The sequence below is a fragment of the Crassostrea angulata genome, chromosome 10 (assembly GCF_025612915.1).
Source record: "Crassostrea angulata isolate pt1a10 chromosome 10, ASM2561291v2, whole genome shotgun sequence".
Classification (NCBI taxonomy): Eukaryota; Metazoa; Mollusca; class Bivalvia; order Ostreida; family Ostreidae; genus Magallana; species Magallana angulata.
In genome coordinates, this window is record NC_069120.1 from 8,704,721 (window position 1) to 8,825,986 (window position 121,266).

General features: G+C 33.9%; 8 protein-coding genes and 1 pseudogene across 8 annotated transcripts; 4 read left to right on the plus strand and 5 right to left on the minus strand.

Moving 5' to 3' along the window:
* Positions 1–2,812: 2,812 nt before the first annotated feature.
* On the minus strand, positions 2,813–11,305 carry LOC128164867 (uncharacterized). The gene is made up of 10 exons (XM_052828921.1): positions 11,025–11,305; positions 10,452–10,513; positions 9,458–9,538; positions 8,029–8,773; positions 7,515–7,723; positions 7,186–7,392; positions 6,100–6,663; positions 5,828–5,996; positions 5,309–5,434; positions 2,813–5,134 (listed from the first exon to the last, which is right to left on the minus strand). Exons 1-10 carry the CDS (start codon positions 11,074–11,076, stop codon positions 4,533–4,535), a joined length of 2,817 nt encoding a protein of 938 aa, XP_052684881.1. The 5' UTR covers positions 11,077–11,305; the 3' UTR covers positions 2,813–4,532.
* Positions 11,306–15,055: 3,750 nt separating this feature from the next.
* Positions 15,056–25,663, minus strand: LOC128164868 (uncharacterized). Its single transcript, XM_052828922.1, has 4 exons — positions 25,648–25,663; positions 20,954–21,028; positions 19,068–19,142; positions 15,056–15,845 (listed from the first exon to the last, which is right to left on the minus strand). The coding sequence occupies exons 1-4, from the start codon at positions 25,661–25,663 to the stop codon at positions 15,097–15,099; spliced, it is 915 nt and encodes a 304-aa protein (XP_052684882.1). The 3' UTR covers positions 15,056–15,096.
* Positions 25,664–36,215: 10,552 nt separating this feature from the next.
* LOC128167399 (GTPase IMAP family member 8-like) lies at positions 36,216–45,226 on the plus strand. Its single transcript, XM_052833103.1, has 2 exons — positions 36,216–36,363; positions 44,172–45,226. Exons 1-2 carry the CDS (start codon positions 36,285–36,287, stop codon positions 44,999–45,001), a joined length of 909 nt encoding a protein of 302 aa, XP_052689063.1. The 5' UTR covers positions 36,216–36,284; the 3' UTR covers positions 45,002–45,226.
* Positions 45,227–52,821: 7,595 nt separating this feature from the next.
* LOC128167535 (uncharacterized) lies at positions 52,822–54,055 on the minus strand. The gene has a single exon (XM_052833321.1). It carries the CDS (start codon positions 54,046–54,048, stop codon positions 53,134–53,136), a length of 915 nt encoding a protein of 304 aa, XP_052689281.1. The 5' UTR covers positions 54,049–54,055; the 3' UTR covers positions 52,822–53,133.
* A 2,195-nt stretch (positions 54,056–56,250) lies between these two features.
* Positions 56,251–60,570, minus strand: LOC128164869 (uncharacterized). Its single transcript, XM_052828923.1, has one exon. It carries the CDS (start codon positions 60,568–60,570, stop codon positions 56,251–56,253), a length of 4,320 nt encoding a protein of 1,439 aa, XP_052684883.1.
* Positions 60,571–74,827: 14,257 nt separating this feature from the next.
* Positions 74,828–78,914, minus strand: LOC128167450 (uncharacterized). Its single transcript, XM_052833179.1, has 3 exons — positions 78,861–78,914; positions 77,688–77,762; positions 74,828–76,176 (listed from the first exon to the last, which is right to left on the minus strand). The coding sequence occupies exons 2-3, from the start codon at positions 77,752–77,754 to the stop codon at positions 75,458–75,460; spliced, it is 786 nt and encodes a 261-aa protein (XP_052689139.1). The 5' UTR covers positions 77,755–77,762; positions 78,861–78,914; the 3' UTR covers positions 74,828–75,457.
* A 10,002-nt stretch (positions 78,915–88,916) lies between these two features.
* LOC128167954 (GTPase IMAP family member 8-like) lies at positions 88,917–91,552 on the plus strand. The gene is made up of 2 exons (XM_052833976.1): positions 88,917–89,021; positions 90,465–91,552. The coding sequence occupies exons 1-2, from the start codon at positions 88,991–88,993 to the stop codon at positions 91,181–91,183; spliced, it is 750 nt and encodes a 249-aa protein (XP_052689936.1). The 5' UTR covers positions 88,917–88,990; the 3' UTR covers positions 91,184–91,552.
* Positions 91,553–98,482: 6,930 nt separating this feature from the next.
* On the plus strand, positions 98,483–100,740 carry LOC128168135 (GTPase IMAP family member 8-like; annotated as a pseudogene).
* A 12,285-nt stretch (positions 100,741–113,025) lies between these two features.
* Positions 113,026–118,769, plus strand: LOC128164872 (uncharacterized). Its single transcript, XM_052828933.1, has 3 exons — positions 113,026–113,079; positions 113,401–114,835; positions 117,514–118,769. Exons 1-3 carry the CDS (start codon positions 113,026–113,028, stop codon positions 118,767–118,769), a joined length of 2,745 nt encoding a protein of 914 aa, XP_052684893.1.
* The last annotated feature ends 2,497 nt before the right edge of the window (positions 118,770–121,266 follow it).

Here is a 121,266-nt window from a genome sequence, read left to right on the forward strand (position 1 = left end):
CACAAAAGGCCTTGCAGTTCTTAATTGTTCCCAAATGTAGCCCAGAATATTATATATCAGCTACCCCTTGACATATACATAATTACACATTAAAATATTCAATGCAGTTAAACTCCATTTTTTAAATTCGCTGGAGAAGTGTACAAATGTAAATATTTTAAAAATTACAATACATCATATCATTTAATTTTGGTTTTACGTTCACCCAGTAAATTGAAACTTTGATATTGTTCATTGTAGATTTTCTAGGTGTGTGCAAATACACAATTTAGAGTATGTCATATTTAGATTTTTGGGCTCGCACCCACTCAGTTTGTTAAAACTGTGATTATCTGAATTTTGTATTCACACCTATCCAGCCAATAACAGTGTACAAAATGATGATATGCTAACATGTACAATTTCATGAATAATGCTGTAGTATCTATATCTTGAAAGCCTTTTTTTAAAACTCTATTTGTTACGTAGTTACTAGGGTAACTAAATATCGTCAAACCGCTGATTTTTTTAGGCATAAACAACTCTGCTTCATGGAATCTGTAGCAAGTTAGCAACCTAATTTTTGTACAGGATGACAGTAAAATAATTTTGCTTAAATAGTTTCTAAATTGCTTTGATTACAAAAATTTATCATAAATACTAACAGTAATTGTTTTCGTCAATAAATAGGTAAATTGCATTTTTTAAATAGAAATATGTAAAAGAAGATCATACAGCAGCGTTGGAGGAGATGGTTGACCTTCCTATCACAGCCACCTACATTATTAATTCAATTTAAACGTGTTTTATTGAACGGAATCTTCAAATTATTGAATGGATTGGATAAGAGTCATAGCCTATGTAAACCCTTTCAAACATACAAAGTCAAGAAGAAATTATCTATAGTCATAAGAATATAGTATTGCAAGAATTACAGAATATTATTGATATTACGTGCATATTTATAAGACACTTGGTTACTTGAATATTAAATAGTTATCTGAATATTTATCATATATGATTGTATGACATATTGTTGGTAGACAAGTTGACTCACACCTATATTAACAAACCTATCACCTTCATTTATACCTGCAGGGATACAAACATAAGAATGACATTTTCATGATCCCGCCCATTTGAAAAGAACAGTAAATAACAGGGGACTATATATTAAGTAAACATACATGTATAATACTTAAATAGGTTTAAACCGTGTAACCTAAGAAAATCAAAAACGCCTTGGAGCTCTAATATAAATATAAACATGGGAAACAATTTTACAGTTTTATCTATATGAAAAATCAGAACTACCATAAAGTATATAGTTCATATAAAAAGGTACACTAATGTCAATAAGTTGTTTAAAAAGTTCGTCTCTTTGTTGAGTATATCTTGGATATCCAGGGGGAAAAATCACATTTCCTTCAGATGCAGACCTACACTATAAACATCGACTTCCATCAGTTTAAAATATCATTAAAGTAAGCTTTACTAGCTTAATTTATTCCGTAATTAACGTAAAATAATATTTCATATTGCCTTAACTGAAATTTGTGTAAGCTTTAGGTATATTTTGTTTTTTAAGTTTTGACTTAAAGAAAGATAAAGTTGATGAAATTTTCTTTCCTGAATGAAGATTATTCCATAATTTACATGTAGACGGAGCAAAGCTATTGTAATAAGTATATAGTGGTAGATAGAAAAAAAGGTCATTCGACCTAAGATTATATGTATGTTCAGTTAGAAAATATGATTGAATTCAATCTAACATATCTTGTAGGGCTAAACCATTTATAATCTTGGAGAATATAATTAGTTTATGTTTATCCCTTTCGAGATTGTAAGGTTTCCAAATTAAGCTCACAATATAAAATGATTTTAGAAGAATTAACTCTGATCCCTGTCACTGTCCTGGTTGCTTCAATTTGTACATGTTAAGCAAATCGGATTTTCCTTGATACAGCTGCTCCAAACAACATCACCATATTCCAGTCTAGGTCTGATAAAAGCCGAATTTTAACAAGTGTTTATCTATCAATTGTATGCTTGAGTAATCTTAATATATTCAACTTTTTGCATGCCTTTTCATGTATACCATTCATATAATTAGATCAACCATCCTCCGACTGTATATTTAGATATTTAGATGCAAACCTACTTTTTATAAAAATTGATAACATTTTTGCTGTATGCTATATGTTTTTAATTTTGAAGAAATATATTACGTCAGTTGCCTGTGTTTCTAATTTACTGGTAATTAATTGATTTTAAAACTCAAAATAATAGTTCTAAATAAATTGCTTTTTTTGAAAAGAACTATGACTCTGCATATGCAGAAAATTGAATGGTGCTTCAATAAAGTTAATCGGACAAGTTTATGAAAAATTATTGTAAGTACATGTATATATGTATAATTCAGTATACATAAAAAAGATAAAAATATGACAACCATTCATTTATTTTTTTGTCAGGGATGCTGACTTCTTCAAATTAAGCATAGGTATCTAACATTATATCCTTTTGTCTTGATATAAATATATATATACCCTTTACCCAATAAAACAGTATTGAGGTTATATTTTCAATTATTAGAAAATACAACGCCAGGTGCTTGTCGAATAGAGCTCTGTTGAATTGCCTTAAAAGTGACAATAACGGGCAATACATTTGTTAGATATATTAATCAGAGATTATGACAAGTTGAAACTTAAAATTCTGTCACATGAGGGAATGAAAACCATGTCATCTATGTCAAAACGTATTCTAGCCCTACTCGCCTGTTCCATTCCGAAGCAAATGGTCATTTTCTTAGCTTTATTTACATATTATGACCAGTTCTCTGTAAAAATCACACATATTCAAAATAGGGTGGCCACAGCATCTCTCAGAATTTCTTCAAACTTGTCACATGGTATCATATTAGGTTGAAACTAACATGCATGACCATTTTTTTTTCTCAGCCTCTCCCGTTACCATGGTAACAGGAATGCAAAATTTTTGACCAAAATGGCAGATTTTTTGCATAGCTATTTTGTAAAAACTAGGCTTTTTACATGATTTGTTTTACACCCCTGCATCATACTGAACCCCGATTACTAATATTTTTTGAAACTACTATAACAACACTTTAGATTGACATATTTTATATTTTGCATGAATATTTTGAAACATTGTAATACTAAGTACTAAAGTTGCTAAAATAGGGTTTGAAAATTTTGAAAAAAAATGAAAAAATTGAATCAAGTTGGATCAAAATAAAAGAAATATGCAGGATCATCAAGAAATATCACTTACATCATCTAAAACTAGAGGCTACATAAAATGAAAATCATTAGAAATATTCATGGGCAAATAATTACAAATGTTGTTTGCAACCAAATGAAAAATCGTCAAATTGGCAATATGCCAAATTTAAGATTTCATACATGTATCATGTAGCATCATACAAAATCTTTTTATAACAATAATGAAACCAATTTAAGCTTTACAGCTGAACAAATATTGCAGTGTTTGAACCATATATTGAAAAAATATGATTATAAATAAAAGGTTTCATGGAATAATTCTGGAACAACAACCCCCCCCCCCCCCCCCAATTCATGTATATGCCAAATACATGTAACAATTTTCATACATTAATTCACCATTAATATGCGAAATAACAGTTTTCATACATTGATCATGTAGTGCAGCATACAGAATTTTTGACACTCTAATTCAACAAGATTAAGCTTCACATCAAAACAGCTATGACAGTGTTTAAAACACACACTAAAAAATATAATCATGAATAAAGGTATAATAAAAATTTTCTTGAACATCTCCCTCTCCCAAACCTAGATTCACCATTTTGCCAAAGAACAGCTTTCATTCATGGATCATACAGTGCAGCATACAGAATCTTTCTATAACTTCAACAAGATTAAGCTTCATACCAGTTATATGACTAACTATGACAGTGTTTGAAACACAAATCTAATATAATAATATATAAAGGCATGGTAAAGTATATCTGGAACACACCCAAACCTCAGTAGAATTTAGAACATACATGTATCGATCATGACTACCGACAAGAGTTTGTACTCTGAAACACAAATAACAATGGTATTACAAAGTATATACTGCTAGGTACAATAGAATAAACCCTTTCTGTTCTGTAAAATCAATTTTGTTACAATACTCACAATTACAGTTGCATTGATGTTTAAAAGGAAAATATTTCTCCTTATATTAAGAAAACTAAAGTAAAATGTTAATTCTTAGGCGCATCTTTGACTTAAAGTCAAGATTTCATATTTATGACATCACAATGATCATTGTTCAAACTCATGATTGTGCTTCTACAAAAGTGGTCTGATTTATAATTCTGCAAACTATGACAATTCCTCAAATGTAAACATATCTAATAAATGACAACATTAAAAGTAAGTGATTATATCTTCTGTGAAAGCATCTTAGAAAATTTGATCATATAGTAGCAACCAAGATTATATTCTTGATGAACTTTTAAATATAGCTGTTTACTATTTGAATAAAAAACATGAATATTATGAAAGGTCTTTCAAGATTTCATTTTTAAACAGAAATAATCGTTCCTCTTCTGTCGCTGCCAATACATCGTCTCTGTCCATTTTTTTCTCCTTAAGTCCAATTCTGGAAAAGAAACTGGAAATCTGCTGGCTTGTTAGGAATTCAGACTTTCTGAATCGATTCTGTCCATTTCTCTGTTCTGTTCTCATTTCCTCTGCCACCTTTAATGGATCTTCTTTTCTTCCTGTTACTTTACCAGCATTGAATTTATCCAATAAAAACTGTTTCTGGTCTTCCGTAAATCTCGTTTTTGGTTTTTGGACTTTGAGTGCCCATCCCATTTCTTTCAAAGGTGGGGTATAGTCATCAACCTCTACTTCTGTTGAGATTAACTGACTATTAGCTGATGAGAAAGCTCCAGAGCTCAGTTTTGAACAATACTTTAGCTTGCACCTATCTGGCATGGAACGCAATGCAGAATGATCATTTTTGCAACCAACAATAAGATGGGCATCAAGATTTGACGAAGTCCTGAAGGAGCTCATACATCCTTCTTTTGGGCAAACAAACACTTTCTTTTGTTTAAGTACAACGTCTGGTACATCTTCGTCTGTTTCATCTTAAATGAAAGATAGTTTAATGTTACTGAACATCCTTTACAATGAAACTTTCTATGGGTTAAATATAAATATTTTATTTTTAAGTAAAATGGGTACTTTTATTTTCACATTTATAAATATAAATATAGATTGATTTATATATAAAAATTATTTATGATATAATTATAATATACCATTATCAGAATCTGTGTCTGATTCCACCACATCTGCTGGGGCCACAAGATCGGCATCAAACAAAACTCTAAGAGGGGTTGTGCTAATTTTACCTTGGATGAGAAAATCCCAAGGATACTGTTTTCCTGTTATGGAAATAAGGAAATGTAAACTATATATACATGAAAATGTTAATTAACAGTGGCATTTCCTTGTAAAAAAACAAATTAAATATATACATGTACAAGTAGTATCAAACACTACATGTATAATTTGTGTGAGAATCTAAGAAATTTTTTACCCTTTTCTTAGAGAAGCAATTTTTTCTTTAAATTGAAAAATTACAATGTATCAAAGTAATTATCAAACTGAAAAACTTTTACATTAAATATTTTTCTTACTTAACTAATACATGTAATACTTTGATTTTGATTTTCCAATGTAAATACTGAATATATCTTATTATTAGTACTAACTAGTATTTATAGTAGTAACCTATTGTTAGTACATGTATTAACTTTCAAGGTTTGGCTATATACCTGTCCCAATCTCGAAAGCTTTCCAAACAGTGAGGCCAGGGGCATCAAACACAAAATTGTGAAATTTTGTGATGGATGGAATACTTCGGATGGGCTTGTCTCCGTCAAGTACTACAGTAGGGCTAACAACCTTCACTAAGTACTGTCCATGTTGCTGTGAATCTATAGCCTACAAAATTGCAATAGTGTATTCAGACATACCAAATGTCTGGATTTAAAAAGATAATCCTAGACCTTCAAGTTTACTTTTGCTAAGGTGATCAAAAACTTACTCTTTTCATATCTGTAGCACAAGTAACATCATGTCCCTCATTGATGTAGCGCTTTATGGAACATTTCAAATGGGATGCCTTTCTGTCACACACTCCTTTACCGGCCTGAGCTTCACAGAAGTTGAACGAGTGAAGACGACTTCCAAGCTCTTGATAAAGTATTGAAAAAGTGAGGGAGCTCTTGTAGCATCCTGCGTTGTCTGTCCAAAAGTTTACTTTTGAAATTCCATGGACACTTGCAACAGTATCAACTAGGATAGATGCAGTGACTGAAGAATCTTGGGAAAAAGGACCTTCAAGAATATGAACACATGTAAATATTTCTGTGTCATGTTTTCCCTTCAAGTAAACCACACTGATGTGCCAGCTGATGCCTCGTTTGGCAAACCAATCTGTCTGGCCTTCTCTGTACTTCCTGGGAAGAAATTTCATGGCCCAATCTCCAACTATGAATGCTTCACCATCATCCAAGCACTGTGTTATAGTCCGCTGTGCACGTTCCTGATTTTTGGATCTCATGATATGGCATCTCCACTCGCATATGTTTGAGACAGCATTTTCAACCTGTAAAAGCGAACATAAATATATATATATTCTTTTTACCCAATCTTGGTCTCAAGCAAGAAGCTGAAGACAACAAGCAATCAGGCTAATAGATGTACTGGTTATAAATATATAGTTAAGGATCCTTGACACCCCTCAACTTCTACTTTTTATGACAGTACATCACAACATGGTGATTTCCAACCATAATGAAACCTATTATATCGCCAATTCTTATTGTCAATCTCTATTGCGCAACGGTTGTATCTTTGCTCAATCTACTGACCTACAGGTCCCCAGTTCAAATACTGCAGGGAATTTGTTTTCATGAATAGTGATAATGTTTTAAAAGTTTTTTGTCATTTTCAAGTTGAGCACATGCTAGAAATCCATATTTTTAAATAAATATTATAATTAATAATAATAAGTTCTGGTTTGCATAAAGAACTTTTCTCAGGGTGTGGATGACTCTTGAATAAATTTCACAAAAATTTGACAAAAAGGTTGAATTTTATGAAAAAAAATCAGTTCAAGAATGATTACCTTGAAAAGAAATGCATCTTGGTTGTCCCAGTTTCTTGCAGTTGTCTTTTCCAAAATTAACTGTAAGGTATCATCCAAATTCTTACAGTCAATGCATACCTGGTCATGTTCATGGTCTGTGCATGGATTGTGGAAGAAATCTGAGGAATCACTTAATGCATAGGAACAACAGTGATAAGCCACTGGAGATTGCAAAGTGATGTGCATCTGAAATATTAATTAATATTGTAAACTGAGAGCAAATGATAAATGAAATTTCCTTCTAAACATTTGGGTGTGAAAGGATTTATCGTTTGAATTGAATGTTTCAGACATTTAATGCATTTTACCTTGTACTCAGATTTCAAGTATTGTTTGGCTGCTAGAAGTTTGGAAGTGATCTGCTGTTTTTCTTGAATGGTAAGATCAAGATCCGTAATGACATCTTCTAGGTCGCTGAATGCCTGCCCTCCCTCCACAACATAATAATCCAGGCCTTCTAAGGAATGGCGAACAGATGCACGACAGTCTTGGAGAATCTTGAACAGAGTACTCTCTCCTTAAAAAGAAATCCAGAATATTAATATAAACCCCGAAGAAATATTTTTTATAACATAATTACATTTTCTATTCCAAATTTAATATTCTATTGTAATATACATGTGTATATATGTTTTTCAATGAATTTCATTTAAAATCAAATATCCAGTATTTAGTATATTATTTTTCTGCAGTAGCATCACAGCGAAAGCATAAAAAATCATGAGAAGTCATATGACATGTATGTACTAGTAACATTAAAATTCAGGAAATCAACGTATACACAAAATGCATTGTATTTAAATACAACTCAAAAGTAGATACCTAAGCATTCCATATTTTGTTCCTTGCATAACTGCTGATATTGTCTCACTACACTAGCTGGTGCCAGGCTCCTTATAACATTCGGAGTCTTTATGATTTCTCCTGTAGACAGAACAAGTGTTTTCTCTCCAAATGGCAAATCCTTGATAATATTGGTTGAAGTAATGAAGTCAATGAAATGCTCCAACTGACTGTCTTCATACTTGAGGCGGTATTGCTTCTGAGGAATAATTGGTGCTCCAATTCCATCTCTCTTCGTGTGCTTTTTAGCTGTGTAAAAGCGATACCTTGTAAGATTTGGAATATATTTCAAAACTTCTTCAAAGGAGAAATCAATAGTAACTACAGATAATAGCTGTCGTCGAAAACACCAAGATTCTGCTTTCTTGTATGAATCTGCAACCGCTTGCAAAAACTGTTCCGGAGATTCCTTGTCTTCCTCAAAGTTTTCCACTTTACTAAACAACTGTTGTTTAATGCTATCAGAGTCTTCATCCCTAAATATAGTATCAAGTACTAAGGAAACACATTGGTCAGCTTTTACATAGTATCTTCTCTGAGTTCTTTCACTTGAGTCCTGCATTCTATTCAGCATACATTTCACCGGACTTACTCCACACACAGTCAGAAAGTCATTTAGTTTTTCAAATCTTTCTTCTTGTTGAACTGTTGAGTCCTCGGTTTCCTGGCTCCCTGTCAACTGTTGACTTGTCTGACTTGACTGACTTGATGCATAGCTCACATTCTACAGAACAAATAAAATCAAAGTGGTGAAAGTATATGAATGAGTTAATTTGTAAAGTAAATATGACATTCTGAACATATATTCTATTGATATTTAGAATAGACACATGACCATTTATTTCAGCTTACACAATTATTATTTTGCATTTTACTTCTTTTTTAATATATCAGAGAGAGAGAGAGAGAGAGAGAGAGAGAGAGGTATTTTTTAATCTTTATTTAAAAATAACTCTGAACCCTTAGTTATTGTGCCTGGTAGCCATACACAGTAACATCCAATGCTTATGTGTTCCTTTTTTTAATCACATGCAATTCATCTTTCTTAATCAAGTGTTAGATTCATGGTTTTCAGATGAGAATAACTTATATCTGCAGACATGTGGATAGCAAAGAAAGATACAAGTTATTGACAAGAACAGTATAATCATTAGAAAACTAAGAAAAAAACAGCTTTCTAATCAATTTCTTTGTATATCTACATGTATGTGTTTAAGCTTAGCTAGTATATAGATTTAATTATCTACTAGATCATAGCAAACTGACATAGAAAAATTGAATGACATTTAACCAATGCCTTAAAATAAGTTTCTATAAAACATATATTACCTTGCTATTTATAGCTTACATCTAAGTATGCAATTATTGAGAACCATAAGTCAAATAGATATTTTTTTACTCTACTCACTATAGTCATTGATCTTTTAGGTGGAAGGTCGTCTAAACTGCTTCCTTTTCTCTTAAGATCAGAAGTTGAGCACTCCAAATCCTGAAATGATTTATTTATGGTTAAAACGTGTAATAGCAATAATGAATACCATTATATATCTTACCTGCTGCTAAATTGTAAGGAAATCATTGGTTAACAGCAGTCACATGGACATCGTGTATATTCCATACACAGTCAGTACGAAATATATCTCCCCTTCAGCATTATGATGTCATTCTAAGAGTATTGTGACGTCAGGTTTTGCACCCAGATTGAAACTTGTAACTTTGTTTTAAAACATTTGATTTTCATGAATTAATTATCTTTATGTCATTAACACAAAGGCAGTCGGGACGATATAATCGTTACATAGTCATGTAGTGATCGGGTACAGGATATGATACCTGGTTAGTAAATTTCACAACCGGCTCGGAATTAACTAACCAGGTATCATCCCGTACCCAGTCACTACATGACTATGTAACTAATACAATAGGTGAACAGCCAAAAGTGTTGAATGAGCAAAATTTATGCACCTATACATGTAATAACTTTTGTAAATATCTATCCTTATGGGAATTGATGTCATGATTTCTTTAATGGTCATAAAGTCATATTGTGATGTCAATTGCAACTTCTCAGGCCTATTGGGCAGAGCTTGGAAAAACTTTTTGAATGTATAAATTAAAATTAACAGATGTTGAAATTTTACACAAAATGGAGCTAGCTCACTTCTAATCAATTAAGTACCGATATATTCAAAATTAATAGACAACCTTATATTAGTCTCCTGGTAAAACCATTGAATTTTAAATGAAGTCTTACATCACAACTTATCATGATATGAGTTATATTTACATTTAGTATTATAAAAAGGGGGTTACCATGGAGTCCTATATAATACATTCGAGGTGACTTTTCTGCGCTCTGCTGGAAAAGCCAGAGAAGCTGCGATTATGATGTCAATGATTACCTTCTGATCTATGTCATCTTCATGATTCTCTAAAACTCTTTCTCTACACAGTCTACATATAGCTGTAAATAAGAATCAATATACGGCCGTTAATTATGCAAAAAGTCTTGTACTCATTGCTGAATTAATATACATTAAACATGAAAACCATGCGTGCATGTCTTTTACAAAAGTGAGAACATGCAGTCATCATGAGTCAACCAAGACAAACTATATAAAATATGTTTTATTAGTGCCATAGGCTAAGATGTATGTTCTTTATGGAAATCATATTAAAATGTATAAATAGCAAGGTTTACTCCACAAATGTTGAAATTTAAAAAAATTCTGAATCAATCATCATTTGCCCAAAAATTTGACTGCTTGATTTGATAGACAAATGAAAAATAACAAATTAAAGAACAAAGAAAAGATCAGTTAATTCAACACTATCACGGATTCCCCTAGTATTTATTCAAATTAACAATACAGAACAGGTACATTGTACATGTACATAATTTGTGGTTTTGAAAATTATCTTCAGCTTTTCATGATATAATGACAAATATTGTATACATGTATCAAGATACTTACGCGTTCCAACTGGAATAATAACTCCAATGGACTGATGTATATTTGAACACATATCTGCTGTAACATGCCTATCTGCTCCCTTCCCTTGGTGATGGAACCTGAGAATAGGTGTATCTCCAATGCCACACCTTTTTCTCCTTTGTCGTTTTGATACATTTTGAAGAATAATTTCTTTATGATCCACACAAATATTAAGTTTACTGGTGAAATTAGATTTTGTTAATAAAATTTCTGCTAAAATAATAATTTGAATGTTTTCATCAAGATTATTTAAAGGTGTTTTAGAAGTAGCTGCAGAACTGTAGCTCTCCGGGAAAAAAATATTGACAGACCGGAGAGCTACAGGGCCACCCATTGAAAAAATTGTGTATTTATTGCGCAGAAAAACGTGCGCTAGTTTTGGACTGATTTACCTTATTTATACGCAAATTCTGTGTAAACAATTAGTACCATTAAATTCTTCATGCAATTTACTACTGATATCGCCTCTTCACTTGCCTCGGATAGTCTTTTAAACACCATCACCAGTCCCGTAAATTCATATGGTGCACGGTGCACTTTGTTTACATGTAAAAATGGCGACTCTCGATCTCGATGTAAATTCCACATACTTGATTTTCCGAGGTCGGTAGCGTGTTTCGGAGAAAGTCTGAGGTAAATAAAGAGGCGATATCAGTAGTAAATTGCATGAAGAATTTAATGGTACTAATTGTTTACACAGAATTTGCGTATAAATAAGGTAAATCAGTCCAAAACTAGCGCACGTTTTTCTGCGCAATAAATACACAATTTTTTCAATGGGTGGCCCTGTAGCTCTCCGGTCCGTCAATATTTTTTTTCCTGGAGAGCTACAGTTCTGCAGCTATTTTAGAAGCTGAACACTGCAGGGAATCTTGTAGTTGTCTCCCGATGTCACACTTATTTTCCTCATTCATTTTGCATGGCAAATTCTTTAAAAAAAAAGATAACTTTATCTTACAAAATAAGCAACCAACTTTATTCAAATTATACATAAAGGGGAACTTGTTATACTTGTAGTATGTATTGGTAAAAGACTGCACAATTATGCACGGTTATAGACCTACATGTATAGGCAATATCTTTCTCTTTCGAGGTCATATTTTTTTTGTCCTTCAAAACTGGTTTTATTTGAATATAATCTATTGATTAATTTTTGCACAATCCTGTCTTATAATTTATTATCAAATTCATCATAAAATATGGAGAATCATATTACACCAGAGATTGCCTTGGGAAGTAAATTTAAAATTATGTTTGCAACAAAATTAGACCTAGGATAATATGGGAATGTGTTCAAGAATACGTAATTGTAACTGGAAATTACCTTCTTTCTTCATTGTGACTTCTTTTCCTCAAGTAAACACCAACAACCGCAACAGACGACAGATGAAATGTCAAAACACTTTGTTTACAACTACAATTTGCACCTCCAGACACTAGAGAGTTCATCAAAGGGGAGTAACTAGGTATCAAGAAATGCTTCAAATATTGAATATTTATAAACATTTAGGTCTGTATATCTTTTACGTCTTTTATTTGCCCACCAATAATTTATATGTTTTATAATATTCACATATTGGTCTTTCATATTTAATTATCACACTTTATTAAAATGGCTGCGATTTTTTTATTTTTTATCTTTAAAAACTAACAAAATTTACCCTATATAAAAAAAATTGGAATTAAAAATATGATATATAATAGATTTGAAATTAAAATAATTGAAGCAATTTAATCATTTTGAACTCAATTTATAGAAAAAAACTGTTTTGACAATTTTTAAAACTTATAAATATATTTAAACACTTCATATCATCCTGAATACACGTTTTTCAAAAATGACAATAGGGCGGAAGTTTGTTCTCCGTTTCCATAGCAACAAAGGACCATTATCAAAAACTAATTTTACATTTCACAATCAATGACCTATCTTTACAAAAATATGTCATAAAATTTTATTTTTTTCTCTATGCGTGGCCAACCTATTTTGATAGTTACAGAGAACTGGTCTTATAATAATAATAAATGGATATCATATTTTCAGTCGCAAAATTAAATGATTAATTGGACATATCAAGATAAAAGAAATTAGCCCGTCCGCATATGTATCGGACAGTATGAACATTTTAAAACTAAAACTTTCAAATATGTGCATGATTGTACATTTAAACTGAAGAGTAAGTTCCAGTTCAGGTAAAAACTCTGAGGTTGGGGTCAATTCTCAACAGGATCAATTTTCAACGTGTCGATGTCTTTAGATTTTAGAAAAATATTTCTCATACCGTTGAAAAATGACCCCGGGTATAAACACAATTTTGGTCTCAATTTTCAACGTTGAAAAATGACCCCCGGGTCAATATTCAACGTTGAAAAATGACCCCCGGGTCAATTTTCAACCCGGGTCAATATTCTTCGTTACACCCGTTAAACTATCTTAAATAAAATAGAAAAGGAAAAATTACATATTTTAGTATGGGACTATAGAAAATGAACATTTTTCATAACTCAGTTGTTTTCGAGTACCGTCACTTTAGCTTCATTATTTTTAGTGCAAACACAATTTCCAGATATCTTGTGCATTAGGATATCTTCATTTTGTTACGAGAAACATAATTTTACAATTTTTTTTATATTTCTATTGACACAAATTGGCAAATTTAACTCATATTTCATAAAAGTCAATGAAAAATGAATCCCAATTTTGGCCCCTAATCAGCTTATTTCATGCCATATCTCAAATTTTACATTATAGATCCATACTTTTTGTTTTATTTTCTTAAATTTTAAGATTTTTCTGACAAGTTTATCATAATTTGAGAAAAAGTTTGAGACTTTTAAATAATTTCATCACATATTGAATTGTTAATGGATAAAAATAGCGTTTTATCAGTGCAAAAAGGTCAAACTATCAATTAGATGAAGAAATTAAAACATTTTTCTTTATGATAATTTTTATTTTATTTATTTTAAGCTATGTGTGTAGATTTTGCCAGTGTAATGAAGAATAATGACCGCCGTAGAATAATGACTCATATAATGAAACTTATCTGTACTCTGTCCCAATGCAATAAAGTTTGTTTTTTTTTATTGGCAATACGAATTACAAATTAAAGAATACATGTTGTATATAAACAAAAACACCATAATATAGACAGAATATAAACATACAATATACTACAAGTAAGTAAAAGGATATTTGAAAAATAGCATCACATTTCCCACGATATTATAATAATAATTTGTGTCTTTTCTTTAAACATTGGTGTACTTATTTTCTTGTACCATTTCTGTGTATCTAAATAGAAACTATATGTTACAATGTATTACCGGACAGTATCAATAAAAATTAATGTAAAATTGTGATGATTTTTATTGAATAATGATTTCAATATAAAAGCATCGCACAGCAAGAAAACACGCCAAAAGTATATCATCCAGAAAAAGCAGCTAGCTTATCACCGAGAATTTCCTTTTAGTGTTTGGAATTGTTACCTGATTAATTATACTCAGTATACTGCTGGATCATAAATTACACATGTACATTTATTTCAATCTACATTGCTAGCACAGGCACCTGTCGTTCTATATCTATATATTCATTAATGTATTTATTACTTATACATTATTTGTTATGAAAAAAATACATAACGTCCAGTACATTTATATTGAGCAACTGATTTGAAGCGTGTCTATCGTGCATACACAGGTGTAGGTGTATGTAGGTGGGCCCTTGTGGACCATTCGCCAGATCCTGTGGGTTTTTTTTCTTCCATATACAACAAGATTATTGGCCAAACGAACATGATATACTGTATAAAAATCAACTTTGATGCAACTCAAATAATTGACTGTGAACCAAAGCGTCCGGGGTTTTTTTAGAATTCATATTTTGAAATTTATTAGGATTACACTGAACATATTGTAGACTGTGAAATAGTCTTTAATTTTTTTTATATTACATTGTATATACAAACTAGTATTCATAAATGTAATATTACAGGGTGGTGCAGAGCAGACCTACGGTCTAGATAGTTGTCGTTGATTCTCTATTTTAAATATGTATATTTAGAAGTTCTCTCAGTAGACCCTTTCCCAAATTAGTAATAATATTGTTAGCATGACCCAAGTATCTTTCCCGCACTTCGCTAAGAGTCAAGTTTTCATCTCTAGCAGTATTCTGCATTAATCTATAGATTTTCTGAAATTCCTCGTTGGTGTATATCTCTCCATTATTTGTTTCAATGAGATTGGTTACAACAGAGATGAGTCTATCTATCTGTTTATTATTTTCAGTTCCTTTAAGATTGTTATCTATCCCTACGTATCGATTTTCACATTTTGATAGCCAGCATTTAAGACGTTTATCAGCAGTTTTTAGCTGTTCTTCTAAATCCGTATTTTCGAATTCATCAATATGTGTAAAAACAAATACGACACATTTCCAACAATTTTCTCCAAACCACTTTGTAAAACGATCAAGAAAAGTCTGGTTGTCTTCGGTAAAGGCTGTGGCTTTCTGAACGATGAGTATTGCTTGAAGACCTGGGGCGGCGTTGATTAAACATTTCCTGTATTCCTTTGGCACGAATTCCTCATCCGTATCAAATGACAAACCCGGTGTGTCGAAATAAACTAATGATTTTTCTTGCCTTTTGCATGTTATTATAGCTGCCTTTTTTGTAACCGATGCAAGAGCACTTTCTGTAATTTGCACATATTTGCCTGAAATTGAGTTTGCAAGAGAACTTTTTCCAACTCCTGTCAAACCAGCTATCATCATACGATACTCGCCTTCGTCATCTGTAATATTACAAAACAGGCATGCCAATAGAAATTTATACATATGAACAGGTTTAAAAAAAAATTAATCTGAGAACTACTTGTAATTTGTCGGGTTTTTTTTTCTGATATCAAATTTGTGTTCTTGAGTGGTGTTAATTACAATCATAGACTTCTATTTACATCTACCAAGTATTTATTCTTCTGTTTCTTACGGAAACTTATAGTTTATTAATTCATAGCTCTATAGAAACAGCCAGACTGAAATCTACACGCCCCATTTATCGATTGGTTGAAATCTACAGCGGCTGAAACTGACAAAAAACTGAAAGGACTGAAATGACACGCCCTGTTTATCGATTAGTCGAAACTTACAGCTACCTAAGAAAAATCATGGACGGCACGTCATGATGATGTAATACTCAAAGTCTCACAGGAGACAATTTGGCTGTTTCTTTCAGCTAACGTACTCACTAGTAGTTACATTAACAGTAATTTAGTGAATTTTACTAACTTTTCATAATCAATTATTTATTAGTTAAAAAAAATTTAAACAATAAAAATGCTTTTTTCTGGTGATTCATTCGGGTACTGAAGTACGTAGCGATCATTACGAAAAAATTCACATAACCCGCTAACGCGGGTCCTGTATTTCTTCTGCAATGTCGCTACCTTTATATTCCCAATGAATCATTAAAGAAAGCATTTTATTGTTTAAATTAACCCTTTAAATTTTGAGACCCTGAAGAACTGAACATTTCTTCGAGTATGTAAAATACTCTGGATAAGGGTTTGATACATTTGAATAATAAAATGCTTTTTTTTTTTGGTGATTCACGCGGGATATGACGGCGGCGACATTGAGGAAAAAAATATATAACCCGCATTAGCGCTAATGTGGGTCATGTGGGTTTTTTCTTCAATGATCGCTACCTTCAGAACCCACAAGATTCATCAAAGGAGGTATTTTATTGTTTATATCTACATCTTTCTTTTAACAAATTTAATTCAAATAAATTGAGTGTAAAAGTAAGTACAATTCATTCAATTACTGTTAATGTACAGTACATCAGTAAGTTAGCTAAAAGAAACAGACAAATCAACTCCTATAGGAATTTGAGTTTGAGTCCTGTCTGTTATTTTGTTATGCTTTATTTTTTTTCCCTACGTTCAAATATCAGTCAACTTGAATTTGAGTATCTAAACCGCTTGATGTTAAATCATGTAGATCGAAGAATTTTCCGTAACGTTATGCTGTTCAGTGTTTGTTTCTACTTTTACTTTTGTTTCAATGTTAAGCTACGCGCGCGCTGATTGGTCGATCAATAGCTAGCCGCCAATTTTCACATTCGATGCTGCCATGTTGTCTGCCATCACCGAGATTGTAAAATGAATGAAAATAAGGGAATAAGGCTGTGCACAAGGTAAAAGAAACATTGTCAATGAAGTGTTTACTTTTGGAAAATCCACGGCTAAGCAGAGGACGAATATAAGTGAATGAATCGAGTCTCAACACCTAAGGCCACTGCATGCACCATCTGCATGATCATGAGAACGTTTTTGAAAAAGTAAGTGAAGTAATGAAAATATATTCGTTGAATGGCAGTTTAAACAGTTATTGGAATGTAAAACGAAAGACTGTGATCTTTAACAATGAGTTTAACAGTATAATGCCGTCCCTATGACAATGCGGGGTGTCGAATCAAGCAAACTGCTCATTATTGACATCGCTGTGATGCATGAACAAATAATTTAAATTTGAAATTTATTTAAACAACGCCAATTTAGGAAATTATCATTACATAGTGTATAAGTACATTTTATATGATTTACATTTTTATTACTTAAAATAAAAGAATTCATGTTCTAATCACATAGTCAGAGTTAGAGTAGGCCTAGTGCAAATTTGTAGCTTTATATAGATTAATAGATTGAGTAAGTATATGATAGGCTAACTTGATTTTCTTAGAAACTGCTTTAAATTTGAAAACAATTGTGCTTATATAAATTCCATTTATCTTCCCAATAAGTGTCTGCCCTGGTGACTGGGTTACACAGACCTAAAGAAAACCATGCATGAACAACTAACTCACTGATTTTATGATCAAATGATGCAACCAAAAAAAAGTGAAGACAGAATTTGTGTAAGACTTACGTGGAAAAGCATATAAACAACAGTGCTAAAGAGTGAAGTCTGGCCATCCCATTTGGGCATTATTGTGATATTCGGCTATTTGTGTGATATTGTTTATGTGTGAAATTAAATCGGAGAGCACGTACAGGAGACTGTCATAAAAAAGACATCGAGAATGCCTTAAAGAATCCGTGATTAATTGTAACATGACCAGTGACCGTGCAGGGCTTAATTCTGAACTATTTGGTTTGAACTTCGCTCATTGTGAACTTTTGTACACGTCCATCTGTGCATGCATGTTGTGATCAAACTGCATTCAAATTATCGATCTGCAGCAACAAATCATCACCTATCGCTTGAGTACTATTTGTCAAATTTCATTATGGTTTGTTCATCATTTTTGTGGGTTTTTTTTAAATTTATAAAATGTGTAAAATTTAAAGTTAATTAATTGTGTCCTTTATCTCTAATATTGCTGCAACTGTTTAAGTTAAACATCTTTGTTAATCACCAGTAGAAGTTATTTATTAATTGATTGAAAAGCATAGTACATGTATTAGTAACTTATTATTAATGTTTATAATTTGTTTTTCTTATGTTGTAATATCTTAAAGTTGCTATGTTTATCTGTAAGCTTGCAGCAAATTTGCCGCAAACAGTTTGCCGGAAGCTAATTTGCATACGAATTCTGAACTTGCTGCAAAATTGCCGCAAACAGTTTGCCAGAAGCTAATTTGCATACGAATTCTTAACTTGCGGCAAATTTACCTCAAACAGTTTCCCAGAAGCTAATTTGCATACGAATTCTGAACTTACTGCAACTTTGCCGCAAACAGTTTGCCAGAAACTAATTTGCATACGAATTCTGAACTTATCGCAAATTTGCAGCAAACTCTCTGCATATTTGCGGCAACTATTTGCCAGAGGCCTTATATTTTGGTAAGGGTAAGTTTACACCCTTTCAAAGCCTGATTAACATTGTCCAATCTGTTGCAGCAACTCTCTCTCTCTGGATTACAATAACAAGATACCTTTCACTATTCAAGAAAATGGTCAAATAGTTTTTTACTCTACGTCTTGACGTCATCACTTTTTTGAAGTGTGAATACCTTCTAAATCTTCTTTTTGGACGTCTTTGGGATCATCGGAGCTGGCTGTAACTACACTTTGGGCCATGGAATTTCCTATAATGACAAATTGTATATTTGTCTTTTTAAAACCATCAAGATTTATTTGTGAATGTGAAAGATCAGTCCTCAGTGATTATATCAAATTTATCCATGATAACTGTGGTGTTGGTAGTCTGCTAGCGAAAGATAAAAGCAAAACCAATTCGAAAAAGTTTGCAAGAAAACTTTTCCCAACTCCTGTCGAACCAGCTATCATCATACGATACTCGCCTTCGTCATCTGTAATATTATAAAACAGGCATTCCAATAGAAATTTATACATATGAACGGGTTTTTAAAAAAAATTAATCTGAGAACTACTAGTAATTTGTCGGGGTTTTTTTTCTGATATCAAATTTGTGTTCTTGAGTGGTGTTAATTACAATCATAGACTTCTATTTACATCTACCAAGTATTTATTCTTCTATTACTTACGGAAACTTATAGTTTATTCATAGCTCTATAGAAACAGCCAGACTGAAATCTACACGCCCCATTTATCGATTGGTTGAAATCTACAGCGGCTGAAACTGACAAAAAACTGACAGGACTGAAATGACACGCCCTGTTTATCGATTGGTCGAAACTTACAGCTACCTAAGAAAAATCATGGACGGCACGTCATGATGATGTAATACTCAAAGTCTCACAGGAGACAATTTGGCTGTTTCTTTCAGCTAACGTACTTACTAGTATTTACATTAACAGTAATTTAGTGAATTTTACTAACTTTTCATAATCAATTATTAATTAGTTAAAAAAGATGATAATTTAAACAATAAAAATGCTTTTTTTTTGGTGATTCATTCGGGTAATGAAGGTAGCGATCATTACGAAAAAATTCACATAAGCCGCTAACGCGGGTCCTGTATTTCTTCTTCAATGTCGCTACCTTCATATTCTCAATGAATCATTAAAGAAAGCATTTTATTGTTTAAATTAACCCTTTAAATTTTGAGACCCTGAAGAACTGAACATTTCTTCGAGTATGTATTTTAATACTCTGGTTAAGGGTTTGATACATTTGAACAATAAAATGCTTTTTTGGTGATTCACGCGGGATATGACGGCGGGGACATTGAGGAAAAAATATATAACCCGCATTAGCGCTAATGTGGGTCATGTGGTTTTTTTTCTTCAATGATCGCTACCTTTAGAACCCACATGATTCATCAAAGGAGGTATTTTATTGTTTATATTTACATCTTTCTTTTTACAAATTTAATTCAAATAAATTGATTGTAAAAAGTAAGCACAATTCATTCAATTACTGTTAATGTACATCAGTACGTTAGCTAAAAGAAACAGACAAATCAACTCCTATAGGAATTTGAGTCTGACATCATCATGATTCTTTCCGTGCAGTCCGTGATTTTTCTTAGGTCGCTGTACGTTTCGACTAATCGATAAACGGGCGTGTAGATTTCAGTCTTGCTGTTTCAATAGATTTATGAATTTCCGTAAGAAATAGAGGGAATTATACTATAGATGGCTATAGATGGAAATATATTCTCATAAATTGACAGCTATGTATGCGTCAGTAATACAAAGTTTTTAGAATGATTATTTTACATATTGTCACAAACCAGTAGTCGGGGGGGGGGGGGGGGTAGGAAATTTTACTTGTCTTTGCTTGTCAAGATTTCAGGTAAGTTTACACCCATTCAAAGCCTGATTAACATTGTCCAATCTGTTGCAGCAACTCTCTCTCTCTCTCTCTCTCTCTCTGGATTACAATAACAAGATACCTTTCACTATTCAAGAAAATGGTCAAATAGTTTTTTACTCTACGTCTTGACATCATTACTTTTTTGAAGTGTGAATACCTTCTAAATCTTCTTTCTGAATGTCTTTGGGATCACAGGAGCTGGCTGTAACTACACTTCGGGCCATGGATTTTCCTATAATAACAAATTGTATATTTGTCTTTTTAAAACCATTAAAATTTATTTGTGAATGTGAAAGATCAATCCTCAGTGATTATATCAAATTTATCCATGATAACTGTGGTGTTGGTAGTCTGCTAACGAAAGATAAAAGCAAAACCAAGGCAAAAAAGTTCATTTTTTATTTTAGTCCGGTGAGATAATTTGAAGTATAAAATTAAAAAAAAAATTGTCACAAATATATAGTAAAAATAGAGCTAAGGAAAGAAATAAGGAGTATTATAGAATTATAGAATTTAAAACAATTAAAACTAAGGTCTAAGGCCCAGTGGGCGAATGTGTTAGATAAGTTTACTAAATACTTTTTGAATTTAGGAAAAACAAACAAGAGTCAAACACAATAAAAGATTTGTTAGATGAAAACGGTGAATTTAAAAATATGCTGACTTTCTTTAGATGTGCAATCACAGGGGCATCGTATCCGCTCTACACTCTATGACATATATATATATATATATATATATATATAATTTATATATATGTCATAGAGTGTAGAGCGGATACGATGCTCCTGTGGTGCAATACAGTTTTTATTTCAATTTGTATGCATGTGTGACTATCAAATGTGAAAGTAAAACTCAGTTGTTGTCATTTCCATTTCTTTAATATTTAAGATTTTTGAATTTATAAAAGAGCTTCTGGAGCCAAAATAAATGTCCAGAAGTCTGAAATTATGTGCAATTATCTGAAAGATTAATGGACGATGAAAGAAAATTAATGTCACAGAAACAAATATTTTGAAAATTCTTGGAGTTTATTTTGGTAAAACAAAAAAGAGTTGAGCAAGAAGTATTTGCAATGTCTACCTTTCTTTTATATTGAAATGTTTAGTGCATGGTTTGCTATAAAGGATAAAATTGATTACAATGAAAAAAAAAACGAAGTATTTAATTACTGCTTGTCTTCTTATTCAAAATTTGTTGATAAGAACAAAACATTGGTGTGGGTATATTTTATAAATGCTGGTATTACACATACCAGAGACATTGCGTATGAAATAATACCAGAGTTTTTGCCTGAATCTTGTATAGTAAAAGTGATACATTAATAGTATTTAGAAATTAAAGTAAAATCCATAAAAGAAGATAACGCAACATTCTTCTCTGTTATACAAGAAGAGTGGAAAAATATTGTTCGAAATTCTGTTCATGTAAAAAAAGTATTGCTTACAAATTTCTTGTTATGTGTAGAAAATAACAAATATAGGTTTTTTCATTTACAGTAAAGATTTTGCTAGAATATTTGGATTTTTATGGCCAAAAATACAATTTTTTAGACTCTAAGGTAGATCTGATGGGAAACTGGTTTACCATCCATTCTCCTTAATTGCTTGATATTATCTCGTTATAAACTGTCTTACCATTTTTATCCAAATAACATTTAATATGGCCACTGGGATCCCAATTGTCAGAATCATCTGTATACAAAATATAAATAAATAAATCATAATCATTGGAATTCAAACACACAAACAATTATAATATTATGAAAATGACAAATTAACATCATTGAAAACTGACTTGTTTTTTCTAGTATATTCTTTATATACATTTATTTGATTCTAAAATAGTTGATGGTTCCTTTCGAATGCACTAATCAATGATCAATTTACATTTTATAAAAGGTGTTGAATTAAACCTTCAGTTAGCCGAGCATTTTAGTAGTTAGAGTACGTATTAATTATATCCGGTCTAAACTCTCAATAAAATGTCAAACACGAACTGTAGACGCATATAAAAGTTAAATTGAATCGATGTGTTTAAATCCGAACTGCAAGAAGCATAAAGAAAATATAAAGTTTATAGGAATAACCTACAGCGTAACATTAAAACGTTAAGAAGTTCGGGAATAATTGAAACTCTTGAAAGATTAAAGGAGTAACGAATTTAATGATATTAATCAGGTAGATATTTATGATTATTTTTAAACTGTTATAGCGAACGCACACGATAAAGATAGCAAACTAGAATATTCTTCCCTCAATGATCCGTGTGAAAATAACAAATCGCCGGGACCAGGTACTATTGTTAATGAATGTATGAAATCATATATCAATATCATGATGCCATTATATCTAAAGCTTTTTATTTTAGTATTTAATACTGGTATTCTTCCGGAAACTTGGCTGATGGGAAATATAAAACCAAAACATACGAAAAAGGTAGTTATGTTGACCTACAAATTATCGTCTAATTAATCTGTTGTCTTGAAAAGGATTTTACTTCTGTATTGTGTAGAAGGTTAGCTGCCTATGCTGATAATGTTCATCTTATCAGGAAAAATCACAAAATCATTCTACTATTGAAATTATGTTTGTTCTTTACCCCCTGATTAAACTGTCTTTACTGAAGAAAAAGAAACTTCTTCGTGCCTTCATTGATTTTTAAGCTCTATTCGACAAATTGTGGACAGAAGGATTATAAATCAAAGTACTGAAGAACTGACGGAAGTTGATTTTGTCGATGTTTATTTATTTTAAAATCAATTATATGTTATTTTGCATGACAAGTACATGTAGTTTCCAATTCATGAAGTTGAATTACACACATTTTTATATATGAATTTTTGGACTTTTTCGACAAGAATGTCGAGAAACCTCCATATGAATCATGTTAAATAATATTTAAAGATAAAATTAATTCAATCAAACTATGTATCAGTAATAAAAATATTATCGAAAATTGTATGGTTCCAAGCAATATTGAACTCTAGTCTCGTTCAACCAAACGCTCGGTTGACATCGTAAATCTCCGACAAGGATTTACGGAGACAGCCGAGCGTCGAGTTGAACGAGACTTTATTGAACTCTGGCGTAGGAACACATACGACTACAAAAAATATTTAAATTGTTCGTACCATTTAAAATCTGACAATTTTCAAGGTATTTATAAATAAGTTCCCTTGAAAAACAATGCTTTAGCATACATGTACATTACATCGAATTTATCAATTATTTTCAAGAACTAAGTCTTGTCAGCAGCAATGATTTGTGCTGAGGTCCAAACACTGTTTCACTTTCGGTTTGTCTGAGTAACTGCATAGGATTAAAATCAACTCCCAAAAATACTAGTTAGATATCAAATTAATTTTAAAGTTTAAAGGTCCACCCAATACATGAGATAGTTTTGATTTGCCATTTTTAAAGACCGATATTATTTTTAAATAAAACATAACAGAAGACAAAATCGATAAATTATATAAACCACCTGTTACTTAAATGCTATCGGACACCAAGTACTACGCTCAATTTTACATAAAGTTGTTTTTAACCGGGTTTTCCAACGGAAAAATCCGGTTATTAAAATGGTGAAAATGGCGGGCGGGCGGGCGGGCGGCTGCCAAAAGGGTACCCTCATTGTACGGATAACTCCTCCTATAGTTCTCAATATAGGAAGTTGTTCTTTTGCAGATCAATTGTACATATATCAGAGGTGTGCATATTGTTTGGATTTTGAATTCTGATATTTATCGAAAAAATACCAGCTTTTGAACTTAGTCATTTTTTGGCAAAATATTTCATATAGGGTACCCTCATTGTACGGATAACTCCTCCAACAGTTCTCAAGATAGGAAGTTGTTCTTTTGCAGATCAATTATACTTATATTAGAGGTGTGCATATTGCTAGGAGTTTGATTTCTGATAATTTATCAAAAAAATACCAGCTTTTGAACTTAGTCATTTTTTGGCAAAATATTGCATAAAGGGTACCCTCATTGTACAGATAACTTCTCCTACAGTTCTCAAGATAGGAAGTTGTTCTTTTGCAGATCAATTGTACATATATCAGAGGTGTGCATATTGCTAGGATTTTGATTTCTGATTATTTATGAAAAAAAACTAGCTTTTGAACTTACTCATTTTTTGGCAAAATGTTGCATATAGGGTACTCCATTTCACTGGATACGGGTTGACATGGATTATGGATACAGTTCACATTATAGAAAACCCGGTTTGCTGTCACATTGACAGCTTTTCACTTGTATAATGTTTGACGAGGTATCTATCTTGAGACCTGATCACACTTCAAAATGACACCCCAATCATATTCTAAAAGATCATTTGGCTACTGCAAAAAATGTTGACGTTTTTTAAACAAGATTTTTTGTAAAAAAAAAAAAAAAAAAAACACAAAAAAACGTCATTTTTCATCCACCAAATGACTCCCAGGACAAAATTGAAATTTCTGAAACCTTATTGCGCATCTATAGGACACCCTAAAACATATTCCAAGAGATGACTTGTCTTTTGTTGAAAATGTAGGAGGAGTTCGAGGAAGAAGGATTTTTGTTAAAAAAACGTCATTTTTTACCAATTATTTGACCCCCAGGACTAACAGAGAATTCTTGAAACCTTTTTACAAAACAACATGGCACCACAAATCAAACTCCAAGAGTTCAGTTTGCTGATTTATAAGATGTAAGAGCAGTTTGAGAAAGTAAACCGTGACAGACGGACGGAAAGACGGACGGACGCAACAGGGTAACAACAATATACCCGAACTTTCTTTAGAAAGTGCGGGTATAACCAGTTTTACGATTTGATAATATATTTATATTACATGCATAGTACTTACTTCCACTAGACGCCATGGTGTTGTTAACCTTTTAAAACTACAAATGACTAATTTTTGTTATCACTTCAAAAATAAATTAGAATTTTGCTATCGAAAACAACTTACAGTACAGAAACGTGATTATCCGACAGCTTATATGTACTTTGCACATCTGTTTAAACTGCGATTTTTTATCTGCACATCTGCGCATTGGCCAGCAGTATCTATATGTACTTTGCATGTCTGCTTGAACTCTTGTGGTTTTTTGTATTTATTTGAAATGTGACCTTGAATGAAATAGATATTATCTGCATTGTAAAGGTTTACTGTGAGGCAAGAGTGTACAATATGGAGGACTCGGGCTCATGTTTTTGTTTTATATGAAAATAACATTTTTGAATATGATACTAGTATTTCAATTCCAAACTACAATGTAAATGCTGTCATTAGACAGTAATACCCACACCAAGTGTTTGCCCCTAAATAACACTGTTTTGTACCAGTTTAATTAAAAATGAACGCCACATGCAGGCTCCGATAAAACAATTAAAAGTTATAATTTTCATAACTGAAGAATGAGATCCCTTCCCATATGATAATACACATGAGCAGCACTTTATGTGCAATTTGGGGTTGAACTGTTTGCAGTGAATTTTCAGTTAATCAATAATCTTAACATTTTATGTCATAGAAAGTATAATGGTCTATATAATTATTACAAACAAAATTAAAACTTAAATTAAGCCCCCTCCCCGTGGCGGTTGCCGGTTTTAGATTTGCTTCTGTGTGCTTACATGAACATCATCGTGTGCACATATTTAGATAAGGGGTGGGAGTGAGGGGTCCAGACCAAAGGCCCCCTCCGCATAAAAATTCATTTATATCAATTGTAAAATTACCAAAAATACACCTTGGACCCCAATGCTCTTACAGACATGTAAACGCTCTAACCCACTGCGCTTCAATGTTAGGTAACATTATTTGGGGGGTAAATATTTAATCAATATTTGATATACTTTATTCTTTATCTCAATAGGAAGTATACATCACAATATGCAGGTGTCCTGCACCACCTTAAACCTGTTATTTACCTAATAAAATAGTGCAAGTGGATTTGAAGAATAGGTCATAAAATACATGCATGTTACAAATGACTGATCTCTGTCTGAAGTTACGTACACAACACAAGTCTGCAGGTCTCATTAGCGGGTACTAGTTTTACCCAGCTCTTCGATTAGATGGGTTCACGTGTATAGATACATGTCTGTGTTTTCCATATACAGAAAAGGATTAGTTAAGATCAGCTAAAGGAATTCATTTTTGTGTTTTTAACCGGGTTTTCCAACGGAAAAATCCGGTTATTAAAATGGTGAAAATGGCGGGCGGGTTGGCGGGCGTCTGCAAAAAGGGTACCCTCATTGTACGGATAACTCCTCCTACAGTTTTCAAGAAAGGAAGTTGTTCTTTTGCAGATCAATTGTATATATATCAGAGGTGTGCATATTGCTAGGATTTTGATTTCTGATAATTTATCGAAGAAATACCAGCTTTTGAACTTAGTCATTTTTTGGCAAAATATTGCATACAGGGTACCCTTATTGTACGGATAACTCCTCCTACAGTTCTCAAGATAGGAAGTTGTTCTTTTGCAGATCAATTGTACATATATCAGAGGTGTGCATATTGCTAGGATTTTGATTTCTGATTATTTATGAAAAAAATACTAGCTTTTGAACTTTTTGGCAAAATGTTGCATATAAGGGTACTCCATTTCACTGGATATGGGTTGACATGGATTATGGATACAGTTCACATAAAAAAACCCGGTTTGCTGTCACATTGACAGCTTTTCACTTGTAATTGGATTATCATTATGATGTTGACCAATTTAGGTAAGCATAATACATGTAGTAGCAGTAGAACAATATAATGAGATACCAGCATACATAAGTTCTACTTTCACTTTCTAAATGTGATCTCCCTTTGACAGCATACTGCATCATCATCTTTTAATATTTAAATAAGCTTATCATCGTTACCTATCCTATCGCATTTGTAAAGTTTTTGTCATTTTAGTTGCGAAAGTTATTTTTTTTCATTTGTCAGACTTGCACTACTGCAGAATTGAGTTGACCCCATATTGATCCTATATAAACAATTTCTTACTAAATTTGTGTATTACATGTAATTAAGTGTAGACACTTATCATTTTTATATGAGTTATAATAGGAAGGAAGGAGTAATTCTTTCTTCATGTATTATAATGCATCAAATACAATGTAGGTCATGACCTTATGGGACTGTTCTGACCCCACGAAACAGGAAAATACAAAATATCTTCTAATGTCACTATGATGCATCAAATGGTGTAAAGTACATTAATGACCCCCAGGTGTTGTCTTTAACCCCCCCCTGCCTTTATGAAATAGGAAATGATATGATACACTGTATATTTTGTTAACTTCTGAGATCTGAGATCCTCATCCCTAAACCATATTATTTATTATTGCTCTTTGTGTCATTGCGCGTAAAATTGTATATAGATTATGCCCCCTTGGAGACACCCTGACACTTTAGAACTAAAAATGATAAAGTATTTTATCTTATTCATATGTTACAGTAGTGTTTGATCCATATGGGTAATTCCTAGCCTAATGTCACTGCTTTGTTTAGGAGATTTTACAATTGCCCCAAATAGGCGAATACACATGGCAGTGATGCATATAACATTTTGTTTATAAATCTTAAAAATTGAATTAAGCAATTTCCAAAATGTTAATGTGCATCAGCAGAGAAAAAGCAAACAAGAAATGATTTAAAATTTGCTACCGTTCACATGTAAGAATGTATTAAGAAGACTGAATCTTTATAACCAGGTTAGATTGGGGGGGGGGTGAATGTGGAGTATAAACATTTATAATTTAAATCATTTATTGTTATTAATTTTAACTTGTCAATGAATACCAATTATTGATCCCAAGGTAGAACTATGACCTCTGATCATATCTCAATAGATCTTTTGTCAATTATGCAAGGTGTAATGTAATTTTTTTAAAGAATAAAATGTTTTACCAGTTATAAAAGTTTTTAGACACCCATATAATGGATCATTCGACAATTAAGGGGGAGAACAATTTATACTTGAGTTTGTTTGGGGGTGGGGGTTCCAAGTCATATTTTTGACAATTTTTTGATGTTATTTAAAATAAGACTAAGCCATACTACAGTCATGAACATGAATAGTATAGAACAAAACACAAACTAATGCATGTATATATACATAGAAAGTATTACAAAACATAGATGATAAATCTATATCTGGGTTCTTAAATTGAATCATATTATCATGTACATATTATATTATTGTTTCTTTGTTCAAGGCATTTCAGATGGTATGTAGGTCATGATCCCAAGTGTTTTTCCTGAAATTATCAAATATCATAAAAACCATTGAGATCCCCACCTTAATCCAAAGATATTATTCCTCCTTAGGTCATGCAGGTGCATCAGATCATTATGGCATGTAAGTCATGATCCTACGGGGTCATCCTGACCCCCTTAGAATCAGAAATTGTCAATTATCTTAAAATTATTGATGTTTGATGATCCTATCTCTATTTAATCTTTATTATTAAGTCTCCCGAATGAAATTTGGAGACTTATTGTTTTTGTACGGTTCTTAATACATGTATTATTATTCTTCGTCTTCTTCTTATTCTTCTTTCCCGCTCTGAACTTGTTTCTCAGAGATGGCTGAACAGAATTGTACAAAACTCTAGGATATGATAGGCCTGCGTATCTAGTTGTGCCCACTGGTTTGATTTTTCTCATTTTGGGTTAGACAACCACTTTTCGGGGGGGGGGGGGTGTCAAAAGGGTGTGGGATCTAACATTGAACCTTGTAGGAAGAATCGTAGAAAATATCGTTTGAAATATTAGATCTGACGCCTGGGGTCATCCCAACCCCCAAGGAATTTGAAATTACCATATATCTCAGAAACTGTTATAATCATGACCCCTAAACCTAAACCATATATATTCTTGTTCCTTATACCAAGGGGTATCAAATGTTACATGTATGTAGGTCATGGGCCCTGTGGGTGGTCCTGATCCCCTCGAACAGCAAGTCCCTTAATATCTTCAAAGAGTCTACGATTCTTCCCATAAGGTTCAATGTTAGACCCCACACCCTTTTGTAGTATGGCTTACTTATTTTAAATTACATCAAAAAATGGTCAAATATATGACTTGGAACCCCAACCTCCAAACAAAGTCAAATTTAAACTGTCGCACCCCCCCCCCCCTTCCCCCTGGAAAATTTTCTGGATCCGAGCATGTATTCCTCCTCAAACTATAGATAAAATGAAATTTTAAAAACTTGCATTTATTTATGCTTAAAATGAAAATAACTTTACATTTACACTATTCTTGATTTTTCAATGATCTATTAAAATCAAAATATAATTTGGGGTCTAAAAAGTTTTATAAACTGGTAAAAAATGTTATTCTTAAAAAAACCCACATTACACCTAGCATAATTGACAAATTATCTATTGAGATATGATCAGATGTAATATTTCTACCTTGGGATCAATAACTAATATTCATCAACAGGTTAAAATTAATAACAATAAATGATTCAAGTTATAAATATTTATACTCCACATCCACATCCCCCCACCCCCCCACCCCTAAATCAAACCTGGTTCTAAAGATTCAGTCATCTTACATTCTTACATGTGTACAGTAGTAAATTTTAAATCATTTCTTGATTGCATTTTCTCTCCTAATGCACATTAACATTTTTGAAATTGCTTAATTTAATTTTTGAGATTTATAAACAAAATGTTTTTGCATGTGTATTCACCTATTTGGGGCAATTGTTAAGTCTTCTAAACAAAGTAGTTTCATCGGCAAGGAATTACCCACATAGATCAAACACTACATATGAATAAGATAAAATACATTATTATTTCTAGTTCTAGAATGTCAGGGTGTCTCCAAGGGGGTATAACCTATATACAATTTGATATGCAATGACACAAAGAGCAAGGTTTAGGGATAAGGATCTCATAAGTTATCAAAATATACAGTGTATCATCATTTCCTATTTCATAAGGGGGGGGGGGGTTAAAGACAACACCCGGGGGTCATGTACTTTACAGCATTTGATGCATCATAATGACAAAAGAAGATATTTTGTATTTTCCTGTTTCATGGGGTCAGAACAACCCCATAGGGTCATGGCCTACATTGTATTTGATGCATTATAATACGTTAAGAAAGAAAGACCCCTTCCTTCCTATTATAACTCATAAAAAATGATAAGTCTCTACACTTACTTATACATGTAATACACAAATTAAATACGAAATTGTTACAGGGTCAATATGGGGTCAACTCAATACTGTAAGTCTGACAAATGAAAAAATAACTTTTGCAATTCAAATGACAGAAACTTTACAAATGCGATAGGATAGGTGACGATGATAAACTTCTCTAAATATTAAAAGATGATGATACAGTATGCTAGCAAATGGAGATAACTTATTTAGAAAGTGAAAGTAATACTTATGTACATACCGGTGTCTCATAATATTGTGCTACTATAATACTCACTATACATGTATTATGCTTACCTATATTGGTCAACATCATAATGATAATCCAATTAGAACACAATATGAATCCATTTAGTTGATCACCACAAAAGAAATGTTTGTGCATGTTAACTAATCCTTTTCTGCATTTGAAAAACATATACATATATGTACATCAAATCGAAGAGCTAGGTAAAACTAGTACCAGCAATTGAGACCTGTAGACCTGTGTTGTGTACATAACTTCAGACAACGATCAGTTATTTGTAACATGCATGTATCTATTCTTCAAAACATTTTCTGCATATAAAAAACACATACATGTATGTATACCACCTGAAACCCATATAATCGAAGAGCTGGGTAAAACCAGTATCCGCAATTGAGACCCGTAGACCTGTGTTAAGTGTACATAACTTCAGACAAAGATCAGTTATTTGTTACATGCATGTATTTTTATGACCTATTCTTCAAAACCCATTGCACTATTTTATGAGGAAAATAACAGCTTTCAGGTGGTGCAGGACACCTGCATATTGTGATGTATACTTCCTATTGAAATAAACAATAAATTATAAATATTATATTTTCCCCCAAAATAATGTTACCTTACGGGTTAGAGCAATTATGGGTAAGAGCTATTACAAATCTGTAAGGGCATTGGAGTCCGAGGTGTATATTTAGTAATTTTACTATTGATTTAAATGAATTTTTATTGGGGGGAGGGTCTGGACCCATCACTCACACCCCTTTTATAAATCCGTGCACACGATGATGTACATGTAGGTACACAGAAGCAAATCTAAAGCCGGCCACCGCAGCGGAGAGCGGGTATAATTTAATTTTGTTTGTAATAATTATATAGACCACAGTATACTTTCTATGACATGAAAAGTAAAAATTATTGATGAACTTAAAATTCACATGCCAACAGTTCAACCCCAAATCGCACATAAAGTGCTGCTCATGTGTTATTATCATATGGAAAGGGATCTCATCCTTCAGTTATGAAAATTATAATTTTAGAATGTTTTACAGGAACTTGCATGTGGCCTTCATTTTTAATTAAACTGGTACAAAACAGTGTTATTTAGGGGCACACACTTAGTGCGGGTATTACTGTCTAATGACAGCATCTAGTTTTTTTTTTACTGATAAACGTCAATTTGCTGCTACTATTTGACTCCCTGGATGAAATTTACAATTTTAAAACCTTATTGCACATCTATAGGACAGCCCCAATTATATTCCAAGAGATGACGTACATGAAGCTACTCCAAAAGTTGTAAGAGGGGTTCTGGGAACCATACTTTTTTTGCAAGAAAACATCATTTTTCGTTGCCCACTGATCCCCTTAATAAAAAAAAGATCTGGAACCTGATCACGCCTCAATATGACACCCCCCAATCATATTCTAGAAGATCATTTGGCTACTGCCAAAAAAAAAGTTTTTAAAACCATTTTTTTTGTAAAAAAAAATCATTATTCAGCCATTAATTGACCCGGAGGACAAAATTGAAAATTCCGAAACCTTATTGCGCATCTATAGGACACCCTAAAACATATTCCAAAAGATGATTTGTCTACTGTTGAAAATGTAGGAGGAGTTCGAGGAAGAAGGTTTTTTGTGAAAAAACGTCATTTTTTTAACCAATTATTTGACCCCCAGGACTACTAGAGAATTTTTGAAACCTTTTTACAAAACAACATGATACCCCAAATCAAACTCCAAGAGTTCAGTTTGCTGGTTTATTAGATGTAAGAGCAGTTTGAGAAAGTAAAACGTGTCAGACGGAAAGACGGACGGACGGAACAGGGTAACAACAATATACCCGAACTTTCTTTAGGAATTTCATTGGAATTTGCAACTTTCGTATACAAAATACAATTCAATGCTAAGATATATCAAAGATAATTTATGAAATCAAATTTTCAAAGTTGCCTAAATGTCTACACTCTTGATGACTCATCTAAAACCCGCGCAAAAAAAGATTGATAAGTGAAATCATATACTTTTCCCGATAAGCTCAGTTTTAAATGGATAAATAAAATGGCATGGAAAATGAGGTCAGAAAATAATTATGCACTTGCGTTAGGTGAGACGGTTGTATCTATGGGATAACACGTTACGAATACAATTTGTAACGTATAGTTCAATACCTTTCATCAATGACGAACATGATGTGCTGTTTTTTGGGTGCGGGGTTTGCGTAATCATACCACATTAGACTTCGACATTGGATATCGGACATTTACGAAATAGGAACATCGACACACCTCCTTATTGACATTTACATGACAAAGCTATAAGCCTCCAATAATGCTATTAATTTCACTACACTTTCCTTAGTTTGAATAATCTGTGTCTCGGGAAAGGCCCTCACCACAGTTACATGAGTTAGAATGCTTCCCTTATACCCATAATGTAGTATTCTCTTTTGAGAAGTGGACAGGCATAGCCTACATCAACTTCTCTTCGCAAACCCTCATATTTTGATTCTGGAAAACGTGTAAATGTCGGAACCAAAGACGGTTTACACTTCGACCCATGTTTCGACTCCAGTTTCCATGAATTGTCGTAACAGACCTACTATTTCTACATTTTAAATATTATTGCATCCATATATCATTAAAAAAATCAACACTAACCCGCTGTCAAATCATTTTCGCAACTTCTACTTCCTCGGGTACAAACTTTCATTTTACTCATTGACAAGTGACCATAAAAAGCCTGCTGGTCTCTTGTTACCAAATGTTTACAAATGTTGGCCCCTGAGCCAGGGTATAGATAATCTGAGATTCCTTTGGCTCTTGAACCCCCACATTTTTAGTAACAGTCAGAGGAGTGTATCGCTGGGGGAAATAATGCGTTTCTGTATATCCGGCGACAATAAGACTAAAATGCACTAGTTGGTACAAAGCAATTTATTTAAACTTTAGGTCGGTAAGGGTGATTTCTGGGAATCCAAAAATTACATCCGAACGACCCGAAACCAAATTCCTCTCTCTCTCTCTCTCTCTCTCTCTCTCTCCAATCTGGACAATGGTGTGTATCACAATATAATTAATTAAAAACAATAGAAATTAGCACTTAAACACGTCGTCATAGAGCAAAACTTCAATTTGAGTGGGTCGATCAAAGTTGAAGTGTAAGAGTTAATAAAATAATTAAACATTTATAACTAAAGTAAATTATTGTCTTGTAAACTTATAATTTTTCCCTTTACAATTTTTTTTAAACATACTAAGTATTTTTTTCATTTTTGCTTACTATTGTAAAATAATATGAATTATAAACCAATGTTTGACTAATACATGCATTTTGTTTGATTATTATGATAATTACGAATAAATTTTTTTTCTCAATCGTCTATTTATCTTCCGATGTTGTATTTCTTATCCGACAATTTGGTCTTATTTTGTTTTTTCACGTCTGGTATGTTTGGTCCCTAGCCATTTTAGTTCATTTTCTATCAGCGCTTTGGGATAACAGTATTCAGGTACTCTTAGACTTATCACTGAAATTCACTGTGTATAAGATACAGAGAAAGGGGAAATTGGGTTTATGTTTGTAGAGGGCCAGTTACTGGCATAGAACTTGAAAAGGTGATTTAAGAATATAAATCAAATTCTAGAGCTTCCGTAAATCAATTAAATATTTTTTTCGACGGTGACTATGAGTAAGTTATATATCTAAATATATTAAATTCTCGAAAAAAGAAGAATAATGAAATCTTAGGGACGATTCAATGATTCTTTCATACAATAAGTTCATTGATCCTTAGAATTTCGATGCATTTTGTAAATATGGATGGACTCTCTACTCAGTACAACACTTGCATATTGAGAAAGCTCGTATTTTGGTTATTTGAGTGAGGTCAAATAAGTATGTTGACACTTGTTTAATTTTGTTAACCAATCTGAACTGATTCAATTAATTTTTATTTATTCTTGGTATATATATTAATGAATTAATAAAACTCAATACATCAATAAAATAAACACGTAAAAATTTCTGAACATATTTCTGTTTGCATCGTAGACGATAATAGGGCACATCATACATGCAACCCAGCGCAACACAAGCAAACAATAGACACTCTAATTACATACTGGTAGATTGGAAACGTTAATTACTTATCTAAGTAGCAAGAGAGGGTTTAAATAATAAGTTTCAATGTTTATGTAAGTAATAAATCACCAGAGTTCATGGAATTTCAAAAAAACAAACATTATATGTGCGGAAAATTCTACGTGTTCATTTTTGATTGATATGCATAAGTGAAGTAGGCTTTTAAATTTTATGAATTTGTAAAACTCATAAAAATCAGATACATTTTAGTACTGTCCTATCTGATATAATCAAAAGGACAGTACTTTATACATCCAAATATATTTCGTTCATCTCCCTGATGTCGCGCACTCAGTTCTGATGTATGGGGTCCTCTGATTGAAGAGTGTATCGGTAAATGTTACAGAAATGAAATTGAATTACCCCCGATTGGTTTTAATTTTTATTAAATTATATTAGAATAGATTAAAATTCGTAATAAATTAACACACGCAAATTGAAAACGGTGATTTTGCCAATAAATTCGTAAAAATTCAGAGCAGGAAAAACAACCCGTTATACGGTATAATAATAAATACATGATTGTTTTAAAAATACTCACCTCCACTAGTTGCCATGGTGCTGTTACACTTTTTAAACTACAAATTACTCTAGTATTTTTTTTTTATTAAATACAGTCAATCTTCTTTCCTTTCTTCGCGAACGGTTAGCGTTGCCTTGTGCAATGCTATTGTTCAGTGACATGCGTAAAACTTTTCACCACCTGTTTGAAATCGATTGTAAGTTAGACTTTTGCAATCGAAAACAACATATAGTATACAGGAACGTGATTGGTTGACAGAATACTTGTACTTTGCACATCTGTTTAAACGGGTTTTTTTTTTATCTGCACATCTGCGCATTGGCCGGCACTTATCTATATGTACTTTGCACGTTTGCTTGAACTGTTGTTTATTTATTTTTTATTTATTTGAATGTAACCTTGAATGAAATTTGATATTATCTGCATTGTAAAGGTTTACTGCAAGGCTAGAGTGTACACTATGGAGGACTCGGACACGTCTGGTAGGTTCTTACTTTATCTGAAAATAACGTGGGTGAATATGATATTTCAATGGCAATCGGTTTTTAGAACGCAGTTCGCAGTTCGCAGTTCGCAATTGAATAGTGAACTGCGTTCTATAGAACGCAGTTCGCAATTCAAAATTTAGTGCGATTGAATAGTGAACTGCGTTCTATAGAACGCAGTTCGCAATTCAAATTTAGAATTCATATTTGGGGCCCGCTTGCCTTATATGCAATTGAATAGTGAACTGCGTTCTATAGAACGCAGTTCGCAATTCAAAATTTAGAATTCATACTTGGGGCCCGCTTGCCTTATATGCAATTGAATAGTGAACTGCGTTCTATAGAACGCAGTTCGCAATTCAAAATTTAGAATTCATACTTGGGGCCCGCTTGCCTTATATGCAATTGAATAGTGAACTGCGTTCTATAGAACGCAGTTCGCAATTCAAAATTTAGAATTCATATTTTGGGCCCGCTTGCCTTATATGCAATTGAATAGTGAACTGCTTTCTATAGAACGCAGTTCGCAATTCAAAATTTGGAATTCATACTTGGGGCCCGCTTGCCTTATATGCAATTGAATAGTGAACTGCGTTCTATAGAACGCAGTTCGCAATTCAAAATTTAGAATTCATACTTGGGGCCCGCTTGCCTTAAATGCAATTGAATAGTGAACTGCGTTCTATAGAACGCAGTTCGCAATTCAAAATTTAGAATTCATACTTGGGGCCCGCTTGCCTTATATGCAATTGAATAGTGAACTGCGTTCTATAGAACGCAGTTCGCAATTCAAAATTTGGAATTCATATTTGGGGCCCGCTTGCCTTATATGCAATTGAATAGTGAACTGCGTTCTATAGAACGCAGTTCGCAATTCAAAATTTAGAATTCATACTTGGGGCCCGCTTGCCTTATATGCAATTGAATAGTGAACTGCGTTCTATAGAACGCAGTTCGCAATTCAAAATTTAGAATTCATACTTGGGGCCCGCTTGCCTTATATGCAATTGAATAGTGAACTGCGTTCTATAGAACGCAGTTCGCAATTCAAAATTTAGAATTCATACTTGGGGCCCGCTTGCCTTATATGCAATTGAATAGTGAACTGCGTTCTATAGAACGCAGTTCGCAATTCAAAATTTAGAATTCATACTTGGGGCCCGCTTGCCTTATATGCAATTGAATAGTGAACTGCGTTCTATAGAACGCAGTTCGCAATTCAAAATTTAGAATTCATACTTGGGGCCCGCTTGCCTTATATGCAATTGAATAGTGAACTGCGTTCTATAGAACGCAGTTCGCAATTCAAAATTTAGAATTCATATTTGGGGCCCGCTTGCCTTATATGCAATTGAATAGTGAACTGCATTCTATAGAACGCAGTTGCAATTCAAAATTTAGAATTCGTAATTGGGATCCGCTTGCCTTATATGCAATTGAATAGTGAACTGCATTCTATAGAACGCAGTTGCAATTCAAAATTTAGAATTCATAATTGGGACCCGCTTGCCTTATATGCAATTGAATAGTGAACTGCGTTCTATAGAACGCAGTTCGCAATTCAAAATTTAGTGCGATTGAATAGTGAACTGCGTTCTATCTAGAACGCAGTTCGCAATTCAAAATTTAGAATTCATATTTGAGGCCCGCTTGCCTTATATGCAATTGAATAGTGAACTGCGTTCTATCTAGAACGCAGTTCGCAATTCAAAATTTAGAATTCATATTTGAGGCCCGCTTGCCTTATATGCAATTGAATAGTGAACTGCGTTCTATCTAGAACGCAGTTTGCAATTCAAATTTAGAATTCATATTTGGGTAGTTTTTAGCTCACCGAAACGAAGTCGGGGGGAGCTTATGCTATACCCTCGGCGTCGGCGTCGGCGTCCGAACCTGGTTAAAGTTTTTGTTGCAGGTCCTGTATCTAAGTTATTACTTGTCCTATCTTCACCAAACTTGCATGGATGATGAATCTTGACCTACTCATGGACTTGAAAGACCTGAATGCTGAATCAGTGCCATGAGTTTCAGATGCTGGAGGAGGTTAAGGTTTTTGGAGCAAGTTAGAGTTTTTTGTGCAGGTGCCCTTTGATAGCAATTTATAGGTTACTACTGGTCCTAACTTTACCAAACTTGCATGGATGGTGCATCTTATGATACTGATGCATCAGACATGCTTTAATGCTGAATCTGAGCCATAGGTTTCAGATGCTGGATGAGGTTAAGGTTTTTAGAGCTGGTTAACGTTTTTGGAGCAGGTGCCCTTTGATGATTATATCTTAGTTATTACTGGTCCTAACTTCACTAAATTTGCATAGATGGTGTGTCGTATGATACTGATGCCTCTGACAGGAAGGAATGCCGAATCTGAGCCATAAGTTTCGGATGCTGGATGAGGTTAAGGTTTTTAGAGCTGGTTAAAGTTTTGGAGCAGGTGCCCTTTGATGATTATAACTTAGTTATCACTGGTCTTAACTTCACCAAACTTATATGGATGGTGCGTCTTATAATACTGATGCACCTGACAGGCATGAATGCTGAATCTGAGCCATAGGTTTCAGATGCTGGATGAGGTTAAGGTTTTAAGAGTTTGTTAAAGTTTTTGGAGCAGGTGCCCTCTGATGATTATGTCTTAGTTATTACTGGTCCTAACTTCATAAAACTTGCATGGATGCCTGATACGTCTTATGATACTGATGCACCTGGCAGGCTTGAATGCTGAATCAGAGGCGTATGTTTCGGATGCTGGATGAGATTTGTTTTTTTGGAACAGGTCACAAATTTATAGATAATAGCTTGCATAGTTGATTTAACTATAATGAACTGCAGAGGTAGCTTCAGATGCAGATCTCCATTATCAAAGTTGCTAAAAAAAATTATCCGATCTAAAACCTGCTTGATAGATGTGTTCGTTGTTAAATGATATAATATGATTCCTATGATATAGTATTGTATGATATGATACACTATTGTTTTATATGATACAATATTATATCATATATTATATTGTAAAAAGTTATATGATACGATATGATATTGTATCAATTTTTTTTGTACATTATGAAATGATATTGTATTGTGATATTGTTATGTATAGTATTGTTTATTAAGATACAATATTGTATAATAGGATATTGTATAATATCACATATATTATATTTTATCACATGCTATTTCATATGATATTGCAACATAATATAGTATCATATGATATGATATTGTATAATATATATCATATCATATGATACGATATTGTATAAAATGAGATTGGTTTATATAATATATTATTATATCAATATATGAAAATGTATTATATGATATTGTATAATGTGATATTGTATCATATAATACAATAAAGTATACTATGATATTGTATGATATAATATAGTACTATATCACATGATATTGTATCAATTGATATGATACAATGTTGTAGCTTATTTTATTGTATCATATGATACAATATCCTACATTGTATTAAATATGATACAATATCATACAATGCAATATCATGCTATAATATTATACAGTATAATATTGTGATGCATTATGTGATATGATATTGTATCATATATTATTATAATGTATCATATCATATCATATCAATATCATAATATATTATGATATTGTATTATGTGATCAAATACAATAATGTATAACAAGATACAATGTCATATCATATGTTACAATATCATATTTCATCATTATTTATTACAGTATTTTATTGTAATATATAATATATATTGTACTGGTATCATAGGATGCAATATAGTATTTTATATTATCGTATTGATAAACATTGTATCATATAATACCCTATGAAATGAACATATGATTATTATACAATTTTAATTATATGATATTGTTATACGATATTTTGTCAAAACAGTATCCATGTATATCCAAGATCATTAACTATGATTTTCAAATAATATGATAAAGGTGGTCTCATAAAGGTGATTCCTCAAAAAGGTGATCCCTCGTCTCGGTGAGCTTTGTAATCTGTTATTACCTATGTTTAAGAATCGGGCTTATATGCAATTGAATAGTGAACTGCGTTCTATCTAGAAAGCAATTCGCAAATCAAAATTTAGAATTCATATTCGGGACCTGAATTTTTCAGGGGCATCTACTAGTGGTATTTCACTACCACTGTGAAAATATGGTGATGCAGTTATCTATAGTTTCTGAGAATCGGGCTTATATGCAATTGAATACTGTAGTTTCATTGATATTCAAGGGCGTCAATTTTCGTGGATAAAGTGAAAATCACAATATCAAGTATACGTAAATTAGTGGCCAATGAACCTATCAATACAAAATGTTAATTAAAATTGCACTTCAATGAATATTTAATTTCGTGGATCAACTTAACAATGATCCACGAAATTCATATCCTTATCTAGTGACACACTAGTAACTATATTTTTATTCATATGCACTGATAATAAATGAAAATAATATATATATTTCAAAGTACATTTTATTTATTTTTTATCCATGCTTGCGTGCATGCATATTTCAGCATGCGCAGTCTAATATTTCCGGACACGACTTCTTACTAGACTGTGAAACTTGCAAAGTTGCGTTAGCGCGACGGCGTGTTAAGGGTGTTGTTTACTCAGGGTTTGAGTTCTCAAATTCTGATTGTTATAAAGTTCAATATAATGAGTAACATTTGTTCAAAACAAAAAAAGTATTAATAAAATGAATTATTATTGACAAAAATTTGATATTTTTACTTTATTACGGAATTAGGCTCCAACAAAAATAGACTTTAAGCCAAACAGAGGAAATTCGGGCTAAATTTTGCAGATTTTGTTTTCCGCTAAAACATTTTTGGCAGTACTCTAATATTGAAAGTTAAGATTTTATATTTTAGTCTATATAATTTTTCATATTTTCTGTTGGTTTTACCTCACTTATTCATTAAAATAATTGTATGGCACGAATTGCTAAAATATTAAAAAATGCTTAAAAACGATAAAATACACCATATCTCAAAATTTTGATCATTGACCTCATATAAATTTTATGCCAACAGAATAAGGTCAATATAAGTAGTTTAATGCTATAAATGTTTTTGTATTATCATCATTCAATTTTTTGTAAACTTAGATAAAAAATGGGTAGGAATTTGAAAACGGATCGAGGAAATTCGGACTGGAATATTTTTTCGAATTGTAGCTGAAATCTTAATGTTTTGTACCTATTAAGTGCCACTGCCATTCATAAAATGTATTACATTTTTTAAAGTGTTTTATTATTTGAAATATATTTACAATTAAGAAAATTTCAATTGTAGTGTAAAATTTTATGGGATTTTTCGTGATTTTTCAAAAAATATTCAATGGCCATTTACTCAAAAAGTAGGTCATTGACCTACTTTTTTGAAAGTGAAAAATAACACCACAATCAAAGGTCTATAACATTCAATAGATGGGGTTTTATTATCATCAGTGGAATTTTTTTTCAGTCTGAGTAAACGTCATCCTTAAGCAAAGTTGTGTTAGCGCGACGGCGTGTTGTGCAAAGTTGTGTTAGCGCGACGGCGTGTTGTGCAAAGTTGCGTTAGCGCGACAGTGTGTTGTGTACATGTGTTAGCGCAATGTCTCGTTTATCTGAGCGCGATGTCGCGCTAATGCAAATGGCCCTATCCGGACACCATACAGATCTCAAAAACTATAGATTACTGCATCACCAAATTTCACAGTGGTAGTGAAATACCACTAGTAGATGCCCCTGAAAATTTCGGGCCCCAAAAATGAATTGCGAACTGCGTTCTAGAACGCAGTTCACTATTCAATTGCATATAAGGCAAGCGGGCCCCAAATATAAATTCTAAATTTTGAATCGCAAACTGCATTCTAGATAGAACGCAGTTCACTATTCAATTGCATATAAGGCAATCGGGCCCCAAATATGAATTCTAGATTTTGAATTGCGAACTGCGTTCTAGATAGAACGCAGTTCACTCTTCAATTGCATATAAGGCAAGCGGGCCCCAAGTATGAATTCTAAATTTTGAATTGCGAACTGCGTTCTAGATAGAACGCAGTTCACTATTCAATTGCATATAAGGCAAGCGGGCCCCAAATATGAATTCTAAATTTTGAATTGCGAACTGCGTTCTAGATAGAACGCAGTTCACTATTCAACATTTTGAATTGCGAACTGCGTTCTATAGAACGCAGTTCACTATTCAATTGCATATAAGGCAAGCGGGCCCAAAATATGAATTCTAAATTTTGAATTGCGAACTGCGTTCTATAGAACGCAGTTCACTATTCAATTGCATATAAGGCAAGCGGGCCCCAAGTATGAATTCTAAATTTTGAATTGCGAACTGCGTTCTATAGAACGCAGTTCACTATTCAATTGCATATAAGGCAAGCGGGCCCCAAGTATGAATTCTAAATTTTGAATTGCGAACTGCGTTCTATAGAACGCAGTTCACTATTCAATTGCATATAAGGCAAGCGGGCCCCAAGTATGAATTCTAAATTTTGAATTGCGAACTGCGTTCTATAGAACGCAGTTCACTATTCAATTGCATATAAGGCAAGCGGGCCCCAAATATGAATTCTAAATTTGGAATTGCGAACTGCGTTCTATAGAACGCAGTTCACTATTCAATTGCATATAAGGCAAGCGGGCCCCAAATATGAATTCTAAATTTGGAAATGCGAACTGCGTTCTATAGAACGCAGTTCACTATTCAATCGCACTAAATTTTGAATTGCGAACTGCGTTCTATAGAACGCAGTTCACTATTCAATTGCGAACTGCGAACTGCGAACTGCGTTCTAAAAACCGATTGCCTATTTCAATTCCAATTTACAGTATAGATCACGTTACAGTCAACATTGAGAATAGTGGCCGCAGAATTCAGAATTCCATTTTCGATTTCTCCTCGGCAAACACATGGAATTTGCAACTTTTGTATACAAAATGCAATTCGATGCTAAGAAATATCAAATATAATTTATGGAATCAAATCTTCAAAAGTGCCTAAATGTGTACACTAGTACTCTTGATGACTCGTCTAAAACCCGCGCGCAAAAAAAGATGGAGAAGTGAAATTATATACTTTTCCGGATAAGCTCAGCTTTAAATGTATAAATAAAATTGCCCGGAAAATGAGGCCAGAAACGAATTATGCGCTTGCGTAACATGTAGGTGAACGTTGAGACGGCTTATAACATCATATTTACATTTTCCGGTGTCGTTGTATCCATGTGATAACAAGTTACGAATACAATTTGTAACGTATGGTTTAATACCTTTCATCAATGACGAAAATGGTATGCTGTTTTGGGGGTGCGGGGTTTGCGTAATTATACCAAATAAAAAAACCCGTAAAATTGCCAGTAATTTAATATGAAATCGTACAACTGCTGAAAATAATATAAGTAATAAGGAATCATTCTGTTAATATTGTGAGGTGATCATCATGGTCGGAGTGTACTTAACTCCATCATAAAGCCCTTCGTAAGGGTGAAATCCATTAGATAGCTAAAATAGATATCGAACTATGTTTGATTAACTGTTTAGTATAAAACCCAGAGTAAGTTGTCTGCTGTTTGCTTGGTTTTTATTTTGGTTTTTTTTTATTGGGGGGGGGGGGTACATTTTGGAACTGCCGGTTTTAGTAATCCCCCCTCCCCCTCACTCGCGGCGGCAGGGCTTGTCCTCTTCTAGCTTTATTGGATTTGATCACGACCGACCATAGTGACCCCATCATACTACTAAAAAATGATTCTTTATTCCTTAAATAATCAGATTTGTTTTTTCATAAATTCTAGGCGCCTTTCCATCCAAAACATGCACGGGACTCCGGGTATTTTTTATTGGACCTCGCGGTGCAGGGAAAAGCGCAACTATCAACACAATAATTGGCAGAGACGTGGCTGAATCCACGAGCTCCCTGCGGAAGGAATCAACAACAAAGAAAATGAATAAGTATCTTGTTGAGAATCAAAATGTTGTTTTAGTAGACACTCCGGCGCTCCGGAGGTCCATAATAAAAGAACTGAAAAAAGAGTTCAGAAAGTCCGACATTCTGGCGTTTGTAATAGCTGCACAACGATTACAAATGGAAGATGAGACTTGCATTTTGATGGTTTTAAAGGACCTAAAATATTTACATTCTCGAAGTTTTATCTTGCTAACAAGAGGGAGTAATATTGTTGATGACAGCAATGTATTCAATCCTGAATCTAACAAAGAACTGTATCAGCTATATGAAGCTGTTGATAAGAGATATGTTGTGTTTGAGAATAGGAATAAAACTGAAAAAGAAAGAAAACTTTGTATCGATAAGTTCCTGTCCATGTCAAGAGAAATTAGTTTTAATGAAGAAATCAAGATAGAGACCCTCAGAGAAAATTACAGCAAAGTTAGCGGAAGGAACATCGTAATCCAATCTATTAGTTGGACAGTCATAGCTCTTGCAATCGTTCCAATTTTCATTTCATCTGCAAAAAATATTAATGTCCTGAGATCTGTAGCCACCAATGACCTATATACCACGTGGTGTTGCCATTTGAGTCTTATATATGATGGTTTTCAAAGTATGACATGGAATGGTTTTCAGAACTTTTTAATGTCTGGGTTGTATGTTCCAATCTTCTAAGGTTCTTTGTCTTTGGACCAATCTATTCACATTTTTTGGAAATGTACTGTATTAATATATGAAATTAAAGTATTTTTATGCCTTCTGATTGTTCTAATAATTACTGCTGAGTTGCGTTCAAGATCGTACCAGCCACGAAGCTCTTCGTCGGTCTTCGTCAATGATCTTGAACGACACGCTAACTTAGCAATAACTACGAAAGCCCAGGTCCCGGGGCCATAAAAGTTAGACGAGCTCACTTTTGATCTCAGTCTCACTTTTACAAAAGGAATATATATTTTTTAATTATTTTTTCGATCTTAATATTTACAATGCTTCAGAAAGGCATTTTAAATAGGCGACATTTGTTGTGTCATTTGTTGAGTTATAAGCGAGTTACAGAGCTAGAATTCTTCGCTATGTAAACAAAGCGTTTGTATACCTTTTGAACGTTGACGTAATAATTTCAGTTTTAAACCTAAAACGAATGTGTTAAACGTTAGAAACTGTTTATATATGCTTAAAATAAATAAAAAGATAGACAAATAAGTTTGAAAAATATTTTTTACTGGTATATTGAATCTATGTAAACAAAAACAGGGCACGAGCCTTGTTTACATGACGAAGAATTGTGAGCCCTGTATCTTGCTTATAACTCTACGAATAACTCTCAAATTTAATTTGATTATTAGAAATGTATTTCTAAAGCATTGTAAATAATAAAAACATAAAAATAGAATTTGACCAAAATCGTGACCATGCCTCTTGAAGGAAAAAAGTAGATAGACAGTTTTGATTTTCTTTTTGATCTTAAAAAGCTTACAAAAAACATCTGTATATCATACAAAACAGTTAAAAAAAAGACTGCTCTGACCGTTATCCACTTCTCATGATTGAAAAACATTCATTTATGAAAATAGGAGGGGTAGGTAGGTTAAAGTGCCTGAGGAATCTCGAATATATCTATACCTTTGCTTCAAAAGTAAAAAAAACCTGTAAACGTTTCGTAATAAGAAATCTTATTAAGAGGCTTTCAATGGTTCATCTTTTATAATATTCAGTTTCATAAAATTATGCACACAAAATGCATACAGCTTATTTCTACAAGTAAACAATGCACAGGATATTAAATAGATTTCCTAAAATAGAACATAAATTTAATTCAATATTGTTAAGTGTCAATTAACCATGTAGTTTTCAAGATGAAGTTAAAAGTTTAAATGGATTCAATGACACACAACAATTAACCTAAGTAAAAATAAATGTTCAATACATGGCCATATTTATCACCTACACCCCCATCAGCTCAATGGCCTGGTCAGTGAGTTTCACAATTTAACATCAGGACATAATGAACACAATAACAATGCATAACTTTATCTCCCATGACTGTGACAGTGCAGTATTGAATCAATACATTTTCACTATGTGACTATATCAGTCCCGCCCTAGGACCTGAACCCCTGTCTCAGGGACCATTAATTTTAAGCTTTAGGTTGATGACTTAATGGTCAACATTATATAAATAGTGCCTGTTTGAGAGGGTAACTGTTGAAATTGACACTCCGAGAAAACAGTTGTCAACCGACGCGAAGCGGAGGTTGACAATGGTTTTCGAGAGGTGTCAATTTCAACAGTTACCCTCCCAAACAGGCACTATTTATTTTATTATTCTGAATGTCTTATTTTTAAAGACAATTTTACTTCTTTTATATAGAAATGAAGTGAATTCTACGGCGAACCGTACGCGCATAATTTACGCGCATGTAACAATTCGTTGTGTTACCCGTTGCCAAGTGTGTTGCTAACGCTGAGGGTAATAGAACGGATTACCAACTGCGTCTAAACCAATCAGATTTCAGTATTTAACATGAAAGTATAATAATATATAAATAGTGCCTGTTTATTATTTATTTTTACTACAGTATTCAGCTGTATCCACGAGATTTAAATATTAACCTATATCTGCTAGGTTCAACTGACCTAGATATATATTTTAGATTTCTTGACTTGTATATTATCAATCGCAGCTGACCACACTATGCAAGCTTTAATTAACAACGATCATTTCCGTCGTTTTTTTTTCAAAGCCAGTGCATGTTTATTCATGTACGTTTACTGCCTTTTACTAGTTAGTTATCGGTTGAGCACAGTGATTAGATTGTCCTTGTTTTTTACCTCTAGTGATAAAGGAATATATTTGTAAAAGTTCAATAACAACGAAATAAAGTACTCCTAGTAAAATCTTATTTCCTAAAGTTTATTTTATTTTATGTTTTGTGAAGATAAAATGGTTGATAGCGAATCATTTTTGTCATTGGGTTCAGTTAACAAAATCAGAGACAATAGCTAAGTCAGTACAACATATCAACACGGTTTTGGACATTGTGTAATAATAACTACTATAAAAAAAACTATAAAAAATTATAATCATATCTTATATTCAATACAAATAAAAAAATGTATCTTTAATGTAAGTTTTTCTTTAACGGAAAATTGAACATTTAACCCCAAATTCTTAATTCCTTAATGTTTGGGAGTTCTAGTATGGGTACATCCTGACCATAAAATTGTCCATGCGAAATAAAAAAAGAAAGGGTCATAGTTTTTTTTATATTTGCCAAATTCATCTTTCATAATATTCAGGGTAGTGTTACACCCTTGTCATTGTTGTTCACACTGCTGTCGAGAGGAAAGGCCGGTCAAGCCATATAAATGTCTATCTGTATACCTCATAACACTTGCTGATATTACAAATAGCCATGCCTGTATTATCCTGATTATATTCTACATGTAACTGACACATCCAAATCTGGGGTCTCTGTATTGGGTAAGCCTTTTTTCGGCATTAATTATTGAATTCACCAAACTAACCCAGCACTATACATTATATTGCTTGAAAGACACAGAGCCTGGCAACATTCAGCAATTATGAAATAGAACTTAACAATAAATAGTATGAGAAATATTTATTACTCCGCTATAACAAACAATTGGTGGATGTTGGCCGCATAATGATTTTTTGTGGGGTAACTGGGGAGCCGACCAGTGTGCCAGTTTAACTACCCATGTAGGGACACACTGAGGGCCCGAGTATGAAACATCAGTGCCCGAACCTGAACGATCCCCAGCGTTCTAAGGAGGGTAGTGAGACCTGCCCTTCTCACCCTGTCTCCTGCAGTGCTACCTGGTTTAGAACTTTGCATGACAAAGGCTACTTTATCAACCCATTATTACATGCACCAGCCTGTAGCATCCCCTCACTGGAGTGAGGTGGATGTGGCCCCACCTATACCCAGTGTAGGCCCCACTATACAAAAAAATCCCAATTTTACATTGTAACCACATGGCACAGTTAACTGTAATAACTTTGCCTTTTATAAACCATATTGAATGATTTAATTTATATACTATCCCCTAGCTTTGAAAGCAAGTGGGGGGAGACACCCAGGTTTTGGAGCAGAAAGTGTCAACACATACCACTGCGGACTCCCCAGTCCCCATCCCCCCTAAAAATGTGATGCGACAAGAAAAAGTTACATGTACAAGTCCAAAATATGAAAGTCTATTGAAAAAAGATAAACTGTTGAACACAAGTCCAGATGACACCGAGCTGCTTGTCATCCTGTCTGGCTGTTTTTTCTGGTTTTCTAGCAGATTTTCAGTCTGCATCCGACTTTTTTATTCAATGACCTGTCAAAATAAAGAAAAGAAAAACGAGAAAGAAACCAAAAGCACAAATATATGTTAATAAATATCTAAGTATAAAGTAATTAATAAAAATGGGGGCTGGGTGGGTGGGTGCTAAAATTCGATGAAAACTGTGGGGTTTTTGCAGGGGCTTCCGGATAAGCCAATGGTTAGCTCGTACAGAGTTTTTTCGGAATATACAGAGTGTCTCAAAATTAATACAGACTATTTGATATAAAAACAAATAATCCTGATTAATTATTGAATTCACCAAGCTAACCCAGCACTATACATTATATTGCTTGAAAGACACAGAGCCTGGCAACATTCAGCAATTATGAAATAGAACTTAACAATAAATAGTATGAGAAATATTTATTACTCCGCTATAACAAACAATTGGTGGATGTTGGCCGCATAATGATTTTTTGTGGGGTAACTGGGGAGCCGACCAGTGTGCCAGTTTAACTACCCATGTAGGGACACACTGAGGGCCCGAGTATGAAACATCAGTGCCCGAACCTGAACGATCCCCAGCGTTCTAAGGAGGGTAGTGAGACCTGCCCTTCTCACCCTGTCTCCTGCAGTGCTACCTGGTTTAGAACTTTGCATGACAAAGGCTACTTTATCAACCCATTATTACATGCACCAGCCTGTAGCATCCCCTCACTGGAGTGAGGTGGATGTGGCCCCACCTATACCCAGTGTAGGCCCCACTATACAAAAAAATCCCAATTTTACATTGTAACCACATGGCACAGTTAACTGTAATAACTTTGCCTTTTATAAACCATATTGAATGATTTAATTTATATACTATCCCCTAGCTTTGAAAGCAAGTGGGGGGAGACACCCAGGTTTTGGAGCAGAAAGTGTCAACACATACCACTGCGGACTCCCCAGTCCCGCCACAGACATTGGGACAATGTCCCCCACAAAACCCTTGATAACATTAATATTATATATGTAAAACTAATACATATACATGTAATAATTTGTGTAGATGCTGGTAAAATAAAAGAAGCAAAATTTGTTGGAGACTGGTTAATATTTATATTTGCCTTAGGTTGTACATGAAATTGCAAAAGCAGGAAACAATGGACAATACCAAGTATGGCAGCACATTATGCTTTGAAGTTAACTAAAAATTTTTGGGCCAAAGCATTGGTCCTATCATGGGCGCAAGACAAGCATCAGAACTTTCTGAATACTAACATAAGAACTGTACATATGTGAATGCATGGGATTGTGAACAGTTGCTTTTTAGTTAATCACTGGATACTGGTTCCCTTGTCCATCAATGAAATATTGTAGAGCGCATTGAATATTGTTGAGATATATGTTGTTACCAGTGTTCGACAAGTGTGTACCATCTGAGCGAAACAACTCAAGCTCGGTTGCCTTGATGTTGTGGTCATGGCCGATGTAACAACCCCCCACCTCATCTGCCATGAAATTTTTCATGCACTTGTTAATTCTGACCCGCTTTTTATTGATTTTGTTTCCCATACCCAAAGGGGCAAAATGCCAATATCTTCTAGGTAGGATGGCAGACCAGATGAGGGTTGTTTTTGGCCATAAAGCATGCAATCTATACAATGAACATTGTGCATTTTCAGAAAAAACTTTAGAGGTCATTTGATCTTTGGTTAGGTCATTTGAACCGAGGTGAATGATGAAGAAATCTGGTGGAGTCTGGTATTTTGACATTGATGTTACCGTCTTGTCGAAATCCTCCCATTGTAGTCCGCGAATACCTTTCCACTGAATGGTTACAGGTGGTTGCAGGTTAAGGGTTTCCCCCCCCCCCCCGGTCTATCCACTGCTGCAATTTCAGCCCAATAGGGGATTGAGGACCCCACAATCCAGGCTGACAAATCTAAACAGGCTTTGTTAAAATTAGCGTTGAGTCCTACTGGTGTATGTGTTGAGTGTGTGTATGTAGTGTAGTCAAAAATACAGTGGTGCTAGATAAATTGGGAAAGTAACTGGAAAACCTAATGCGAGTTATGTGGGCGGATGTAAGTAAGAAAGGAATTAGATCTCCATCTCCCCAGTTCTTGAATTTTTTCATTAGAAAAACCCTGATTTGCCAATTCAGTAGCCATGCCTATGCGAAAACTGTGAGACTTGTAGTGACCTTTGATCTGTAAAAAAGAAAGTGACTTGTCCAAAACTGCCTGAAATTGGGAACGTGTAACTGGTGAGCCATCAATGTGAACAAATAAGGTGGGTTTTCTCGGTGGTCTAGCTTGGAGGAATGGAATGATTGTTGATGATGGACAGAAATGAGTTTGAGGTAGCTGTTGAATATGCACAACCGAGCTCCTGCCTGTTTGGTCGGTCTTTGATGAGCTGATAGTAATGAAAAACTGACCCAACTGATTTTGAGAAATGTGATTTGCTTGCAAGGCCAGAACTTCACTTACTCGTAATAAGCCAAAAAAGGTAACAGTGTATGTTGCCGCAAAAAGTAATGACTCATAGGGTGAGCGGCATACTGACTTGAGGGAATGGATAATTTTTGTAAATAATTGGATTGAAATGGGGAGTCGAATGTCCTTGTTGACAACAACTGACCGCCGGACACCCTCAAGAGACTTGGTAACTATGAAATGCCTAGTGTTATCTAAAGCACCCAAAATTTTGTGATGGTAGGACATTGCACTTATATATAGACATATAATTCTGTATGATAAATTGTTGATTGATAAATAAGCAATGAAATGTATGAGTTGGTTTGTAGGTACAGGCCAGATTTGGGCCAAGTCATACTGGGCCCTAAACTGATGGAACTTTGCTAAAGCGGTGTTGTAAGACTGGTGGGTATTTGGGGCCAAAGATCTGTACAGAAGTCTTGATGCTTCCTGCTCCAAATGTTCCAAATGTGAGGTGGTAGAGGTGTGGGCCAATGGTCCGCCTCCGGTGCAAGACTTCGGAATCTGGCCCTCTGTGAACGAGATAAGGCATCTGCAATGCAATTTGCTTTTGTGTGTATATAGGTTGCTTTGATTTGAATATTGTGTCTTAGTAACAGAAGAACAAGTTTTCTAACAACATACATGACCTTATCGGACTTGGAAGTTAGTGTATTGAGCACCTGGACTACTGCAGTGTTGTCAATGTGAAAAAGGATTCTAGTGTTTTGTAGACTCTGATGCCATATAGTAATTGTTACTAGGACTGGAAAAATTTCGAGAAGAGTCATATCCCTGGTAAGACCGTGTAAAAACCAAGAGTGAGGCCATGTTCCATGTGCCCACCTACCACCGAAATAGATACCAAAACCCCCATTCTTACCCCCTGCACTGTCTGTGAAGAGCTGTATGGATTGACTATCCAAAAATTGGGTTCTTATAACAGAAACACCATTATAAGATTGAAGGAAAATTTGCCAAATGCGCAAGTCTTGCTTGATATTGTTGTTAAGCCTGATTCTGTGATGGGGTTTTGAAATTCCAATAGTTGCATTTATGAGGCGTCTGCAGAAGGCCCGTCCAGGAGCTACCACCTTACAAGCAAAATTGAGTAATCCAATGAGTGACTGGAGTTCTTGAAGAGTAACTTTTTTTGCTGATAGAAAGGAATTGATAACTGACTTTAACTTGTCTAATTTGTCTGAGGGCAGAGACATGGTCATGTCATTGGTGTCAAAAGTAATGCCAAGAAAAATAAGATTTGTAGTTGGTTCTACAGTTTTTTCTAAAGCAATAGGAACCCCCAGTTCGTGGCAGAGTGACTTGAACTTGTCAAGTGTGTGTTGAAAGAACACATCTTGTCTGGGTCCGCAGAAGAGAAAATCATCTAGGTAATGTAAAATATGGTTGTTGCCTGTGTGTTGTTGAGTGAGCCAATGCAAAAAATGAGCAAATTTTTCCCACAGTGCACAACTGATCGACGAACCAAATGGGACCATTTTGTCAAAATAAAAATAACCTTCTAACTGAAAACCCAACAAGTCGAAATCACCTGGAGCGATAGGTAAGAGTCTAAATGCGGACTTAATATCTGACTTGGCCATAAGAGAGCCCTCCCCTAACTTTGAAATCATGTCTGCTGCTTCATCGATACTAGAATATTTGACAGAGCATGCAGTGGGGTCAATGAAAGAATTTATGGAATCCTCGTTAGGATATGACAAATGATGTATGAGGCGCATATCCCCATCCTTCTTTGGTACTAGCCCAAGGGGCGAAACTTGAAGATTTACAAAAGGGGGTTGTGGAAAGGGACCAGCTACTCTATTGAGTTGTAACTCTTTGTTGATTTTTTCAAGTGCTATGGGCAAATGTTTATACAAACTTGGTAAATTTTTACTTATTCGAGCTTTCCTACGACCCAGATATTGAAGCCTGAAACCAAAACAGAAACCATTGAGCAAGAATTTTGCATGATCATAACCCTGTAAGTGTTTTTGTAGTGCCTGAATTTTTACGGGAGTGTGTCCTAATGTATACAAATGTTTATTTTCGTGCACAAGTAACTCTGGGGTGTTTTCCTCCGCAATGGCTGCAAGCATGGTTGAAGCGGCATCTAGGGAAGAAAGTGCAGAATTTACCCCTATTGTAAGTATTGCAAGTTTGTTTAAACTCAGCTTGTTTTGGGATTGGAGAAGACCCATGTGTTATAGGTTTGTTGTATTGTTGAAATTGAGAATCGGAACCTTGCTGTGACATGAAATTGGTAGATTGATTTGTGACATACAGAAGCCAGAATTCATTATGTATATCACCCCAAGACATAGCTGGGTTGGACACCTTGCGCAGACGGAATTGTTCATCATATTTGTACCAATGATGTGAGCGACTGGCAGCTATTCTGATATCGCGCAGATATTTAAGCATTTGTTGCGCTAAAGCAGGGTTGTGTTCAAACATAATGCTCATGTATATCATGAAAGCGGATGTCCACTTTTCAATACTCAACTGTGAGTTTTGTTTACGTTTAACTATACAGAGGCGGCCATTTTTAAACTGTACTTCGCCTTGAGAGTCAAAATCTTCCAATTCGGTGGCCGACTTTAGCAACAGAGACATATCAATAAATTCCCCCTCCCAGATTTTTAATTTTAACTTTATTGGTACATGAGATGCAATGCCGTCTGAGGCAGATGTCTGTTGATATGGCAAGCCTACTAAATGTTGAACAAATTCGCACTCACCCGAGTTGTTGTTGACTTCGGGCTGAACCACTGGGGGGAACTGGTCCTGAGCCCGTGCCTGGGGTGGTGGTAAAACCTCCACTGGGGCCTGTGGCGGGTCCGCAGCGGGGCCTGTACCTGTTCTAGAATGGCGGGGAACTTTTCTCCCTGGCGCTCGGGCTGGAGTCCCTGTGGGTGCTTTACGCTTTGCTGGCACTGCTTTACGTTTTGGGGGCATAGCGGACGGTGAACAGTCTGGGCGGACTCCGAAAACGGAGTAAACGGAAGTGATTTCTCAAAAGAAAAAATACTCCGAAAAAGGAGTTCGGCGCATGCGCAGTTAATCAAAATATCCCATTTTTACGTGAAAACAGGGCACTCAGGAAAATTGATTGTGCAAAGCGGATTATTCATATGCAGGTCTGAAAATACGTTTAAATGCTTTATAAGACATGTTTCAACAGAATGTATTTGGCAAAAATATACGTTCGTTGGGCAAATCAAATTTTATTTGCTGTCAAAGTTTGTCAATTCTGTTTCCGATGACGAAGCCAATAGAGTGAATAAATTAATGTTTTTTCCATGATTTCACTATTATTAAAGATAATTTATGTGCTAGGGTGTGAAATACACTATTACTGTTAGTTTTTTTTTATCCCGTTTGTAGTCATTACACCGTTCTTTTGATCACGCGCTGACTCGCCAAGTCGGCACTTCTTAAACATGTTAAAACCTTGTATACATCGTAATTTTGTCGTATTTAAAAAAAAACATCATCTATATTAAAGGCTTGAATACTTACATTATTGCAACAATTAATTTTCAATTTCCATACTTCCAAGTCTTAATTTGAAGTCCGATTTTCTTATCTTATAAGTCCTGGTCGACCACGTATGAGTTTTAATATTTGTATGTATTTTTCCTGTTGTTTACCGAAACATTTCCACTTTTTTTAAAAGTATTATTTTAAGATTAATCATTTCTGAGTCGTTTCCATATTTTTTTTCACGCTTCTGAAGGATTTCAATCTATTTTTCAATCACGTTTTTACGGGAAAGGGAGGCAACTCTCCATTATTTACATTAGCTACAAAACGGAAGTTGAGAAAATCGCAATGCATGACGGTGCCAAATACTCCGTTTTCGGAGTTTACTCCTTTTTCGGAGTCCGCCCAGACTGGTGAATGCTTTCCAACACTTGCTGGGAGTTGATGGCAAATATGAAATATAAACTTGTGTATACTTCTGTGAAAAGGCAACACGTGCTCCTTGCTAAAATTCGATGAAAACTGTGGGGTTTTTGCAGGGGCTTCCGGATAAGCCAATGGTTAGCTCGTACAGAGTTTTTTCGGAATATACAGAGTGTCTCAAAATTAATACAGACTATTTGATATAAAAACAAATAATCCTGATTATTTGCACTGCATTTCGATGATTTGTCTCCTAGCATCGATATTCACTATTAAGGTGGCTCGACACACCAATGCATTATTTGATGGATCGATGAAGAATTCTCTTTGAGAAATGATTATTCAAAAATGACACCTATATCGGCCTCTGATTATTTTATATGAATTTTTTTGTATTTTTTTTATAGAAACCGGGAACATCGTTTTAGCTGCGAACAAGATATATTAGAGCTAAAATTTGTTATCAATTAATGCACAATACAATTATCTATAAATATATATCAAAAACGGCCAGATAAACTTTGAAATATTTTTGTAAAAAAATATTTATGAAAATGAAAAAAAAAGGATTGTCACAGATTTTCGAGCGGAATTAACTAAAATTTATATTTACTGTAAGACAAAGACTAAGACAATATTTTTACATTGTTTTTACATATTTAATATAGTTTGAATTGATACACATTGAAAGTAATTGTCCTAGTATGGGAACTGGTAAGGTCCTCCACTGTTGTCTATTGCCACTTGGTCTTGACAAGAATGGACTGGTGAGGTCCTCCAATAGACAATGTTCTCTACTGGCCACTTGGTCTACACAAGACGTCACCAATACTCGGCCACCATCGATGAAAGTGGTTTACACAAAAGATGGAACAAGGGACCTCAGAAAAAACCAGTACCAGGTTCACTTCAGAGTTAGCACACAGCTATTTCTATTAACAAAATACATAGTGACTGGATGGTATGCACGAGAGAAGTATAAGTGCGTCCTTCCCTCTGGACTGCCGCGTCCAAACTGATACTGCACGGACTGGTGGGTTTAAAGCCCGGTGAACTGAGGTTCAATATGGGTATTTACAAATACGTAAGACTAAAATACTAAGGGGCTCACCACGGGATATGTGGTTAAGTTAAAATACGAAACTAAATATATACAATGATGAATTTTAATGTGACATTACCTCCCTTTTTAGAGAAGTACGAAGTACTGAAAAACCCATTAAAATTTTAAAATACTGAAAGTAAACATATTTACATCAAACGACTTAGGTAGTCTGCACCCACATTGTCTTTACCTTTAATTGCATGTATAGTAAACCTGTAAGGTTGCAAACTAAGCGCCCAGCGCATAAGTCTAGGGTTAGTGACCTTAGCCTTATTTAAGTACACAAGTGGGCTATGATCTGTCTCTAAAATGAACTCATGTCCATACAAATACTTCTGGAATTTCTGAATTGCCCATACAAATGCCAAGCACTCTTTCTCAACAGTTGCATACTTGCACTCACTATCTCTTAGCTTTCTACTAGCATAAGCAATTGGGAGTTTCTGACCAAGTTCTTCTTGTAAAAGAACTGCACCTAGACCTCTGTCTGAAGCGTCCGTCTGTAGAATGAAAGTCTCCTTGATATCAGGAAGTTTCAATATGGGACACTTAGTAAGTGAAGCTTTTAACGTCTGAAATGCTAAATTGTGAGCATCTTCCCATTTCAACTTAGTGGGTAAACCTTTTTTGGTCAAGTCAGTCAATGGTGACGCGATTTGAGCAAAATTGGGCACAAATTTCCGGTAAAACCCCACTAAACCAAGGAATGACCTTAACTGTTTTTTCGTAACAGGGATAGGGGCATTACATATAGCTTCAACCTTGTCAAAGTCTGGCTTCAACTCCTCATTACCCACTACATGTCCGAGACAGTCAATATTATAATAGGCCAGTGAACATTTACCTGGTTTTGCTGTCAGACCTGCTGTCCGCAATCGCTGAAAAAGCTCATCTAATACAACAAAATGATGATCTAGAGACTTTGTGTACACCAAAATGTCATCTATGAAATTGTCTACATTCTCCATTCCATGCAAGACTTTGCGCATTAATCTTGAAAATGTGGCCGGAGCCGTAACTAACCCAAAGGGCATGACCCTGAACTGAAACAAACCCTTACCTGTTCTAAAGGCTGTTTTTGGTTTTGAATCATCTGTTAACTTAACCTGCCAGTACCCTTTTGATAGATCAATTTTTGAAAAGAATTTATGTCCTGCAAGTTTGGAAAACATTTCATCAGCATCTGGCATTGGCTCTGAATCAAATATGGTCTGATTATTTAACAGGCGAAAATCTATACAGAACCTGTTTGTTCCATCTTTCTTGGGCACGATAACAACTGGGGAACAATACGGGGAGTCAGAAGATTCAATAATGTTCATCTTCAACATGTCACTCACCTCTTTGTTTACTGTTTCCTCCATTGAATATGGTATCTGACGATTTTTGACATGAATCGGTTTGGCACTTGTCGTTCTAATTTCATGTTCAAGTACACTTGTGATACCAGGACTGTCTTGAAAAACATCATCAAACTTAAAAAGCAACTTCATCAATCTGTCCTTGCTCTCTAATGACAATGATGGGTTAATGTTTACTGTGCTTACACTAACCTGTGATTGAGGGTACTCATCTAACTGTCCATCTTGGTCCTCATCATCTACGCAATCAACTACTGCTGCGTTCACTAAACCAAGAACACCTGCATCTTCCGTCACTGAAGCAACATCTGAAATTGGTCTCTCAATGTACTTTTTTAAAAGATTTATATGAAAGGTTTTTGTCTTACCTTGCATATCTAACTGATAATCAACTCTGTTGACTTTCTTTGTGACCACAAATGGTCCTTTCCACTGAAGCAATAATTTGTTATTGTCAGTCGGTAAAAGAACAAGAGCTTTATCTCCTACCTTTAGACTTCTAGTTCTAGTTTTCCTGTCATAGTGTTTCTTGTATCTGGTAGACGACTTTTCCAGACTCTCTTTCGCAAGTTCAGCCATAGACTGGAGTCTGTCCTTGAGATCTAACACATATTGGTATGTTGTCTTGACGTTTGGATCTGGTATGTCGTTTGTCCACAACTCCTTCAATATGGAAATAGGTCCACGAACTGATCTACCATATACCAACTCAAAGGGTGAGAATCCAAGACTCTCCTGTGGCACTTCTCGGTAGGCAAACAGCACAGCACTTAGGTACTTGTCCCAATCTTTTGGTTGCTCGGAACAGAGTCGCTTCAACATCTGCTTTAAGGTCCCGTTGAATCGTTCCACCAACCCATTACAGCTAGGATGATACGGGGTTGTTGTCCGCTGACTAAGAGAAATAAGGCGACTTACCTCTGACATTAATGCGGAAGTAAACTGAGCTCCCATATCTGTCAACATTTCACGAGGTATACCAATTCTCGAGAACATTTCAAATAGAGCCTCTGCAATTCTCTCTGTTTCGATGCTGGGAAGTGCTATGGCTTCAGGATAGCGAGTAGCATAATCCACTAAAGTGAGAATATAGCGATTACCTTTGTCTGTGATTGGAGAAAGAGGGCCCACCAGGTCAACAGCAACTCTCTGGAACGGTTCGTCTATGAGTGGCATTCGTTCAAGAGGTACTTTCTTAATCTTACCTTTGTGAACTGTGCGCTGACAAATGTCACAAGACTGGCAAAATCTTCGCACATCACTCTGGATTCCTGGCCACCAGAATTCTGACGTTACTCTCGCTAAAGTACGCTGTGTTCCTAAATGACCTGCTAGTAGTGAATCATGTGCAAGTTTCATTACCTGGTTTCGGAATTTATCGGGAACAACTAATTGAGAATAAGTCTTTTCCCTATCTCCCACATGAGTACTGTACTGTCTAAACATAAGGTCGTTTTTCTTAAACCAACTCACTTTACCATTTTTCTTAACCTGAGAGAGATTGTTCTCTACATTTTCACGTACCTTTTTCAAAGAATGATCATCCTCCTGCGCATCCCTAATTGTCATCGGATTGATATCTTCAGTAATCATGTCTGGAACCTTAAGTTGAGGATATGGTTTACTCTTGTCACGTTTCTGTTGCCTAGTCTCAACAGCATTTACCTGCCAATCTGGATCTGGTTGATCTGCTGGTTTGGCATCTGGAACGTTACCAACTATCAAGTCGTACACAGGATTCTCCATACACCATACCTCATACTGACCTTTCAGAAATGGCGTATCGATGGACACATCGGCAATCGGGACAGATACCTTAGATCCATCTGCTAAAATACAAGTCTGTTTCTTACCAACTATAAGGTTTTCCTCCTGTATCTTGCTCATTTTAACAACAATACCACTACACCCAGTATCTCTTAGTACCGTCACAGGGACATTGTTAACATACCCTGCAGATAAAGGCATGTTAAAAGACGAGTTCTTCTGACAAGATGATGACATTGTCATTGGAGAAGAAGATACTCTGGAATCTACAATAGAATCAGTAGGCATTGTGCTAACAAAACAAACCTTTTGCTCTGAGGATCCAGCGTCTTGCACTGCATTAGAAACGTTATTAAACGATGTTCTAGACTTACATTCTGGTGCAATGTGTCCGTACCTATGACATTTGTAACACTTACGCTCTGTCTTTGGAATGAACCTTTTCTTATCATTAGGTACATGCTTGTTCTCACCTACATCTGTTTTCTTCACCTGATCAACTTTTTTTGCTAAAGGCATCTTACCCTTACCCGTAGCTTGGAGTGCATTCAGGTCACGAGCATCTTTATACTGATCAGCCAAGTTTGCCATTCTTGTCAAATTCTCGGGTAATCTTTCCTTTAAAAATAGTTTCAAATCTTGACTACACACATGTAAAAATTGATCGCGTAACATAAGATCATACAAGTCTTCAAATGATTTGGAAACCTTTGCCATTTCAATCCACCTATCAAAATAACTACTCAACCGAACAGCAAACTGGGAAAATGTTTCACTAGGATCTGGCCTACATGATCGAAATTTCTTTTTAAAACCGTCATCTGTCAATTCAAAGCGTCTGAGTAATGCTGTCTTTAGGGTATTGTAGTCAAGGGCGTCAGTTTTGGGCATCAACGCATAAACATCTAAAGCTTTCCCCTTTAATAAAGCACTAAGATTTATTGCCCAATCCGATCTATCCCAACGCTGAGCTTCAGCGTACCTTTCAAATCTTAAAAGATAACTATCCATCTCATCGTGAGAATCGTCAAAGAAAGGGAGTTTGGGAATCTTAGCGGACACATGACTATCGTAAGATTTTGACTCACTTGCAATATAAGAGTGTTGCTCTAATTTCATTTTCTCAATGTCAATCTTCACTTTCTCTCTCTCTAGCTCAAAATTATATTTCTCTCTCTCAGCGTCCGCTTGAGCATGCATCTTAATCTTTTCCAACTCTCTCTGAGCTTGTCTCTCATCTCTTCTAATAGCTTGCTGTTCTTTAATAAAATCTGCCAGAGCAGTATCCTTAAGACCTAATCCCTCACCAAATGCTTTTAACTCATTCAAATCATCCATGTTTGACATGAAACTATCGGTGCAAGAATAAATTAACTTGAACCTCACTTCACATGTGACTAACTCAAAACCACCAGTAGCTATGATACACAATACATCGCGAAAACAAATACATCCAGTTTCACGAAACACAAAATAGCTTACTACTCTGCAGTTACCAGAAGGTTCCGACTTACTGAGACAGGTCCAACTCTGGTTAGCATTTTTCCAAGGTCCCAAACAACCAGTACACGGCTGATTTTGTACAACACAGAACACACACAAAAGGCCAATGGTACACACAAACTGAAACAACATAAAGAACAATGAACATGAATAACATGGAACAAAACAAAACGGTCAACAAACAAATTGAACACTCCGTAGTTTTTTTTTCAGAAAAACTTTACAATTTTTTTTTTTAATACAAAGATATTGGGGAATGTATCCCACTTCTGACACCAATTTGTCACAGATTTTCGAGCGGAATTAACTAAAATTTATATTTACTGTAAGACAAAGACTAAGACAATATTTTTACATTGTTTTTACATATTTAATATAGTTTGAATTGATACACATTGAAAGTAATTGTCCTAGTATGGGAACTGGTAAGGTCCTCCACTGTTGTCTATTGCCACTTGGTCTTGACAAGAATGGACTGGTGAGGTCCTCCAATAGACAATGTTCTCTACTGGCCACTTGGTCTACACAAGACGTCACCAATACTCGGCCACCATCGATGAAAGTGGTTTACACAAAAGATGGAACAAGGGACCTTAGAAAAAACCAGTACCAGGTTCACTTCAGAGTTAGCACACAGCTATCTCTATTAACAAAATACATAGTGACTGGATGGTATGCACGAGAGAAGTATAAGTGCGTCCTTCCCTCTGGACTGCCGCGTCCAAACTGATACTGCACGGACTGGTGGGTTTAAAGCCCGGTGAACTGAGGTTCAATATGGGTATTTACAAATACGTAAGACTAAAATACTAAGGGGCTCACCACGGGATATGTGGTTAAGTTAAAATACGAAACTAAATATATACAATGATGAATTTTAATGTGACAAGGATAGTAGATATTTTTTAACTCTATGGATAAAAACTGCAGATAAACTGTTACTCGCATTTTAACAATTGCTGTACAATCATATTTCAACAAGAAATTGAAACCAAATAGTGAAATTAAAGTATAAATGGAAAATCACATAAAGTTAGAATGAATCAGAATTTTGCAAAAATTTCAGGTTGTATAGCTGTAAAATGGTTTCGTCATTTTCTAACTTTATAATTTATATAAATTACAGAGAAAAAACTGCAGTTTATTTGTAAAATTTCAATTTTAAAATAATTCTGATCGGGATCAGTTTTTTTTTCAATCGGGATCGGTTCAAATTTGATAAATAGCAATTTTTCCAAAATTTCGCATTTTCGTTTCAATTTCTTTGTAAAATATCATTGTTTAGTAAATAGTTTATGTGACTATATGTTATTTTTAAAATTTTATCCATAGGTTAAAAAGATATTAAAGAATTACAATTTTGATTTTCAGAAATATTTTTTTAATTAAAAAATTAAACACTTGACCAAACGATCTTTGGCATGCATTTATTTATGATTATATTACACATTAATTGACAACAAGTTTTAAGCTCTAATATATTCTGTTTGTCTGCAAAACAGTTTTTCCTATTTCACTGAAAAAATACAAAAAAATTCGTATAAAATAACTGAAAGCCGATATTGATCTCTGTTTTGTGGAATCATGTTTCAAAAAAGATTCTCTATCGATCCATAAAATAAAATTTTGGTGTGTCGAGGAACCTTAAACATGCTTTGTGACGTATTCAATAAATATTGACAAGTATTCTAATAGCGGCAATTCAAACTGTTACAGAACAGCTGCTTTGAGAAAGGATAGCTCTTTAAGGTTTGTGTTTAAGTAAACCTACATGTTCTGAAAGTAAACAAAAATGACTAGTACAATCGATTTCAAACAGGTGGTAAAATTTCTCTTCTGGATGAAATGTTTTACGCCTGTCATTGAACAATAGCATTGCAAAAGGTAACGCCCACCGATCCCGAAGAAAGCAAAAACAATTGACTGTGTTCACCCACCGGAACGTGTTCAATACACAAACTCAATACAAAGTTCGATTTACGTCTCAATGTCATAATTGCACCCAAATCCCGTCAGCCACGTGACCGATCAAAATGATCTCCCCTTGAAGACAGGAAAACTTAATTTAAGACTTCGATATTTTCTGTTATTACTTTTCTGGTTGATAAAAAAAAAGACGTGTGTGTATCATGTAAGCCACTTAATTTCAATAAACTAACAGGTAGTTACTTAATATATATATTATACGAATTTTGTTTTATTCAGTATTCCTTTAAAATGTTAACTAATACAATACATGAAAAATGGGATTAAAAGAAGTATCCATTGATTCGAGTTATATTTCATTTCAAAATTCTCTCTCTCTCTCTCTCTCTCTCTCTCTCTCTCTCTCTCTCTCTCTCTCTCGTAATGGCTACCAAAGATTGCTTTTAAAATTGCAAGTTTTACGTTAATCACCTATTTACAAAATGCAATGTCTAAAAATAAAATGTACGACATTGAATTTAACTTTTGCCAAGATTTTTCATTATTTTAAGGGGATTCAGTTTTTTCTTAATTTGATCAAATTGAATGAGACATATCCATTCATCGGCAACAAATTAAGAAAGCGCAATTACACTTTAATTTAAAAATGACTTATGGGAAAAGATATAATTTCCGGGTAGCGCTTTGATCTGAGTACGATCCCCGTGATCAGTAGTGGTTGTACGTGAGAGGGTATGGTGGTCGCCCAATCGAACACGTGGGTTTTCTCCGGGTACTCTGGCTTCCTCTCAATTTTATACACCGAGTGGACTAGAAAACGTCTTCAGTTTCTTATACGTTCCAGTGGGTGAACACAGTCAATCGTATTTGCTTTCTTCGGGATCGTTGGGCGTTACCTTTTGCAATGCTATTGTTCAATGACAGGCGTAAAACTTTTCACCCAGAAGAGAAATTTTACCACCTGTTTGAAATCGATTGCAGTCATCAGAGATATTTCAGCAAAAAAGGAAGCATTCTTATTGATGACACTTGAAAAGAGTGTAGTCAAATACCGTCACTAAGAATATTTCCCTACAGGACGTATAACATAGCGGCCCTGTCATTCTTCAGGCAACTGATAATGTTATCCAAGGGGAACTGTTACTCATTGGTCTTGTCAGCATTCGGGAAGAGCTTGTTAAGCCAAAGGAAGTTATACAAATATGTCCTTTTTCGGGAAGTAAATGTCTACCCAAAGGAAGTTATACAATTTTGTCAATCTTCGGGAAGTCAATGTTAAGCCTTATGTTTGCTGATTAAGTGCATGCAAAAATAAGTAATAAAAATTCAAATACTTTACAATATTAATTTTTTTGTTATTCTACCGAGGGGCCATATGGTATAATTTCCTTTGAACGCCCATATAAAGTTATTGTTGCTCAGGTGAACGATGTAGCCACATGGGCCTCTTGTTTAAGTGTTAACCAAAGGTACATAACATTTCTTTAATTTCTAATGACTATATGATATAAAAGTCGCGGTTTTTTGTTTGTTTGGTTTTTTTGTTTTTGTTTTTTTAGCACCTATCATCAGTTCGAAGTTCCTCCAAGAAGCTATCGAATTTCCTCCCAAACGTTTACCAATCCCGATGGAAAGTTGGTTCACGCATGCGCACATCCTGGTTATAATGACTGATTTTGTCATATAAAATATCATATTTATATTTTTCAAATGTCCTTTACTGTGATAAAATTACAAATCAATTTTGAAACCTATAGCCCAATAATTTTTAAAAAATGAGCGAAACAAAATGGGCGTGTCCTACAGCATAACCGAGAAACGGTATTTGCTGCAATAATACATAACATGTGCTATGCATGAAAAACCCTAGTGGTTTTAAAATGTCTTTTTGAAGTGTAGAAATTGGAAATAATATAAATATAAGCAAAAAGGCATCATTCTTTGAATATTATTAGGTGATAATTTCGGTCGGTGCGTGCATATCAAATCTATCATAAAGCCCTTCAAGTTTGATTTGAACACGAACCGACCAAAATAAATATGAATAATGAACATAAATCTGTCCATTCAAGCGTTTAAAGATATCGTATTCATCGGTAAAAGGCGATTAGAATAGCAAATTTCAAAATCGTTTAAAAAGAAATCTGTAACAAAATAATTACGGATACAACGTTCTTAATCTACGATACTTCAAATAACTAGATACGTCAAAACATCAGACCTATATCAATCATTTTTGCTGTAAAATCGAATTTATTCCGTATTTTGTATAGCTTTGTAAGGTAATTTCCCTCGTGTTGACCTCGTGACGTCACTGAAGCCTCGTTATCGCCTAATTTCATTTTCTCTTGATAAGATTTCTAAAAGCAGGTAAAAATAGGCACTATGAAGAGGCGTAACTTCATTATTTTTGCATCGATTTCGGTGCGGTTTAGCATTAAATTCTGGTAAATAAATTCTATGACATAAGTTTGACATTGGCTGGGCTGCAAGTGCCATTTAATAAATCAGCATGATCATTGATTAATAACATTGACTTAACAATGTTTGGGAATTTTGCGCAGAAACCCGTCGAAACAAATATGTATATCCTTCATGGTATTTTTGGTGAAAATGCGTTGCTACATATATAGCAGTTCTTAAATATTTTGTTTCTATCTATGTAAGAATTCTAGCAAAGCCGAAAAAGTAAGGTGTCTTTTGGTGTTACATCTGTTACCATGGTTACAGCAACAGCCGTGACAATATGTTCCTCCACTTTTGTTTTTACGCCAGTTTACTTCATTTACCATTTCGCCGATTAACGCCGATCAATTGAGCGGCGCATTTCGTCGTACGCCGCTATGGAACAAATGAAGTCCGCCCCGTTTAATCTGTTCCCCAAAACATAAAATTTGTTACCACTAATTGAATGAAAATATGTTATAACCGATTTTATAAAACCGAAATTACTAATTAAAACTTTGAAATAACGAATTCAAGAATTCGTTATTTCAAATTTAATTGTAAGTAATATAGGTAAGGAACATACAACACACACAAGGACAAATAACACTGTAAACGTTTTGAATTGCTCCTATTTAAAAGGAGTATTGTCAATATTTTAAATTCAGTTTCGTTTCATAGGTGCAAATTTGATTAGAAACATTAAATTCTAGTCAATGCTTACTTAGTATTGATTTAAAAATCAATAATCTATTCGTACTTATATACATCTATCTTAAGGGAATAAATGTTTAATTTAGAATTATAGCATGTTTTTTGATTACTAGTATTGTGTTTTTATCATTTATCGGGGTATACTAGTACCCATCTTTAATTCTTCATACTTTAGGTGAAATTCGTTCACGAGTTGTAATGTATAGTTCTTATGTTTAATAAGGTACATGTAAGCCCATTATTTATCAAATAAATTTAATCTTGATTTATTTAGAAATAGGAACAGTTATTGAACAATAAGTATTTTTTAAGTTAAACGCACATGTACAAATATTTCGAAAAAAAGTGAACGTTTTCCTTAATAACACGTAAAACAGACCAAAAATAAAAATTATCTGTATATTTTGCATTAGAAACAAAACACTCAAGATAAAAACACAATACTAGTGATCAAAATACTCGCCATTTTTGTGTACAGACCAAGGACTTACGCCTACCCATTAGCAGGCGTAGATTTAAACCCAAATTTAGTCCTGACTAAGATTCTGCATTTTTGTGAAACGCAGCTTAGTCGGGTTTTGAGGTTTAGTCCCTGATTTAGTCCGGACTAAGCTTACGCCTGGACGTAGGCCTTTTTGAGAAACGGGCCCTAGAACTCCTCTTATGATTTAATGGATAGACACATCATATCTTAGGATATGATAGGGACTGTTCTATAGATGTGCAGTAAGGTTTTAAAAATTTAAATTTCATCCAGGGAGTCAAAAAGTAGCAGAAAATTGACGTTTATCACTTCAAAAAAACATAGATCCTAGAACTCCTTAAATGATTTAATGGATAGACACACCACATCTTGGGATATGATAGGAACTGTTCCATAGATGTGCATTACAGTTTTGAAAAATTAAATTTAACCCTTTTTTCAGAGGCACATTACCTACATACCTTTTGATGCCCTTTAAGGATCAAGAATATATATGGTTAAGGGGTTGGGATCTCAACCGTTTTCGAGATATTCGTGCACTTCCTGTTCGAGGGGGGTCACGACAACCCCCGGGGCCCATGACCTACATACCGTTTGATGCCCCTTGACACAAGGAACAAGAATATATATGCATGGTTTAAGGGTGGGGATCTCAACTGTTTTAAAAATATTTAAGGGACTTGCTGTTTGAGGGGGTCAGGACCACCCACAGGGCCCATGACCTACCTAACATTTGATGCCCCTTGACATCAGAAACATGAACAAATATGGTTTAGGGGTCATGATTATTACAGTTTCTGAGATATACATGTATGGTAATTTCAAATTCCTGGGGGATGGGGATGACCCCAGGGATCAGATCTAATAAATCCTATATATTGCCAGTAACAGTCAATATATGATTATTAAAACCCTATATTATTACATTTGTCCGTTTTCAAGTTACCATTTACAATAGAGTTTACGATTCTTCCTACAAGGTTCAATGTTAGACCCAACACCCTTTTGACCCCCCCCACCCCCCGAATAGTGGTTGTCTAACCCAAAATGAGAAAAATGAAACCAGGGTGCACAACTAGATATGCAGGCCTATCATATCCTAGAGTTTTATACAATTATGTTCAGACATCTCTGAGAAACAAGTTCAGAGCGGGAGAGAAGAAAAAGTACATGTAAGTATTGTATGCACTGTAGCTTTATATTTTCTAACCCAAAAGTTATACATAGAGCTACAGCTATATTATGCTATGTACCGTATGTATTGTTTTATCACAAGTGTACACTTTCGAAAAATAGCCCAATTTCGACAGTCACGAGTACGGTACCCATGTGAATTTTTCATTCTCTGATATGTTGTTGTTCTGTCCGTGCATAATTTAGTCTTAGTTAACCAGCAGCCAATCAGCGGTAAGCTGAATCCACCCATAAAAAAATTGTGGTTAAGGTGCGGGTATTGTTTATGTATGACGTAGCTGAAAGAGTTGAACGCGACGCGATCGGAAAAGTCCAACCAAATCGGTTTTAGATAAAATACTTTATTATTTCTAGTTCCAGAATGTCAGAATGTCTTCAAGGGGGCATAGCCTATGTGCAATTTGACGCGCAATGAGACAAAGAGCAAGAATAAATTATATGCATGTTTAGGAATGAGGATCTCAGATCTCAGAAGTTAACAAAATATACATGCAGTGTATCATCATTTCCTATTTCATAAAGGCTGGGGGTGTTAAAGACAACACCTGGGGTCATTAATGTACTTTACACCATTTGATGCATCATAATGACATTAGTAGATATTTTGTATTTTCCTGTTTCGTGGGGTCAGATCAGCTAGTCCCATAAGGTCATGACCTACATTGTATTTGATGCATTATAAATTATAATACATTAAGAAAGAAATACTCCTTCCTTCCTATTATAACTCATATAAAAATGATAAGTGTCTACACTTACTTACATGTAATACACAAATTTAATACGAAATTGTTTATACAGGGTCAATATGAAGTCAACTCAATAGTGTAAGTCTGACAAATGAAAAAAAATAACTTTTGCAACTAAAATGACAGAAACTTTACAAATGCGATATGATAGGTAATGATGATAAGCTTATTTAAATATTAAAAGATGATGATACAGTATGCTGTCAAAGGGAGATCACGTTTAGAAAGTGAAAGTAGAACTTATGTATATATGCTGGCATCTCATTATATTGTGCTACTGCTACTACATGTATTATGCTTACCTATTTTGGTCAAAATCATAATGATAATCCAATTAAAATACAATAATGAATTTCTTTAGCTGATCTTAACTAATCCTTTTCTGCATGCATATGGAAAACACATACATGTATGTATACACGTGAACCCTATCTAATCGAAGAGCTGGGTAAAACTAATACCCGCTAATGAGACCTGCAAACCTGTGTTGTGTACGTAACTTAAGACAAAGATCAGTTATTTTTAACATGCATGTATTTTTATGACCTTTTCGTCAAATCCACTTGCATTATTTTATTAGGTAAATAAAAGCTTTAAGGTGGTGCAGGACACCTGCATATTGTGATGTATACTTCCTATTGCGATAAAAAATAAAGTATATTAAATATCAATTAAATATTTACCCCCCAAATAATGTTACCTAACATTGAAGCGCAATGGGTTAGAGCGTTTACATGTCTGTAAGAGCATTGGGGTCCAATGTGTATTTTTTGGTAATTTTACTGTTGATATAAATGAATGTCATGGGGAGGGGGTGGGGTCTGGACCCCTCACTCCCACCCCTTCTCTAAATCTGTGCACACGATGATGTACACGTTGGCACACAGAAATAAATCTAAAACCGGCAGCCGCCACGGGGAGGGGGCATAATTTATTTTTTAATTTTGTTTGTAATATTTATATAGACCATTTTACTTTCTATGACATGAAATGTTAAGATTATTGATTAACTGAAAATTCACTGCAAACAGTTCAACCCCAAATTGCACATAAAGTGCTGCTCATGTGTATTATCATGTTAGAAGGGATCTCATCCTTCAGTTATGAAAATTATAATTTTTAAATGTATTACCGGAGCTTGCATGTAGCCTTCATTTTTAATTAAACTGGTACAAAACAGTGTTATTTAGGGGCAAACACTTGGTGCGGGTATTACTGTCTAATGACAGCATCTAGTTTATTTTGCACTGTTTGCAATTTTTTTGTTTCCACTACATGTACAGGTTTCCGTTGTTATAAAAAAAATTCTGATGTTCATTTATCCATGAGGAGTGGGGAAGGAGGCGGGGATGGGGTCAGAGTTATAATTGTGTTTGCAAGGGATGGGGGTAGGGGCTTGGGGTCCAAGGTTTATTCTTGGTAATTTCAATGTATTTTAAATATATAAATGAATTTTTCAAAGGGGGGGGGGGGTGGTCAGAACCCCTCACCCCACCTCTTCTCTAAATCCTTTCACACGATGATGTTGACACACAAAAGCAAATCTAAAGCCGCAACCGCCGAGGGGGGGGGGGGGGAGGCAGAATATTGTTTTGTTTGTAATAATTATATAGACCATACTTTCTATGACATGAAATGTCAAAATTATTGATTAATTCAAATTTCACATGCAGACAGTTCAACCCCAAAATGTACATAGAGGGCCGCTCATTGGTATCATGGGATGGGATCTTAACCTTTATAAAAATTATAATTTTTGAAAATACTACGTGGCTAAAACTGGTACAAGAGAGTGTTATTTAGGGCTAAAACTTGGTGTGGGTATTACTGTTCAAGACAACATCTATTCATTTCTACCACAATTATGTTTAAAAAAAAAGAATTCTGAAAAAAAATATTTTCATTGTGATTTTAGAGTACATATATTACGAAAGCCCATTGAGCTCATTTTCGTAGGTAAAAAAAATATTTTTTTCGCGAATAAACACAAAACTTTCGCAAATAAACGCGTAACTTTCGCGAATAAACGCGAAATTTTTTTTTTCAACAATTATTGATTGACGGGAAAGTAAAGCATCTAACATTAAGTACTAAGTAGGATACACCATCTACATCCTGACAACAGCTTACGTCAAAACCCAGCAGGAAAAGGCCGGCAGATTAGGGCTTGAGGATTTAAAATCTGGGTCGATCTGCGTTATCTGAAAATCTCACACAGATAAAAGTGATAGGAAATAACTTTTTTTCTACCAGAAAGTATACAAATTAAAGTATAATACCTGAGGTATTTCTTGGTTTTTCTAATGGACTTTTGAAAAAATCCCAAGCGGTGTTGATGATAATATTTTTAATGAGTCTGTAAAAATTAATAAAGTTGTTTGTGATAATATCAAAATTGATTAATGGGGTATAAGAGATTTTCGATATTATTTTTGACACTGACCTGCTTACAGTAAAATTGATGGTTTAACCAGAATTTCACTAACTTTTTATATTCAATGGTATAAAATTATTTACGGTATGTAATTGGAGTGTCTGCATCGTTAGCGTGTGTTGTGTGAGGTGTCATTCAACAGGTCACTTGAAAATTTACGTATCTCCAACATATTTAAGTTCTTTATATACCCAAGTATATTTGGTACATCTCCCTCATGTCGCATACATAATTCTGATGTACGATTACTTCTGATGTTGTTAAATGTACCACAAATGAAATTGTGATACTGGTGATTGATTTTTAATTTTTACGCATATTCGAGTTCGTTAACATGTAAAATTTGAAAACAGTGAGTTTGTATATAAATTCGAAAAACACAGCAATAAAAAATAACCCGTTATACGTAATGATGATATATTCATATACATGTATAACACTTCCACTAGATACCATGGTGTTGTTACACCTTTTAAACTACGAATGACTGATTTTTTTTTTATCATAGTTCCTGTTATCACTTCAAAAATAAATTAGACTTTATGATAAAAACAACGAAAACATGATAAAGTACAGTGACGTGATTGGCCGCAAGTACATGTTTATGTACTTTGCACTTTAGGATCCGTAAACTTTAGTTAACAGCCGATAAACCTAGTTTATCAACTGTGAAACTATGTTTTGCTAATTTATGTGAATTTGGCGTGCTTTAGATTTGTAAACCGTAGTTTACTGATCATAAAACCCTATTTATCAGATAAACTATGTTTAACAACCGCAACTGATTGTTTTCAGCGTTAACTATAGTTTACAGATGTCAAACATAGATTATCGCGTTAACTATAGTTTACAGATGTGAAATATAGATTAACGTCGGTAACTATAGTTTACGATTCGTAAACTTAATTTAACAGTCGATAAACCTAGTTTATTGACTGTGAAACTATTTTTAGCTTATTTTTGTGAATTTGGCGTGCCATAGGCACTGAATGTTTGACTTGTAATACACTTTGATGACAAGACATATTTTGTTTAGGTACACATATTTACCTCCTTGTTATGATATATAAAAAAATAAGCAAGATACCATTTCTACTACACAATATTTAAGAAAGAAAAACCGAGCGTCTGCTTGCTTGTATGACGCATTTTTGTTTGCTATCTGAGGCGGGTCAGAGATTTATCCACACGCACCTGCGGTGTAAATCAGAGGTGTTGCTATTAACTTTCACAGACATTTTTTCTTTTACTGGACACACTAAAACTGATTTTGAAAAAGCTTTTAATAAATAAACAATGCATTTCTTTAATTTTTAATCACGTGTCACGAGACGCGTGAAGCACATGTTCCTCCGTTTGTGTTCATATACCGTATAAATGGTTTTAAATGCGGGTGCAAATTTTTGCGATTTGATCCTGAAATTAGTATATTTATTTTTTGCGATTTTAATATTTGCGATTTCACTTCGACATATTTTTATTGAATGTTATTACTTGACATTTAAACAATAAAGTCTATTTTTATTTTTTATTGAACACACCAAAGCAATTTAAAATATTACATGTCATAAAAATATTCACATTAAAATACATAAAACACGTGCACATTACAGTTTTTAAAAAATTGTTAAAATATTAAAATACATTTCAGAAAAATTTCATTAAAATATTTCCATTTAAATACATTTAACACATTAAAACTATAACACAATCACAGTGTTAAATCACATTCACAATCTGTTGGAGAGTAACTTTTGAATTACGATTTTCTGCACACTTCAGCAATGCCTGCTTTTTCGAACCCCTTAATCACCATCTCTGGTTAGCTTCTTATGTATCTGCAAGTTTCTACCAGCCATTTAGCACCAAGCGGTTTTAGAATAGATAGACGGAGGTCAACAGGTTTCAGTGTTTCTATATCGACACCTTTGTCAAGTTGCTTTGAAATACAGGATGCATACCATCGCTGAAAGCGCTGATTCATTTTGTCTTTCACGACTTTTTGAATGGAAAGATCAATGGGCTGTAACTTGTCCGTCGTGCTTGGTGGTATATACACAATTTCAATATTCTTCGTTTTCAAATCATCCACGAACTCGCTCGACATCTGCGCTCGGAAAACATCGAAAATACACAGTGACTTTTGAGTGTTAGGTAGCCCAAGCTTTTTCTTGGTTTTATCCATGTGAGGTACTAGAACTCGCGATGTGTGTTCCATCTGTGTGTCTGTCTTGGCCCAATGATTAGGACTGTGAGTTATGTTCCTAGCCAGTGGAAAATCATACTCAGGATGACAAGCAGAAGTTTTCCCCTGGTATATGACTTGTGGAGCTGTAGGGACATCGAACAGAATATTGCTCATAATATGATTGAATTGCGTTTATGATATAATTTTTTATGTTATATTCTTACATTTTATCTTATATCATTAGATTCTTTTAAAATTTTGACCTTTTTACCGATTAATTACTGGAAAATAAGGATAGGATATGAGCGGCAATAATGGGTACTCCAACTTCCTGTAAATCGAAGGTCATGGACAGGGTTTAATTTTAGCCAGAAGTAAGTCGATATTGATGAGAATAAAATAAAAATTATTCCTCAAATTAAATAAATGAACAGTGCAGAGATTTGCCTAGAATTTTTTACATGCCGGCTTACATGAAGAGAGTAATAGAGAAAACTTGTGAATTTTTTGGCGATAAAGGGTACTCGCACGTTACAGTACCAGTATGCACACATAACATGCATTATCATAATAAAATATATACTTTCTGTCTAATAATACATACCTGGTGTATTTCTAGGTAGATGGTATAACATTATTATTTTAAGAAAAATCTATAACGTCATGTGGCACAGATACATGTATATAGTTATTGGTCCAGCTTTTAGTACTCTCAATCCTTTGATTCATCATAGGTAGAGCTTTGACCAACATTGGCATTGTTTCTTTGATATCCAATGATTTTAGATATTTTAAATATATTCATTTTGACATATTTAACCAGAGACTAATCTGTATTGTAATTATGAATAGGAGATGGCGATATCAATATTTTTACATTTGTTCCTGTAAATTATTGAAATTGCTAGCTCCTATTGTCCGCACTGTTTCGGATATTGCAGCTTTTTACGAATCAAGACTTATCGTCGTGATTTAATTATTCGTTAGCTCTTTTCCTTCGTATGTTTGACAATGGTCTTAGAAAAACACGGAAAGATTCTTGAATGTAGTCTCGACAAAATTGAGCTTTTAGTTTTGCAAATAACTTCAATTAATGTCAAACGAAGTGTTTCATTTTCCAATGCTTGCCGTTTGTATGATATGATCAAGGATGATGAACATGGATTGTTTTGGAGTTTAAAATTAATAACGCTGTTTGACAATGCAAGGGTGGAAAGTTTCTCAGTGATTTTAAAACTGTAATGCCAGAAGAAATAGAAAAGATGGATATTCACAAGAAGGCAGCTGTGAAACAACTTTTTAAAGACTATTAAAGGTAAATCTGAATTCCAATGTCTCAATTTTGTTTTCAACCATTGTGACAATAATTAATGGACTCAATTATTAAATGTGTGTGTTCAAACAAAAAAAATCCAAAATGCTCTAACAACAGGTGGTTGTGGACAAGACCGTGCACTACCACCGCCGCCCCTTCCAATTTTTTCTATAATTGTTTTTAATTTATCATCGTTAACAACACCTTATATATGTCTCAAGTCGAAAAATAACAGAAATGTCACTACTCTGTCACACTCGTTTCCCCTTTATATGAAGCAAGAAAAATAACGTCACAATGCATTTGAACGTGTCGTCGGTTAAATGCACGAGGCCGTATTGGGGCATTGACCGAATATAGCTTTGGTTTATTGGGTTTCCTTTATTCGGCAATGCAAGGGGTGGTTGCAGGATAAAATAAGATAAACGACTAAATTCAAAATTTAATAAAAATGTACAATAAATAATAATTGTAATTAATGGGTGATGTTTTGTAATCGACATTTTTCATTGCCGTTTTTATTCTGTATTTAGTGGCGAATACACAAATAACAATTTACATCGGACAAGTTGGCCAACTCTAATCGAAAAAAAAAAACCTCTGAGGGTCTTTCCTCACGTAAGCGAAAGTAAATACTATAAAATACAATTTGGAATTTTTATTTGCAATACGAATTACAAATCAAAGAATGCATGTTGTATATAAACAAAAACACCATATTAACATACAATCTGCTGCAGGTAAATAAGAGGATATTTGAAAAATAGCAATGCGTTTCCCACGATACCATGATGGTGTACTAAATTTCTTGTACCTTTTCTGTATATTTGTTTTGTTATATGAAGAAACAAACCAGAATTCAAGAAAGGATTTGAAAACAGATCGCCGTAATTTACTCAGCTCAACACAGATATTACGAATTCAGTTATAACGACGTTATAGGAACGTCGTTATAACTCAACGTCAGACTGGGCCGTGCGATCTGTACATACAATGTATATATAACAATAACTCCAATACAAAACTGTTCATGGCTCTGATTTTCATACATATACATAATTGTACTCTATATTAAATTATCATAACCCTTTCCTGATAATGGTGCCGTTATTTTAAATAAAATTACATGTGTCCACAAACTTTTTGGACGACCCTCGTACATACTAGTATTCGTTGTCTAACATTACAGTGTAATGCAGAGAGGATGTACGGTCTAGATAGTTGTCATTGATTTGCATTTATCATAATCTATTTTAACCATATTTTAAGAAGATCATTCGATATTTGGCATACCAGCAAATGCTTTCCTGAAAAATCCTTCGCGTGTTTCGCAACGAGTCAAGTTTTTATCCCGAGCATCTTTCTGCAACATTTGGTAGACTTCCTGAAATTCCTCGTTGGTGTATATCTCTCCACCATTTGTTTCAATGAGATTGTTTACAACGGAGATGAGTCTTTCTATCTGTTTATTATTTTCAGTGCCTTTAAGATTATTATCTATCCCTACGTACCGATTTTCACATTTTGATAGCCAGCATTTAAGACGTTTATCGGCATCTTTTAGCTGTTCTTCTAAATCCCTTTTTTCTTCTAGTAATTCATCAATGTGTGTGAAAACGAATACAACCCACTTCCAACATTTTTCTCCAAACATCCTTGTAAAATGATCAAGAAAAGTCTGGTTGTCTTCGGTAAAGACCGTGGCTTTCTGAACGATGAGTATTGCCTGAAGACCTGGGGCGGCGTTGATTAAACATTTCTTGTACTCCTTTTGCAGCGTTTCCTTTTCCATATCCTTTGACAATCCTGGTGTGTCGAAATAAACGAATGATTTTTCTTGCCTTTTGCATGTTATTTTAGCTGCCTTTTTTGTAACTGTTTCAAAAGCACTTTTTGAAACTTGTACATGTTTGCCTGAAATTGAGTTTGCAAGAGAACTTTTTCCAACTCCTCTCAAACCAGCTATCATCATACGATACTCGCCTTCTTCATCTGTAATATTATAAAACACGCATGACAATTCAATCTGAGAACTAATATGTTGGATTTTTTTTCTGATATCAACTTTGGGATCTTGCGTGGTATTAATAACGATATTAGACTTATCAACCCTTTAAATTTCGAGCTCCTCAAGAACTGAACACGTTTTAAAGTATGAGTAAAAGTAAAATACTCTGGTTAAGGGTTTGATACATTTTAGATTAAAATCCTCTCTCTGGTGATTCATGCGGGATATGAAAGTGGCGACATTGCAGAAAAAATACATAACCCGCGTTTGCAGGTTACTAGTATGTAATTTTTTTCTGTATTGATTCAGAACCTTTAGAACCCGCATGAATCATCAAAAAAGCATATTGTGATATTTACATCTTTTTTTTAACAAATTAATAAACTGACTGTAAAAAGTAAGTAAAATTCATTAAATTACTGTTAATGTATAGCAGTACGTTTGCTAAAAGAAACAGCTTAATCGTCTCCTATGAAAATTTGAGTTTGACATCATCATGATTTTTTCGTGCAGTCCATGATTTTTCTTTTGTCGCTGTAGGTTTCGACCAATTGATAAACAGAACGTGTATATTTCAGTCCTGTCAGTTTCAGTCGCTGTAGATTTCGACTAATCGATAAACGGGGCGTGATTTCAGTCTATAGTCTCAAGATATTTTTGCCGCATATTTTATCTAATTATTCGATATTTATTAATACATCTTGATTCATACGATGTTCATGCAATAGTATGAAAAATCCCAAGATTTCCCTTTTGAAACGCCTAGTTTCAGGTTTAAATACACGGCTAAAAATAGAAAGTCTACGGCGATTTTTCATTGCATTAGCCATTATGACAATTAAGCCCGGATGATAACATTGAAATTCCGAGTGACATTTGAATAGAGAAAAGATGTCAGCAATCCCCATTATGAATCTCCGTAGGAAATATGTTTTCGTTCCTGTGAATTTTTACGAGGGGAAAAATGATAATGAGTGAATGAAGTTACTTTGGAAGTTTTCCCTTTCATCGATTTCAGTTGCACTTCTTTCACAGGCATGTGTATTTTTTTTAAAAATCGTCCAAATGTGCAGCATGACTATCTTGGAACAGACTATAACTGTTTCTATATATCTATGAATTAACTGTAAGTCTCCGTAAGAAATACTGAGGGAATCAAACTCGGTAGATGTAAATACATATAGATTGACAGCTATTAATGCGTCAGTAATACAAAGTTTTTAGAATGATTATTTTACATATTGTCACAAACCATTAATTGGAGGGGGGGGGGGCTAAGCCAGTAGGGATTTTTATTTTTCTTTGCTTGTCAAGATTTAGGGTGAGTATAATCATTTTCAAAGACGTTGCTATGTGCCTGACTAACATTGACCAATTTGTTTCAGCAACTCTCTCTGGATAACAATAACAAGATACCTTTCACTATTTAAAAAAAAGGTTCAAATAGTTTTAACCCTATGTCTTGACATCAACAACTTTTTAAAAGAGTTAATACCTTCTAAATCTTCTTTTTGAACGTCTTTAGGATCATCAAAGCTAGCTGTAACTTCACTTTGGGCCATTGCACTTCCTGTAACAACCAATTGTATGTTTATCTTAAGCATGTTTAGACAATCAATAACAAGTTACAATTTAATTAAGGATGAAGTTTACTCAGAATGAAAAATAATTCCACTGATGATAATGAAAAACCATCTATTGTTTGTTATAGACCTTTGACAGTAGTGTTATTTTTCACTTTCAAAAAAGTAGGTCGATGACCTACTTTTTGAGTAAATGGCCATTGAATATTTTTTTAAAAATCAAGAAAAATTAAGAATTTTGCACTACGATTGAATTTTCTTCATTTTAAAAATATTACAAATAATAAAACACTTTTAAAAATTAAATACAGTTTATGAATTGTAGTGGCACTAAATAGGTACAAAGCATTAAGATTTAAGCAACAATTTTTAAAAATATTCCATTCCGAATTTAATTTCCTCTATCAGTTTTTAAATCACTACCCATTTTTTATCCAATTTTACAAAAAAATTGAATGATGATAATACAAAAACATATATACTATTGAACTACTTTTATTAACCTTATTCTGTTGGCATAAAATTTATATGAGGTCAATGATCAAAAGTTTGAGATATGGTGTCTTTAATCGTTTTATAGCATTTTTCAATATTTTTGCAATTCGTGCTTTACGATTATTTTAATGAAAAAGTGAGGTTTAACCAACAGAAAATCTGCAAAATTATATGGACTAAAATATAAAATCTTAACTTTTAATATTAAAGCACAGCCAAAAATGTTTTAGCGGAACAAACAAAAAAATCTGCAAAATTTAGTCCGAAATTCCTCTGTTTGGATAAAAGTCTATTTTTTTTTTTAGCCTAATTCCATAATCTAGTAAAAATATCAATTTTATTGTCAATAATAATTCATTTCATAAATACTTTTGGTGTTTAGAATTAATTTTAATCATTACATTCAACTTTATAGCAATCCGATTTTGAGAACTCAAACCCTGAGTAAAACTCATTTGTTCACGTAAAAACGATGTAAATATATATGACACAAAGAGACAAAAATCATCATGCATTACAAATAAAAATGCATTCAAAAGATGAAATGGGGGGAAAAAGATAAAACTTTAAATTGAAAAATTAGGTTGTACCGTCACAACATTCTTCAACGTCGTTGGATACGTCGGTTACCGGACATGGAACTTTACATGATCAAAATTTCTTTAGAAAAAAAATACAGAATTTGAAAAATTCATATTCTTCAACTGTTTTGCCCGAGTCGATAACTTAGACACCTTCAGTTTTTTCTTCTGCTGACAACAGTATCTTATATCCTTCGACGAAAGGGAGTTATTGTTTGATCAGTAAACACTGTAGTTAACTGGTGCCATCCATTATTATAGATAACCAGATGCTATCCCGTGCAAGTGCGGGAATTAACACTTTACACATTAATATGATACAATGTTAATAGTACTTTGAACCATTTCTTTTGTTTATTGTTGTATATACCGTGTCCGATTTTTTTTTCTTAAATGCTTTCTTAACCTATTCTTCAAAGTTAAAATAGAAAACTATCTGCATAGCTATTTAGAGAAGCGGAGAGGGATGAAAAATCGAAACTGAAATTGATGTTATGTATATGTACGTGGCCGTAATTGATTAAGAAAACCTTTTTTAAATCTTATTTCAAATCAATAAATAGATATTTAATACGAAAGACGAATAAGGTCACCTAAAAAAAATATATTTTTACCACGGTAATTACGAGAAAAAATCTCGTTATTACGAGTTAATTATCTCGTCATTACGATTTTATTCTTTCGTTATTACGAGAAAAGATGGTTAAACCTATTTATATTGCTAGTACTTTTCAAAATCACTTTTTAATACATTTACCGGTATAATATTGAGATTATTTAACCTCCAGTTGACTGGATACCTACAACTTGGTTTTTTCTCTTCTATTTATTAAACTTAGTTTGCCATACTGTTAGAATTTGTCAAATTGGAAAAAAAACTGTCAAGTTTTATCTATTTAATAGGAATAAGGATAATATTGATTACAATGAAAATAGAAACAACTAATGTCTTTAATTACTGCTTGTTTTTTTTTTTCATCCAAAAATTAATATTAATATTAAATTAATATGAACAAAACACTGTTGTGAGTACATTTTATAAAAGCTGGTATTACACATATCAGAGACATTGCATATAAAGTGATACCAAGGATTTTGCCTGATTTTTGAATAGGAGAACTAATACATGAATATTATTCAGAAATTAAAGTAAATTCCATAAAAAGAAGATAATACAACATTCTTATCTGTTATACAAGTAAAGTGGAAAAAATATTGTTCGAAATTCTGTTCAAGTAAAAGAAGCATTTCTTTTAATTTTCTCGTTGTGTAGAAAATAACAAATATGGGTTTTCTTCGTGTACAGTAAAGATTTTGTTTTTACAAAATTTTTATACACAAAATGTTTAACCCGACAATATCAAACGAATACTTGAAAAAAAAATGCAAATAAATGATTCATGCATACTTACTAATAGATGGATTATATTAAGAGGACTGGGTAACCCTTGAAATGTTGTAGAACTTGATTTTTAAATTTTTCATAATGGAATTTTTACATATGAAAAACTGTTAAAGATTGGAAAAACAGATTCAAACAAATGTCCATTAAAACAGAATGCAAAAATTTATGGCACATGTTTGTAATATGTGAAGAGGTACAAGAATTCCAGAAAGGTTTTATAATATATCATTTGGAATTGCTACTGAAAGACTGTGAAAATAGTGTAAACAATGTATTAGATTTAGATGAAATTTTGTTGACGATATTCCCTGATGTCACGATTAATATTAATTCATTTTTTGTGAATTTTTTCATATCAATATGTAGATTTACTATTTATAAAAGAAGACAAATATTGTTACAAAATAATTAAAAGATAGATTTAAAAAGGTTTTTTTCACGCGAGACCTTTGATAGTTGCTTATATGTCCCTGGTTGTAAATAAACGCATATACTGTAAAACTCGTAAAACTGGTTATAGCGAAGTCCTAGGGACACATGAATTTACTTAGTTATAACCGAAATTCGTCATATCCGTACAACGAATTCGTAATAATAGCAATAGCGAATTCACTATATACATATTTTCTTTCACCAGACGACAATTGCTGCTAATTGAGGCTTAGAATGAAAATACATTTTTGTATACCTTTAAGAATCGGATTGTGAATTGAAGAATTATGTCAAAATAAATTCATTCAAACCATTATGTTAAATGGAAATGCAAAGTTTTTAAACTGTAAAGAAATTCGTTATAAAAGTGTTAAATGTCGTTATTATTCACCTCTACGGGGCTCAAAATCAGTTCACTATATCCGTAAATTCGTTATATCCAAATTCGTTATAACCGTAAAATTTTGCTAAGATTTATTAAGGCTCAAAATAACTTCTCTATATCCAAAGTTTCGTTATATCCGTGTTCGTATTAACGAGTTTTACTGTTAAGAACATGTATCCTATTATTATTATCGTAGAAAGTAAACTTTAAAAAATTAGAAGATAATAAAGTCAAAAAAGTTCATACTTATACTGCTCGGATAACAACTGTAAAACTTTTTTTCAACCACTATACATTATGAGATCGAGTTTACTGTGTATGGCCTAAAATCAAGAAGTGGAACGGAAATCGATATGCTTTTGTATAGAAAGAAACCAATACCGGCCTTATAGATCAAGTATTTTGTTATATTGAAGTATACCTTTCAAAAATTAAATCAAAGTGTAACTCCTTTGTCAGAATAACGCAAGATTAAGTAGAAGAAGCGGACCATTGTATTAGATATAGTAAAGCTGGTTAACAGCTTGAATTTTCAAGTTGGACAGAAACGCTCATGAATGGTCCATGGGCCTCTCTTTAATTCTGTCCTGAGTTTGAAAAATAAAAACTTGTTGATTTGGTTTGTACCCTTTATATCATTGCATCGTTTTGGTTAGCTATACTAAAATAATCTAATTCTTTAATATGATAACCTACATGTAAGTATAGAAATGTTGTCTAATGCAATTAGATGAAGGATAATGTATAAGTTATCATAACAACATAACACATTGTAGACTCCTATGCGCTTCTATAACAGTACATATATATTTGACCATGCAGTGGCATCTACTCTACTACGAAGAACTCTATATAATATGTTTTAGGGTGCTACCGTTGTGGCGAGCGCAGCTAGCAAGAATTACACAAACCTTGCATCATTGTCATTTTATTTACATTGTAGTTATCAACTATAACACTTATTAAGAGAGAGAGAGAGAGAGAGAGAGAGAGAGAGAGAGAGATTTTGTACGTGTGTAATTTCCCATTTTTCAATTTAATGGTTTCACAATATACAATATCTGAGTGTATAGGTTTTTCAACTGGTTATTTTTTCTATTTGTTCTTTTTTATTTAGTTCAGATTGATTTTTATCTACCCTACCTATATGTACTTAACATACATTCAAAATTAGCTTAAAATTGGATCGATATGACATGCAGTAAAGTATGGCTCTTGCTAGTATATGCATGTATTTAATCTCTCTATCAAAACCAAAAAAAAAAAATTAAAACATCATCTGGGGCAGGTATCGCAGTCTATACTTTTAAAAATTGCTAGTTCACGCATTACAGATGTTTGATCCAACTCTAATTTATTGCGGGAAATATAGCGCGAGAGCACTGTGACGTCATTCATGAACTTGTTGGTCTTTGTTTACGTATCTCGACTCAATACGAAGGTATGGGAGCATGTAACAACTCTCTTGGGTCTCGCCAAAACTTGTGCAGTACTCAGAACGTGTCTTCAAACCTGAAGACACCGTAAATTGCGAGTTATATGTCGGCCATTTTTGGCAAAGCACCACGGGTGAAAACATTAGAGAGCATTATAGGACGTAGACAAAAAAATTTGTTTGATGAATCTATAGGTTTAGCTTGTTCTTTTTCCCGTGCACGCTGGTTCTTAGAGCTCGCTTCACACGCTATTATATTGGAAACTAAATAGAAAAAAATAATAAAATAAAAGAATAAAATAGATCTGATTGGAAATTGGTTTACCGTCCATTTTTCTGAATTGCTTGATATTAGGCTATCTCTTTTTAAACTGTCTTACCATTTTTATCCGAATAACATTTTACATGGCCACTGGGATCCCAAGTGGCAGCATCATCTGTAAACAAAAATAAATAAATAAATAAATATATAATTAATATTAGAATTCAAACACACAAACAATTACAATATTATGAAAATAACAAATTAACATCATTAAAAATGGACATCATTCTTCCCTCAATGATCCGTGTGAAAATAACTCATTTAATAATGACCCTGTTACCCCGGACTAAATTTTAAGAATAACAGATCGCCGGGACCAGGTACTGTTGTTAATGAATATATTATTATAATAAGTCATCTATCAATATCATGATGCCATTCTATCTGAAACTTTTTAATTTAGTATTTAATACTGGTATTATTCCGGAAACTTGGCCAGTGGGAAATTTAAAACAAAAACATATGAAAAAGGTAGTTATGCTGACCTACAAATTATCGTCTTATTAATCTGTTGTCTTGGAAAGGATTTTGTGTAGAAGGTTAATTGCCAATGCTGTTAATATTCATCTTATCAGGGAAAATCAGATCGGTTTTAGGGGTAATCATTCTACTATTGACAATATGTTTGTTCTTTACTCCTTGATTAAACTCTCTTTACTTTAGAAAAAGAAACTCTGTGCCTTCATTGATTTTCAAGCTTCATTCTACAAATTTTGGAGAGTAGGGTCATTGAAAAAGTTATAAGATCTCAAAATAAAGGGAAGTGTCCTAGGGATGTTGCTAATATGCATAATTGTTGTAGATCCAGAAAATTTTATAATAATTTTATATTTCCTTTGTCTGGATGGTGTCCATCATGGAGAAAACCAATCTTCGTTTCTTTTTGCATTTTATCTTAACAATCTTGGAAGAATTTTAATCACATGAAAATGTATATTATGATCTGTCCAGCCTTGAAAGGGTATTTAAAAAAAACTACTTACCATCAATGTATTTTAGACGACCAAGTGTTTTCAATTTTTTTTAATTATTTTCATGTGAAAAGTAAAAAAAAACAAATTTGTTTTAATTATTTTCATGTGAAAAGTAAAAAAAAAAACAAATTTGATTAAACAATAAAATCACAAAAGTGGCAGAGTGCAACATACTTATTTGTTCTGTGATGTTTTACTGTACAAAGATGAAGGGCTCAGGTGGTTCAATTTCGAGCAGATAGAGGTTAATTATTTCATGAATATGCGTGGAATAATGCTATATAAAGTGATGGTCTATTGTGAAAATTATCAATTATGGATAAATGATTTTTAAGTTTTCTTAAAATATTTTATGCATATTGATAATTTCTGTTAAATTCGCGAGAGTTATCTTTCCTGCGGTATTGTCAAAGTTATATAGCATCTTCATATATGGACACAAAATCAACGTCGCTGGATGTAACCAATGAATTTCTTCCGCCGTAAAATCTTTGGAGCGTCATTTTAATAGCGTGGGTTCTCACTTTCTTTCAGGACGCCGATAGCTAAACATTGAAAATTTTCAAAGCGATCTGTAAACCACCTCCACCCCTCCACCTTCCTTTTTCATGAACATTTTTATAAAAACGAAAAATCGTTGTGTATTTCCTTTTTTCTTTATTAAGCATGGCGCTTTCAGACCACACGGATTATGTTTTGCATAAATTATCTAATCAATCACATCATTGATTACATCAGTAATGGGAGTTATGGATTATTTTAGTTGTAAAATATTATGGCATAAAGAATGAAATATTCATAATTTTATAATTATTTTTATAAACTTATTAATTATTGTTATATAATCATATATTGTCATTTTCCTGATTATTTCAAACCAAATTTGATTAAACAATAAAGTCACAAAAGTGGCAGAGTGCAACATACCTATTTGTTCTGTGATGTTTTACTGTACAAAGATGAAGGGCTCAGGTGGTTCAATTTCGAGCAGATAGAGGTTAATTATTTCATGAATATGCGTGGAATAATGCTATATGAAGTAATGGTCTATTGTAAAAATTATCAATTATGGATAAAAGCTGTTATTAGTTTAATAAATAGTCAACTCTTCAGGTTGATGTATACAGTATACACACTTGCTTTTTTGTATAATCTTCTTTGTATTGTATATCTACTTTATGTTGTTATTTCGTACAAATGAGTAAAATTGAATTGAATTAAAGAACAGCCTGTCCTCCGGACTGCAATGTTGAGAAGAGGGCAGAATGGACAAAGGAAGTGTCCGATTTATCTTTGGACAACTCCCTAAATAATTATCGACATCCACAACGCAGTAGAAAATCCCCATAGATAGATATACACCCTTAGCATTATCACATCTATATTCAGGTAAGTTTATATTTACAAATGAAAAATCCTTACTTTACGATTAAATATTATTTAATACGCGAACATATTTTGATATGGAGAACTGTAGTATTTGTCAAATAGTACAAAGATATTTCATTCGCATTATTCAAAGTCAACTCTCAATCTCAGATATGAATACATCAAATAAAAGGGGAATGTCGAAACTCTTTATTACATCATGGTCTACCCAATTCACTTGAGATTGTTTTGATTTGCCATATATACCCCTATATTTTTTAAAAATAAAAACATGAACGTAGACTCACAAAATCGATAAATCATATAAACCACCTGTTACTTCAATGATGTCGAACACCAACTACTAAAATCATAGCTCAGTTTTACATAAAGTTGCTTTATAATGTTTGAGGAGGTATCTTCGAAAAAGGAATTTTATTTGATTTGTAATGAATTAAAATTATACAAAAATGCTGTCATTTAGGCGTTATGATAAAATGTAAGGGGCAGTGTAACTTATTAACAAGTTTGCTCGGTGACAAGGATAGAAAAGCGTTTACAACCACCTTTGTTATTATCGTAACTCACCTGTCAGGTGAGATATTTACCTTTCAAAAATAATTTCCTAGAGGGAAATAATGTTTCCCATAGGAAAAACAATATTCCTACAGGAAATTTGAAATTTACTATCGGAATACAAGAACTTCCTATAGGATTTTCAATTCCGACAGGATTTGATAAAATCCGATAGGAGATAGACTATAGGAAAACCGCCTGTCTGAATCAAATTACCACAGGAATAACATTCTCGTACAGGAAATATAATTCCTCTAGGATTGTCAATATTTCCTGTAGGAGAATCATTTCTCCTATGGAATTATAATTTTCCTATGGGATATTAATTTTTAAAGGTAAATATCTCACCTGTCAGGTGAAACACACTAAAAACAAAAGTGGTTATATACTTTCCAGTCAATGGTCTATCATATTGTACATTGTATGTATGAATTTTTCCGAAACTGTCTCTTAAGGAAGGAGTCTTCTCATTATCAAACATACTTCTTATAATAAGAAATTCATGAAAGTTTTACACAATCAAACGGACCATATTACCAAATGATTCTATCAGTTTAATCAAATTTGACCATTTCGTTTTGGCATAAAGGTCAGGTCAAGGTCACTACCCTTTTCCTCAACGTAAAGGATGATAACAGTAAGTGTAGCTCTTTGTAGTTCTGTAGACATTTGTTTAAGAATTGAAGATTATATTCTTCAATGAAATGATAGAATATCGGATTGTTTATCAGCTTATACTACAAAATTGAAATAAAATTGATATTGCTTAGCCCGCATTTCCTCTAATCCTGCATCTTCAAAGCTTTATTCGATTTTTTTTCAGACGTAAAATAATGCATGAAGTATAATTCAGCAAACGCGCCAATCGATCCACCAACAGAGCAATGATGATTTAAATATCTCCTCCCTCTGATTTAAATAGACACAATTCAAGTAGGTTCGGTTCGATTTTTCCGGATTTAGATTATTTATAGGCATTTAAAAATCCTCAATTTTTTAAACTGTTTGCTAATTTTGGTAAATTTAAGCGTGCGTATAAATAAGAAGTATCCATCAGTGCTTAACTATTACGAGAAAAAAGCAATTTGTTGATATTTTCGACATAAAAACGGCACTGAAAAAGGGCCCATTCTCTATAGCTTAAGTGCACTTGTTCTTTTGATTATTTTTTTATGCTTCCAATAATAAAATATTTCTGATTTTTATGTATTATGAAGACTTTATATAAAGATATAAATTGACAGAAAAGCTTTTGACCATTTAATAAGAGAGAAAAACTGATTTTAGTGATTTTTTCCACAAAAATCCATGTATAGAATGGACGCTTTAAAAAGCTTATACAAATGTAATTTGATAAGCAAATAATATTTTAAAAATTTATTCTGAAACCCAAGTATCATATCATTAGTTCACATTATTAAAAAAATCCCACATTAATGTTATTGTTTTTAAAATGCTAAAACAGACTCATTAATCTGCAGCAATTCTGATTTGCGAAACATGTGATATTTTCCTACGCCAATATTACGCCAAAAATATAGTCCTTGTTAGATTCAAAACATTGATTACTTTTTCTATGCCAAGTTGTATTATAGTAAAAAAGAAAGAAAATATACTATTTTAATTTTCTTTTATCTTGATTTAATGAACAATTAATTAAATTTACGTCTGACAAGTCGAAAACCAGAAAAGACTCCTTCCATAAGTGCAAAAATGCCACCTTGGGACTGGCATAATTATCCGGCACAGTGTTATATGAATTAACTACAAGTTTTCGAAGAAATATAGGGAATAATACGTGGTAGATGTAAATATTGTTGAATGATTTGATTTTTACGCACGTTTCACTCGAATTCGGAATGAATTAAAATCTTAAACTTGAAAACAGTGAGTTTGCTTATATTTGTAAAAATTCACAGTAGTAAAAATAACCAGTTTTACGATTTGATAATAAAGAAAGTGAGCGCACAAGATTGTAAGTTTGCAGGAATCCTCGACACGAATCAATTGGGATTTAAATGTCTATAACCTCGAAAGGCTATGTACAGGTTTCAACAAAAATATATTATGTTGAGAGTCGAAGCACATGGCTATTCCGGTTATTAAAAACTCACAAGCTTTCAAAAAATGGCAATAAGAGGTAAACCGATGTTAATGCAAACATATTTTGATGAAGTTATATTGTGTATATCCTAAAAAACTAGTAATAAAAAAAGAAAATAGTGTTCAAACAGCAGATCTAGAAATCAATAACAACAAATTAAAATATATACCGGTATATTATAGTTCGACATCATGGTATAATAACAAAAATTTAAAACAAAAAAGTTTAATGTTTAAAAAAAAAATCACCACTAGTTGGATTTGAACCAAAAACACTGAAAGATTGTATTCACTAATCCAGAGCTAAACCACTGAGCCATGCGAGACTTTTCAATACATGCTGTATAAAGTACTGTTTGAAACAACATTGTCATTTCAATTGACTTTGTTTTTTATCCTTCAAAAAATAATTTGAAAAAGTACATAATTAGTCATCTGGGTCATCTCTCCATCTTTTTTTAAAAAGCGACATTTTAAATGTTGAAATATGTTATCTTTACACGTTTAAAATTTGTGGAGAGAAGACCCAGAGACAACAAAATCATTTAAAAACAGTTGTAAATAAGTAGGATTTTGCATGAATTGCATCGTGTTGCTATATTTAGACCCATATTTTGATAACAACCTTTTGCATTTCAAGTATTTTTCCACTCAATCCACATCCAACAGAAACCAAATAACGGTTATAATTCGAAAAATATTCAAAATAAATTGATGAAATTTTCACTCTCCTTGTGCGCCCAGATTCCTGCCGAATGTACGTCTTAAGCGCCCACTTTCTTTATATACATGCATAGTACTTACTTCCACTAGACGCCATGGTGTTTTTACTCTTTTTAAACTACAAATGACTAATTTTTTTATCAAACTTCCTGTTATCACTTCAGAAATAAATTGACTTTTGATATCGAAAACAACGTCATACAGTACAAAAACGTGATTGGCCGACAGCTTATATGTACTTAGCACATCTGTTTGAACTGGGTTTTTTTAAATCTGCATATCTGGCTATCTGCCGGTAGTATATGAATGTAATTTGAACGTCTGCTATAACTGGTGGGGTTTTTTTAATTTGAACTGTGACCTTGAATGAAATAGATATTATCTGCATTGCAAAGGTTTATTGTGAGGCAAGAATGTTCAATATGGAGGACTCGGAAACGTCTGGTAGGTTATAATAAGAGTTTTTGTTTTATATGCAAATAACATGTGGATGATATTTCAATTCCAAATCTTTCTAATAGATACATGTAGTGTGTACACTCCTCTTTGTGTGGTCGCGTTTAGCACATTCCAGTCAGTTTATATTTCCGATTTCTCCTCAGTTAATACATGTCAATTGCATTTTATTTTACAGATAAAAAATATTAAGGTTCATTTATTTTATCAAATTCGAAATTAAGAAATGCCTAAATCTTTACCCTTCTGATGACATCGTAACCCCGCGCCAAAATTTTGGAGAAGTGCAATTATACTTTTCAGTATAATATGTCTTAAATGAACTAAAAATTCGCCTTGATATAACTTCAGAATAATGAGGATAGAAACTTATTGTGCGTTAGCGTAAGGTAAGTGTTGAGATGACTTAAAATAATATAGTGTGTTTGTATGTAATAACACTACGGATCAAATACATGTATTTGTCCCGTATAATAATTCAATATATTTCACCAATGACGAAAATGATACACTGTTTTTGGGCGCAAGCGGGGTTTACATAATTATACCAAAAACGGTAAAATTGCCAATAATTTATTACTAGTATTCAATCGTAAAATTATTGAAAATTATATAAGTAATAAGGAATCATTCATTTTCGCTAGCAAATGGTTTTCGGTCCACTCTGCTCCTCATAAACCCTTGGCAGATCTCATCACGAAAACTCGGTGACAAGCTCCGTTTTATGATTGGTTGCAGCTGCGAGTAGCTGATCAAATCGCAGCGCTAAAATTAGTCGCTTGTAAATAAACTTTAGAAGAAATACACGTGTGATCTGTGGAAAAACAATCATTCCTAAATTGCTTTTTTTAGATTAATATGTCCTCTTTCCTATTTAAGAGCATCGTTAATTACCGGAATGTTCCTATTCTTGCTAATCAACATGTTTTATGTTGTATTTATGCCATAAAGTGTATATGACCCATTGTTTCATTCGATTGAAATGTAAATATGCAAGGGGCGCAACTCTAGTTGCTCGCTAGATAGCGCCACCGCAACACCGAGTTTTCGTAATGTGTTCTGCCAAGGGTTTATGGGGAGCAGAGTGGACCGAAAACCCTTGGCTAGCAAAGATGTGAATATTGTGGGGTGATAATTTATAGGCCGGGTCGTGAAATAGAATGGATAGCTGAAATAGATATCAGCTTATATTTGGTTAACTATTTAGTGCAAAACTAAAGACAGGCTGTCTGTGGTTGGTTGTTTTTTGTTTGTTTGTTTGATACAGGTTAGAACTTCAGATTTAGTAACAACCCCTCCCATTCGCGGCGGTAGCGCTAGTTTTCTTCGGGCTTTATATTTGATATGATCACGCCCCGACCAAAGTGATCACCTTATAATGCTCAAAAATTGACTCCTTATTCCTTAGATAATCTTTGTCATAAATTTTAGGCACAAACGCGGAGCTAAGGGTATTTCTGATTGGACCTCGCGGTGCAGGGAAAAGCGCAACTGTCAACACAATAATTGGCAAAGACGTGGCTGAATCCACAAGCTCCTTGCGGAAGGAATCAACAACAAAGAAAATGAATATGTATCTTGTTGAAAATCAAGATGTTGTTCTAGTTGACACTCCGGCGCTACGAAAGTCCTTAACAAAACAACTGAAAAAAGAATTCACAAAGTCCGACATTCTGGCGTTTGTAATAGCTGCACAGAGTTTACAAATGGAAGATGAGTCTTGCATTATGATGTTTTTAAAGGACCTAGAATATTTACATTCTCGAAGTTTTATCTTGCTAACAAGAGGAAGTAATATTGTTGATGACAACAATGTATTCAACCCTGAATCTAACAAAGAATTGTACAGCCTATATGAAGCTGTTGAAAAGAGATATGTTGTGTTTGAGAATAGGAATAAAACTGAAAAAGAAAGAAAACTTTGTATCGATAACTTCCTGTCCATGTCAAGAGAAATTAGTTCTAATGAAGAAATCAAGATAGAGACACCAAGGGTCAATGACACCAAACTTAACAGAAAAGTCCGCATAATCAGTTTTGCAGCTATTCCGATCTTCCTAGGTTTTATCATGAGTAGTAACAGGTTCAGAACTATGTGTCTTGGTTTTTTTAATGCCTTGGGACGTTTTTTGACTTTTCCATTCCGTTGAATGTTTTTTAGAACTTTATTACGTCTTGGATGTACAATGTATATTCTTTATAATTTGATAATATAATATGTTAGCCTATAAATCCTATTACATTTTTTTTTTAAATGGACAACATCGATATGTGAAATAAAAGAATTTTTATGCATTTTGGGTGTCCTTGAAATCACTGCTGGCGTGGGTTACACCATATTCTTTGTTTTTTATTTATATCATACTAGATGAAACCTTGTGCAAGCGCGGGAATTAGCTTTTTACACATTAATATGATACAATGCCTATTATGTTGAACCATTTTTTGGAGTTCATTTCCATTTCTCTATATACCTTTTTCTGAAATGCTTCTTAACTTATTCTTTAAAATTGATGATCGACTGAATATTTTGAGGAGTGGCAGAGATGAAAAATCTAAAATGAAATGGACAATATATACATGGACGTTGCCTTAATAAAAACATCTTTTTAAATTTGGATCTTAAGGTCGAACTTTAATATAATTTGTATTACTATAACTGTTTTGTATTTGTTTGTTATTTGTGTTACTATAATTGTTTAAATATTATATCAGATAAAAGTTTGTCTTGAAAAAACACAATTTTTGGGGGAAAGGGGGGGGGGGTTTATCTCCATTAAACTTCACCGTTTTACGCGTACGTTATTTATCGATATAGGCGTAGAGGACAATCTGTTCATTGTTCACAAATCAATGTCCAACGTTTACTACCAATCTGTCATGCTATAAAAATTAATGAATTAAAAATCGTAAGGATATGCATATTTATTTGCATATTTTAAACCAAAGTTTACAGATTCAAAGTATCTGCCCGATGGTTTACTTGCCCTACACTTTCCGCCGTGAACTTATTTAGTCAGCCCGTTTCTGGGCACCCAGTTCGGGAAAGTTCTTCCCATCAAAACTTAAAGCATTTATTTTGATGCAAACTACCCCTGATTTGGATCCGCCAAAGCGTTTCCACCACCTTAGTCTCATTTTTGCTATTTCCAGCTTGTTAATCGGAAATGAAAGTAGGTTTTTAATTAATTTCACAATAATTACTTATAAGATAAAATTCAATTATAACTTACGGACAACATCTTACACGTGTTGGAATACCTAAGGTGTAAGCAGTTTCTCTGGTGCAGGCATTATGTAATTTATTTTCAGAAAGTCTTCATTTATAAGTTTAGATATTTAATGGAGAAAAGGTACGGTGAAAAGGGCATTCCTATACGTTTCGCGTAGATTTTGCATCATTTCCGTTACACATTCACGCTGCAATTCAAGTGAAATTCATTTGAGACACCTGTCTGAGTTTAAAGAGAGTGTGAACCATTCACGATCATTAAGCAATTTTGATTACAATACTCTAATAATTTCTAAGGAAGTTTTACGAAATATTTATAATTTAAATTGACCCAGTGCTCTTACAAAAAAGTTAAAATGGTATTGAACAGACGGGCATAAAATTACAAAGGCGTAAAAAATGTATGACCATGATCACAAATCTCAAATTTTGAAAATGTACCACACCTCTTGTTCACACTAAACACGCTACATTGCAATAGTTAAAATGAAAGATAAGCTGCGGTAAACGAAGTCAGTGTAACATTTGATCAATATTTTTGTTTTAATATTGTAGATAGAATTTCAAATTGGCGGGGATAAATAGGTCATAAAGTGTTATTGCTTATAACGTTTAAAATTTTCTTATCTAATGTATATAACGTTTAAAATTTTCTTCTCTACATCTGCTGACACTGAATAAAACTTGACTGCAGAATAATACATACCCTTTTCCATATCACAGCTTGTATCAGCCCGAGACTCCAATATCAGCCCGAGGTCTGAAGGCCCGAGGGATGATATTGGCCGAGGGTTGATACAAGCTGTGATATGGAAAAGGGTATCTATTATTACATTTATTACATACTTACTAATAAGATTTTTAAAAAAACCATCAACTTAAACAAATTGATTTTACATATTATTTAAAGAAAGTTTGTACATGTACATGCATGTGTTTAATAGAAATATGAGTTCTAATCGCTTTAACAAACATGTAGCTAAAGAACGGTTATTTTCTCGGGTTTTCTATTAAAAGTTGACTGCTTTAAAACATTTGTTAGCATTTGAAGTTTTCAACTGCACTTAGAATTGTCGACTGTAACAAATGTTTTATTTTTTGTCTTTAAATATGCACAAATGCCGAAGCGAAAAAAAGGCAGAGGAGTTCCGCAAGGAGTGTGATACGGATCCGTTTCAGTCCTGGAGGGCTAATAACCCGTATCAGCCCCGAAGACCGATACGGATTTTGTGATGTCATCTGTATTACACGTGCAAAAAACCTGTATGTAATAAATTCCTCTACTGAAATTGAATATATCGTGGTCCCCGAGGTAGGGGTCTTGACTCTTGGTCAGGGCCAAAATAGTCACACATTGCCAATGTATATAATGATTAAAACTCTTATTTCTTCTTCTGCTTATACTGAATAGAAACTGAAACTTATAAAGACCAGAAAGACCTTTACCAAAATTGTTTCTGGGATGGGGATAATTTCAAGATGATGAACAAGGCTGAAGTCTTGCATCTTTTCAATATCCAGTCATGCACTCTTATTATCATAACGTGTTTCACCAAAATCATAGATATCAGTCCAAGAGAACTATGGCAAGATCGCACTGGGAGAAAGGCCATGACCATATTATAGTGCCCCCCCCCCCCCTTGGAATAAGATTTAGATTATTCGATTTAATTAGTCCTATTCTACATATCGAAACCCATACACATGTACACCACGTATACAATATACTAGTGTGTCATTTATTTTGCACTGTTTACAATTTTTTTTTGTTTCCACTACATGTACAGGCTTTCGTTGTTATAAAAAAATTCTGATGTTCATTTATCCATGAGGAGTGGGGAAGGAGGCGGTGGTGGGGGTCAGAGAAATAATTGTGTTTGCAAGGGATGGGGGTGGGGGATTGGGGTCCAAGGTTTATTCTCGGTAATTTTAATGTATTTTAAACATATAAATGAATTTTTCAAAGGGGGGGGGGCGGTCAGAACCCCTCACCCCCACCTCTTCTCTAAATCCTTTCACACGATGATGTTGACACACAAAAGCAAATCTAAAGCCGCAACCGCCGAGGGGGGGGGGCAGAATATTGTTTTGTTTGTAATAATTATATAGACCATACTTTCTATGACATGAAATGTCAAAATTATTGATTAATTCAAATTTCACCTGCAGACAGTTTAACCCCAAAATGTACATAGAGGGCCGCTCATTGGTATCATGGGATGGGATCTTAACCTTTATAAAATTTTCTCCCCATTCATTTTCTTTTTTCTTTCTCCTACATTTTTCCTAATCAATGATTATGTGCAATGTTATAGTAATTGAAAATTTTACCCACCTCTCATTTGTAAAATGACGAGAGCGAGATTAACATAAGCCTTTTGGCTTGTTTCTCAGTCTTCTGTGTACTATTATTATAATATGTATGATGAAATTCACTAAATAAATACTGTTTAAACTAAAAATTATAATTTTTGAAAATACTACGTGGCTTTTTTTTTTTAACTAAAACTGGTACAAGAGAGTATTATTTAGGGCTAAAACTTGGTGTGGGTATTACTGTTCAAGACAACATCTATTTATTTCTACCACAATTATGTATAAAAAAAAACAACCAGAATTCTGAAAAAAAAATTCATTGTGATTTAAGAGTACATATATCAGGCAGGTTCTCAATTTTACCGATTATTGTCTTGTTTGTTTCAACGGGGTTCTTTAGTACTTAGTTTGACATTTTTAAATCCCATTTTTTCAACAAGTATTGATTGACGGGAAAGTTGAGCATCTAACATGAAGTACGATACAACATCTGCATCCTGACAACAGCTTACGTCAAAACTCAACAGGATAAGGCCGGTTTAGGGCTCCAGGATTTAAAATCTGGGTCGATCTGCGTTATCTGAAACTTTCACACAGATAAAAGCGATAGGAAATAACTTTTTCCGACCAGAAAGTATGCAAAGTATAATATCTGATGTATTTCTTGTTTTTTCTAGGGGACTCTTGAAAAAATCCAAAGCGGTGTTGATGATAATATTTTTAATGAGTCTGTAAAAATTAATAAAGTTGTTTGTGATAATATCAAAATTGATTAATGGGGTATAAGAGATTTTCAATATTATTTTTAACACTGACCTGCTTACAGTAAAATTGATGGTTTAACCAGAATTTTACTAACTTTTTATATTCATCTACAATGGTGAAATAAAAAGTTTTTACGGAATGCACGGAATCGCACTTTCAAATTTTGCTTTTCTTCTTACCTCTATTTATTTAGACTACATGAAACAAATGTGTAAATATAACTATTTAAGAACAAATGAAGTACCTGCTGGTGGTCTTACTTACTTAAGAGGGAAAGAATTTAATCCAAATCTTATAGACTTGTTATGTCCTAAACAAGTGCTGCCTTACTCAATGAAGTAAAGTTTAATTTTTTTTTTCATTTGGGGGAAAACTAGAGAAAATGTATAAACCATGAAAAAATTCATCAATTACTTTTGAATTTAATTTAAGACCATCTTTTTCTCTATTTCCACAACAAGGAATAATATATACGCAATTAAGCGGTTTAGAAAAATTAATAATTTGTCTGCACTTCCTGGTGTGTTATAGAACCGACGACATCCAAAAATAAGCATCCAGTGCCTATATTCTATATTCATACTGATGTCCATTTGTATGAAATATTTGCGTATCGTCACTTTAAAGCCATTATTTAGATCTTAGTCAGGTATATGAAACTTACATGAAACAGCCATATATTAACATGTTATTTAGTTTAATCCCGTGTCCAAAGAAGTCTTTTTATTGACGAATTGATATAATTTAACGATGATTTCCATTAGTACATATCAAATTGGTTATGACAGTTTGAACGTTTCATTTAATCTTACAAATATAAAAGTACTCAAAACGAGTGATGACGTTTATATTTGTGCTCATGGCGTTGTTGCCTATGAAGCCTTCTAGAAATTCATGACCGTGGTTTAGAGGTTTAAGCCCAATATGGCCACATAAAAGAAATATATTTTATAAATCTTTATTTTTTTCTGTACTTTTACAGTCATGGGATATGAACTAATTACATTGTTACTGTGTGCATAATGTACTCTTCTTAAATTATGATTTTGTAACTTATTGTACACATAGCTTATAAAATTCATAAAAAATCCTTTCCCTTCATGCACAATACTTTGATAGCTGAAAAGAATTAGACAGTGGAACTTCAATCACAAAAGTGCGCCAAAGCTATTAAATCTCACAATATTCTCGGTTACAAACTTTCATTTTATCAATGAGTGACCACTGAAGGCTTGCAGGTCTCTTTTTACCAAAAGTTAACAAATTTTGGCCCCTGAAGCAATGGTATAGACAATCCGAGAATCTTCCAACTATAGCCCCCTCCCTTTATTTTACGAATTGATGTTTACATACATTAAATTATGAAATCAGGATAACAGTCAGAGGAGTCTAGAATTAGGGTTTAGACTCCAAAAATGAAGCTTAAAATGCAAACAGAAGACTCCGTGACGGATCCATCCACGGGCTTTGGCACTGAGATGACCGTCAAGGCCGGCCATCTTGCGTCATATCAGTGAATGACTGTTGGTTCGTTTGTTTTGCATCGATGTCTAATGATTTTGCATAGGAGTCAGTTGATTTTATTTTTAAGGTGATATGAGACACCTGTTGATATTAATGTGGATTAAAGTACATTATTATTGAAGTACTTCCACCGGTTTAGAATTTAACAATATTTAACCAAAAAAAAGCTTTCAAAATATTTGGAGAGGTAAAAATTGTAAAAACCCCAGCGGGATTCAAAATTATGAGTTACAGATTCGTAGTAAACCCTGTAATCCACTGCGCTACGCTGGTAGGTGAAATTTTGGGGGAAAACTACTTCGTTTTATTATTTCGATAAACAATACGCCACAACATAGAAGTGTCCCATACCACCTTAACTGGTCTTTCGTATTTCAGTGTGTGTTTTGCATTAACGTCTTTTTTTTTACTTTTTCCACCGCACATACTAGTATTAGAGAATTATTACAGTCAATTACAATAATTGGACTTAAAAAGTATTTTCTGTTGTAAATAATCTGTGATTAAATGTTAAAATACAATTTAACACCTTTCACCAAACATTAAACAAAGAATTATTGACCATTGCATCAAAAAGTAATTATAAAATTAGATCTACACAGGAAACTTTTTAATGATGAAAAGTATATATGAGAAAACAAAACGTCCTCGTATTTATTTTCTCAGAAATAAATGAGTGGTCCTTTTTTACCTGCAAAAGAAAACTTTGGACTGTGTAGAGCTTCTAAAAAAGTATAAGGAAGAAATTAATTTTCTTTTTTCAAATATATAAAATTCCTTATAATGAGAATTTTTTTTACTGCTAAATGCTACTTTTTAAGAGTTTTACAAATTCATAAAAAATAAACGCGTACTACACTTATTAACAACAATAAAAAATAGACACATAAATTGTTCCATATACTTACTAAATATGTATTTAAAATACGTGTGAACTCTTTTGATTTCTTACTTTCATAAAGTTTGAAAATTGTTATTTTACCCCCCCCCCCCCCCTCCCCCTGCTCCTTGGAAAAGCAAATAACTTCTTTATTAACGGTATGTAATTGGAGTGTCTGCATCGATAGCGTGTGTTGTGTGAGGTGACATTCAACAGGTCACTTAAAAATTTACGTATCTCCAACATATTTAAGTTCTTTATATACCCAAGTATATTTGCAACATCTCCCTCATGTCGCATACATAATTCTGATGTACGATTTCTTCTGATGTTGTTAAATGTACCACAAATGAAATTGTGATACTGGTGATTGATTTTTAATTTTTACGCATATTCGAGTTCGTTAACATGTAAAATTTGAAAACAGTGAGTTTGTATATAAATTCGAAAAACACAGCAATGAAAAATAACCCGTTATAGGTTATGATGATATATTCATATACATGTATAACACTTCCACTAGATACCATGGTGTTATTACACCTTTTAAACTACAAATGACTAATTCTTTTTTATCATACTTCCTGTTATCACTTTAAAAATAAATTAGACTTTATGATAAAAACAACGAAAACATGACAAAGTACAGTGACGTGATTGGCCGCAAGTACATGTATATGTACTTTGCACATCTGCTTGAACTGTTGTTGTTTTTTTTTTAAATTGTGACCTTAATTGAGACATATATTATCTGCATTGTAAAGGCTTACAGTAAGACATGGAGGACTGGGGCACGTCTGGTAGGTTTTGTTATAAATGTAAAAAAAGTTATATATTATTCTATAATTTAGTACAGTTTAGATACACTGTACATTCCTCATTGAGAAAAGTGGTCGCGATCTGCATTCAAATCAGATGACATTTTCGATTTCTCGTCAGTAAACACATGAAATTTGCAATTTTTATACAATTTGCATTTTACTATATTGTCCAGATAAGGCCATTGCAAAAGCCAAATTGCGCGTTCACAAAATGTTCCGTCACACACGCGCTAAAACAACTTCGCACAGCTTGCATTCGAGCTGTCACGATTTTAATATGGTGTCCCGTTGGCATGTGTGACTGCGCAACCGCGTGTTGTTTGACAGAACGAGGACGAGTTGTGCTAAGTTTTATTAGCGCGACAGGGTTTTGTGGTTGCATTAGCGCGACGGCATGTTGTCTGCAGTTGTGTTAGCGCGTGTTGTGCGAAGTTGTTTTTCCGCGATAACGTGTCAAGCGAAGTTGTATTAGCGGGGCGGCGTGTTGTTCAAAGTTGCATGTTTTGAGACAGCGCGGCGGCGAGTTGTGTGAATTTACATTATTGCTACGGCGTGTTTTGCAAGGTCAGCGCGACGGCGTTTTGTTTAAAATTGCAATAGCGCGAGGGCGTGTTTTATGACTGCGCGGCGTCGTGGTGGTTTTTCAGAACGCACTGTTGAGATTTTGCAAATGGCTTGACCCATTTTTTACTGCTCAGAAATATTGAAGATAATTTATTGAATCGAAATTTTAAAGTTGCCTAATCTCTACACTCCAAAACCCGCGCAAAATATTTTGGAGAAGTGAAATTGTACTTTTCCGGATAGCTCAGTTTTAAACAGATAAAAATAAATCGCCTTGACAAAATTACAGCAAAAATGACGCCAAAAGCTGAATGTGCACTTGCGTTAGACAAGCGTATTCTATTGATTTCCAGTATATTTGTATGTGATAACACTACAAATCAAATTTAATGTGATGCATAGCTCAATACATTTCATCAATGACAAAAATAATGTACTGTTTTTTGGGCGCTAGCGGAGTTTGCATGATTATACTTTAAACTAGCGTAAAACTGTCGATAATTTAATATTTTCTCGAAAAAGTGCTGAAAATTATTTCAGTCATAAAAATCATTATGAGGTAATCATTATGGTCGGGGCGTGATCAAATCTATCATTAACTCGAAGATCATGAAGCCCTTTGGGCTTTATTGGATTAAATCATGCCCCGACAATCGTGGTCACCTCGTTATACTCAAAGAAAGATTACTTACTCTATTAATAATGTTGTCATACATTTCAGGCGCTTTTTCATCCAAAACATACACGAGACTTCGGGTATTTTTTATTGGACCTCGCGGTGCGGGGAAAAGCGCAACTATCAACACAATAATTGGCAGAGACGTGGCTGAATCCACAAGCTCCTTGCGGAAGGAATCAACAACAAAGAAAATGAATAAGTATCTTGATGAGAATCAAAATGTTGTTCTAGTAGACACTCCGGCGCTCCAGAGGTCCATAATAAAAGAACTGAAAAAAGAGTTCAGAAAGTCCGACATTCTGGCGTTTGTAATAGCTGCACAACGATTACAAATGGAAGATGAGACTTGCATTTTGATGGTTTTAAAGGACCTAAAATATTTACATTCTCGAAGTTTTATCTTGCTAACAAGAGGGAGTAATATTGTTGATGACAACAATGTATTCAATCCTGAATCTAACAAAGAACTGTATCGGCTATATGAAGCTGTTGATAAGAGATATGTTGTGTTTGAAAATAGGAATAAAACTGAAAAAGAAAGTAAACTTTGTATCGATAAGTTCCTGTCCATGTCAAGAGAAATTAGTTTTAATGAAGAAATCAAGATAGAGACCCTCAGAGACAGCAAAGTCAGCGGAAGGAACATCATAATCCAATCTATCAGTTGTTCCAATTTTCATTTCATCTGCAAAAAATATTAATGTCCTGAGATCTGTAGCCACCAATGACCTATATACCACGTGGTGTTGCCATTTGAGTCTTATATATGATGGTTTTCAAAGTATGACATGGAATGATTTTCAGAACTTTTAAATGTCTGGGTTGTATCTATCAATCTTCTAAGGTTCTTTGTCTTTGGACCAATCTATTCACATTTTTTGGAAATGTACTGTATTAATATATGAAATTAAAGCATTTATATGCCTTCTGATTGTTCTAATAATTACTGCTGAGCTGCGTTCAAGATCGTACCAGCCACGAAGCTCTTCGTCGGTCTTCGTCAATGATCTTGAACGACACGCTAACTTAGCAATAACTACGAAAGCCCAGAAGGATCATTGATACGAAAGCCGAGAAGGCTCACTCGAGATTCGAAATACAAGATTCGAAATTCGAGATTCAATATCTAAATTAACCAATCAAATCAAGGATCTGAAAACATGTATCCTAGCGACATCAAACTGTTCTAAATAAAGATCATCCGTACATACTCTTATATATAAATAAATGTCTTAAAAGCACTTATATAGTGGATATAAAATAGTTAAATTAACTTTGATGAATTAACCCCACACAGTATAAACAATTAAATAAGTGATAACACTGTTAACTTTGCAAATCTAAGTGAATTTGTTTGCCCTGTATGTATTTTCCCCCGAAACATTTCAACCCGTAGTTTATTCGCCCCAACTCTGTGAAAATCGGCCCGCGAAGAAAGATCTGTTTAATCTAAACGAAATTCAATGAAATAATCAACATATCAAAATATAGGTTATGATAAAGTTTTAAACCATAGAAGATAATGATATAGACAATCTAAATGACAACAATCCAGATAGGAATAATGTATTGTAGGGTATCAATGCCATTGTCGAGATTACAGAGATTCTCTCTCTCTCTCTCTCTCTCTCTCTCTCTCTCTCTCTCTTTCTCTCTCTCTCTCATAACCTAGCATTTCCTTTTCCGTGAGAGGGTTTTGGGTATTTGTGATGTCTTATACATGTACATCACCTAGCGAAAATTATGAAAAAAATCATGAAATTTTCTTAAATCGTGTGCGGATGATTTGTACTCAATGATCTGTTTTCAATATATAAATTTCAGGGGGGGGGGGGGGCTATAGTCCTCATTTAATTTGTCAGTTAATCTGTCCCCACTTTGTTTTCTCTTCGTTTTCCGGGCTTCTTTTTTTTTGGTTTTCGCTATCAGCACTCATCGAGTTCGACTTGCGTTCCTTTTTTATCCACTGGTTTTAAAGATATTAATTTTTTAAAATATATCATGGGGAGGGGGTGGTGCCGGTAAAGGACATGTATTGCCTGTGCTATACTCTTATGTTATAATAGTTAATACATATTGATATAAAATGAAAATTTCCAATTACACTATACATAGCTTCTATCACGCATTTTGACCTGTGCGATAGTTTCAAACAATTATCAAAGCATTTATGTGTAGTTCAAATCAATTTTGGAATTTATTTTTCTGGATCCCCGCCTGATACGTCCGCCTCCTTGTATATAAGAATTACATGAACGTTGGCCATATGTACACATTAACTTAATCGGCTATGTGATGTGACGATAACATTTTTTATCAATGTATTTGCAGGATAGGTAACAAATAACAGCCTAATGGTTGGTATTTGTACTGATTATTTGAGATAATTTGCCGCCATCTTCTCTGCATTCCCCACACCACACACAGTTTCTTTATTTGGTGTTCTGTGTGCATGGCGACAAATTGGTAAATTTGCAGTTAGTTAGCTAGGGAGAAGTGAACATAGCATTTATTTGCATATAAGAGCATGTACTGATGATCTTTATTTAGAACAGTTTGATGTCGCTAGGATACATCTTTCAGATCCATGATTTGATTGGTTAATTTAGATATTGAATCTCGAATTTCGAATCTTGAATCTCGTATTTCGAATCTCGTATTTTGACCTATAAACGCTATGGGACCCTATGTATTTTTATTACCTAATCAAAGGGATTTTGTTGTTCTATTACAAATTAAATATATGCGTCTTTTTTGAACTGCCGGTGTAACGAAGAATATTGACCCGGGTTGAAAATTGACCCGGGGGTCATTTTTCAAATTTGAATATTGACCCGGGGGTCATTTTTCAACGTTGAAAATTGAGACCAAAATCGTGAAATTTATACCCGGGGTCATTTTTCAACGGTATGAGAAAGATTTTTCTAAACTCTGAAGACATCGACACGTTGAAAATTGATCCTGTTGAGAATTGACCCCAACCTAAGAGTTTTGATCTGAACTGGAACTTACTCTACACAGTTTAAATGTACAATCATGAACATATTTGAAAGTTTTAGTTTTAAAAGGTTCACACTGTCCGATACATATGTGGACAGGCTAATTTCTTTTAGGTTGATAAGTCCACTTAATCATTTAATTTGAGACTGAAAATATGATATCCATTTATTATTACTATACTATGTAAATAAAGCTAAGAAAATGGCCGTTTGCTTCGGAATGGAACAGGCGAGTAGGGCTAGAATACTTTTTGACATAGATGACATGGTTTTCATTCCCTCATGTGACAGAATTTTAAGTTTCAACTTGTCATAATTTCTGATAAATATATCTAACAAATGTATTGCCCGTTATTGTCACTTTTAAGGCAATTCAACAGAGCTCTATTTGACAAGCACCTGGCATTGTATTTTCTAATATTTGAAAATATAACCTCTATACTGTTTTATTGGGTAAAGGGTATATATATTTATATCAAGACAAAAGGATATAATGTCAGATACCTATGCTTAATTTGAAGAAGTCAGCATCCCTGACAAAAAAATAAATGAATGGTTGTCATATTTTTATCTTTTTTTATGTATACTGTATTATACATATATACTTAACAATAATTTTTCATAAACTTGTCGGATTAACTTTATTGAAGCACCATCCAATTTTCTGCATATGCAGAGTCATAGTTCTTTTTAAAAAATGCAATTTATTTAGAACTATCATTTTGAGTTTTCAATTCCATTAATTACCAGTAAATTGGAAACACAGTCAACTGACGTAATATATTTCATCAAAATTAAAACAATAGCATACAGCAAAAATGTAATCAAATTTTTAAAAAAGTAGGTTTGCATCTAAATATACAGTCGGAGGATGGTTGATCTAATTATATTAATGGTATATATGAAAAGGCATGCAAAAAGTTGAATATATTAAGATTACTCAAGCATACAATTGATAGATAAACACTTGTTAAAATTCGGCTTTTATCAGACCTAGACTGGAATATGGTGATGTTGTTTGGAGCAGCTGTATCAAGGAAAATCCGATTTGCTTAAACATGTACAAATTGAAGCAACCAGGACAGTGACAGGGATCAGAGTTAATTCTTCTAAAATCATTTTATATTGTGAGCTTAATTTGGAAACCTTACAATCTCGAAGGGATAAACATAAACTAATTATATTCTCCAAGATTATAAATGGTTTAGCACCACAAGATATGTTAGATTGAATTCAATCATATTTTCTAACTGAACATACATATAATCTTAGGTCGAATGAGCTTTTTTACTATCTACCACTATATACTTATTACAATAGCTTTGCTCCGTCTATATGTAAATTATGGAATAATCTTCATGCAGGAAAGAAAATTTCATCAACTTTATCTTTCTTTAAGTCAGAACTTAAAGGATTTTTTAAACTGATGGGAGTCGATGTTTATAGTGTAGGTCTGCATCTGAAGGAAATGTGATTTTTTCCCCTGGATATCCAAGATATACTCAACAAAGAGACGAACTTTTGAAACAACTTATTGACATTAGTGTTTCTTATTATATGAACTATACTTTATGGTAGTTCTGATTTTTCATATAGATAAAATTGTAAAATTGTTTCCCATGTTTATATTTATATTAGAGCTCCAACGCGTTTTTGATTCTCTTAGATTACACGGTTTAAACCTATTTAAGTATTATACATGTATATTTACTTAATATATAGTCCCCTTTTATTTACTGTTCTTTTCAAATGGGCTGGATCATGAAAATGTCATTCTTATGTTTGTATCCCTGCAGGTATAAATGAAGGTGATAGGTTTGTTAGTGTAGGTGTGAGTCAACATGTCTACCAACAATATGTCATACAATCATATATGATAAATATTCAGATAATTATTTAATATTCAAGTATCCCCTGTCTTATATGCACATAATATCAATAATATTCTGTAAACTTGTAATACTATATTCTTATGACTATAGATAATTTCTTCTTGACTTTGTATGTTTGAAAGGGTTTACATAGGCTATGACTCTTATCCAATCCATTCAATAATTTGAACATTCCGTTCAATGACACACGTTTGAATTGAATTAATAATGTAGGTGGCTGTGATAGGAGGGTCAACCATCTACTCCAACGCTGCTGTATGATCTTCTTCTACATATTTCTATTCAAAAAATGCAATTTACCTGTTTATTAACGAAAACAATTACTGTTAGTATTTATGATAAATTTTTGTAATCAAAGCAATTTAGAAACTATTAAAGCAAAATTATTTTATTGTCATCCTGTACAAAAATGAGGTTACTAACTTGCTACAGATTCCATGAAGCAGAATTGTTTATGCCTAAAAAAAATCAGCGATTTGATGATATTTAGTTACCCTAGTAACTACGTAACAAATAGAATTAAAAAAAAGGCTTTCAAGATATAGTTACTACAGCATTGTTCATGAAAGAGTACATATTAGCATTTCATCATTTTGTACACTGTTATTGGCTGGATAGGTGTGAATACAAAATCAGATAATCACAGTTTTAACAAACTGAGTGGGTGCGAGCACAAAAATCTCAATATGACATACTCTAAATTTTGTATTTGCACACACCCAGAAAAGCTACAATGAACAATATCAAAGTTTCAATTTACTGGGTGAACTTAAAACCAAAATTAAACAATATGATGTATTGTAATTTTTGAAGATATTTACATTTGTACACTTCTCCAGCGAATTTAAAAAATGGAGTTTAACTGCATTGAACATTTTAACGTGTAATTATGTATATGTCAAGGGGTAGCTGATATATAATATTCTGGGCTACATTTTGGGAACAATTAAGAACTCCAAGGCCTTTTGTGGAAATGACGCTGAATATTTATTGTTGTATTTGTATATCGAATAAATGGGTTCCTCAAGTACAGCTAGGTGATCTATAATCATATACAATTATAATATTACTAAAACACTCTCATTCTCTAATTTCACTCATTAAATTTATCTTTAGTTAAATAATATTTAAATTACACATATTTGATTAAAATAACTCATCAAGTATAACAGCAATATGAACTAAGCAAATAGTCGGGTTGACAAGCTATGAAGCTTAATAATTCAACCGTCTGTCTTGGGTGGCGTCGTGATATTAATTAAATCAAAGTTCGTGCTAAAAATTCGATAATGCAAACGGACATGCGCACTCACTCACTTAAACCCGAAAAACCAGTCTAACCCACCCATTCATTCACAGATCCACCCGCCAAACGTAACCACGTGACCTCTCGTACTACTATCATACTATGAATGATTGTATGAATGGATGGAGCGATGTGAATGTACACAAATGAAAAATGGGAAATGAAAACATGAAATGTTGAAATAAGTGAACGCAAATATGAATACTAATTAATTAAAATAATTAATCCTGTGACATATACAAATATTCTTAAAAAACATATATATTTTTTTTAAAGAAATATATAGATATCACACAAAACAGCAATTATACGCGAAAAGTTTATTATGAATAAAAAAGTTATTACATATTTAAAGGGACAATATGTAAATTAAAAAATATTCATTTATAAAGCCAAGGGAAAAAATTCTGGTCTAATGTCTGTTCAAGCGTGAAATAATTGTTTTATTACCTAATTCCTTTTTTAGTTTTCGGGGTTTACAATTTGCATATTGCAGATAGTTTTCGAGCCGTTATGCAATATGCTCAGATTTTTTTTTCATCTTTTACATGCACAAAACCTGTTGCATGCATTACAACATCTCAATTTAATATTAGTTTACACAAAGAAGGGGGAATCTTCAACCCATTAGATTTTAAATACATGTAGTCTTTTACCTTATATGAGGCTTTAAAACTATTGATTATTTGATACTCCATTTTGATAACATTGAATTTGGTTTCACCAAGTACTAAAAACAGCGTCTATGTAAAGGAATATACATTCCATGAGAACTATCGAAAGGATGTAACATTAACATACCCGCGTTCTGAAATACGTTGCCGGTCCAATAGATCGCAGTCTATTGACCGGCGGTCCAATAGATCGAAGTCTATTGACCGGCGGTCTAATAGATCGCAGTCTATTGAGCGGCAGTTCAAAATAGACGCAAATATTTAATATGTAATAAAACAACAAAATCCCTTTGATTAGGTAATAATGTTACATCCTTTCTCAGGGAATGTATTCCTTTACATAGACGCTGTTTTAAGTACCAAATTCAATGTTATCAAAATGGAGTATCAAATAATCAACAGTTTTAAAGCCTCATATAAGGTAAAAGTACGGAAGCGTATTAGTGCCACATATACACTTCACATTTTTTTATTTTCTACACTTTAAAGTGTAAATTTTACACTTTAATCTGTAAATTTTACACTTTAATCTGTAAAATTTACACTTTTATCTGTAAATTTTACACTTTAATCTGTAAAAATCACACTTTAAAGTGTCAAATTCACACTTTAAAGTGTAAAATTCACACTTTAATCTGTAAATTTTACACTTTAATCTGTAAATTTCACACTTTAATCTGTAAATTTTACACATATATCTGTAAAAATCACACATTAATCTGTAAAATACTATGTCAACACCACATGGCTGTTTTAATTAAATGTCCGACATTTCTTTGATCTTGCTTTAATAATAAACATTGCAATCGAGAAATGAGTTCTCATTAACAGTATTCAATTTTTCAAAAACTGAAACAGTTATAATTAAATTCTCTTAGACAAAATGTATCAGTGTCGCATGGCCAAAAAATGTTCAACACTAAGGGCTTTTAATAATGCAAGCCGTTTCCCTCGTCTCTTTCAATCAGATTAAAATTTTCACCAAAAACTGAAAAAAGTGATAATTTAATGGACTAAAAACTAGCGATCACCACTAATTTATCTGACGGCCAGCTGGCCACCACATAATTATATGGTGGCCGCAACATAAAATGTAGAATTATCTGTAACAATGTGTTGTGGTTTTGACTTTTTGTTCACTTTTATGCAAATACACAGTCCTCAAGCCTGCTAAATGTATACAAGACTTTTACTAGTTTAAAGCGTCAATTGTATTCATTTGTATAGAGTACAATTTTATCTAATCAAGTTTTTGTAGTACGTACACAACTCAAAGTACTGAACGTACTTGTTTAGACAGAATGATACATAATGTATATTCTTTGAATGATCAGTAAATAATTCAATACTATTTGTTATTTTTATTGTAAAATCATCATATAAAAGTGTGGAAAAAAAGCCGAGGCATAAAACCACTTATCTCTATTTGAGAAATCCACGGTTTTTTTTTTTTAAAATATCACTGTGTAATGATGTCACTGTATTTAAAACAAAGTTTGAAATATTTACTAATTAAAATATTTCAGTCCATAATGCTTCGATCAAACCATTGAAAATGATAAATACTCTCCAATCTATGTGTAAATATGAGCCAATTTTACGGCATAGTGTGTACATTTAACACTTTTAAGTGTAAAATTTACAGATTAAACTGTGAAATTTACACTTTAACGTGTGAATTTTACACTTTAAAGTGTGAATTTTACACTTTAAAGTGTAAAATTTACAGATTAAAGTGTGAATTTTACAGATTAAAGTGTAAATTTTACAGATTAAAGTGTAAATTTTACACTTTAAAGTGTGAATTTTACAGATTAAAGTGTGAATTTTACACTTTAAAGTGTAAAATTTACAGATTAAAGTGTGAATTTTACAGATTGAAGTGTAAAATTTACAGATTAAAGTGTAAATTTTACAGATTAAAGTGTGAATTTAACAGATTAAAGTGTAAAATTTACAGATTAAAGTGTAAATTTTACACTTTAAAGTGTGAATCTCACAGATTAAAGTGTTAATTTTACAGATTTAAGTGTGAATTTTACACTTTAAAGTGTAAATTTTACAGGTTTATGTGTGTATTTTACAGATTAAAGTGTAAAATTTACAGATTAAAGTGTAAAATTTACAGATTAAAGTGTAAATTTTACAGATTAAAGTGTAAAATTTACAGATTAAAGTGTAAATTTTACACTTTAAAGTGTGAATTTTACAGATTTAAGTGTGAATTTTACACTTAAAAATGTAAATTTTACAGATTAATGTGTGAATTTTACAGATTAAAGTGTAAAATTTACAGATTAAAGTGTAAATTTTAAAGATTAAAGTGTAAAATTTACAAATTAAAGTGTAAATTTTACACTTTAAAGTATGAATTTTACAAATTTAAGTGTGAATTTTACACTTAAAAATGTAAATTTTACAGATTAATGTGTGAATTTTACAGATTAAAGTGTAAAATTTACAGATTAAAGTGTAAATTTTACACTTTAAAGTGTGAATTTTACAGATTCAAGTGTGAATTTTACACTTTAAAGTGTAAATTTTACAGATTAAAGTGTGAATTTTACAGATTAAAGTGTGAATTTTACAGATTAAAGTGTAAAATTTACAGATTAAAGTGTAAATTTTACGGAATAAAGTGTAAAATTTACAGATTAAAGTGTAAAATTTACACTTTAAAGTGTAGAAAATAAAAAAATGTGAAGTGTATATGTGGCACTAATACGCTTCCGTATAAAAGACTATTTAACAGGCACGTAGCATCGTTTTTGAAAGTGGGGGGGGGGGGGGGGGGCAGACTCATCCAACTTCAATTTCACTACTCATTTCCTTATTTTCATATCAAATTTTTACACACTCCCAAAAAAGGGGGGGGGCACCTCAATGATAATTCCATTTTTTAAATGTAAATTTTAAAAAATTTGTTACTGCGAGAAAAAGTGGGGGGCCCAGCCCCCCCCCCCCCCCCCTGGCCCCCCCTGATGCTACGTGCCTGTTTAAAATCTAATGGGTTAAAGACTCCTCCTTCTTTGTGTAAACTAATAATAAACTGAGATGTTGTAATGCATGCAACAAGTTTGGTGCATGTAAACGATGAAAAAATCTTAGTATATTGCATAATGGCACGAAACATGATTGTATATAAGAACCACGATCAACGAAAATGCTGTAAAGTTGTATCTGATATGACAACTTCCGGCGCGGGAAGTCGTCAATGTAAACAATGGAGATCATCAGAATGAAATCCTTGTTTTTTCTCGGATTGCTGTCCTGTATATTGTGGAATAGGTCAATTAACCATGAAACATCAAGTGTAAATGAAAGTAAATCATTTGATCCTTTAGAACTAAGTATCAAACTCATGATCAGACACAGAAATTTGAACTAGATCGCACTCAACACACTCTCATATACCTAGCCCTGTTAATGCTGACAATCTCATCTGATATTGAATCCAACCCTGGTCCAAGAACACCTAAGTACCCATGTCAGGTGTGTACAAGGGCAGTGACATGGAAAGACAGAGGAGTTGCATGCGATGACTGCAGTAAGTGGTATCACGTGGAGACTGTCTCCACATGTCGACGTACATGTATAATGCATTAGCATCAACTAGTATATATCTTTATGGAGGGTAATCGTGTTCAAAAATCCAGACATGTAAACTTGTAAATCCGAATATGCAATCGTGTTGATGTGTGAGCCTGAGCATGAATATGTGTAATTCTGATCGTGTAACCTATAAAACTCGGGCATAAACACGTGCAAGATTTGACTCAGTTCCTTCGCATGATGCACATTTTGCAACTTTATTGTTTACATTAGTTATCTAAACCTTCAACTTTGCACACTTTCAATCCGTTGTTTCTGCGTTTGTAACTTCAGGCTCGGCAATAGCACATCTGACATGATACAAATTGACAAATGTAAAGTCTACAAGTTTGTCGAATTTTGAGATGACCTTATATGGCAACTGCCTTGCTGCGGGAAAAGGCTTGCCGTAACCGCCGGACCGAAATGAACGAAAAATAAACATAATATTCAACTAAACTGTTGCAATAAGCTTTTAATGAACGACACCTTTTCTATCGAAAACACCGGTATTATTTTTAGAAAAAAAAATTGAGGTATGATTGAAACTGGACCAAACAGGAAGATGTTCATGTAGAAAAAAAATCGTTGCCGATGTGACGAATGCGCTAATTTCCGTAATATAATTATCATGGTATCATAAGAGGAAATGCCTAATATCTTATATCTCTAAAAAAAATTGACATGTAATTTAAACTGGAATATAAGTAAATACGTACTCTTTTCTAGAAATGAGACGGATCAAGAAATTTCCTAAGGGGGTAAATATATTTTGAGCGGTATGGGGTTCGAAGACCGCCGTGAGGTCCCATGTAACTCCATTGCTTCTGAACTCTAAGAATTTTGAGAGTGAATTTTTAACTGGGTTTCCGATTATTGAAATAGTAAAAATTGCAGACGGGCGAGTGGCTGTCAAAAAGGTACCCTTATTGTACCGATAACTCCTCGAACAGTTTTCAAGATAGGAAGTTGTTCTTTTGCAGATCATTTATACATATATATCAGAAGTATGCAAATTGCTAGGATTTTGATTCCTGATAATTTATAAAAATATCAGCTGTTGAACTTAGTCATTTTTGGGCAAAAACATTGCATATAGAGTACCCCATTTTTACTCTTGTTATATTCTGAAGTAGTAAGAATAAACGACCTGCAAGGATTTGGTAATTTTTCGCGGAAAAATGTATGTTACTTTACATGTATTTATACTTTTTGTTGTTGTGTAAGTGAAAGATAAATAATAACACAATCTTCAATAATAATTAAAAAAAACCTAGCGCATATTTTTTGCACCGTAAATTGAAGTTTTACTATGGGAGGCACTGTAGCTCAAAGATCGTCCATCTGTATTTTTAGACAGGGAGCTACAGAACTGCACCTAGTTCACAAGTGGCTGTAAAGCTGTATTATACTAGCTCTCCAGAAAATGTTTATCAGCCAACTTCACAAAGTGAGTCTGTATTGAACCGACATTCAGGACGTCATACTCAATCCCGTAATAATTGCTTAAAATAGTTTTAAAAAAATGTCAATTTTTACCTGCATGATAGGCTTTTTTTTCCTATATATTGCCGACAATGCAAAGAAACATTTCTTAAAATGATTTATAAACATTTTAATTTCACGACAATTAACCTTATCTTTGGAATTTTTATTCATTTCTTTTAAAGAGGGTGTCGCTTCTTATGTCTCATATTACCGGGTAAGCACAACCTCAAAACCAATGTCTTTAAATAGTTTGTTTTTCTTATCGATAACTTTGCAACTCAGCTGACGGACCCCGTGTAATTTTTCGCGTGGGGGGGGGGGGGGTCTTGTCACAACTTTGTGGTAGCGATAAGGATGCATTTGGAGATATTTTCTTAATTCAGTCGAGGCCTATACTTTTGCATGTACTCTAATAACAGTGGCGTCGGAAGCAAATTGAAAGGGGGGGGGGCTAAACTAATCATGAAAAATATTGACAAGAATTCCCATAATCATGAAAATTCTAATCCGTTGGGGAGGGTATACAAATAACTCCAATCTTACCTACCCAATTCCCCCCCCCCCCCCAATCATGAAATTCCTAATCCGTGGTGGTGGTGGTGTGTGTGTGGGGGGGAGGGGGGGGGGGGGTGCTAGTATACCTACTATGACTCTTATTTTCAATATCACTATTAATATTTCATTCTCTTTAAGGTCTTTTAAGGAACAATTTTGTTTGTTGCGAGGAAAAAGTAGGGGGGGGGGGGGGGGGTTGAACCCTCCCTGTTGCTATGTTCCTAATGGTTAGGTCTAACTTGGCAAAAAAGTGGGGGGGGGGGGGCTGGCTAGCCCCCCCCCCCCCCCCCCTAGCATTCCTCCCCTCCCGGTTCAGACGTCTATGAATAAAAATGCGTATATATCTTTATACACGTGTATTCAAACAAAGTCATTAAATGTATTTTTTTTTCAGTTCTAAGAGGATATCTGAAGCCGATCAAATTCTTTACTCGCATCTTTTATACATTCTCTTGATAAAATGTACACCAATCTCATAATTTAATTTTCCGAAAGATAATACTCTATGAAATGTTGTTATCCAGAGATAATATGATTATATAGGCTTACCCAATATTTTTTTTTAATTTATTCCGTCCCTATTCCGGCGATTACGGCATGCCTTTACCTGCAGCTAGCCTTTTTCTATCAGTGACGTCACTGTTTCCATATAAGGTCATGTCAAAATTCGACAAACTTGTAGACTTTACATTTGTCAATTTGTATAATGTCAGATGTGCTATTGCCAAGCCTGAAGGTACAAATGCAGAAACTACGGATTGTAAGTGTGCAAAGTTGAAGGTTTAATTAACTAATGTAAACAATAAAGTTGCAAAATGTGCATCATGCGAAGGAACTGAGTCAAATCTTACACGTGTTTATGCCCGAGTTTTATAGGTTACACGATCAGAATTACACATATTCATGCTCAGGCTCACACATCAACACGATTGCATATTCGGATTTACAAGTTTACATGTCTGGATTTTTGAACACGATTACCCTCCATATATCTTGGCAATGCACAGCATGTGGAATGCCAAACTTCTCTACCTCACTTTTTGATTAATTTGTTATAAACTCTTCATCCAATATCTTTGAGCATCTATCAGATTCCAACATCTCCTTGAGTCCCGGGCCTCCATCTGCTGCATCTACACCTCTGAAACAAAACAACAAAGAACCACCTTTGAACAAAAAGTTAAAACCGAAGAACACTAAAATCCTCATCATCAACTTTCAGAGTGTAAAGAATAAAAAATCTGAAATTGGTAACCTCATTGATTCATCAAACCCAAATATCATTATTGGCACCGAAACCTGGCTGCGAAAAGACATCTGCAGCTCTGAGATCTTCCCAGACGGATTCAATGTCTACAGAAAAGACAGGAGGGATGGTTATGGAGGTGTGCTGGTTGCTGTAAGGTCCAACTACATCAGTGAAGAAGTGAATCCAGACAACGAAAATGATACAGAATCCATTTTTGTGAAAATTTCACTACAAAACAACAAATCACTGATAGTTGGTAGTATGTATCGTCCACCCAGCAGTGATTTGGCATACATGGAGGACCTAAAGCAACAAGTGGACCAACTGAAGAAGAAATATAAAGGAGCTGTCTTCTGGATAGGCGCTGACATCAACCTACCAGACATCCAATGGACAACACAGACTGTAGACAACCACCACTACCCAACATCGGTGAATAAGAAATTCCTAGACTTAATTCATGACAACCATCTGGAACAAATAGTCTCGTTTCCAACTAGAAAAGATCGTGTTTTAGACTTGTTCCTGACCAATAGACCATCATTGGTCAATAGATGCGAGCCTCTACCAGGAATCAGTGATCATGACATTGTCTACATAGACACAGACATCACAGCAAAGATAAACAAGCCTACCCAGCGCAAAATATACTTGTGGAAAAAGGCGGATAACACCAAACTGGAAGAACTGACGAGAAGCATGAACACCAATTTCCACTCAATATTCCACCCAATGAGCCCTATCCAGGAAATGTGGGATTTCATTAAAAAGAACCTACTAAATATTTTAGAGGAGAGTGTACCATCAAAACTCTCGTCAACCAGATTTCACCAGGCATGGATAACGAGAGATATTAAGAGATTATCAAGACGAAAGAAAAGGAGCTTCATCAAAGCACGTAACACCAACAATAAGGCCGACATCAAAAGATACCAACGCCTAAAAAAACTGACAGAAAAAGAGTGTAAAACAGCCTATAAGAACTACATCGAGGACATGATCAGCCCTGAGCTAACAAACAACCCAAAGCGATTCTGGAGCTTCATAAAGAGCAAACGATGTGAAACAATAGGAGTTGCTCCACTCAGAGACACAGATGGCTTAACTTACTCAGACGGGAAGTCCAAAGCAAACATCTTAAACCAACAGTTCTCCTCAGTCTTTAACAGTGATGAAGATGTAAGTACCATTCCAGATAAAAGGCCAAGTCCACACCCTGCCATGGATAACATCACAATGACAGAGAACGGAGTGTGTAAACTGCTACGTAACTTAAACATCCATAAAGCAAGTGGCCCAGATGAAATACCAACTCGACTTATTAAAGAACAAGCAGAAAATTTAGCTCCAATTTTTACAACATTCTTTCAGGCCTCCATTACACAAGGAAAATTACCATCAGACTGGAAAGAGGCAAATGTAGTTCCAATCTTTAAACAAGAGGCCCAGGGGCCACATCGCTCACCTGAGCAACAATTGCCTTAATTCATTACAGTATCAAAATAGCTTGACAACTGAGTACAGTAGATCTTGCTAAAAAAAAATTGAAAATCTGCCAATTTTTATCCACCTCTTATTTTTTGGTAAATACCAAGCCCCTTTTGTTGTTGTACCTCTAAGATTTTTCTCTATTCCTATATACCCCCCCCCCCCCATTTCGTGGCCCCACTATTCTCTAGGGAATCATGGTTTCATCAAACTTAAATCTACCTTTAATCTCATAACCTGTGCTTTCACACTAAGTACTGAGTTTTGGACCAAAAACTTTCCCAGAATATTTTTAAAGATTTTCTCTATATATTCCTACGTATAAATTCAAACCGCCATCACGGTCCCGCCCTACTACTAGTGATTTTGCAAACTTGAATTTACACTACCCAAGGATGCCTCTACACAAGTTTAAGCTTTTCTGGCTAAATAGTCTTTAAAAAGAAGATTTTGAAAGATTTTCTCTATATGTTCCTAAGTAAGATTTCATCCCCCATTGTGGCCTCACCCTACCCCTGGACTATTATTTAAACAAACTTGAATCTATATGATCTGGGGATGCCTCCACTCAAATTTGGGCTTTCCTGGCCTAATACTTTTGAGAAGAAGACTTTTAAAGATTTTCTCTATATATAAAAATGTATCCCCCATTGTGGCCCCGCCCTACCCCCAGGAACCATGATTTGAACAAACTTGAATCTACATTATCTGAGGATGGTTACATGCCAATTTGAGATTTCTTGGCCAAATAGTTATTAAAAGAAATTTTTAAAAAGATTTTCTCTTTTTACTCTTATATAAAAATTGATCCCCCAATTGTGGCCCCACCCTACACCCGGGGACTATGATTTGAAGAAACGTGAATCTACACTACCTGAGGATGCTTCCATTTTAATTTGAGCCTATCTGGCCTAACAGTTTTTGAGAATAAGATTTTTAAAGATTTTCTCTATATATATTCCTATGTAAAACCTGATCCCCCAATTGTGGCCCCACCCTACCCCCGGGGATCATGATTTGAACAGACTTGAATCTACACTACCTGAGGATGCTTCCATTTTAATTTGAGCTTTTCTGGCCAAATAGTTTTTGAGAAGAGGATTTTTAAAGATTTTCTCTATACTGTGGTTTCATCAATATTCGTTGAATACCAGTTTTCGTGGATTTCGTTGTTAAGTTGATCCACGAAATTAAATATTCATTGAAGTTCAATATCAACTAACATTTTGTATTGATAGGATCATTGGCCACGAAATTACGTATCCTTGAAACTGTGGTTTTCAGAAAATCCACGAAAATTGATACCCACGAAAATTAATGAAACCACAGTATATTCCTATTTAAAACATGATCCCCCTATTGTGGCCCCACCCCACCCCCGGGGACCATGATTTAAACAAACTTGAATCTACACTACCTGCGGATGCTTCCACTCAAAGTTGAGCTTTCCTGGCCTAGTAGTTTTTGAGAAGAGGATTTTTAAAGATTTTCTCTATAAATTCCTATGTTAAACTTGATCCCCCAATTGTGGCCCCATCCTACTCCCGGGAACCATGATTTGTACAAACTTAAATCTACATTTCCTGAGCATGCTTCCAATTTAATTTGAGCTTTTCTGGCCTAATAGTTTTTGAGAAGAAGATTCTTAAAGATTTTCTCTATATATTCCTATGTAAAACTTGATCCCCCAATTGTGGCCCCACCCTACCCCCGGGAACCATGATTTGAACAATTTTGAATCTACACTTCCTGAGGATGCTTCCATTTAAATTTGAGCTTTTCTGGCCTAATAGTTTTTGAGAAGAAGATTTTTAAAGATTTTCTCCATATATTCCTATGTACAACTTGATCCCCCAATTGTGGCCCCACCTTACCCCCGGGAACCATGATTTGAACAAACTTGAATCTACACTACCTGAGGATGCTCCCATTTTCATTTGAGGTTTTCTGGCCTGATAGTTTCTGAGAAGAAGATTTTTAAAGATTTTCTCTATATATTCCTATGTAAAACTTGATCCCCCTCTTGTGGCCCCTCCCTACCCCCGGGGACCATGATTTGAACAAACGTGAATCTACACTACCTGAGGATGCCTCCACACAAGTTTAAGCGTTTCCGGCTGAATAGTTTTTGAGAAGAAGATTTTTGAAAAATACCAACAAATTTTTAATAATTCTCAATTATCTCCCCTTTAAAAAGGGCGTGGCACTTCATTTGAACAAACTTGAATCCCCTTCACCTAGTGGTGCTTTGTGCCAAATTTGGTTGAAATCTGTCCAGTGGTTCTTGAGAAGAAGATGAAAATGTGAAAAGTTAACAACGACAACAACAACGACGACGACGACAACGACAGACAACGGACAAATTGTGATCAGAAAAGCTCACTTGAGCCTTTGGCTCAGGTGAGCTAAAAAGGAGAAAAGTGTAAAGCTGCCAACTACATCCTGTTTCTCTCACAGTAGTCATATGCAAGATCCTAGAGCACATAATATGCAGTAGCATCTCCAAACATCTGGAAAAACTTGGACTTCTCACTGATGCCCAGCATGGATTTCGAAAGAACAGATCATGCGAGTCCCAATTGATCCTGACAGTCCAGGACCTAGCCAAGAGTATGGATCTCGGGAAACAGACAGACCTTATCCTTTTGGACTTCTCCAAAGCCTTCGATAAGGTCCCCCACGAGCGATTACTATACAAGGCAATGTATTACGGAGTAAGAGGGTCCACACTCCAATGGATTAGGGACTTCCTCAGTGGAAGGAACCAGCGAGTAATAGTTGATGGGAAGAGCTCCAACAATGCCCCCGTCCAGTCAGGAGTCCCTCAAGGGAGCGTTCTTGGTCCGCTGATGTTCCTCCTCTTCATAAATGACCTCCCAGAATATGTCCATCACTCCAATGTTAGACTTTTCGCTGATGATTGCGTACTCTATCGTAATATCTGTACCAACACAGACACTATTAAACTACAAGAAGATCTCAATAGTTTACTACAGTGGGAAACAGACTGGCAGATGGAGTTCCACCCCAGCAAATGCCAACTGCTGAGAGTCACCAACAAACGAAAACCTGTGACCAACTCTTACAACATCCGTGGACACAGGTTAGAAGTCGTGGACTCTGCCAAATACCTCGGGGTTACCATCCACAAGAACCTCAGATGGAACGAACACATCGATAACATCACGAAGAAAGCAAATTCCACCAGAGCTTTCATTCAACGCAACTTGCAGCACTGCCCACGTAATACCAAGGCAGCATGCTATACAACGCTGGTAAGACCCTTAGTGGAGTATGCATGTACTGTGTGGGACCCACACACAGCCCTTAACATCCAGAAACTGGAGGCAGTACAACGACGATCGGCTCGATTTGTGATGAACAACTACTCACATACTAGCAGTGTAACATCAATGCTTGAAATTCTCCAGTGGACATCCTTGGAAGAACGTCGAGCCAGAAACAAAGCTATAATGATGTACAGGATAGTGCATGGACTAGTAGCTATTCCAACAACTGAGCTACACCCAATGATGACTTCAGCCAGAGGCCACACAAACAGATTCCTGATTCCCTATGCTAGGACCTTATTATATAAGCATTCCTTCTTCCCAGACAGTATCAGGATATGGAACAATTTGCCACAGAGAGCAGTGGACAGTACCTCCCTGGATGTATTCCGACAGGAGGTCCTGGCATGCAGTCTACGTTAGAGCACCACCAACTTTTATCCGGTTTTAATCTCACCTGCACTGTATATACATGCACTTGTTGTCACACCGAGCACAAGCCGAAGTGCGATGATACTCCAACGAGTCCTGCACTTTATTGGAAGAAGAAGAAGAAACCCATCTGCAATATGCAAATTGTAAACCCAGAAAACTAAAAAAGGAATTAGGTAATAAACAATTATTTAATGCTTGAGCAGTCAATAGACCAGAATATTTTTCCCGAGGTGCAGGGAACAGCTCAGTATGATCTATTGCCCTCGACCCTTGGCCTCGGGCAATAGATCATACTGAGCTGTTCCCTGCACTTCGGGAAAAATATTCTGGTCTATTGACTGCTCAAGCATTAAATAATTGTATACTTTTGATTTTGTGTTATAGTGCTTGGAATGAACTTTCAAATGTGACCAAGGATATGTCTGTAATAATAGCAAACTAGCCAGGTGGGTTTAGGTTAACAATGAGCCCCATGGAAAATTAATTGGTACTCTTTTCCCTTTAGAGCGAAACATCCTGTACCTGTAATGCGCATGCGCAAGATTGTAAAAACCAAAAAATCCAGATGATTTCCGGATTTTTAAAAGGAAGTTTCGTTGATTATTAATTAGCGTAGCTTGATTGAAAAAAAACCCAACAAATTGGTAATCTTTAAGTATCAATGATGTTTAAAATATATAAAACAAAAGACAGTGTGTTTGTGTGTGCGCGCGTGTGTGTGATATTTACTACGCATTTGTATGTTTCGTTAACTCTGAAGACACGATCAATCTTAAGGAAAAAAGTAGAGAGACAGTTTTGATATTCTTTTTGATCTTAAAAAGCTTACAAAACATTTCTATATCATACAAAACAGTTAAACAAAAAAGAATAATTTCGACTTGATGTAATAACAAGAAACCCATAGGTTTTGACAGTCACCTGACTACCATAGCCCTTATATTGATATGCCAGTTTCATGTTTGCATTTTAAGCTTCATTTTTATATTGCTCAGACCGTTGCCCACTTTTATTATCTCATGATTGAAAAACATTCATTTATGTAAATGGGAGTGGTAGGTAGGTTAAAATGTCTGGGGAATCTCGAATATATCTATACCTTAGCTTCAAAAGTCAAAAACTGTAAACGTTTGGTAATAATTAAGAGACCTGCAGGCTTTCAATGGTTCATCTTTTATAATATTCAGTTTCATTAAATTATGTACACAAAACGCATACAGCTTATTAAATTTCTACAAGTAAACAATGCACAGGATATTAAAGTAGATTTCCTGAAATAGAACACAAATTTAATTCTATAATGTCAAGTGTCAATTAACCATGTAGTTTTCAAGATGAAGTTAAACATTTAAATGGATTCAATGACACACAACAATTACCCAAAGTAACAAGTGATGTTTGTGAAACATTTATGCCCCCCTCCCTTGGAAACATGCACAAAGAAAATGAATGTAAACTGCAAATAACTGGTATTTTTCTAAGTTCAAGGGCCATAACTCTGTCGAAAATTGCTCTATCATACCCAAACTTGACATAGATATTATTTAGATAAATCTGTATATCAAATTTCATATCGATATGTACACCCTCTGTGAAGAAAATGAGGAGAAACTGCATATAAATGGAATTTTTCTATGTCCAAAAGGCATAACTCTGTCGAAAATTGCTCGATCGCACCCAATATCGAAATTGACCTAGATATTATCATGATAAACCTGTATACCAAATTTAAATATGTTTATCCTCTGCTAAGAAAATGAGCGGAAACTGCAAATAACTGGAATTTTTCTACAATCAAGGGCAAAACTCTGTCGAAAATTGCTCGATCATACCCAATATCGACTTTGAGCTAGATATTATCATGATAAACCTGTATACCAAATATAATTTCAATATGTTCATCCTCTGCGAAGAAAATGGGCGGAAACTGCAAAAAACTAGAATTTTTCTACGTCCATTGGCCATAACTGTCGAAAATTCCTCGATTGTACCCAATATCAAACTTGACTTAAATATTATCATGATAAACCTGTATATCAAATTTCATTTCAATATGTTCGTCCTCTGCGAAAAAAATGAGTGGAAACTGCAAAAAAAACTAGAATTTTTCTACGTCCAAGGGCCAAAACTCTGTCGAAAATTGCTCGATTGTACCCAATAACGAACTTGACCTAGATGTTATCATGATAAACCTGTATACCAAATTTCATTTCAATACGTTCATCCTCTGCTAAGAAAATGAGCGGAAACTGCAAAAAACTAGAATTTTCCTAAGTCCAAAGGCCATAACTCTGTCGAAAATTTCTTGATCGTACCCAATATCAAACTTGACTTAAATATTATCATGATAAACCTGTATATCAAATTTCATTTCAATATGTTCATCCTCTACGAAAAAAATGAGTGGAAACTGCAAAAAAACTAGAATTTTTCTACGTCCAAGGGCCAAAACTCTGTCGAAAATTGCTCGATTGTACCCAATAAC

Bases quoted from the DNA above. Each gene is read 5' to 3' on its own strand.
- LOC128167399 (XM_052833103.1), top strand. From the start codon at position 36,285: ATGAAATTTGATATTATCTGCATTGTAAAGGTTTACTGCAAGGCTAGA. The intron at 36,364-44,171 runs GTAGGTTCTTAC...CATAAATTCTAG, and splicing joins GGAGGACTCGGACACGTCTG to GCGCCTTTCCATCCAAAACA.
- LOC128167450 (XM_052833179.1), bottom strand. From the start codon at position 77,754: ATGGCCCAAAGTGAAGTTACAGCTAGCTTTGATGATCCTAAAGACGTT. The intron at 76,177-77,687 runs GTATTAACTCTT...ATAATATTACAG, and splicing joins TCAAAAAGAAGATTTAGAAG to ATGAAGAAGGCGAGTATCGT.
- LOC128164867 (XM_052828921.1), bottom strand. From the start codon at position 11,076: ATGTGTTCAAATATACATCAGTCCATTGGAGTTATTATTCCAGTTGGA. The intron at 10,514-11,024 runs GTAAGTATCTTG...TCTTATTTACAG, and splicing joins TATTATTCCAGTTGGAACGC to CTATATGTAGACTGTGTAGA. The intron at 5,435-5,827 runs GTATATAGCCAA...TTTCCATAACAG, and splicing joins AGCTTTCGAGATTGGGACAG to GAAAACAGTATCCTTGGGAT.
- LOC128167954 (XM_052833976.1), top strand. From the start codon at position 88,991: ATGTTCAATATGGAGGACTCGGAAACGTCTG. The intron at 89,022-90,464 runs GTAGGTTATAAT...CATAAATTTTAG, and splicing joins GGAGGACTCGGAAACGTCTG to GCACAAACGCGGAGCTAAGG.
- LOC128167535 (XM_052833321.1), bottom strand. From the start codon at position 54,048: ATGCCCCCAAAACGTAAAGCAGTGCCAGCAAAGCGTAAAGCACCCACA.
- LOC128164872 (XM_052828933.1), top strand. From the start codon at position 113,026: ATGTCAGATGTGCTATTGCCAAGCCTGAAGGTACAAATGCAGAAACTA. The intron at 113,080-113,400 runs GTAAGTGTGCAA...AATATCTTTGAG, and splicing joins AAATGCAGAAACTACGGATT to CATCTATCAGATTCCAACAT. The intron at 114,836-117,513 runs GTAACTTAAACA...TTTCTCTCACAG, and splicing joins CGGAGTGTGTAAACTGCTAC to TAGTCATATGCAAGATCCTA.
- LOC128164868 (XM_052828922.1), bottom strand. The intron at 19,143-20,953 runs GTATTCACACTT...TTGTCATTATAG, and splicing joins TCAGAAAGAAGATTTAGAAG to GAAATTCCATGGCCCAAAGT. The intron at 15,846-19,067 runs GTATTCACACTT...GTAATATTACAG, and splicing joins CCAAAAAGAAGATTTAGAAG to ATGACGAAGGCGAGTATCGT.
- LOC128164869 (XM_052828923.1), bottom strand. From the start codon at position 60,570: ATGGATGATTTGAATGAGTTAAAAGCATTTGGTGAGGGATTAGGTCTT.